We start from the raw sequence: 144,179 nt of genomic DNA, 5'->3' as shown, positions 1-144,179 counted from the left end.
AAGAGCCCTATCACTATAGGCTCATATAGATGTGGTTCATGTAAAATCTGTCTTCATTTATCCCCAACTAAAACTTTTCAGAGTACATGTACGAAGGAAATATTTAATACACGTAGCTTTATCAATTGTAAGACTACTTTTGTGATCTACCTTCTCACCTGTGGGTGTGGCAAACAGTACGTGGGCCGGACTACACGGAGCCTCAAAATACGCATTATGGAGCATGTGAGGCTTATTAAGAAAAAAGATCTCAATCATCCGGTAACACTACACTGTACCCACTGCCCACAGGGAGATGGTAGATTGCTTAAAGTTTGTGTGATTGAGTCAGTTTTGTGTCATGAGAGAGGTGGTAATCGTACCAAAAGGCTTGATCAGAGAGAGGCCTTTTGGATATTCACTCTGAAAACCCAGGTTCCATTTGGACTCAATACAGATTGGGACCTGGGACATTTTCTTTGACTTTTGCTAAAAATCTTGCTAAAAATCTTGCTAAAAATCTTTCTAAATATGTTACTGTAAAACTTGCTACAGAATTTGTTAAAAAACTTATTAAAAAACTTGCTAAAAAATTGGTTACAAAATTTGCTAAAAAACTTGCTAATAAATTGTTAAAAAACCTGTTAAAAAATCTACTAAAGGACCTTCCTAAAAAAACTTGGTAGAAATATATTATATTCTGCTATATATATTTCTTATGGTGATTGATGTTCTCTAAGTAAATCATGTTATGTGATAGACTATTAGTAATTGAAACTATCATATTTCTATATTCAATTATTGGTTTGTGCTTTTTGTAATTGATATATATCTAATCATCTTACAGATCTTTTTACATTCAATTGTTCTTGTTTTTTATACAGTACCTAAAAATTGATCTTACACCTCCTTTCATTTGGACAATTTAGGTTCACATATAACCATTATTAATGATACACCTAGGGGATTTTCCCCTTTTTTTGACTTTAGGGTTAATTTTTGGTTAATGTGCTTAGTAATTTTAAAGCAAAGGGGGAAAAAGGATAAAGTAAGAATTAAGAGTTATGTAAAAACCTGCTTTGTGCCCTCCTGGACTTGCAAATGTTCTGTTGTGCAATTGTGCTACAGTATTTTTGAATCTTTATGCTTTTTAGGGTATAATTAAACTTTTATTTTGGGAGTTAATATATTATTTATTTCATAATCATTTGATTAAGTAGCACTATATATACTATTTTATATTTTTAATCTTTAGCTTTATTTGTCATTTTTTTCTTTAATTTCTTTTCTTTTCTTTCACTTATTATTATTATTATTATTATTATTATTATTATTATTATTATTATTATTATTATTATTATTATTAGTGTTAGTCCTTTTGTAAAACGTTTGTTTTGTTATACTTTCTGTTTTTCCTTTTTGCACTAAGGTTTAGGAAGCCCTTCTTTGTTGTCACGGACGTTTTTAACTGTTAAATGTCAGTTTAATAAAGTTGTAATTGTTCCTGAGTTCAGTGCACCAATCGGAGAGCACTATCCTTTAGCCCATATCCCTTGCATTGTATTTGTAGATATGTGAGGCTTAATAATGTTTATTGTAATGACGCGATCCCAAAATCCAATCGGGACACGTCTGATAGGTAATGCTATCTGATTGGTTAAACCGTCCGTGATGTCACGCAATAGCGCGATCGGCGCTGTATTATAAATTGGGGCTTTTAGGGTTGTTGTCTACACCTTGATAAAGGGCATACTGCCCAAAACGCGTTGGTGGACCCCTGTTGCATCTTAGGGGGGACCATTTTGTCCACTTTTTTAATGTAATAAATCTACTTTTTTTGCTATAAACCGTGAGCCTCCTTCTGTTACTCTTGGCAGTGCACTGCCTTATTTTTCTACTTGTTCCTGCTGCCTACCTGGGAGATTGCATGCCTATGAAAATGCTGATGTTGGATACTCCAGGAGAAACTGAGTGAGTGCACTTTATGGGTCGCTGTACCCTTTCTTTCTCCTCTGATGAATGGGACGTTGGTCTGTACTACTTATTTATGGTGCCGCTAGCATTGGGTACTAGTCCCCTAACCCTATTAGGGCTACGTTATGCTATATGCTTACATGGAAGGAGTTTATCCTAACTGCAGTTTATTATGCCAAACAGGACTTGTTTTTTCTGACGCACTGGCTTTCTACACAATGTTGTTCATATGAGGTTGTATTTACCTAATTTTTAGGCCTGCTAAGGAACAGATGATTGTTATTATTTCCTGATATGTAGAACCGTAGAATTTAAAGAGGGTGTATATTATTTTTCACACCACTGTAGTTTCACCAAAGAAAAAGGCCATAGGCAAAGGCCACACTGGGGAGTTACAGATATCAGGGATCCCCACCTCGAATGACTTTGATGCACTGATATGGGGGGACATTATGTATAAAATGGGGAAGGGAGAAACACCAGAAACCCTCAAAAGTGAGGGAGATGAGGGAGAGGAAATAGCAGATACTGTGAGAAAGAAAGATGTATCCATCCAGTTACCCCAAGCAGCCTATTCTGGTGACACTGTCAATGGTAGCAGTATTGAGACTGACATTCCTCATGGTTTCGCAGAGTGGGACAATGTGACTATTTGAAAGTTTGGATTTGTGTATTTTTCTCCCTTTTATAATATGTAATATTTGATGTTTTTGTATTGTATATATGTTGCCTATATTTTAACAAATACAATTGTAGGAGAGTCAGAGAAAGGGGGACATGACTTTGAAACAGGATCATTAGATACAGTAATAGGGATATCAGACATTGAATCAGGAGTCTTAGAACAATCAAGGGATACAGCACATACTGCTGAGGAAACAGTGAGAGGTTACTTGACCTTGATATAGGAGCAGTGGAGAACTCATCTTTTGGCTCTTGGAATGCAAGGTTAGCTTGCTGAAGTGGATGGGTAAGTGCCGACGAAGAATCAGCCAGGGGTGCAACAAGAGGATGGTTGGCAAAGATTTGCAAGCTGGAGGTAATGGAAGCGATTAGTCCCACGTAGTCAGGAGGGTGGAGTGCCTATCACGGACTTAGCCCCGGAGGGACAGCACCCTCCCTACATCAGTGTGGGGCCATATGTGGCCTGAGTATTATGTGACGGTGCTCATCTCTGATCAGGAAGCGGACCCACAGGGCTGAGATAGGGATGTCAATTACCCGACTAGAGCCCAGGGACAGAGTCCTGTTAGAGTATCCGTGGTCGGTAAGCAGAATCCAGGTGACAGGCAAAAGGTCTGGGCAGGCGGAAGGCAGTGAGGCTGGGGTCATAGTCCGCAGTCAGCAACAGGAATTCCAAATGAACAGGGAAGCCACAGGGATGGGCAAGCCACAGCAACAGGCTGGCCTTTTTAACAGGGAAGCCTCAGGGATAGGCAAGCCAAAGGGACTGGCAAGCAAACAGAAGGCTCAGGAACTTGGAAGGCTCAGGAACTAGAGGCCAGGGACAAATGGAAACATATAAAATGCTCAGGCAGGGGCTGGAAGTTATTTAAGCCCTTGAACATGTGCATCCAATATAGCAGGCTGCCAGTTTTAAAAATGTCCACAGCAGTAAGGTAAGGGTGGGTTCCAGCCAAAACCATCTTTGGAACCCTTACAGGATCAGAATCAGAATCGGTTTGTGGATAGGGATTACCCTGAGGAGCTTCTTGATTGTTAGTGATGTAAGGCAGGATTTACATCTAGACAGGCACTACTATGTAACAAAAATAGAGTGTTGGGTAAAGCCAAAATAGATTTCTCTGTCCCTTTTGTGTCTGAGTTTAGTACCATAAGCAGTAAAATCAGGAACACAATTACTGCCCATTGGTTTATTTAAAAAATATTTTACCAGGAAGTAATACATTGAGAGTTACCTCTCGTATTCAAGTATGTCCTGGGCATAGAGTTAGGATGACAAATAGTACATGGTTACAAATACAGTTACATAAGTGAACAGGGTATACATTATATACAAGACATTGCATGCACAGTTAAAGAAAAAAATATATTATAGGCATATGTAACAGTTACAGACCAGATTAAAATGTGAGACAGACTTAGTTTTGAAAGAACTTAAACTGGTGGTGGATTTGAGAGTCTCCGGTAGATTGTTCCAGTTTTGGGGTGCACGGTAAGAGAAGGAGGAGCGGCCAGATACTTTGTTGAGCCTTTGGACCATGAATAGTCTTTTGGAGTCAGATCTCAGATGATAAGTGCTGCATGTGGTAGGGATGAGGAGCTTGTTCAGATAGATGGGTAGCTTGCCCAGAAAGTATTTGAAGGCAGGAAAGGTGAACTTTGTGCCTAGACTCAAGTGATGACCAATCGAGTATTTCGCAGTGATGTGTGTTGTAATTGCATTGGAGAACAAAATGGCATATTGAATTCTAGAGGGTGTCAAGTTTGCTATGGTGGATTTGCGGTGACGAGCCATATGCAATGTCTCTATAGTCGATAATTGGCATTAGCATCTGCTCTGCGATACGCTTTCTGACCAGCAGAGTTAGGGAGGATTTGTTCCTGTAAAGTACACTTAGGGCTCTATGCAGTAAGCGCCGAAAAAGTCCTCTCGCCAAGTGTTCCTTATCGGCATGATTTTGCCGATTTTCCCTCGCTGTATGCAATAAGTGCCGAATCCCTTCCGAATCAAGCCGAAAACATTTGTTCCCACTCTGGCGATGATTTGCCGATCACACACAGGTGTATCGGCGTGCATGGCGAGGTGGTGTTAGGTTCGCAAATGAAACTTCTTTCTGAATCTGCCGAAGCAAGCATGTTTTTGATTGAGTGGCCCATTTAAAGGCAGCATGTATTTTTATTCATTCTCTGTGTTGTTGGGAGAGAGAGAGACACACAGAGCTAGGCGATTTTCATATTTCATATTGACAGAGAGAGTTGCTGTGTATTGTGATAGGTTTGTCCTGTTTTGTTTTGTTAACATCTTTGTGTTATTTTCAGTTTGTAAGTGTTCAGTGCGATTGGGTTTAAATTCCTTTTCTGTTCTTTGTGGGTGCTATAAAGTAGGTATGGCCGAAAGGCGTGGGAGGAGTGATGCTGGTGTGAGTGGTACTGGTAGTCGTGTGAGTATGCGTCTGAGTGAACGTAGGATTCAGGGGAGTGCTGTTGCTGCGAGTGCGACTGGTGTTGCTGGGAGTGCGAGTGGTGTTGCTGTGAGTGTGAGTGCTGGTGGTGGCTCTGTTGCTGGTGCTGCTGGGGTGTCTGTTGCTTGTGATGCTGGGGTGTCTGTTGCTGGTGCTGCTGGGGTGTCTGTTGCTGGTGGTGATGTGGTGTCTGGTGGTGGGGTGGTTGGTGGTGGGCCACTTTTGGAGACTCTTCCATTGGAAGAAGGAGAGTCCAATCAGCAGCAGCCAAGCTCTGTGGCTGCACATGGTCTGAAGAAACGTGTGGAGCGGCCACGTAATCCTCATTTCAATGATGAGGAAAACAGAGTTCTTGTCACAGGGATTTTGGAGCACTATGACTCTCTGTATGGGCATTTAGTAGGTAAGTCAATCTTTGCATTGATTGTTCAAAGACATTTTATCCTATCTCATGTGACGTGTTAATATCAAATTATTAATCTCTAATATCTATCAATTAAAGTTAATTGTTACACACATAATCCTTCATGCTTTATAAAGACCATAACAATCAGTCAAAAAAGTTTGCCAAAGTTCATACAATATTCATGCAAGCTTCCTTAGATTTGTATGTTTCCACATAAATGCTCATGTGGTACACATATTCAACCTAAACCAGCATGTTTGGTATCTCTTGGAACAGGTAGCAGTTTTGTAAAATGTTCGTCTTTCTATTAATTAGTAAGGTCATATATTTTGTATGTATTTCAAGGGCGGACAAGTTCAGCCTCAAGAAAAGAAATGTGAGAGCAAATAACATTGTCTGTGTCTGCGTGTGGGAATCATGTCAGGGACCGCACAAATTGTCGGAAGAGATTTGATGATATCAAGTCGAATTTAAAGAAAAAAATCCAAGCACAACGGATGCATGCTTCTGCCACTAGAGGTGGGCCGCCAGCACAAACTCTAATGTTAACTCCATTGGAGGAGCAGATGCGTGAAATTTTTTTCCTGTCGTCGTGGAGGGTTTGCCAGGGGACAGAGATATCGGAATTTATTCATCTCAATTTCCACCAGGTGACAAATGTTAATGTACTACGCATGTCGTATGTTACCGTTCTTATCTATATTTCCGCTGCAACTTATAGTTTGTTCAAAATATAAGCATACCTACATATATATCTGTATATATGTCTCTCTCTCTATATCTATATATCTATCTATCCCCTTTGTAACCCCCTGAGGAAGGTCCCATTCTGTAGGACCGAAACATTGGGTTTCTGGATGTATTTTTGCTTTCACTAATACACTTTGATTTTCAACATTGAGTGCTGTCTCTTGTTTACCAATCCTTGGAACGGTAACGTATAACTACATCAACACTGGGAAGCGGCATGTCGGAATTGATTTATTAGTGATTACAGCCGTTTAGCATCACGGTATTCGTGTACGCTGCTCATGCGCTTTTATATTTATTCTGTCTATATTGTGACTCCAATTGCTGTGTGTGTCTCCGTGACACTTTTGCTAAATATTTATTTATTTTCATTCAGTAACGCTAGCTCATGTACCGCTCATGTGTCATGTCACCTATCCTTCTCAGCCCAGTGCACGCATTGATCGATCGCGTCCTCTAGGCATTCCTTTTATATATTTATTTTCTGTAGTTGCCACGCATACTGCACATGCGCGCCACTGTTCTTTTTGCCGTAATAGTTCCCTGGATACGGGAGACGCCACCCGACACTGCTGCTTTCCTGGGTTGACGTTGGAATTGATTGGTTAGTGATTACAGCTGTTTAGCATCACGGCCCAGCCTATCAGGGATTTGTTTGTTTGTTGGTGGTGGGTATATATGTTTGTCAGGTTTTACTATGTATTGAGCACTCTCTTGAGAAAGGTCCTGTGTCAAGGACCGAAACGTCGGGTTTTTGTGCCAGTTTCTCTTCTGAATACACGCTTTTTTGTACTTCCTGAGTGTGCTGTCTCTTTCTTGCCTCGTGATCCTGGGATCCTGGAGTTACCTGGTAAGGAGCTTATATATATATATATATATATATATATATATATATATATATATATATATATATATATATATATATATATATATATATATATATATATCTGCCAGTGTTGTCTGCAAACAGGCCATGTGTTAATGAGATATAAATGTTAGGACACTTGCTACAATTATTGTATCAGTATGAGTGAGCCCCTAATTCACTCAGCTGTATTGAACTTTGAATATGATTACAACAAGGCCTGCTTACACCCATCAATGCCTTTAGTTTTACACTCTATATATAATGTATATATAATCACATCAACATTACAGGCCTTAATGCCTGAAAAGAGGCCTTGTTTGCTGTTAAATACAACTTCTACACAGCTGACTCAATTAGGCCCTCAAGAATACTGACCCAGTAATGTTATAAACTTTAATGAACTTTTAATATAATTACAACAAGGCCTGTTTGCACACATCAAGGCCTTGAATTTAGCAGTATATATATATATATATATACATACACACACACACACACACACACACACACACACACACACACACACACACACACACACACACACACACACACACACACACACACACACACACACACACACACACACACACACACACACACACACACACACTCACACTCACACTCACACACACACACACACACACAGTCTGTACCTAGGACACCACCAAGGCCTTGAATTTAGCAGTATATATATATATATATATATACACACACACACACACACACACACACACACACACACACACACACATATATATATGCACATATATTCACATATATACACATATATACACACATATATATATATATATACATACACACTTACATACATAAGATATATATATATATCTATATCTATATATATATATAGATATAGATATATATATATATATATATATATATATATATATATATATATATATATATCTATATATCAAGAGAGAGACAAAGAGAGAGAGAAAGAGAGAAAGAGAGAGAGAAAGAGAGAAAGAGAGAGAGAGAGAAAGAGAGAGAGACAACGAGAGACAAAGAGAGAGATGTGTGTGTATGGTTAATTGTAGCTAAGTGTATGTAGAAATCTGTTCATCATAGCACAGTTGATGATTTCACACACATTGTTATTGTAATTAAAAGATTAAACTTGTTTTGCACATTTTGATTGCCTAAGCAGAAAGGAAAGTTTCGATTCCTGTGAAAAGAGGGTATCTTAGACAAAGAATCCCTTTTGCACTAGCTATTGGCTATCAACATAGTAGGTTTATTGTTTATGCATAACCAAAAATAGCATGTACAGAAAAGATAGATTTTGAACACATTATTCCCTCACGTACACACAAAACCTTTTAGTGGTAAGAAGTATAATACAACCTGTTGATGAATGACATACCGGTGCCACATGCATTTGTCCACACAGCAGAGAAAAGAAAGGTGGGAGAACCATATTCATCTGTTTCCTAAGTGAATGGTATTTGGACATATGTATTTATCATTACAATGAATTAATACATCTATGTAGTACAATGAACATATAGGTAGTTGCGTACATGAAAAATATGTGTTAATCACATTACGACGTGTTTCCACACCACAGGCTGTTTGCTCAGTGTCAGCTGCTAAATGTACGGGTTGCTCCTCCTCCAAGCCCTGACGTACAGTGTGTCGGTTTCTAAATTATGGCAGAGTGCCAGATTGTGCAGAATGCAACAAGCAATTACAATATCTGACACTTTAGCAGGCTTATATTGAAGTGCCCCACCAGTTCGATCTTAACACCCGAATCTTGTTTTAAGCAGGCCAAATGTCCGCTCGATGACCGATCTTGTAGATATGTGGGCTACATTATAACGTTCCTCTGCTTCAGATTGAGGGTTAGCCAACGGTGTCAAAAGCCACGGCCTAATTCCGTATCCTGAGTAACCTAGAATGAAGCATGCACAAACATTAAATAACATTATAGTATGTGTAAACATTAATGTCGACATTTGCAACATACACATTACTGGTTTCTTAACAGTTCATAATATGTACTCACCCACCAGCCAACCAGGTCCAAAATAGCCTTGATCAAAAGCATGGAAAACTGATGAGTTTCTCAGGATAGAGGAATCGTGGCTGGAACCAGGGAATCTGGCTACCACATGCATAATCTTCATCGTGGCATAGCATACCTCCTGTACATTCAGGGAATGGTAGTGCTTACGATTGCGGTAAGCATGCTCACTCTGACTAGGCGGGATCAAGGCAACATGGGTACAATCTATTGAACCCATCACACATGGTATCCCGGCTATGGCATAAAAGCCATTCTTTACTTCCAGCCACTCTTTCTGCTCTGTAGGAAAATGAATATAATTCAAAGCTCGTCTCTTCAGTGCACATAGAAACTGGGTAAAGGCCCGTGAGAATGTAGATTGCGAGACCCCGCCCACTATGCCCACAGTTGTCTGGAATGACGCGGAAGCAAGATAATGTAATGAGCACAGCATTTTAACAAGCCCAGGGACTGCACGACCTCTGGTTGTCACAAAATCTAAATCTACCCGTATCTCTTCATAAAGAGATAAGATTGCTGCTGAGCTCAAACGATACCGACTTATAATCTCCTCCTCACTCATCCCATCGAACATGGTTCTCTCCCTGAACAAACGTGGACGAGGCACAACTTCTCTCCTCTCTCTTCTCCTCTCATCTCCTTGCCCTCTCCCTCTCCCTCTACACTCCGCGTCCCTGTCCCTTCCTTGCCCTGTGACATACTGTCCCTCAGCTAGCCTCTCCTCCAATGGAATCTTCCTCTGTCTCATGAACAATCGTTTCATCTTCAAGTCTGTAGCTGTCAATGCACAGGTAATTGCCTTCCTTTAAATACCTATGTGATGATGTCACGTGACTTGATGGAGTGCAAGGTGTTAAATAAACATATCCATGCTGTGAACTCCAAACGGGTATACAGTACGAATTATATGGATTATTTATGTGTGTTCACCAGGCAATCCTGATATTTGACTATGATGTTACGTTAAGCTTTGTACAACAATTTATTCGCAAGTATTTATGGAATGTGTAATGCATGTACCACTTATGAACGCAACACTCAGTCATCTCATTAGGATACAACCATGACATTGACGTTGAAAAACTACATTGCAGTATGTATAATTTAGCATGTTATTGTCACATGTTCACATGAACTAATTATAATGTGCATATGCATAATTTAATGCCATCAGGATACTTGCTATTGATTATGTTTCAATCGTCTAAGATTGAGTAACTATTATAGATCTGTGTCTAACTTATCATGAACTGATTATTATGCATCGTGTACAATGTAAAATGCAATGTTATTGAGTGTCCAATTGCGGACGTCATAAAAAGAGGGAGGTCACAAACTACATGTAAACATGAAAAAAAACAGCTACATTTACATTTGATCATACGTTACACATTCAAAGCATTCTATAATGTATACCAACATTACTATAAGCTGGATCTGTTAGATGTGTGAAATCTGTTACATCATATAATAAATTGAAGCACACTTAAGTAACATGTTTCATATTATGTGACCTCTTCCTTTAAGAGTTTACTATAGGAGTTTCCCTTGACACATCATAACATTAAGACTAATGTGACACGCAAAACATCATAACATAGACAAGTACAATGTTCTGCCAATAATAAACGTAAGCGGTGATACAATGAAGTGAATCACATCGACACTGTAATGCCAAGCACATTTTTATTAAGAGCAATAGAACGTAAACACTCCTATAAAGTTATAAGTCCCCGCTCCATTGACTCCATTGATGTAGAGATGAGCTATTTTTTCTAAGTGCCGTCCTGGCAACTGTGCCGATCCTTCTTCCCTCCAACTTGCCAACTTTAGTTGGCAGGACAAATTGCAGTAGAAATCTCAATTTTAGAGTGCCGATCAGCACCGATAAGCTGATCGGGGCAACTAGAATACAGCCAATTTCAAAAAGTGGCGAAAAGTGCCGATAAGTGGGTTATCGGCAGCCGCCTGCCGATAATTTTTTATCGGGAAGACAAAATGCCGATTTTGGCCAATTATCGGCGCTTACTGAATCGCAAATGCAATTTTGGCGGGAAAATGCAGATAAAAGCCTTATCGCGCTTACTGCATGAGGCCCTTAGTTTGGCATAGGTTTCAGATGTCAGGGTATCAATGTGCATCCCGAATGTTAAGTGGGAGTCAAACCATATGCCCAGGTATTTAAAACTAGTAACAGGAGTTAGGGAGGTGTTAGCATCGGTTCTGATCTGGAGCTCAATCATTGGAAGCTTTAAAAATTTAGCCCTGATCCCAAATACCATTGTTACAGTCTTGTCAGTGTTTAAAAACAGTTTGTTTAGGAAATCCAGTTTTCGAGTCTCAAAAAGTCAGACTGAAGTATGTGTTCAAGGTCGGAGTGATTATGGCTGTGTGCCTACTGGATTGTGTCACCTGCATACATGTGTATTGGAGCTCCCTTACAAGCTGTAGGAAGATCATTGATGGACAGGAGTCTAAGGTGAAATGGGGAAACAAATTCAGCCTCAAGGGACAGTATTATGGAAAGACGCTAATCCAAATGTCCAGATGCAGCAACAAGTATCCAAACACTTGACATTGAACATCTTTATCTGTATACCAAGACAAATTTCCCTAGCCAATTCCAATCTGGCTTTCACCCCAAACACTCCGGGGTAACTAACCTGCTAAAAGTTTGCAATGAAATCCAGTGTGGAATGGAACGGGGACAACTCACTGGTGCAATATTCCTAGATTTTGCAAACGTTTTTGTTACCGTTGATCATGCTATCCTGCTTAACAAACTCTGGAATAGGGAAGCATGCTTTAAACTGATTTCAGTCCTACCTATCAGGTAGATCCCAGCATGTATGAACAAGAGAAAAAGGAAACCTAGTATTTAAGAGCACTCAATCACAACAAGTGTATAATGATAATATTATTAATTTATTGTCATCAACGAATATAAAATAAAGGGGTTTAAAATCAAATCAAACAGCATGTGACTATAATCAAAGTAACATAGCTATAACAGCTCTGTTGATTAAACATATGGGAGATTCATGACAAGTAGTCATAATCTCATGCTGCAAATTAACAGCCTACTATAATATATAGTTGTTAAAGGGACCAGTATTAAAACTGCTGTATAGTGACTGTCTCAGCAGCCCAAGGTGTAAATGAGATAGTAATAGTAGCTAAGTATTGGTCAGCTACAGAGCCAAGGCTGAATCTGCTAACAACTGAATGGTAAATACATATATATCTCAAGGTATAAGAAGATATACAACGGCAAATGTATAATGTCCAAATGATATTTGGACACTGCCACGTGGAGAATGTCTTACTCCGTGGGAGCACACCGCCACTACAACATCAGCAGAAAATGCAGTGAAATTACTGCTGCGGGGGGTAAATATGCAGAGACAGTAAATATCATATGAAGGTGATGTAATCATATGCAGAGAGGCAATAAGTGTCTTGAGAAGAGCAGTGTCCTGTATAACGGGTAGGTCAATTCCCTGCTGCATGCAAATACCAGCAGCACAGTAGCCCAATGTAGGTGAGCGGCTGTGCTCTGAGGTAACTGGGAGTTACTACCAATCACCCGACAAAACTCAGCTGGCAGTTTAAAGCGGATCCACGGCAAGTAAATAGTGACGTGAATAGGTCCGTGGAGCGAAGGTACAACTTAACGGCTTAGCCTCTGACCCCCGCCAAACTATTAGCACAGCAACAATGAATCGAAGCCACATGTGTGGTAAGATACTCAAGTTCCTCAGAGAAAACCACTTCTGATTCCAACCATCCCAGATACAGGTTTGCATATGTGGGGGCACATTTCGTGCCCATAGCAGTACCCTGTATCTGGTGGTAGATAGTCTTATTGAACCAGAAATAGTTTTTCTGTTGCACAAATTGTAGAAGTTCCACAATAAAGTTGTTATGGTTGTGATGCCACTGACTACGTGTGTTAAGGAAGTATTTTACTGCCCTGATTTATCCCCTGATCATGTTTGATGCTGGAGTATAATCCCTCCACATCTAGTGTGACTAGGATACAGCCTTCTGCTACCGTAATGCCTTCTAGTCTCTTAAGGACGTCTTTTGTGCCCTTAATAAATTAAGGCAGGGTTGTAACAAAGGGTCTCAAAACTTTGTCCATGTATGAACTGGCTTTTTCTGTTAAATTGCCAATCCCGGAGACTATTGGTCTACCTGGGGGCGGTGTTTTGTTTTTGTGAACCTTTGGAAGGCTATAGAATGTGGCAATCTTTGGTGTCTTGACCAGGATGTAGTTATACTCTTTTTCTGAGATCAGTTTTTGTGTTAAACCCCCATTAAGTATGTTAATCAGCTCTTTATTGTATCTCAAAGTGGGGTCAGTCTGTAAAATCTCATAGCAAGCCCAGTCAGATAATATCCTCGTGTTCACTTTAACATAGTCTTCAGATCTCAAAATTACCAGATTGCCACCTTTGTCTGATGTGTGTTTTGAATTGACGGCGTATATTTTATGCCACATTTGGTTTATCAATTGTAATACCACGGGAGTGATTTACATGGGGACCTGCAAATGTGGCATAAAATATGTGGGTAAAACACGCCGTCAATTCAAAACACGCATATTGGAACACATAGGATCCATACGGAATAAACTTGATACCCCTATTGCTAATCATGTCAATGGGTGTCAGAATGGGGACCTGAAGGCAATTACCTTCAAATGAATAGATCACTTTTCCCCTGGAATCAGACGGGGGGATTGGGATACTGAACTTCTAAAAATTGAGTCTAGATGGATTTATACTCATGGAACATTGAGCCATCCGGACTCAATGAGGGGTTTGTATTAGCCCCTTTATCTAACTCTCCTTTTGTTGGGAGGGTCTTTGATCTGCATCTACGTACCATTTTACTTAACTAAGTTTACCATATTGTATTATCCAAAAAAAATTTGGGATCATTGCTTTGCTTCCAAACTCCTAGGATTATAACATATTAAGGATCCACAGAGTGTGCTTATCATTTATTTATGGTTGACTACTTAAATCAACCAGGGACTGTTCATATTTGGGCTATCCCTAAATAAACATGTCATCATAGTGACTAACCATCACAGATACAAATGAATATAATATCTTATTGTGGGTTAACTCCACACATGTGAGTCACTATAGCATTTAGTGACTCACAATTAGATTCACCTTACCATTGATACTCAGTCCTAAACGCTTTATTCACTGACATATTCTATGTATTGAGCAAAAGGATTAAGGGTCTGGCATCTGTGTGAGTTGCTGAACTATTTGACCACTAACTGTGCACTATTGTAGTGGGAGCATCTAGCTTGCTCAGATCCAGCAACTCAGGGGTTAACCACTTACAGCTACACCAACAGTGACTATATAAACCCTCACTAACCCACAGGACCTCCCCCTCTGAGTTACGTGCCCTGAAGAAGCGTTCCCACGTGAAACGCGCACGTTGGCCACACTCCCCCACACACGCGGGACGCTATCATTGTGACCGCAACACTCATTGACATTGTTTCAAAGTTGCGGAGTCCCAGCGTTCTGTATCACTACAATACGATCCTGCGTGTAACATTTAGTATCGCAGGTTCTTTTCATGTAAGAGACCTCTGTTCATTACTGCTGTTTTTTTTAGGCATGCCCTCGAGCACATCAGCACTGATATATAATGATCAGTGCTGCTGTAGGGGACAGTGCGTGTAGGAGATAGTGTTCTACATTTATTCGGTTATCTATCCTGCTGTTTTGTATGAGCCCGACATACACTTTACTCTAGTGACTCCCTAATGCATATATTGTATATCCTTATGTCAACATGGTAACATCTTGGGTGTTTTTTGCGGTAAGCCGTTAAGTTGTACCTTCTCTCCACGGCACTATTTACTTGCCGTGGATCCGCTTTAAACAGCCAGCTGAGTTTTGTCGGGTGATTGGTAGTAACTCCCAGTTACCCCAGAGCACAGCCGCTCACCTACATGGGGCTACTGTGCTGCTGGTATTTGCATGCAGCAGGGAATTGACCTACCCGTTATACAGGACACAGCTCTTCTCAAGACACTTATTGCCTCTCTGCATATGATTACTTCACTTTCATATGATATTTACTGTCTCTGCATACTTACCCTCCAAAGCAGTAATATACGCCGTCAATTCAAAACACATCAGACAAAGGTGGCAATCTGGTTATTTTGAGATCTGAAGACTATGTTAAAGAGAACACGAGGATATTATCTGACTGGGCTTGCTATGAGATTTTACAGACTGACCCCACTTTGAGATACAATAAAGAGCTGATTAACATACTTAATGGGGGTTTAACACAAAAACTGATCTCAGATAAAGAGTATAACTACATCCTGGTCAAGACACCAAAGATTGCCACCTTCTATAGCCTTCCAAAGGATCACAAAAACAAAACACCGCCCCCAGGTAGACCAATAGTCTCCGGGATTGGCAATTTAACAGAAAAAGCCAGTTCATACGTGGACAAAGTTTTGAGACCCTTTGTTACTACTCTGCCTTAATTTATTAAGGGCACAAAAGACATCCTTAAGAGACTAGAAAGCATTACGGTAGCAGAAGGCTGTATCCTAGTCACCCTAGATGTGGAGGGATTATACTCCAGCATCAAACATGATCAGGGGATAAATCAGGGTGGTAAAATACTTCCTTAACACACGTAGTCAGTGGCATCACAACCATAACAACTTTATTGTGGAACTTCTACATTTTGTGCAACAGAAAAACTATTTCTGGTTCAATAAGACTATCTACCACCAGATACAGGGTACTGCTATGGGCACGAAATGTGCCCCCACATATGCAAACCTGTATCTGGGATGGTGGGAATCAGAAGTGGTGTTCTCTGAGGAACTTGAGTATCTTACCACACATGTGGCTTCGATTCATTGATGCTGTGCTAATAGTTTGGCGGGGGTCAGAGGCAAAGCCGCTAAGTTGTACCTTCGCTCCACAGACCTATTCACGTCACTATTTACTTGCCATGGATCCGCTTTAAACTGCCAGCTGAGTTTTGTCGGGTGATTGGTAGTAACTCCCAGTTACCTCTGAGCACAGCCGCTCACCTACATGGGGCTACTGTGCTGCTGGTATTTGCATGCAGCAGGGAATTGACCTACCCGTTATACAGGACACCGCTCTTCTCAAGACACTTATTGCCTCTCTGCATATGATTACATCACCTTCATATGATATTTACTGTCTCTGCATATTTACCCCCCGCAGCAGTAATTTCACTGCATTTTCTGCTGATGTTGTAGTGGCGGTGTGCTCCCACGGAGTAAGACATTCTCCACGTGGCAGTGTCCAAATATCATTTGGACATTATACATTTGCCGGTTGTATATCTTCTTATACCTTGAGATATATCTGCATTTACCATTCAGTTGGTTCCCTTTAACAACTATATATATAGTAGGCTGTTAATTTGCAGCATGAGATTCTGACTACTTGTCATGAATCTCCCATATGTTTAATCGACAGAGCTGTTATAGCTATGTTACTTTGATTACAGTCACATGCTGTATGATTTGATTTTAAACCCCTTTAGTCTATATTCGTTGATGACAATAAATTAATTTTAATATTATCATTATACACTTGTTGTGATTGAGTGCTCTTAAATACTAGGTTTCCTTTTTCTCTTGTTCATACATGCTGGGATCTACCTGATAGGTAGGACTGAAACCAGTTTAAAGCATGCTTGCCTATTCCAGAGTTTGTTAAGCAGGATAGCATGATCAACGGTAACAAAAATGTTTGCAAAATCTATGAATATTGCACCAGTGAGTTGTCCCCGTTCCATTCCACACTGGATTTCATTGCAAACTTTTAGCAGGTTAGTTACCCCGGAGTGTTTGGGGTGAGAGCCAGATTGGAATTGGCTGGGGAAATTTGTCTTGGTATACAGATAAAGATGTTCAATGGCAAGTGTTTGGATACTCGTTGCTGCATCTGTACATTTGGATTAGCGTCTTTCCATTATACTGTCCCTTGAGGATCATTTTTTTCCCCATTTCACCTTAGACACCTTTTGAACTCTGTGGGTTATCATGCTGTGATGTGGCAGCAGACTTATAAACACTTTGGCGAAAGGGTTTAATTAAATGACCCTTACTCATGAGAATACTAACATTGAAGTATTTAATTATGCAATTTGACACAATGGATGTAGCATTGGGTATTTTTGTCTTTTGTTTTATATATTTGGCCATGCTCAGTAGCACTACTTTTGACAATTTTTTTAAAATATATATCTATATCACTAAGACAGGTCTGCAACCCTGCCTTTCACCATTATCACCTAGCAAACAGTGCTTCCACTGCAGAAAGGGATTCTGGGAAATGACATGCAAATGAGCACACTGTGTCACCTTTTGCCTGAAAACCATTTTTACATGGACATTTAATTATCCAGACATAGACTGGGGCAATGAGATTATCATTAAAACAAAAGGAAACAGGTTTTTGGGGATGCTTAAAGAAAAACATACAGTATGACCCAAATTATTGAGGGAACCAACCAGGAGAGGGGCAATACTGGATTTGGTAATATCAAACAATGTAGAAGTAATAACAAATATTCAAGTCCTGGAACATTTGGGTAATAGTGATCATAACATGGTTTCATTTGAAATAAATTATCAAAAAACAGATTACTTGGGTTCAACAAAGACCTTAAACTTTAGAAAAGCAGATTTTAATAAACGGAGGACTAATCTACAAGTAATACATTGGGATAATGTTTTTGCAGGGAAAAATGTAGAAGATAAATGGTCAGTCTTTGAAACATTGTTAGAAAAGCACACTTAGCAGTGGGTTCCCTTTGGTTATAAGTATAAAAGAAATAAGTCAAAACTAATGTGGCTAAATAAACAGGTAGGGGAGGAAACGGCCAAGAAGAGGAAGGCGTTTAGATTCTTTAAATCAGAAGGGATGGAGACATTGTATCAGAATTATAAGGAATGTACCATAAATATCAAAAGGGTAACCAAATTAGCAAAAATGGATAATGAAAAAAGGATTGCAATAGAAAGTAAGATCAACCCTAAAAAAAAATGAGAAAAGAAAATATAGGACCCTTTCAGTGTGAGATGGGCAGGCAGAATATTGGAGATAAGGAAAAAGCAGAGGTATTAAAAAAATTATTTGCCTCTGTGTTTACCAGGGAAGAATCAATTTCAATAGTAGTGCCTCAGGAGGAAGCCACAACCTCAATATTAATGAACAATTGGTTAACTGAGAAAAAAGTTCATACAGTACACTAAGTGGCTTGAAAAAATTAAAGTAAATAAGGCACCTGGCCCTGATGGCATGCATCCAAGAGTTCTCAAGGAGTTATGATCAGTAATAGCCAAACCATTACATTTAATATTCAAGGACTCCATTTCCATAGGCTCAGTACCACAAGATTGGCATAAAGCAGATGTGGTGCCAATATTTAAAAAGGAACTAGATCAAAACCAGGGAATTACAGACCTGTAAGCCTGACTTCAATAGTGGGGAAGCTACTTGAAGGTTTAATACGGGATAATATTCAGGAAAACCTAATAGAAAACAAGTCATTAGTAATATTCATATGGAGAGGAGCCAATTATTAAAAATAAAATAAAAAAAGACATCTAAATTTGACAGCCCACTGTTTATCACTCAGTTTAGCCGACAGGCACAAGAAGTGAGACAAATATTGGAAAAACACTGGAGCATTTTGATCCTTGATCCAGTCCTTGGACAAAATTTGCCACATAAACCCAAATTGGTTTTCAGAAAGGCCAAAACAATATCTAATTCGCTCTCCCCTAGCTTGTTCTCACATCATTCACATAACAAAAACCCTATCACTAAAGGTTCATATAGATGTGGTTCATGCAACATTTGTGTTTACTTATCCCCAACTAAAACTTTTCAAAGTACTGGTACATGTACTAAGGCAGTATTTAATATACATAGCTTTATTAACTGTAAAACTACCTTTGTAATTTACCTTCTCACCTGTGGGTGTGGGAAACAGTATGTGGGCCGGACCACGCGGAGCCTCAAAATACACATTATGGAGCATGTGAGGCTCATTAAGAAAAAAGATCTTAATCATCCTGTACCACTACACTGTACCCATTGCCCACAGGGGGATGGTAGATTGCTAAAATTTGTGGGATTGAGTCCGTTTTGTGTCATGAAAGAGGTGGTAACCGTATTAAAAGGCTTGAGCAAAGGGAGGCCTTTTGGATATTCACCTTAAAAACCCAGGTTCCATTTGGGCTTAACACAGATTGGGACCTGGGCCATTTTCTTTGACTCTACTGTGAATTTATTCTCTCTGCTACATATATGCTCTTTTTGTACTCACTAGCTGTTTCTAAGCGAACAAAGTATCTTGACAGATGATTAGCAATCAAAATTGATATTGGGTTGAATTCCATATGATGTTATTCAATAACTTTCAATTCATGATCATAACTTTTTATAATAGATGTATTTTTATGTATTTCTCTAAATCTTTTGCTTTATGCTAAATTGCTCTGTTGTTTACTGTCCAAAGTTTAGTACTATTGCCTTTTTCCTTCAGACAAACTTGAGCTTACACATAACCATCATAATATATATACTTAAATGAGATTTTTTTCTCTCTTTTCTTATTATTACCTTTTGGTTTGTGTGCCCAGTAGTTATTAAAGAAAGAAGGAATAAGTAGAAAAAACATAGTTATATCAAAGTCTATATGCAAATTAGCTCTGTGCCTTTCTGATTTTGTAAATGCTGTGTTGTGCAAATGAGCTATTTTTCAAATGTAATATTGTTTGGGGTATAGTAAAATCTTTACTTTAAGAGTTAATATATATATATTTTTATTATCAATTGATTTAATAGCACCTTTTAATTTCAATTTTTAATTCTATATTTAGGTTTACTATTTGTTTTCCTTTCTTTTGTATTTTATTTAATTATTCTTTATTATTATACTTTTAATATTAGTAGTATTACTGATTTTGAAAAACGTTTATTTGTGTTATATTTTTCCTTTTTTTCTTTTTCTTTCTTGCACTAGGGTTTTGAAGCCTCTTTTTGACGTCACGGATGTTTTTAATGTTAAAATGTTATAGCTAATAAAGTTGCATTTGTTTTAGGGCTTAGTGAACGAATCGAAAAGCACCACCCTTTGCCTCATAGCCCTTACATTGTAGGGAGAGATGTGTTAGGCTCAATAAAGCTTGTTGATATGACGCGATCCCAGTATCCAATCGGGATATGTCTGAGAGGAAATGCAATCCGATTGGTTGCGCTGTCCGTGATGTCACATGATAGCGCGATCGGCGCTATGATATAAATTTGAGCTTCATACATTGTTGTGTACACCTTGTGAAAGGGCATACTGCCCGAAACACGTTGGTGGACCCCTACTATGACTTAGGGGGAACATCTGGTCCACTTTTTATGGAATAAATATTTTTTGATGCTGCATGCCGTGAGCCTCCTTCTGTTCCCTTTGGCAGTGCACTGCCTTATTTTCCTACCTGTTTCTGCTGCTTACCTGGGAGATCGCACGCTAGCAGCCATGCTTTTAAGCAGATATGCTTTTAAGTATATATGTTTCAAGTATTTATGAAGTTTAAAAAGGAAGGAAGACTATTGAATCACTCACTCATCTCTTCTCTTTCCTCAGGTAAAAACATATTCCAATTGTCTGTCTATCCTGATATTCTCCCATGCTGTGTATTTAGTTCTATTTAGGTAAAAACATATTCCAATTGTCTGTCTATCCTGATATTCTCCCATGCTGTGTATTTAGTTCTATTTAGGTAAAAACATATTCCAATTGTCTGTCTATCCTGATATTCTCCCATGCTGTGTATTTAGTTCTATTTAGGTAAAAACATATTCCAATTGTCTGTCTATCCTGATATTCTCCCATGCTGTGTATTTAGTTCTATTTAGGTAAAAACATATTCCAATTGTCTGTCTATCCTGATATTCTCCCATGCTGTGTATTTAGTTCTATTTAGGTAAAAACATATTCTAATTGTCTGTCTGTAAATCATCCCCCTACTGTCTTAATTTAATTCAGCTTTCACACTTGTGCAAGGCAAGGCAACACCCACCTTAGAAAAACCATTTGCTTTAACTACCCTCACATGTGCTAATTAAGTTTGTTGTGCCAACCAGGTGACTTTCTAAAAGTATATAAGTAAACTCCTAACAGCCATTGCTGCTAGCAGCCATGCTTTTAAGCAGATATGCTTTTAAGTATATATGTTTCAAGTATTTATGAAGTTTAAAAAGGAAGTTCAAAAAGAAGTGGAAAAGTGTACATCACCTACTACTTCTGATTCCTGCTTTTGATCTACGTTGGAAAGAGAATATCATCTATCTAAGACTGCACATCTCAACACTTAACTATTGCTGTGATGCCGCCTTTATTTTTTATATTTGCTGCAACCGCACTTATTCTCAAATTATGCACTTCCTTCCACCAGTCTCCTTATGTCTCTAACTCTATTCATATATCTCCATCTCTCCTTTCTTCCCCACTTCTCAGTTCACATGAACTCCTTTCTTACCTGCGTCCTCTGTCACCATACAGCTATACCTCCTGCACTAAAACACACCCCTACAAATCATCCTCACACATCCTCTATCTATCCATGCTTCTCCTCCTTGCTTCTGGGGATATCTCTCCCAATCCTGGTCCCTGCCTTATTTCTACTTGCTCTCGTCCTCGCCTCCCACATACAACTTCTACTCCTTCTGGTGTTAACCCCTCCAACCTCATACCCATCCCCTGCCACCCTCCCTCTTCTCTCCCTTTCTCCTGTGCCCTTTGGAATGCTCGCTCCCTCTCTAACAAGTTCCTCTCTGTGCATGACTTCTTTCTCTCTCACTGCCTGCTTCTCTTTGCTATAACTGAGACCTGGCTCACTCAGTCTGACTCTGCTCTGGAAGCTGCCCTCTCTTATGGTGGCCTTTCCTTCTCCCACACTCCGCGCCTTGATGGCAGGGGTGGAGGTGTGGGGCTCCTGCTCTCCTCTCTCTGCCGTTACAGAACCCTTCCTATTCCTCCCTCTCTTGCTTTTCCCTCCTTTGAGGCTCACACTGTCCAGATTTTCTCTCCTCTCCCTGTTCATGTGGCGGTCATCTATCGCCCACCTACCTCTACTCATCCCCCTTCTATCTTTCTCTCTCACTTTGAATCCTGGCTCTCTTTCTTCCTCTCCTCAGACTCCCTGTTCTTCTCCTTGGGGACTTCAATTGCCACATTGATGACCCCTCTCTCCCTTGGGCTTCCCGCTTTCTTTCTCTAACCTCTTCTTTTGGCCTTCAACAGTGGACTGCAGCCAGCACCCACAAGGATGGCCACTACTTAGACCTGGTTTTCACCAAAAATTTCTCTCTCTCTGATTTCTCCATTTCCCCTTTTCCTCTCTCTGACCATCACCTCATCTCATTCTCTCTATCTCGCTTCTCAACTTCTCCACCTCCATCTACACCCCGGTTCTGCAGAAACCTGCGCTCTATTCACTTACCTGACTTTGAGTCCACGTTACACTCCTCCCTCTCCTCTCTCAGATCTGCTACAGACCCTGACAAACTGGTCAGGAACTAATACTCTGCCTTGTCCTCCTCTCTTGATCTACATGCCCCGCTTTCTCTCTGCCGCACTCGCCCTTTTAACCCTAGACCCTGGTTAAATTCCCACACGCGCATGCTGCGTTCCTCCACTCGTTCCTCTGAACGCCTCTGGAGGAAATCTCATACTCTCGCAGACTTCCTTCACTACAAATTTATGCTATCCTGTTTCAACTCTGCCCTCTCGCAAGCTAAACAAGCCTACTTTTCTTCACTAATCAACATGCACAAGTCTAACCCACGCCGACTGTTCTCTGTCTTTGATACTCTACTCAAACCACCCTCCGCTGCCTCTCCTTCCTCCATCTCCGCTCAGGACTTTGCTGACTATTTTAAGGAAAAGGTGGAATCCATACGTCAGAACATCCCCTCTGTTTTTTCCTCCCATCCTACACCTCTTCCTAACTCTCCTCCTGCCTTCCTTGACTCTTTTTCCACTGTCTCAGAGGAGGATGTGTCGCTGTTGATCGCCTCTTCTCCCTCTACCACTTGCCCTCTTGACCCCATTCCCTCCCATCTCCTAAAACCTCTTGCTCCTACTATAATCCCTACGCTCACGCACATTTTTAACTCCTCCCTCTGCTCTGGAACCTTTCCATCCTCCTTCAAACATGCAACAGTCATACCATTACTCAAAAACAGCAAGCTTGACCCTACCTGTCTTTCTAACTATCGGCCTGTCTCCCTCCTGCCTTTTGCCTCTAAACTCCTTGAACGTCTTGTATTCGCTCGCTTGCTCCATTTTCTCAACACCTATTCTCTCCTAGACCCTCTACAATCTGGCTTCCGTACTGCTCACTCCACGGAAACAGCCCTCACTAAAATAACTGACGACCTCCATGCTGCCAAAGACAGAGGTCATTACACTCTGCTCATATTACTCGACCTCTCTGCAGCATTTGACACCGTGGACCACCCTCTTCTCCTTCACATTCTCCATACTCTTGGCATTCGGAACAAAGCTCTATCCTGGATCTCATCCTACCTCTCCCATCGTACTTTCAGTGTCTCTTCTGCTAATACCTCCTCCTCCTCTATTGATCTCTCTGTGGGGGTACCCCAGGGCTCTGTCCTGGGACCTCTTCTCTTTTCTCTGTATACACTCTCTCTAGGTGACCTAATAACATCTTTTGGGTTTAATTATCACCTCTATGCTGACGACACACAAATATATTTCTCAACACCCGACCTTACACCTACTGTACAAACCAAAGTTTCTGAATGTCTCTCTGCTATATCATCCTGGATGGCCCTCCGCCGCCTTAAACTCAACATGGCTAAAACAGAGCTCCTCATACTTCCTCCCAAACCTGGCCCTACTACCTCCTTCCACATTACTGTTGGAACTACGATCATTCACCCAGTAGCCCAAGCACGCTGCCTTGGGGTCACACTCGACTCCTCTCTCACATTTGCCCCTCACATTCAAAACATTTCTAAAACCTGTCGCTTTTTCCTCCGCAATATAACAAAGATACGCCCTTTCCTCTGTTGCTCGACTGCTAAAACTCTGACTCAGGCCCTCATTCTCTCCCGTCTTGATTACTGTAACCTCCTGCTGTCCGGCCTTCCTGCCTCTCACCTGTCTCCCCTACAATCTATCCTTAACGCTGCTGCCAGAATCACTCTACTCTTTCCTAGATCTGTCTCAGCATCTCCCCTCATGAAATCCCTCTCCTGGCTTCCGATCAAATCCCGCATCTCACACTCCATTCTTCTCCTCACTTTTAAAGCTTTACACTATTCTGCTCCTCCTTACATCTCAGCCCTAATTTCTCGTTATGCACCATCCAGACTCTTGCGTTCTTCTCAAGGATGTCTTCTTTCTACCCCCTTTGTATCTAAAGCCCTCTCCCGCCTTAAACCTTTTTCATTGACTGCCCCTCACCTCTGGAATGCCCTTCCCCTCAGTACCCGACTAGCACCCTCTCTATCCACCTTTAAGACCCACCTTAAGACACACTTGCTTAAAGAAGCATATGAATAGGACTGTGGCTATTCTGAACACATGGCACATAAAGCTTGGCCCCCTGCAGATGCACTTACCAGAACTCCCTCCTACTGTTTCTGTACGTTCTCCCTACCTACCAATTAGACTGTAAGCTCCTCGGAGCAGGGACTCCTCTTCCTTAATGTCTAAAGCACTTATTCCCATGATCTGTTATTTATATTATCTGTTATTTATTGGATTACCACATGTATTACTGCTGTGAAGCGCTATGTACATTAATGGCGCTATATAAATAAAGACATACAATACAATACAATGCAATCGCACGCCTAAGAATACATCTGTAGTTGGACACTCCAGGAGAAAATAAGTGAGTGTTACTTATGGGTCGCTGTACCCTTTTTTTCTCCTTTACCATTGGGACTCTGGTCTGTACTATTTATATATGATGCCGCTGGCATTAGGTACTAGTCCCCTAACCCTATTAGGGCTACATTATGATATATCCTTATATGGAAGGAGTTCATACCAACTGCAGTTCTTTATATTTAAAACAGGGCTTGTTTTTTCTGATGCATTGGCTTTCTACATACATTAGTAATATTCAGCGTGGATTTATGAAGAATAGATAGTGCCAAACTAACCTTATTTGTTTCTTTGAGGAGGTAAGTAGGAATTTAGACCAGGGTAATGCAGTTGATGTGGTCCACTTAGAGTTTGCAAAGGCTTTTGATACAGTTCCAAACAAGAGGTCGGTGTACAAAATAAAACAAAATGGACTCAGTAATAATATATTCACCTGGATTGAAAACTGGTTGAAGGATAAACAAAAAAAGGGTTGTCATAAATTAAACTTTTTCAGGTTGGGATATGTCGTGAGTGGAGTACCTCAGGGATCCGTACTGGGACCCCTGCTTTTTATCTTGTTTATTAATGACCTTGAGGTTGGCATCGAAAGCAAAGTCTCCATTTTTGCTGATGATACTAAATTGTGTAAGGTAGTAGAATCAGAGCAGGATGTCATTTCTCTCAAAAAGTACTTGGAGAGACTGGAAACATGGGCAGGTAAATGTCAGATGAGGGTTAATACTGATAAATGTAAGGTTATGCATTTGAGATGCAAGAATAAACTGGCAACTTACAAATTAAATGGAGATAAATTGGGGGAATCCTTGATGGAGAAGGATTTAGGCGTGCTTGTAGACAGCAGGCTTAGCAATAGTGCCTAAAGTCATGCAGTAGCTGCAAAGGTCAACAAGAAGTAAACATAATTATGCCCCTTTATAAAGCATTAGTACAGTAAGACCACACCTTGAATATGGAGTACAATTTTGGGCACCACTCCTTAATAAAGACATTCTGGAACTAGAGAGAGTGCAGAGAAGAGCCACCAAATTAATAAAGAGGAAGGACAATCTAACTTATGAGGAGAGGCTAGCTAAATTAGATTTATTTACATAAGAAAAGAGATGTCTAAGAGGGGATATGATAACTATATACAAATATATTCGGGGACAGTACAAGGAGCTTTCAAATGAACTATTCATCCCAAGGTCAGTACAAAGGGCACGGGGCTTCCCTTTAGTTTGGATGAAAGCAGATTTCACCAGCAACAAAAGAAAAGGGTCTTTACAGTAAGGGCAGTTAAAAAAGTGGAATTCATTACCCATGGAGATTGTGATGGCAGACAATAAATTGTAATTTTAAATATCAAAAAAATGTTGGACATCTTTTTAGAAGGAATGGTATACAGGGATATACCAAATAAGTATACATGGGAAGGATGTTGATCAAGGGATTAATCCGATTGCCAATTCTTGGAGTCAGGAAGGAATTTATTTTTCCCTTATGAGATATCATTGGATGATATTACACTGTTTTTTGTTTTGTTTGCCTTACTCTTGATCAATAGTAAGTATAGATATAGGATCAAGTATCTGTTGTCTAAATTTAGCATAGGTTGAACTTTATGACATATGTCTTTTTTCAACCTCATCTACTATGACTATGTTACTATGTAACTATGTAACCCTTATAAACTAATGCTCACTGTTATCACAGCTTTTAAGCACAGCATGGGATTATATGCAATGCCAGAGAAAACACTCACATACATGTTTCAACCTTGATGGGTATCATCAGTGTGATGTTGGTTGTACTGGCTTTGCGATTTTCAAGGCTGTGGGATTTACCATAAACACTTTAAGTTATGGTGGGTGAAAAAGGCCACCTTTTTCACCCACCATAACTTAAAATGTGTAGGGTGTGTGCTGGAGTCCGGGACAAACATTTTAAGTGCAGGCCCCCCAACCCCCCCCCCTCGTGTTGGTGGTATTGCCCGCCACCCCCCCCCCCATTTCACACCTCACGGGCCCCCTCCCATGTATTTCTCTCCCTTCCGTCTCACTCTCCCGCCTCGCATGTATTTCTCTCCCCTGCTTCTCACTCAAATGCATACAAAAAATCCACCTACCCAATATATATTAAAAAAAAATATATAAGTATATAACCAAATTTATACAACCCCCCCAAATGCATATAAAAACCCACCTACCCAATACATATTAAAAAAATACATATAGCTATATATATATATATATATATATATATATATATATATGAACAAAAAAACAAACAAAAGCGCAAGCTCCATAGCACGTAACTGAGTAAAAAATAAGGTACATTTATTTAAAAAATCAGCAACCCATAAGAATGTGCACTTACAGGATTTTAAACAGAACCATTCGTGGGAGAGAAATCTCTATGTGGTCATCTGCGGTGGTAGGGTGAGTCCCAGGTTTGCAGAGTGGATGTAAACAGCCCAGGTTCACCATGAACTCCTATCCCAAATTGGCAGCAAGATATAAAGGCATCCAATGCCTGCACGTCCTTTGCTCCCTCATACAACGGTTGCTAACACTTGAAATTACCGCCAGCCGGAGCGCAGGGAAGCCAGGGACTCCAAATACACCAACACAAACGCGATGACGTCACAGCTCTATGCGTTTCGTCTCACTGCGGCGACTATATATCTCAATCTCTCTATATATATCTCAGAGATTTATATCTCAATCTCTATATATCTCAGAGATATATATCTCAATCTCTATATATCTCAGAGATATATATCTCAATCTCATCTCTATATATCTCAGATATATATCTCAATCTCTATCTCTCTATATATATCTCAGAGATCTCTCTCTCTCTCTCTCTCTCTCTCTCTCTCTATATATATATATATATATATATATATATATCTATATATCTCTCTCTCTATATCTCTCTCTCTCCATATATATCTCTATCTCTCTCTGTCTCTCTGTCTCTATATATATGTATATATTATATATAAATCAGACTTACCTTAGGGATTATCGGTTAGGCCTGTGGCTGCAGGGGGGGGGGCGCAGAATGCCGGTGGTGGTGGTGCTGTGTGGAGGGGGGCGATGGCTGCGGGGGCCCTTGATGCTGTGGGGGCTGGTGGGATGGCCTGGTGCAGTGGGGGGTGGGTGGGGGAGGACGTCCTTGTGCTGTGGGGTGGTGGCGGGGCCCTGCGCTGCGGTGGTGTGGCAGGACGACCCTGCGCTGCGGTGGGACGGCCCTGTACTGTGGCGGGGGGGCCCGGTCCTGCAGGGGGGGCGAGGGGGCCCTGTGCTGTTGCGGGGGGGGGGGGCAGTCCTGCAGAGAGGAGACGGGGGATCCTGTGCTGCGGGGGGCCCGGTCCTGCGGTGGTTGGCGCGAGGGCCCGGTCCTGCAAGGGGGGGTGATGGTGCTGGGGGAGGGGGGTGGTGCTGGGGAAGGGGGGGGGTGATGATAGCATTTGCCTCTGGCCCCGCTGCAGGCACCTGTTCCACAATGCTGCTCCCGTGTGCGCCGGGCCTCCCTCTCGCGCCGGAAGCTTAAGCCACTTCACTTCTGGCACTGCCGACAGGGAGACCAGTGCCGGGTGCAGTTTTTTAAAAATATATATTACATTAACGGGCATGCCGCGCAGGGGGCCGACACTCCAGTGCCCTTTGTCCACCCCTGTTGGCGGCCCTGGGTGTGTGTATATATATATATACAATGAGGTGTGTTCTGGGGTCAGAGAGTTTTTGGGATTGTGTGCACATCACATGCCATGCACACTTAATTGAGGATCATCTTGCTGCCTCTGCCTGCACACAGAATTATGATCTCTTATAGAGGGTATCTTGAGCATTCTCATAGGGAGGGTAATTCCTATGAGCATTCTCATAGGGAGGGTGACAACAAATAAAAGGGAAGTACCACATATATTTTTGTGGTAGGAATGGGCCTGAAGAAAGGGGATTACCCTTAAATGTTGCCCCCTTACACTTTTCATGTTGTACATAGCTGTTTACTTTGTTGTTTTACTTTTTGGATTTTGATTATTGTTTACCTTGTTTAGTTATGGTTTTCACATTTGTTGGTTACCAATAGTGGTAGTTACTGTAAGTTTCACCTTTGCCTTTTTTTTTGTTTGTTACTGTAGTGTGATTTGTGATTATTAGGTTTTCATCCTGCATAGTCTTCTCTTTTGTATATATGTTTTCTGTGTGCTAGTCATTTCTTTGTAAAGCCTATTTGGATTGATGACTATTGTTATATTTATAGTGTCTAACATTGTATGCTGTATAACTTTAATATAAACTATTGCATTTTTTCAAGACTACTTATATTAGTTTTCTTTGTATACTGGAGTGCGGGGACCGCCCTCTTGTTGCATGTTGTGATAAGTGTTGAAATACAAAGAAGAAAGTCTGTTTTGTTATAAATCTTTAATATAATTGTAGCCATGCTGTAAAATGGCCTACAGTTTTCTCTCATGCTGGCAGTAAGCCTGGTAAGTTGCAGGGTTGCCAGCATTAATCATGGAGGTTTGTCCTCACACCCTGGTGAGGTGTCATATGTAATGATGGGAGAGGCTACATACTCTGAGTCCACCATTAGTGACATCAGAGATGTGCCTGTTTCCTGAGGTACATAAGGCACAACACTGTCCAAAGTTAGAGAGTTCATAGAGGAACAAGTCTGTGTTGAGACTTGGGAGTAAGGGGCCCACTAGTGCATCAACTAGTGGCCCAGTGCAAACTCAAGCGGCAGCAAGACTGACAAGGCCTACACTATGTCCAGGGATCTGGCACAGGGGTGATCTCCCTAAGGGGATAGGGGATCCCACTCCATTGGGAGGGCGTACCTTTCAAAGGGATAGCGGCAAGCAAGATGTGCGGCTAAGCTGCTTGCTGTGAGGGGCAGTTTGCCCATACCATGAACAATAAAGATGCCCTTGATAAAAGATACCCTCATGTGTGAGTCTGGAATTACTCGGCAGAGGAAGGTACCACAGAGGAGTTCCTCATCAGAACCATCCCCAAGTGGACGCAGGGATCCTGATGAGGTGGAGGCGCTGCACTGGATGTAGGTAGGACTCGCACACACTACCTCAGCTGCCTGTCTGGGTTGGCATTCCCCACACAACATCATGCGGGAGACTCAGGAGCTCTGTTGCCAACAGGTGCACCACTAGACACGACCACGTAATGGGGACTGGTTAGACCATAGGGGCCAATGTGAGATTGGGTGGGTCAGCCAGGTCCAGAAAATCCGTTACATAATATTTTAAAATCTTTTTATATAACTAAAAACTTTTAAACATTGGCGGTATAATCTTCACAAAATTGACATCCTCTCTTAGCAGAGATGGGTCCTGCATAGTTTGCTAGATGCTGCGTCTATTCCCTCTCTGGGTGTGCGCACCTCATGTAGGAAAGGGCAGTGGGGTGGATCGAGAGGTTGTAGCAGGAGTGGTATCATTTGACACATTAGGTTTTTTGATGCTTATGGTACCAGGGTTTTGTGACTTCCACAAAATGAAGGACTGATGTAAACGGCCAAACACCTGCTCATTTGAATGAGTGTTTTATGTGTAGATACTGAATGTGTAATTTTGTAGTTTAATTTGCTGTTTTTCAACTTTATCATTTGAAAATCAACAGCTGCTTTTTTTTAATGAGTGATGTGTAAGCCATTACACTCTGATTCACGCGCACTATGTGCTGTGAAGGAGACTTTGGATACACACCTGTTGTTTCCGGTGCATCACTTCGGCAAGGTATAGCTGCATGTTCTCCTTGGGAACAGTCATGGAGTTCACATTGCATTTTCACATCTCTGTTCTTCAGGACACTCTGGTTTTTCATGAGCCGTCATCTCTTGTGATATTGACTCTAAAATCAGTGTATGCTGATCATCAGAATGCTGTTTCTGGGTACAATTTTCATCCTCTGCAGCCTCTGAAGAGGGTAAAAAAGGTGATGCACTTGAGGTGCATTAAGCCAGCAAGGAACAATAACAAGAATATGAATACAAAAATACAGCTTTGTATAAAGTAGTTTAAGGTTATTGATACTTTATTCTTAAAAGGTATACTGATACTTAAATCATTTTTAGAATTATTCGTTAATGAACATGTGTTTGGTATATGACGTGTGACAACTACAGGTTTACGTGACATTTACAGTCCAAATTATGCATTGAAATAATACAAGCAATATATGAGGCTATTTCATTTTTTGTAAGCACTTAGCTCAAAAAATAGCAGTACAGATGAAACTGTCGGTTTTGGCACAGATTCTGAGGAATTCTATGGGCATGTCAGGGAGCCAGAAATATCCTATATCCAAAAGCATAGATTGAGAGAGAGAGATGGTATCCCAGTATCAGACACTTAAGAAAAGAGGTTTCGTAATTATCTGAGTAAGTGCAGTTTGGTGGACTAGAGGAAAAGGGTTACCCGGACTGTAAACATAACCAAACACAAGCCAAAATAAACCTACACATTCTAGTCAAGGATTCTTATACTTTGTAACAGAGACTTATCCCTGTGTAAGGAACTGCCTCTAAATCCAGCTGGGCGCTGGTTAAGTGAAGACAGGCAATTAACCATACTCCATCTGGTTAATTAGGACTCTAGACAGGTTTAAAACTCCTGCTAAAATAGACCTAGAGAGATTTTCCTCAGCACACAACAGTACTGACATGAGTAGAGGGTCTTGAATGCACAGGAGGACTGTGTGTTGACAGCGAGACACAGGGGGACCAGACATCCTTTTCTGGACACAGAGGACCCATAAACCTGCCAGAAGCTGGACCCTCAAGCACACCAAGACAGCTGGACACCACTGACCTGAAGGGCCACCTGCTTTAAGGTACCGCTGAGACTTTGTGGTGATAAGTGGGTAAGGGGCTTTAACCCCCCCTCCAGCCTTGCAGAGAGGGACTGGGGAAGTAAGTTAGCCCTTACAAAGGGACAGGTGTTTCTTGTTTTTTGCATATTTTTGTTTGCTGTGCTGTTTAAAGGGTCAGGCTCAATAAAGCCATATGTTAATTTCACCCTAAATGGTCTCCATTTGCATACCTCTGCACACATCTCTTACATATGGTGTCAGAAGTTGGGATGAGAGATGAATTTCAAAGGGGCCCCGGAGACTGCCTGTGAAATGTTTGTGCTTTTGCCTACATACAGTAAGGTTCTGCAACAGCCTCAGAAACAAAGCCAAAAATCACGTGCAGAAGTGACCAGATTTAAATGACTACACATCCAGGCAGGAAAGATACAACTGCACTGGAGAAAGTCACAATGCCACAGTTTGACTGGAAGGACTGCGACAGATGGTGACACACACAAGATACTGATGCTGTGACCAGATTCTACCCTCCCCCACTTGTGAATAAAAAAAAAAAAAAAAAACATGGGATTTAAAAATGGCCGCTCAGCTGAAGTTAAATAAAGACTCTGCAAGAATTGGGAAGAAAATGTGTTCCTGGTGTAAAGAGATGCGAGAAAAGATAAGCACTGCACACCAAATAAATGAAAATAAGAAATAATACAGTTACAATAATACAGTTACCGGTGCTCCCATCCATGAACGAGAGGCTGCATCCAATCCACGGTACACGAAGAGAGATGGAAGACAGGGCACAAGGATTTGAAAAAATGAAAATATTTATTTACGGGAACTATGAACTCTGCAAGCAAAGTCTGCTTACTTGTAGGACTACCAGCTGGGTAGCGAATACAGAGAATACAGAGAAAACAGCTGCAATAGCACCTCCCGAGGTCAGGGGGAAGAATACACCTCATACCGCCAAAATGGAGGACAAGATGTGGCGTTCCTGTAATGAACCCTACCCCATGGAAGAGTGGCCCTTCCGGTCCTATGAGGATATGGATAAGGATGAAGATATCTCTTAGGGGGAACCCGAACCAATTTACACCTACAAAACACCCCATGAATGGTTGAGGTGCCCGAACTCGGTACGCACCGAAAAGACCGTTCTCTATGATGACGAATTTGATCGGCAGGAGAAACAGCCGGAGCACCAGATCGCTGAATATTTATGCCACCTAGCACAACTGAAAGAAAGCATGGTGGATGCAGTGAAACTGCTGAAGAAGCAAATTTAGAAGTATATCCGAGTATTCCTGATGGGAGGGTCATCCAAAGCAAATAGGTAGAAAAGAAAAGAGGCTCTTCAATTACCTGGAAGGAACAAACATATCCGCAGATCCCATGGAGAAAAAAGGGGGGCGAGAGCCACTGCAGCCTAGAGAAAATGGAGGATTCATCACGCGGATGACAGAATATCCAGAGGGCCCAAAATAGAAGTTGTGTAGCCCAAAGAAATGTCTGTCTGGTGCTAACAGTGAGGAACCCTCAACCAATCATACCAGGGAAGCGGAGCCAGAACCAGTGAGTGACGAGTCCTTGACCAGCCCTGAAGATGCCCTGCAAACTGCCAGGCATGATGGTGATATGCTTCATGAACAATTGAAAATGGAGAGAGAAAATAATGCTGAGATATTGTGCATAATTTACTCTGAGGCAAGGACCGAATTGGAAGATCCAAGGACGGATCTAGATACTGCAAACGCTTCTATTACTGCCATGGAAGAAAAGCAGAACAAGGCTGACAAAATGATTACTAACCTGAAACAGAACTATGAGGAGGCACTGAAAGAAATTAGAGTCTCAGCAAGAGGTTCACAATTGCCATAGAGTTGGAATTCTCTCAGAATGAAGTTCATACTCTTCATATAGAACTGAATGCCTCACACCAGGAGGTCAACAGTATGCGGACAGAGGTGGACAGATCACAGAATGAGGTTCATACTCTCCGCATAGAGCTGGATGCCTCACACCAAGAGACCAGCAGTTGCCACACAGAACTTGAAGTCACTATAAAGTAACTTCACAATATCGCTGAGGAGCTGGACATCTCTCAAAACGCTGTCAACAGTCTTGGGTGGATTTTTAAGTCTCCCATGGAGGAGCTTCACACCCTCAACCTAAAGATAGACGTCTCATGCCAGGAGACTGGGATTCTCAACTTAGTGTGTAAATGGAAGGAGGACTACAAGGAGGCCCTGTATATAAGAAAATTCTGATTTGACTGACCTCGTCAATGAAAAGAATGAAAAGCTGCATGAGCTAGAAAAAATAAAGAAACTATTGGAAGATGAAAAGTTAGAAACATTGGAGCAATGCACACAAGCAGAGCACCTACTGCAGAACCAACTGCAAGGTCTGCATATGCACCTACAGAATGCCAAAGAGAAGCAGCGATCTCTGCCGGCTGCTAAAGAAGTACAAGTGCTGCAGGAATGTCTAATAACCCAGTGTGTACCTGTAGAGCAGCATGTGGAACTGAAGACTACATTGAACATCACCAGAGCATCATTAAAGGCTAAAATTAGAGGTCAGGTGACTTGGTACAAGACTGGTAAGAAGTGTTACCAGAGTGCTCAAGTACCAGGCTATTCACAATTGTAATAAATCCCAGACCTTAGGTAGGTGAATTAATCTTCAATATAAATCAATGAGTATGTCAATATAGCCATAACATGAATAGTGTTCCCTGAAAACTGGGGTTAGTGGAAAACCACCACACTCAATTTCATTGGGAGTATCAATAAGGCATAAAATAATGGTAGCATTTACTCACAATCACCTCCTGGTCTGGGAAGATGTACTGCTGCTGACGAAATCCAGGTAGATGCAAAAGAAGTAGAGCACAGCCAAGTAGGAGCAAGGAGAGGATCCAAGGTACAAAAAAACTTTATTGGAGGTCCCAAAGCATAAAAAAAGCCTTCTATGCTTTTCGAACAAGATGTTCTTTATCAAGAAGTATAAAACTAATGTCTGCATAGCCCTTTTTAAATGAAATGACTTTGCTGCCGTTTCGTGCCGAAACTCGCGTCATGACGTCATGACACACACACCAACGTATACGCACTACCATTGGATGTGGTCTGTGAACATCAGAGCAGCCTGGGTTAAAACAACAACGGAACCTTTAAAACAGGCCTGCACAACATACAGCCCGCGGGCCGCCCGGGACACCCTGTGTGGCCCGCAATGGCTCCCTCCAACCCCCCCCCCACTTCACACACCCCCACTTCACCCCCCCTTCCCTGGTAGGGAAGGAAGGAGCGCTCTCCAATAGGAGCGAACTCCAGCAGTTTGTGATAGCGCGCTCCCCCCTCCCCTCTCCTGCTCTAGCAGTGTAGCGCGACCCGGAACTTCTGGGGTCTGCTGCTAGAGCGCGCATACCTTGCGCTTCTCCCTGCTGCCATCTCTGTTGCCGCCGCCGCCACCACCTCTGCTGCTGCCGCCGTCGCCACCATCAGGTAACATGGGGGGGGGGTAGTTCATTCATGAGGGGTTGGGGAGGGCTGCTGAAATGGGCTGGGGGGCTGCTGAAATGGTCTGGGGGGCTGCAGAAATGGTCTGGGGGCTGCTGAAATGGTCTGGGGGGCTGCTGAAATGGGTTGGGGGGCTGCTGAAATGGGCTGGTGGGCTGCTGAAATGGGTTGGGGGGCTGCTGAAATGGGCTGGTTGGCTGCTGAAATGAGCTGGGGGGCTGCTGAAATAGACTGGGGGCTGCCGAAATGGGCAGGGGGCTGCTGAAATTTGTTGGGGGGCTGCTGAAATGGGCTGGGGGGCTGCTTAAATGGGCAGGGGGCTGCTGAAATGGGTTGGGTGGGCTGCTGAAATGGGCTGGGGGGGAATCTGAAATGGGTTGGGGGGGCTGCTGAAATGGGCTGGGGGGGCTGCTGAAATGGGTTGGGGGGGCTGCTGAAATGGGTTGGGGGGGCTGCTGAAATGGGTTGGGGGGGCTGCTGAAATGGGTTGGGGGGAGAGATGTGAGGTGCAGGGGTGAGGGATGTGAGTTGCAGGGGGGGAGAGATGTGAGGTGCAGGGGGGAGAGAGATGTGAGGTGCAGGGGGCGAGAGAGATGTGAGGTGCAGGGGGTGAGAGAGATGTGAGGTGCAGGGGGCGAGAGAGATGTGAGGTGCAGGGAGCGAGAGAGATGTGAGGTGCAGGGGGTGGGATGTGTGTGGTGTGCAGGGGGGTATTATGTGTATGGGTGAGGGGGAGAGATGGGGGTATGAGAGATCGATGGGGAGTCTCGCAAAGGTTGATGATGAGGGTTTTTGGGGGAGATATGAGGATGATGATGAAGGGTGCTGGGGTAGATATGATGATGATGATGATGATGATGATGATGATGATGATGATGATGATGATGATGATGATGATGATGATGATGATGATGATGATGATGATGATGATGATGATGATGATGATGATGATGATGATGATGATGATGGGTGCTGGGGTAGATATATGAGGATGATGATGATGATGATGATGATGATGATGATGATGATGATGATGATGATGATGATGATGATGATGATGATGATGATGATGATGATGATGATGATGATGATGATGATGATGATGATGATGATGATGATGATTTTACCCGACGGCCCCAAACTTTTTTCCTTGGAGCAGTTCGGCCCATCTCACTGTACAAGTTGTGCAGGCCTGCTTTAAAGGGTCAAACTTAGAGAGTGAGCAAAGCTGTGGGTACAATGTGTACATCCTAATATGGGCATAGTGCCGATCCACCCACTCCTGGAAAAGCAGAGTAGAAGCAGCAACAAGACACCAATAAAGAAATGAACACAGTAAATATCCACAGATCTCCTTGCTCCTACTTGGCTGTGCCCTACTTCTTTTGCATCGACTTGGTACAAGAGGCAGCACAAGATGGTCCAGAAACTGAGGTAAACAGCTGCGACCATAGCGAAGAAATCCACAGAGCTCCAAAATATAGTGAAGGATTAATTGATGCACATTCAGAGCAAGAAATAGGATTCTCTCGCGGATGAGCATAACTTATTAAAAAGGGAGCAAAGCAGCAGAGTCATTCAGAAATACTACAAAGCTCTTATCCAAGCTTGGATGGAAAGCGAAAGGTATCTGTGCAAATGCTCTGCAGTGCTCAGCATACAGGCTGCCTACAGAAGAATGAAAAATCATCAGCTAAATTGCCAGAATAAAGCAGCCTGACTTCTCCAATCCATATGGAGAATGAGACGACAAAGAGAGAACTATGAACATTTGGAGGAATGTGTCATTTTACTCCAGTAAAATGTTAGGAAGTGTCTGCAGCAAATATGCTACAAAAAAAGGAAGGAAGCTACTGGGGTGATTCAATCCAGATACAGGTCCTACATCACAATCAAGCAATCTGTGCATTGCTATAAATGCTAGACACACTAGACTGCAGAAGAAGCAAATTTAGAAGTATATCCGAGTATTCCTGATGAGAGGGTCATCCAAAGCAAATAGGTAGAAAAGAAAAGAGGCTCTTCAATTACCTGGAAGGAACAAACATATCCGCAGATCCCATGGAGAAAAAAGGGGGGCGAGAGCCACTGCAGCCTAGAGAAAATGGAGGATTCATCACGCGGATGACAGAATATCCAGAGGGCCCAAAATAGAAGTTGTGTAGCCCAAAGAAATGTCTGTCTGGTGCTAACAGTGAGGAACCCTCAACCAATCATACCAGGGAAGTGGAGCCAGAACCAGTGAGTGACGAGTCCTTGACCAGCCCTGAAGATGCCCTGCAAACTGCCAGGCATGATGGTGATATGCTTCATGAACAATTGAAACTGGAGAGAGAAAATAATGCTGAGATATTGTGCATAATTTACTCTGAGGCAAGGACCGAATTGGAAGATCCAAGGACGGATCTAGATACTGCAAACGCTTCTATTACTGCCATGGAAGAAAAGCAGAACAAGGCTGACAAAATGATTACTAACCTGAAACAGAACTATGAGGAGGCACTGAAATAAATTAGAGTCTCAGCAAGAGGTTCACAATTGCCATAGAGTTGGAATTCTCTCAGAATGAAGTTCATACTCTTCATATAGAACTGAATGCCTCACACCAGGAGGTCAACAGTATGCGGACAGAGGTGGACAGATCACAGAATGAGGTTCATACTCTCCGCATAGAGCTGGATGCCTCACACCAAGAGACCAGCAGTTGCCACACAGAACTTGAAGTCACTATAAAGTAACTTCACAATATCGCTGAGGAGCTGGACATCTCTCAAAACGCTGTCAACAGTCTTGGATGGATTTTTAAGTCTCCCATGGAGGAGCTTCACACCCTCAACCTAAAGATAGACGTCTCATGCCAGGAGACTGGGATTCTCAACTTAGTGTGTAAATGGAAGGAGGACTACAAGGAGGCCCTGTATATAAGAAAATTCTGATTTGACTGACCTCGTCAATGAAAAGAATGAAAAGCTGCATGAGCTAGAAAAAATAAAGAAACTATTGGAAGATGAAAAGTTAGAAACATTGGAGCAATGCACACAAGCAGAGCACCTACTGCAGAACCAACTGCAAGGTCTGCATATGCACCTACAGAATGCCAAAGAGAAGCAGCGATCTCTGCCGGCTGCTAAAGAAGTACAAGTGCTGCAGGAATGTCTAATAACCCAGTGTGTACCTGTAGAGCAGCATGTGGAACTGAAGACTACATTGAACATCACCAGAGCATCATTAAAGGCTAAAATTAGAGGTCAGGTGACTTGGTACAAGACTGGTAAGAAGTGTTACCAGAGTGCTCAAGTACCAGGCTATTCACAATTGTAATAAATCCCAGACCTTAGGTAGGTGAATTAATCTTCAATATAAATCAATGAGTATGTCAATATAGCCATAACATGAATAGTGTTCCCTGAAAACTGGGGTTAGTGGAAAACCACCACACTCAATTTCATTGGGAGTATCAATAAGGCATAAAATAATGGTAGCATTTACTCACAATCACCTCCTGGTCTGGGAAGATGTGCTGCTGCTGACGAAATCCAGGTAGATGCAAAAGAAGTAGAGCACAGCCAAGTAGGAGCAAGGAGAGGATCCAAGGTACAAAAAAACTTTATTGGAGGTCCCAAAGCATAAAAAAAGCCTTCTATGCTTTTCGAACAAGATGTTCTTTATCAAGAAGTATAAAACTAATGTCTGCATAGCCCTTTTTAAATGAAATGACTTTGCTGCCGTTTCGTGCCGAAACTCGCATCATGACGTCATGACACACACACCAACGTATACGCACTACCATTGGATGTGGTCTGTGAACATCAGAGCAGCCTGGGTTAAAACAACAACGGAACCTTTAAAACAGGCCTGCACAACATACGGCCCGCGGGCCGCCCGGGACACCCTGTGCGGCCCGCAATGGCTCCCTCCAACCCCCCCCCCCCACTTCACACACCCCCACTTCACCCCCCCTTCCCTGGTAGGGAAGGAAGGAGCGCTCTCCAATAGGAGCGAACTCCAGCAGTTTGTGATAGCGCGCTCCCCCCTCCCCTCTCCCGCTCTAGCAGTGTAGCGCGACCCGGAACTTCTGGGGTCTGCTGCTAGAGCGCGCATACCTTGCGCTTCTCCCTGCTGCCATCTCTGTTGCCGCCGCCGCCACCACCTCTGCTGCTGCCGCCGTCGCCACCATCAGGTAACATGGGGGGGGGTAGTTCATTCATGAGGGGTTGGGGAGGGCTGCTGAAATGGGCTGGGGGGCTGCTGAAATGGGCTGGGGGGCTGCTGAAATGGTCTGGGGGGCTGCAGAAATGGTCTGGGGGCTGCTGAAATGGTCTGGGGGGCTGCTGAAATGGGTTGGGGGGCTGCTGAAATGGGCTGGTGGGCTGCTGAAATGGGTTGGGGGGCTGCTGAAATGGGCTGGTTGGCTGCTGAAATGAGCTGGGGGGCTGCTGAAATAGACTGGGGGCTGCCGAAATGGGCAGGGGGCTGCTGAAATTTGTTGGGGGGCTGCTGAAATGGGCTGGGGGGCTGCTTAAATGGGCAGGGGGCTGCTGAAATGGGTTGGGTGGGCTGCTGAAATGGGCTGGGGGGGAATCTGAAATGGGTTGGGGGGGCTGCTGAAATGGGCTGGGGGGGCTGCTGAAATGGGTTGGGGGGGCTGCTGAAATGGGTTGGGGGGGCTGCTGAAATGGGTTGGGGGGGCTGCTGAAATGGGTTGGGGGGAGAGATGTGAGGTGCAGGGGTGAGGGATGTGAGTTGCAGGGGGGGAGAGATGTGAGGTGCAGGGGGGAGAGAGATGTGAGGTGCAGGGGGCGAGAGAGATGTGAGGTGCAGGGGGCGAGAAAGATGTGAGGTGCAGGGGGCGAGAGAGATGTGAGGTGCAGGGAGCGAGAGAGATGTGAGGTGCAGGGGGTGGGATGTGTGTGGTGTGCAGGGGGGTATTATGTGTATGGGTGAGGGGGAGAGATGGGGGTATGAGAGATCGATGGGGAGTCTCGCAAAGGTTGATGATGAGGGTTTTTGGGGGAGATATGAGGATGATGATGAAGGGTGCTGGGGTAGATATGATGATGATGATGATGATGATGATGATGATGATGATGATGATGATGATGATGATGATGATGATGATGATGATGATGATGATGATGATGATGATGATGATGATGATGATGATGATGGGTGCTGGGGTAGATATATGAGGATGATGATGATGATGATGATGATGATGATGATGATGATGATGATGATGATGATGATGATGATGATGATGATGATGATGATGATGATGATGATGATGATGATGATGATGATGATGATGATTTTACCCGACGGCCCCAAACTTTTTTCCTTGGAGCAGTTCGGCCCATCTCACTGTACAAGTTGTGCAGGCCTGCTTTAAAGGGTCAAACTTAGAGAGTGAGCAAAGCTGTGGGTACAATGTGTACATCCTAATATGGGCATAGTGCCGATCCACCCACTCCTGGAAAAGCAGAGTAGAAGCAGCAACAAGACACCAATAAAGAAATGAACACAGTAAATATCCACAGATCTCCTTGCTCCTACTTGGCTGTGCCCTACTTCTTTTGCATCGACTTGGTACAAGAGGCAGCACAAGATGGTCCAGAAACTGAGGTAAACAGCTGCGACCATAGCGAAGAAATCCACAGAGCTCCAAAATATAGTGAAGGATTAATTGATGCACATTCAGAGCAAGAAATAGGATTCTCTCGCGGATGAGCATAACTTATTAAAAAGGGAGCAAAGCAGCAGAGTCATTCAGAAATACTACAAAGCTCTTATCCAAGCTTGGATGGAAAGCGAAAGGTATCTGTGCAAATGCTCTGCAGTGCTCAGCATACAGGCTGCCTACAGAAGAATGAAAAATCATCAGCTAAATTGCCAGAATAAAGCAGCCTGACTTCTCCAATCCATATGGAGAATGAGACGACAAAGAGAGAACTATGAACATTTGGAGGAATGTGTCATTTTACTCCAGTAAAATGTTAGGAAGTGTCTGCAGCAAATATGCTACAAAAAAAGGAAGGAAGCTACTGGGGTGATTCAATCCAGATACAGGTCCTACATCACAATCAAGCAATCTGTGCATTGCTATAAATGCTAGACACACTAGACTGTGTGTTGACAGCAAGACACAAGGGAACCAGACCTCTTTTCCTGGACACAAAGCACAGAACCTGCCAGAGGCTGGACCCTCAACCACACCAAGACACCTGGACACCACTGACCTGAAGGGCCATCTGCTTTAAGAACGCTGAGATTTTGGGTGGATAAGTGGGTAAGGGGCTTTTATGCCCCAGCCTTGCAGAGAGGGACTGGGGCAGTAAGTTAGCCTTATAAAGGGATAGGTGTTTGTTGTTTTTCTATATTTTTGTTTGCTGTGTTTTTTAAAGGGTCGGGCTCAATAAGCCATATGTTAATTTCACCCTAAACGGTCTCCATTTGCATATATAGTTACATAGTTACATAGTAGATGATGAAAAAAGCCGTATGTCCATCAAGTTCATCCTATGCTAAATTTAGACAACAGATACTTTGGGCTCTATGCAGTAAGCGCCGAAAAAGTGCAATCGCCAAGGGTTGCCGATAGGCCTTATTTTGGCGATTTGCCCTCGCAGTATTCAGTAAGGGCCGAATCCATGCCGATCCATGCTGAATCACTGCGAAAGCAAAACTGCCGATGAGCCTGTGCCGAAACAGCCTGGCTCCCGATAACCTGCCGATAGGCCTTTTCTGCCGATAGGTGTTTGCAGCAGAGAGAGACCAGCCGCTCTCAGCGCAACATCGGCAAAATTTAAATTATTTATAAACAACTTTTACTTATAGTGTACATGTGCAGGGGGTCTCCGGAGCTGAACCGCATTGGTTTCAGGTTACGGGGACCCCCTGCTTCCCGAGATACAGGCCCCTTTATGAGGTGCTGATATCCCTCTGCATTTAAAGGTCCCGATCACGTGACCGCGGAATGTAAACAAAGCAGAGGGATACCGGCACCCCATAAAGGGGCCTGTATCTCGGGAAGCTGGGGGTCCCCAGACCTAAAACCAAAGTGGTTCAGCTCCGGAGACCCTATGCACATCTACACTATGACTAAAACACATATAAATTAACACTCATTCCTTACTTTTGCGGCTATGTGCTTCGGTAACGAAGCAGCATGAATGTATTTTTAATAATAGTGTACTGTGAGCAGGGTCCCCTGAGATGAACCGCATTGCTTTGTGGACCAGGGACCCCTGCTTCCCGAGTTACAGGCCCCGGTATGTGTCATCGGGTGGCAGTGTCACAGCCATCTTTATAGCGTCCCATTCGTGCCGTGTCCGCTATAAATATGGCGGTGACACTGTAACCAATGCCCCAAACCGGGGCCTGTAACTCGGGAAGCAGGGGGTCTCTGAGCCACAAATCAATGCAGTTCAGCTCAGGGGACCCCCTGCTTCCGCACAATATTATTAAAATACATAAATGCTGCTTCATTACCATAGCGTATAGCCGCTAAGGCAATGAAGGGGTTAAGGCAGAATAGCATGTTTATTGGGGACATTTTACCCCAATAAACATTGCAATAAACAACATACACCCACTGTGTATTTAAAATACATAAACAACAATAAATACATTAAATACATATAGCACTCACCCATTTTCGGCTGCCACGATGAAGCATTCCTCCTCTTCATCCTGCCCATGCCCCCTCCACTGCTGCAAAACAGACACAAGAATGAAAACATCCAATGTAATGAGTCCAAACCCCTTATTAACTGCTACAGTCATTAAGGGGTTAACCCACACTCACCCACCACTCGGGACGCCTACATACCCTCCCACACTAACCCCCCACCCCGTGAGGCCTAACCACCCTCACCCACTACCCACAAGGGAGGCCTACCCACAAACCGTTGGGGCCAATACACCCCCCCCCACCCCCAGTACCCACAATAAAAACAATACACAGCCTCACAATAAGCATCATTCTATTTATTAAATACATTACCCACCCCCTGTGCCCCCCCATAAATACATGATTTATCATTTTACATACAGGGTTCATACCCCAGCCCCACGCGAGTCCCCGGCGGGCTGGCGGGGCACCTGACAGACCTACAGGGTACCAGCAGCTTGTTTCAAACAGGTTCTGGAGGCCAGTTGGTGTGTCCCGTCAAGCGCCATGGCCCCCAGGTGGTCTCCTTGGGTCACCGTGGGCCACAATTGGGTCCCCACAGTAGGCCCGCAGATGTCTGGGAGCCCCGGGTCAGACCCACGGGTGCCTGCGGGGCCTCGGGTGGTTCCCACGGGGGTCTGGGGAACTCACGAGTGCTCACTACGCGTCTGCAGTGCCCCCACGGATGTGGGACCACCGCTTCATCCCCGCACCTATGGGTCCGTGGTGCCCCCACGGATGTGGGACCACCGCTTCATCCCCGCAGACTACGGGTCCGCGGTGCCCCCACAGATGGGAGGCCACCGCTTTATCCCCGCAGGTGTCACCCGTGGAACCACCAGCCTGATACCCGTGAGATAACCGAGGAGACCGCAGGTGGTCTCCAGAGGTCTCACGCAGAACCAAGAAACCAACCCTGAATGTAAAAAAAATAAACCTGGCCTATACATTCAATACATACATCCCTCCCTCCCCCCCAAACACCTACAGTACAATAATATGCTAAATAACTATTATCCAGATAGGGATAATAGATTATTTGCCCATTATTAAACACATTAACTAGCATATTAAAATAAATAAAGTACTACTGACCTCATCAATAAGAAGCCCTCATCGCCAGCAACATCCTTGTCTTTCGTTGCCCACAAAATACATAGCCAATACAAAGCCAATACATTGCAATTACATTCAGATATCAATTAACCCCTTAAACACCTTATCGGATAATAACCGCAAAGGTAATTAAGGGGTTAAGCCACACTGGCCCGATACCCACCCTTCACCCATTCATTTGTACAGTGGCTTCATCATGCAACTATATATATATATATATATATATATATATATATATATATATATATATATATATATATATATATATATATATACATATATACATACATACACACACATGATGAACCAATATACAAATAAATGTAAAAGGGTTATCAAAAACATGCTGTACTACAAATAACACTTCTCCATACAGACACACTACAATAAAATCAATTTCCTTTAAAAATCCAATCTGATCTTCCAATCAAAATCCTCAAATGCCAATCAAAAACCTCAAATGACAATCAAAACATTGCATTTACATTGTATATATGATGCATACAATCTTTGCATCATATACAGTAGCGACATACTTTATTAAAGTAAATGCCGGCGGCATGCCGGGATCTACCCCAGCTGCCGCCAGTAAAAAACGCGCGCCGCCGCGTTTCCCCCACGCACTCCCCCTCCACATCGCGAGCAATTACCCCCCCTTCTGGACCCCGAACCCGGCTTCTGTCATGCCCCTCTGCTTCCCCGCACCCCCGCTTACCTTAATTTCATCTCCAGGGGTGTCGGGGAAGCCTGGGGAAGCCGGGGAAGACAGGGAAGCCGGGCGCGCATGTGACTGTGACGTCACAGTGCGCCGCCACGCGCCGCGGCTACCCGCTTCCCAGCCGCATACAGCCAGCGGCTTTTGCTCGAATAAGAGCTGCCGCTGCTGTACATTCTGCAAATGAATGTTAACAATAATATATTCAAAACAAAATACCAATACCTCCAAACAAGTATACTATTTAAACCAATCCAGTAAACATAAATCAATTAGCATTCATTAATTACACCCCTAAACAATTTACATTCCCTCCCTAACAATTAAACAATTAACTAATTCATGCGTTGAACAGAACAATTTATCCTGTGAAAAAATATAAGTACCAACAAGAATACAATATACAAAAGTACACCATACAATAGCAACAATTACATCTATCTAATTTTAAAATAGATTATACACACATTCATGCATAGCAGTATAGCCAAATTAATTTAAAACACAGCAAATTAAGCTTTTAAAACAACATCATTTCTTACCCTGTATGTATATATCGATCTAAACATACATACATACATACATACATACATACATACATACAGTGGCAAGAAATGATATGCCAAAAATAAATAAATACACATGTTAAAAAAGCTTTTAAAAAAATTAACAAGTTAAATAAAATACATTTCTTTAGTTCACTTACCATTTCTTGACCCACTCACCTACTCCCGTTGAACAGCTTACTGTCGAACCAATCTACCAGGCACAGGAACCCATAAAATAACAAACCATAAAATAATAAACATTAAAATAAAAATCTAAAACAATCCACGGGTCTTCTATTTGTAATCCATCTTCATCTGTATTCTTCTTTCTTCTATCTGCAGCTCTCTTCCGGGGTCTTCTTGTCTTCTACGGCCACGCCCTGGCCTTCTTCTTCTGTAGGAGGTCCTTCCTCCTCGGGGTCTGGCTTCAAAATGAGACGACATAGGCTTTTAAAGGCAGTGGGCTGCTGACATGTGAGGGGGGGGTGGGCTGCTGACATGTGAGGGGGGGTGGGCTAGTGACATGTGAGGGGGGTGGGCTGCTGACATGTGAGTGTATTGTGAGGGCTGTGTGCAGTGTGTGTGTGTGCAGTGTGTGTCAGTGTGTGCAGTGTGAGCAATGAGCAGTGTGTGTGAAGTGTGCAGTGTGTGTCAGTGTGAGCAGTGTGTGTGCAGTGCAGTGTGAGCAATGAGCAGTGTGAGTAGTGTGTGAGCAATGCGCAGAGTGTGTGCAGTGTGAGCAATGAGCAGTGTGTGTGCAGTGTGCAGTGTGTGTCAGTGTGAGCAGTGTGTGTGCAGTGTGCAGTGTGTGTCACTGTGAGCAGTGTGTGTGCAGTGTGCAGTGTGAGCAATGAGCAGTGTGTGTGCAGTGTGTGCAGTGTGAGCAGTGTGCAGTGTGTGGCAGTGTGAGCAGTGTGTGTGCAGTATGCAGTGTGAGCAATGAGCAGTGTGTGTGTGCAGTGTGCAGTGTGTGTCAGTGTGAGCAGTGTGAGCAATGAACAGTGTTTGTGCAGTGTGAGCAGTGTGTGTGCAGTGTGCAGTGTGTGTCAGTGTGACAGTGTGTGTCAGTGTGAGCAGTGTGTGTGCAGTGTGCAGTGTGAGCAATGAGCAGTGTGTGTGCAGTGTGTGCAGTGTGAGCAGTGTGCAGTGTGTGGCAGTGTGAGCAGTGTGTGTGCAGTGTGCAGTTTGAGCAATGAGCAGTGTGTGTCAGTGTGAGCAGTGTGAGCAATGAGCAGTGTGTGTGCAGTGTGTGGCAGTGTGAGCAGTGTGTGTGGAGTGTGCAGTGTGAGCAATGAGCAGTGTGTGTGCAGTGTGTGTCAGTGTGAGCAGTGTATGTGCAGTGTGAGCAATGAGCAGTGTGCTTGCAGTGTGCAGTGTGCAGTGAGAGTGTGTGCAGTGTGTGCAGTGTGTGCAGTGTGTGCAGTGTGTGCAGTGTGTGCAGTGTGTGCAGTGTGTGCAGTGTGCAAAAAAAAATTCAAATTTTTTTTTTAAACGGGAGCCACGGGAAAACCGCGTTATAACCGAATCGCGGTATAACAAGGCGCGTTATAACGGGGTTTACCTGTATATAGTCACTTACTGCTTCAAGCAGCATAATATTTTTAACCCAGTCTCAGTAAAAATCTTCTTTGCTGAAATTTTGCAAATCACTTGCCATTCAGCTGAGACACTGGAAATCAAAATAGAAGTTTCTAAATTAGAGCCAGTTTGTCACAAACTCATCAAGAAATATTTCCCATTATTGACTCTGTAGCCTAAAGCCACGACCGAGTCCAGATTCATTAAATACACTGCTCTCCTTCCTTATGGTATATTGGGAAATATGCACAGCTACATCTTCATCATTATCTAGAGTCAGTAACAACAAGAAAATCAATCATTATTACAGGAAAACAAAATGAAGAAGATTCATTAAAATCGTTAGTGTTACAGTATGTTATCTTAGTAAATAATGCAATATACATCTGTGAATTGAAGTGTACTTTCTCTACGATTGTTATGTGTGAAATTTTACACTCAAAGGACTAAATGCAGAAATATATGGAAATATTAGTTGATTAAGTTTGCGGTTATCAAGGCTGCCCCTCCCCCCCAGGTATTTATTTGTATTAGTGTGGGATGGGAGAAATGTTGCTAATGTCTGACCAACCCACTTAATGACACGTGAAGTATTGTCACTTTCATAATATTGATTCCATGGTTTCAAAGTCTTGCCACATTTTCTAAATCATGTACTTAGTTCCAATCAAGATGTACTCAATACTGTACAATCAACATAATCCATACTGTAAATTGAGTTGAATATATTTATCTCTGCAAGATGCAACATGACCCTGTGTTTCCAGAATGGTGAAGAATCTTCCCACCTCACCATTTCTCTTTTCTTAAAGGGAAATTAGACCCAGTCTGATGTGGGATCATGTTTGCATAGTGGCCCAGACTAGTGCTACATTTGTGTAGCTGAAGAGAAAATGACTGCTCATTGTATTCAAATGGCGCATACAACATTACTTTTGTAAGCAGTAGTATAGTGCTGGAATATGTATATAAGAAAAACAGTTTTACAAATTGTTCAAGGTGAAGAAAATGTATACATAAAGTAGTAGTGTGGAGAAGACAGAAAAAAGAGGCGCTAATGTGCGACGGGACCACTTTCAGGGAGGAGGCAAGGGAGGGTATCCAGCTACACTCTCCCCCTGGCAATGACTTCATTGACCCCACATGAGAAAACATATTCACACACTTTTATATAACAAAAATACAGTTGCATGAACAATATATCTCAGCTTTTATACAACATTACTTAAATGGCATGATATACTTCTATCAAGAGAGACATAATAAATGCAAACCTGTCTTAGACGTCTGCTTTAGGGGTTGCCCTATTGAGTCATAAGCCAATCTAATTAGGGCCAAATGGTTCTTTGGGTCCTCCTCAATTCGGGAACTGGTACGTTTAGCAACCCTGAAAGTTATTCATTTTCCTGGTCGGAGAGATTTCCAGTGGCTCGAGGCCCTGGCCCTCTCATAGAGTGAATGTCATTGTTATTGCCACCCTGTGGGGTGAATACAGGGCTCGTTCATTGTCCGTTATGCAGAACACCAGAATCCCAGGTAGATGTGAATCCACCTCAAATGGACTCTCTCCATCGGTCAGAGAGCAGATGAAGGAGAATTGGAGCACTACTGAAACAAAAACAACTACCAGAGAGTGGGTCCCAAAAAGAAAGCCGTTTTAATGGATCAGTGCATGGGTACAAAAACGAGCCCTAAGGCCCCCAGCAACGCGTTTCGAGCTACACGCTCTTTCTCAAGGTGCATACTGATCCCTACAAAAGACATACCTAATATACATTAATTTTCCCGCCATTCGCCGCCATCCATCCGTCGCCGAGATGCGTCACAAGTGGCGCGCCGTGCGCGGCATATAATTTGGTTCTCAATGTCACCTTTTACACTGATAGTACTCCTCTTATATGGATTGTCATCTTTACAATTAATATAAATAAATAAATGATGATAGGTACAAACGTGATAGAGGTGAAAGGGATATAATCAGATTATATTATTTAAGATCTTTTCTAAAATTCATTTTCAATTTCTTTTTGTGCATTTGTTACATAGATGTGATCTGGACAATAGTGACCTCATATTCTCTATTACATAATTAGAATTTGTGTATGCACAGGAATAGATAGTTTTTTCATATGATTTACATTTAAATCATTGTGATTAAGGTGATTAATAAACAATAAACAATAAAAGTGAATCTTCCCCTCCTTCCCAAATAAAAATTAAATCATCTATATACCGTCTATAAAAGGTGATAAACTGTCGATAGGGATTGTTATCTCCAAACACGTGGAGTCGGTCCAATGGCCAATGTGCAGTGGCAGTGACTAGCAACCTAGTAAATTACCTATCTAACTGACTACATAGGAGAGGAGACAACGAAGGAAGACGGAGGATGACTGAGCCTCATAAGTGAATATGATAATACATCTTTGTGTGGCACTGCATGTGCATGGTTCAATGTATACTGCAGTGAAGAGGTCACAATCCACAAGGACAGTCCTTGAGATGAATGCAGACCACACATATCAAAAAGGAGTATATCTGTGTGTAATGGATAATAATGTCCTGGCAGAGATGGGCAAATACCTTTATAGTGACTCACTAAAGGCTTTGTGTATAGTTATTGCACGGGCTGTAATCATGCAGTAACCAAATAATGCTTCTTGATTCAATCTGTATATAACAATGTTACAATCTGTGAATACCAATAGTGTGTATGGCTCTATGCCAATACCTCGTAGACTTTAACCAGGCGTGTCAGTACAATAACCTCTGTTGCAGTTGGTTACATAACCTGGGACAGAACTCCCATATCTCAGAACACAATGTAGTTAGTGATGATGGTATCACAACAATGCGCAATAAATAGCCAGGTGTAACCTCTATGGAGCGTATTTGCGATGTTCAAGACACTTATTCCCCATGGCTAGCAGCCCCAACTGTATCTCATAATATACAAGATAATAGCAAGTGACCACAGAGGTGTACTCGGCAAACACCCCCCAGTGTACACAAGTAACTCCTAAGAAGCAAAATAGTAATGGCTGACGCCAACACTATACAACCCACTTTCTCGTGGCTTCTGTTCCTATGATTCGATCACTGCATAGACGTCAGCACTACCCAACGCACGTTTCCCGTGAACTTCGTCACGCTCCCCCTGAAGAAGCGTGACGAAATTCACGGGAAACATACGTAGGGTAGTTATTACGTCATGATGCTGACGTCTATGCAGTGATCGGATCATAGGAACAGGCATGAATTCCAGGACCCGGTATTTCCTCAAATTCTCCATCTTCATATCTGGGCTCCAACCCCAGCCTTCAGGACAGAGCGTCAGCCCAAATATTCTTAGGCCCTGGTTTAAAATTCAGAGTGAAAATTTAATTTGACAGGGTGGAGTATTAACATAACCTTAGCATTATATAAAAAATGTGTCACAGTATTATATATACACTGAGGAAAACTGTAGTGCCGATGAGTATTCTAAAACAAATCTTGGGCAATCACCAACAAGACCCAGGTATATGCTGGGTACATGCTGCAACATTTCAGTGACATTTCTGCAGACAGACTAATGGCCCATCGGATCGAGCATGTACCTGGGTCTTGTTGGTGATAGCCCCAGATTTTCCAAGGCAAGTTTAAGGCAAGATTTAGAATACTCGTCGGCGCACCTGTACGATACTAATAAAAGTATAGTCCAATGTCCTGCAGCCTAGAAGACTTGAATGTCTGTCCAAAAACCTTCTTGAATGAAATACGAAAATGCTAATTTCTCCTTGGCGCTGCAACTTTTGTTGATTGGGCTGTTGTTCTCCAACAGGTATAGAGAGAAAACAATACAGATGTGCTTCAATAAAGTTATAATTACAACCTTCTCATCCACACCAGGGGAAGGACCAGCACAGATAACATTCCAAGAGCCCACTGTTTTTAAGTAATCCTTGCTTCATTCATTGTAACATCGCCGGAAGAAGAGATCAGTGTATCTCGAAAGCTCGCACAAATAAAAGCATTTCGTTAGCCACAGAACGGTATCATCTATTTATTTTTTGATTATTGAAGCTCGGCTAACACGGTACTAATACCTCTATATATATATATATATATATACAGTGTTCGACAAACCTATACATTTGCTCGCCCCGGGCGAGTGGATTTAACATCGTGGCGAGCTCCTATTGGCCCAAGCAGCATACGTTTGGTACTAGGTGGCGAGTAGATTTTTTTTGTGTGGCGAGTAGATTTTTTGGTGATTTGTCAACCACTGTGTGTGTGTGTGTATTTAATAAAGTGTGTTCTTACCCAGATAGAAAATCATATCTGACTGAATGGTGCTTCACATGTCCTTTAAAGAATATAGTTCACTTCCTTATTCTTAATTATAGAAGCATTGTGTAGATAGTGTCACACATAACAGTATTGATAAATTACCCACACCAGTGAAACAGTGTTACAATGCAGAGATGAATACTCTTCTATTACTTATGTACTCTTGAACTTGAAATGTTGTAATAGATGATGATAGATGCCTCATACGTCACGTGAAAAAGAAATTACAGATTGCCATAGGACAATACCGTTTAAAAAACCTCTACTAATAAACAGACAAAAAACAATTGGAAATTCACTCACGGATTCCCTCATAAAAATATGCGGTGTGAACATTTAGGTCGTCACCAGACCCTTTTCCGGTTTTCACGGCGACTGGAAATGTTGATTTGAAGCCCGATATGCCTATCCTGCTTGGCGTTTCTTCCGAGTGTCCCTCATGTAGTGGTATACGCGTCCACTTCCGTGTTCTTCCGGAGGGAGAGATGAGAGAGACGAGAGAGAGAGAGTATATAGTGTCCTCCTTGGTTTTTAATTCCTTATTCCAGATATATCAATATGTTTGGAGAGAGATTAGTTTTCCCTGTTAATACAGAGTAATTTATTATCTTTAGGGAAGATTTTTAGAAGGTCTTCCTCCATTCTCCCAGATTTAGTATCTATACTGATGTAGTTAATCCTGTATGGAGATTGTTTTCCCTTCTCCAATACTTTCTTCTGATTGAGGTGTATGTTCAATTTTTTGGCAATTGTTATGGCCATTTTGAAGGGGCTACTTCTAAACTGCACAATAGCTTGAATATGTATTGTATTGTCTCTCAAATATAGATTAACTTTCCAAGCATCATATTTGGAGTGAGTCACTCACATAGGGTATATGGGATGGATCATACCTTGATCGGGTGTGTTACGCTTTATGCAGCACAACTGTGTGAACCCAAAGTCCTCAGCAGTCGACTCAATGCTCTATCTGGCCCAGGAGATGATAGGTAGACCTGGCTGCTGGAGATACAACTCTGCTATTCCTGGGCAGCACTTCCGCACCAGTCTCAGTGGTACCGCAGCCACCAGTCTACTTCATCCATCCCTGATGCTTCCGGGTCACGTGTCATGCATGCGTGCATGAGGTTGTTCCAGCGTTCCGTGTGTGGGAGCAAGATTGATGCGTCTTCTCCACGGTTCCTCCAAAGCTTTTCAAAGGATATAAACACACACCCTTCCCGTTTCACCGTTTAGGCTTCCTCAGGGGTATGTAATGACACTGTAGTCTCTATCTTTTTATACAGGTCGCATTCAGAATTGCTGTCCTCTATTGTCCTTTTCTTTAGAGAGGTATTATAAGATTTTTATACCAACATAGCAAGGCAAATATATATTTTTGTGTTTTTTGTTATAAGGGAGCGACTATGGGGGGGGGGGGGTATGTAATGACACTGTAGTCTCTATCTTTTTATACAGGTCGCATTCAGAATTGCTGTCCTCTATTGTCCTTTTCTTTAGAGAGGTATTATAAGATTTTTATACCAACATAGCAAGGCAAATATATATTTTTGTGTTTTTTGTTATAAGGGAGCGACTATGGGGGGGGGGGCTATAAAATGCAACCAGGAAGGATTTGCCATTAGCGTGGAGAAGCCCCGAGTATGAGTGGGTGAAATACACGTTGACCATCCTGCAGGAAAGAAAGAGTGTCCAGTCCGCGCTCTTGCTCTTTAAGAAATTGGAATAGTAGTTCCTCTCTAATCTTTTGCAGCTCTTGATGTTGAAGGTGTCTTCCCCCACCTCCAATGTGGATCTCTGCAGAGAACTCCAACAGCGATACCCAGTTCCAAGAAAAAGAAAAACACAAAAGCGCACCAAGATTGAGATATACAGTGTATTATAGACAATTATGTTTCCGACAACAGGTTATTTACTAAAACTCATTTTAAGAGTACGAATGTAAATTCTTTTCTGCACCCTACAAGTGGTCATGAAAAAAGATGTATTAATAACATTCCCTATAGCCAGTTCTTGCGGATTAGGCGAAATTGTACTGATTTAGAGACATTTAAGTCTCAATCAAACATACTCCAGGAACGATTCCTACAAAAGGGATATGACAAGACCACGGTTAATAAAGCAATTAACAAGGCACTGCACACTAATAGGGAGAAATTGATTTGTCATAAGAATAATAAGTCGGAACATGATCTATATGTTAATGGTACTGGGAGCGTGGATATACCTACCCAATTAGAGGATGATATTATTGTCAGTGACAATATTACATCTAACGTTGTACCACAAACTGTAAAGCCATCAAAAAACACTGATAAGAAAAAATACAAAACAAGTAAAGAAAATAAGATACCGTATTTTATTACCAAATTTAATAGGTCACATAATAAGATAAAACATATTCTTAACAAATACTGGTACATCTTACATCTGGATCCCATTTTAACCAAATTTTTACCAAAAAGACCGCCAATTGTTTTTACAAAAAGCAACAATCTTAAGACCATATTGGCCCCGAGCCTCCTTAAAGGTTGTATCCCCAATAAGAAAAAGGACCTCAGAGATCTGTTGGGGCTAAAGGGTAATCATAGATGCAATAGATGCAAAATTTGCCCTAGAATGTTGACACAAGACTATTTTAAGTCCAATGTGACAGATCAAAAATATGAAATTACTAATTATATAGACTGTCTATCCACATATGTTATATACATCTTACAATGTGGATGTGGACTACAATATGTAGGTCGCACGAAACGTCATCTTAAGATACGTGTGATGGAACATCTAAGAAATATTGTCAACATTCCTAAAATATTGGCCTCCGGTAAACCATTAACCCATTTGTTGTGTCATTTTAAAGATGTTCATGTTACGCCGGTGCTGCCCGCAGACCAGACCCGTTCCTTTCACTGAGGTGAGGAACGTATAGAAGCACGCACCCGCAGCAAAGGGAGCGTGTCCGGAGTGTGGTGATTTTGGCGTTGCCAGGCCAGGTGTATTTCGCTAGCAATACTTGCCGGTACCGGTGTAGAAATGCCGTTGTCGTTGCCGTTAGCCAAGGTCTGGGATTGGAGAATACTGGAAGGTCGTTTGTCCAAGCAGGGGTCTAGAGCCAGAGAGAGACGTCCGCCAAGCCAAGTCGTAACCTGAGTGAATGAGAGAGAAAACGCCAGAGTAGTAATCCAAGTGAAAACTATGTCGAGCAATGAATGATAGGAAGGACTGGCATTATAAAGTGTAGCTGACCAATCAGAAGTGAAGGCAGACCTGGAGGACTGCGTGGAGCCATCCTGGATAGGTTCCCTTGATTGGCAGGCAGGTGAGAACTCTTGTCTTGACAGGAGATCATATTTCTGTATTGGGGGCGGGTCTTCACTGCCAGAGCAGTGAATAAATTAACTTCGCCCGGCGCGCGCTGTTCAGGCGCGCGCCCGAGCAACATGGCGGCCGCGTGAGGTACTGCTGGAAACCGGGGACGCCGAGGACGACGGGGAACCCCCAGCACCGACGGAGGTGAGTGGCGCTGGCGAGAGGTGCGTGCCACGGCAGCAGGAGGGAATATATCAGCAGAGGAACCAGGGCGCGGGCGCCGCGATCCCTGATTCCTCACAGTACCCCCCCCTTCAGGATCGACCTCAGGACGATCCCTCCATGGTTTTGATGGAAACTTCTTACGAAAGCGTTTGAGGAGTCCTGGCGCATGAATATCTTTCAGGGGTACCCATGACCTCTCTTCGGGTCCAAAACCTCTCCAGTGGACCAAGAAGTGGACTTTACCTCTTGAAAGACGGGAATCCAGTAGAGCCTGTATTTCATACTCTTCGTTACCCTGTACCATCACAGGATCTGGTTTCGAAGTGTGATCCGGAAAGAGGCTACTGGAGATAAAAGGTTTGAGAAGTGAGGTGTGAAAGACATTCGGAATTCTCATGCTTTGAGGAAGTTGGAGTCGAAAAGAAACCGGATTAACCTGCTCCAAAATGGAAAAGGGACCCAGGAACCTAGGAGCCAATTTGAGGGAAGGCGTTTTGAGACGGATGTTCTTGGAAGATAGCCAAACCTTGTCCCCGGGTTTGTATTCGGGTGCCGGACGACGGTGACGATCAGCCTGATCTTTAGATGTCAAGGATGCTTTTTGTAATGCAGATTGTATTCTGGACCAAGAGTCTTGTAAGAGAGCAATATGTTCGTCCACGGCTGGTACCCCAGAGGATTCTTTAGTAATAGGTAGGCGAGCCGGATGGAATCCGTAGTTGATAAAGAAGGGAGTTTCGTGGGTGGACTCATTCCTGGAAGAATTGAATGCGTACTCAGCCCAGATAAGTAATTCTGCCCAGTCATCCTGAGAATTAGAGACGAAGCACCTTAAGTATTTCTCGAGGGATTGATTAACCCTCTCGGTCTGTCCGTTGGATTGAGGGTGATATCCCGAAGAAAAGGAAGACGAGATACCTAGTCTCTTGGTGAAATTTCTCCAGAACTTGGAGACGAACTGGGAACCTCGATCGGACACGATGGATGTAGGAATCCCATGGATCCGGAAAATCTCTTTGGCAAAAATATCCGCAAGGGCGGGTGAGGAGGGTAATCCTTTGAGAGGGATAAAGTGTGCCATCTTGGAAAACCGATCTACTACCACAAGAATGGTATTCATGCCATTCGACCTAGGCAACTCCACAATAAAATCCATCGAAATGTGGGACCAGGGACGCTCCGGAATAGGTAAAGGTAAGAGAAGACCCTGAGGTTTCTGACGAGGACTCTTGTTACGCGCACATACCGGACAGGACCGTGTAAATTCCAGAATGGTTTTAGCCATATTGGGCCACCAAAAGGTACGACGGATGAGGTCCAAGGTTTTCTTGAATCCAGGATGCCCTGCCGAACGGACGGCGTGTCCCCAGTCCAGTATTTCAGGGATAAATTTGGGTTCCACATACAAAGAGTCTTTAGGAACCACCAGAACGGACGGGAGGTTCTCTTGAGATTTGATGATCCTCTCCAGATTCTTGAATGCCACAGCTGCTAAGATTCTTTGTTTAGGGAGGATGGACTCAGTGGTTTTCTCTGATCTCTCTTCAGAAGAGTATTGCCGGGAGAGAGCATCCGCCTTGACGTTCTTAGTGCCGGGAATGTATGAGAGAACAAAATTGAATCTAGAGAAAAATAACGACCAGCGAGCTTGGCGAGGACCTAAGCGACGAGCATTCTCAATGTATAATAAGTTCTTATGGTCCGTAAGGATGGTGAATGGCTCTTTTGACCCCTCCAGAAGATGTCTCCATTCTTGAAGAGCCATTTTGACAGCCAAAAGTTCCCTATTGCCCACGTCATAATTCCTTTCTGCCGATGAAAATCTTTTGGAGAAAAACCCGCAAGGATGAAGTTTATCCTGGGAAGAAAATTTCTGCGACAGAACCGCCCCAGCCCCACAGTCCGAAGCGTCAACCTCTAAGGTGAAGGGGAAATTCGTGTTAGGGTGCCGAAGGATGGGAGCAGAGACAAAAGTTTGTTTCAGTGTCTCGAATGCCGTGACAGCTTCTGGAGACCAAGATGAAGGGTCTGCACCTTTTTTGGTCAGTGCCGTGATAGGAGCGACAATGGTGGAAAAGTTGCGGATAAACTTCCGGTAATAATTAGAAAAACCCAAAAACCGTTGAACAGATTTGAGGGAATTGGGTTGTGGCCAATCCACGACGGCCTTTAGCTTCTCTGGGTCCATGGCCAAACCTTTGTTGGAGATGATGTATCCGAGAAAAGAAGTGGTAGACTGATGAAAAATGCATTTCTCCATTTTAGCAAACAACCGGTTCTCGCGGAGGCGTGAAAGCACAAACTTCGTATGGATGATATGATCCTGTAAGTTTTGAGAAAAAATAAGGATGTCATCCAGGTATACAATGACAAATATATTAAGAACGTCTCGAAAGATGTCATTGATGAAGTCCTGAAAAACTGCCGGTGCGTTGCATAACCCGAAGGGCATCACTAGATATTCGTAGTGTCCGCTACGGGTGTTGAAGGCAGTCTTCCATTCATCGCCCTCCCGGATGCGGATGAGGTTGTATGCCCCATGGAGATCCAGTTTAGTAAAGAGATTGGCCCCCTGAAGTCTATCAAAGAGTTCGGAGATGAGTGGGAGTGGATAACGATTCTTCACCGTGATATGGTTCAGACCCCGGTAATCAATACATGGTCTGAGGGTACCATCTTTCTTTTTGACAAAGAAGAATCCAGCCCCCGCAGGAGAATTGGAATGACGTATGAAACCCCGCTTAAGATTCTCACGAATATATTCGTCCATAGCTTTGGTCTCGGGCAACGAGAGAGGATAAGATTTGGCTTTCGGCAAGGTATAACCAGGTATCAGATCAATCGGACAATCGTAGGAACGATGAGGAGGTAGAAGTTCAGACTGAGCCTTGCTTAAAACGTCCAAGAATTCGGCGTATGGAGAAGGCAACTCCCTCAGAGAACTTGATGTATTGGCTAATAGAAAGGATGGTTGCTTGATAGAGGGAAAATGTTTCTCTGACCTTGACCTCCAGTTAATAGGGTTAGGAGACACCCAATCGATGAGTGGATTATGCTTCTGTAACCAGGGCAAGCCAAGCGTGATAGGTGTTCCTGGGGCATGAATAACATCAAAACCCAGAGTCTCTTTGTGAGAATGAGTAGAAAGGGTGATAGGTCCGGTCTCTAAGGAGATATAAGCCGGGGTGAGAGGTCGATTATCAATCCCGACCAAGGCAACGGGAGATTCCTTCCTGGAAAGCGGAATTTGATTTTGCTCAGAAAAGGTTTGATCTATGAAATTCCCTCCTGCGCCGGAGTCGATAAATGCAGCAGTGGAGGTGCGGAAAGTCGGTCCTGAAAGGGAGACGGGAATAGTCAATCTTTTGGGAAGTTCCCTTCTTGGAGGGGGACAAGGAGATTCAGTACCCAGAGAGCGCCCCTTCGTACTCACTGGGCTTAGTCGTTTCCCGGAGATGGAGGATGGTTACGGGTACGCTGCTCAGAAGCTCCGCAATGATGGCACGATTCCCCAGTAGAGCGAAGTTGTCGTGACAGTACCCGAGGTTGCTGAACTCCAAGTTGCATCGGCTCTGGAGCCTCCAGCGCCGGTAACGGGGATACGACGGGTCTCTGGTTAGTAGAGAACCTGGAAAAGGAAGTACGGAAAGGCGTAGCCCGGGGAAGCTGACGCTGAGCGCGGCGTACCTGAAGGCGCTGATCCATACGAGTAGCCAGGGTGATGAGATCCTCCAGTAACACTGGCCTGGTGTGGGAAGCAAGTTCATCCTTCAGAGACTCCGATAGACCTTTCCAGAAGGCGGCGACTAAAGCCTCCTGACCCCAATGAGTCTCAGCTGCTACGGTTCTGAATTCCAAGGCGTATTGACCCACAGGCCGACGTCCCTGTGTAAGCTCTAGCAGGGTATCAGAAGCAGTCTCTTGACGTGCGGGGATATCAAAAACCTGTCGAAAGTCCCGTCTGAAGGCCGCGTAATCGCGGGTAATATCAGGGCGTAGTTCCCAGATCGGAGAAGCCCATGCCAGTGCATTACCTGTGAGCAGACTATATACGTAGGCTACCTTTTTCCGGCCAGTAGCATACAGCTGGGGAGCCATCTCGAACTGGATCTCGCACTGGTTGAGAAAGCCACGACAGGCGTGTGGATCCCCTGCGTAGGGCCTTGGAGCCGGAATCTTCGGAACTGAAAATGAAGTGGAAGATAAGTCAGGCTGCGCCGGGGGTGCAGCCGCAGGTGGAGCCTGTAAAGGGCGGTCCGATACCTGTTGGGAGAGGAGAGCCACTTGATCCGTTAAGGCCTGTATTTGTTGGTACATGGCCGTCATCATAGAGTCCACAGTCTGGTCTGCGTCTTGTGGGCTCGACATAATGTTACGCCGGTGCTGCCCGCAGACCAGACCCGTTCCTTTCACTGAGGTGAGGAACGTATAGAAGCACGCACCCGCAGCAAAGGGAGCGTGTCCGGAGTGTGGTGATTTTGGCGTTGCCAGGCCAGGTGTATTTCGCTAGCAATACTTGCCGGTACCGGTGTAGAAATGCCGTTGTCGTTGCCGTTAGCCAAGGTCTGGGATTGGAGAATACTGGAAGGTCGTTTGTCCAAGCAGGGGTCTAGAGCCAGAGAGAGACGTCCGCCAAGCCAAGTCGTAACCTGAGTGAATGAGAGAGAAAACGCCAGAGTAGTAATCCAAGTGAAAACTATGTCGAGCAATGAATGATAGGAAGGACTGGCATTATAAAGTGTGGCTGACCAATCAGAAGTGAAGGCAGACCTGGAGGACTGCGTGGAGCCATCCTGGATAGGTTCCCTTGATTGGCAGGCAGGTGAGAACTCTTGTCTTGACAGGAGATCATATTTCTGTATTGGGGGCGGGTCTTCACTGCCAGAGCAGTGAATAAATTAACTTCGCCCGGCGCGCGCTGTTCAGGCGCGCGCCCGAGCAACATGGCGGCCGCGTGAGGTACTGCTGGAAACCGGGGACGCCGAGGACGACGGGGAACCCCCAGCACCGACGGAGGTGAGTGGCGCTGGCGAGAGGTGCGTGCCACGGCAGCAGGAGGGAATATATCAGCAGAGGAACCAGGGCGCGGGCGCCGCGATCCCTGATTCCTCACAGTTCATCAGTGTAGTACAACTGGGGTTAAATATATGGGTTTAGAACACATTACTACAACTATTAGAGCTGGTGATAAGGACCTACATATCGCAAGGAGGGAGCAATTTTGGATCTACACACTCCAAACCAAACATCCTGGGGGGTTAAATGACTATGTAGAATTGACTCCTTTCCTGCGGTAATCTAACAATTGGTAATGTTCGCTTTACAGTCTGCTTATATCATTAACTATTAATTTAGAAAGCCTTCCAAATTGAGATATATGTATTTTTAATTATTCTTAATCACTATGTTTTTCTTTTCTTTATCTCCCCCCCCCCTTTTTCTTCCTCAAAATTCTTTTTTCCTTTTTTCCTTTCCAAATTTAAATTTTATACTCTGTTTCTCCCCCTTTTTTTCTTATATTGATTTTATTCCCATCCCTTAATATTATTTGTTTCATGTAATGTTTGTATGTTTTAGCACAATGTTTTATCGGTTTTTTATATATCAACAAATATATTTTAAATGTTGCACTTGTAGAAGGGGCTACCTGTTTGTTTCACTTTATATATCTCTACTAGTGAGTTGCACTTTCGTTTTTATTATTTATTTATTATCCTAAGTGCCACCACAATAATTTAGTAAAACTTATCTGTATACTATATTAATTACTAAGGGGCAGGTTTAGGGATTCTAATCCATCCCCCTTTTCTAAGAACATCTGATTGGATGCCTGCTCATTGATACTGACCAATTACAAATGTAGTCTGGTATATAAAGGACCCCAAACAGGTGCCCCTGATATCGCCTGAGGAAGAATACTTTTGTATTCGAAACGCGTCGCGAAGGGTGTTGCTGGCTTGTTTCCCATACAGCCAGTCTTCACACAAGTGCTTTTTTCCACAAATCACGATCTAAGACTGAAAACGGGCAGGCATCTTCGGGACTACTATTGGGGGCCTTATCCGCCGCGCATGCGCGTCACGCAGGCCATCACGCTGACAACCGTGTGGAGCTGAAAACGCAGCATAGCCAGAGACACAGTCCCAGCGCGCGGGGCTTGTTTGCAGAGACGGAAATCATCCCCCTTCATCCCTACTGTTGCCTCACCATAGAAGTCACGATCGTGATCAGGATCAATAAAGTTTTTATCCATCCTGCAGGAAAGACGCTGGCTGAACTATTCCTGAACCATTAAGTGACCATATGAATTATCCATGCACAACGACCACAAACAGAGTAATTTTTTTGCAATCTGTTGCTGTTTATTACTTCTTTGCATCATCTGCCTTAGATGGCTATTTTTTTTTTTTCATCTTGTGTTAAGCTCATGGAATCTTTGTAAATCAGAATTGCTGACATAAGGAAGAGAGGGGAACTCACAAAAGCTTGTCTTATAACATCTATTGTTAGTTAAAATAAAAAAAGGTATCACTTAATACTGAAGTTCTCTTTTACCAGAAATCCTACTGAAAGCTTGGATTGAGGGCATTGAAGTACATACAGTACTGCTGCTGAAAATAAACAGATCTTTTTTTGTGAATGATTGTGCTGCAGGTTATAGCATATGGAGGCTTTGTAAAATAACTCAGCAGCCTTAACAGAGCAGCTTAACAAACCACTTGATTTATATCTTGGCACAATATGAGTTGATGTCTGTGGGCAATAGTAAGACCTGTGTCGGGTCAACCCAAGCATATGTACTGTATTTGGAAACCATGATTACACAGTGTAAGATCACTAGTTCTATTGATATGCAAACAAACAGCAGATTAAATGGTGTATTGATGTCTGGATGTATGAAACCCATGTCTGGTCAATATACTTCTCCTTGGGGACTTTACCAAGTGCATTCAGATATTCTTTGGTCATCAGTTTGATAGTCAATTTATAGATTAGTCAACCCGTAATCTTATATGGTATCAGGATACATTGTATTGGCAATTTTATGTATTTTATTTTAAGGTTTAGGATATTGTATACTGCATTAAGATACATTAGTAATTTTCAGAGTGAGGAAGTGTTACATATGGGAAAGCTGTTCTTAGAGTTGTCTTATAATCTGTTTTTATAATGATTTCTTGTAAAAAGAGGTTTCATCTGAAATTAAAATCGAATTAATTTATAAATAAAAACATTACAATTTATATATTCATTTCTCATGCATTATTTATAAAATAAATAAATATTCTGTTTCTCCACTTTTTTGTTGTACTTTGCCATTGGCAAGAGCTAGAGCACCACCCATATAATGTTTTCCCCTTATGTATACATGACCTGTGTAGTTTTTTTTTATTTGATGCGATTAGTATACAATACTGTCCTTTTCTTTATTTACTGCACCTCTTGGAAATACAGTTTAGAATTAATTTAAAAATCCAGGTACAGTACAAAACTGGAATGTCTTTCCATCTCTTTGTCCTCCTTTTTCTTCCAGGAGAATACCTGGATGTGTATGTATGTGTATATATGTATATACACACACAAACACACACACATCTATATATATATATATATATATATATATATATATATATAGTGTATATCATGTAGCTGGACATAAAACAACCTTCGTAGAGGAATTAAGCAATTTAATTGGCTTCCCTAAATAAACCAATCCACACTAATAGCATAAATGTGTCTTCTTTATTTAAAAAAAAGATCTACAAACTGAATTCATTATGGGGCCTCTGAATAGGAAAGTATTTGTCAATTGGAAGAATGTGGAAATTCGTTTTGCTGATTTTTTAAAAACTTCTGAAAAATGTGGTGCGAGTTTTTTTTAATACTTATTTGTGAACTTTTGCTTAAGAGCGAAAGTTCTCTTTGTGAACTTGAAAACTTTTACCTGTAAGTGAAAATTCTCCATGCAAACACCTAGTAATGATATTTCTTTTTCCAACTCTAACGAATTTGTGAATATAAAAATAATTGGGAAAATCAGCAAATTACTGTACGCCAGAAATTAGAATTTTAGCGAAAAATTTGCATTTCTCTAAAAATAATGTTATTGCACCCTTAAAGTTACCATGGTAACTTCTGAAGCGAACGATTAAGAAAAGTCATGTTTTCTAACACTAGAAAAGCATTTTGTTTTAAAGAAGAGCAGGACATGCTCATTAGACAAGACACCAACATTATAACATTATGATTTGAACTCAAAGACTTCTGGTGGGGATGCTGATTTTAAATATATAATAGATGTAAGGGTGTTACTTGGCTTGTGATTAGATACTGTATGTGCAAAATTGCCCAATTTTAAAAGTTTCACCTTAAAACTACAGTGACAATTTTCAAAGTAGAAGTGAAATTAGAAATTCATACATACTTTAAATGTAAGGCTTTTGGAGTAGAGGGAGAAAGCGAAAGGTTATATATATGATGTATATGATTTTCTTTTAGGAATTGTGAAATAAGACAACAATACAGAGAACTTAGACCAGTAAGAAGAATTTCAATAAGAATTTAGACTGTAGAGTAATTATAAACATGTAGGGTTTTTAGATTTTTAGAACTGCAATTATAGCAAAACTGTATATCTGTACAATGACAAAGGACAAAATAGGAAAGACAATGTCAGGGGAGGAGAGATGGGTGAAATTGTCGCAGAAATCCAAATCCGCCAAGGATTGGCCAGTTCATTTCATCCGCAGAATTCCACAGATCATTCTCAAAAAGGAAGATTCTTTTTTCCCCTATTACTTAAAAGCTGTCAAACGGATTTGGAATATGAACCTGCAAACAGAATCTGAATCCGTCAAACAGAATACTAATCTATCAAACGGATTTAGAATCTGTCACATGGAATTCAAATTTGTCAAACAGAATTCAAATTCGTCAAACAAAATTGTTATGAGAGGAGTATAAATAAATATGGTCATAAAGAAAAAAAGTAGTCCCATGTAGAGCACTCACGATATCCAAAAAAAACCAAGATTTTATTATACTCAAACATCACACATATAAAACATAATGGATACATATTCGCCTATTTAGGAGTTTTTCTGGACATTAGTTTCCTACATTATTACTGAATTATTACATTTGTTTCAGTCTCAGACCTGTTGCTGCTTCATTACTACCTTTGATTTGTGTATAATTGCATTTCTGGTTTGTGTGCTGCATCTCTGTCCTGACTCTCTACCTCTTTTTGACTCTACAGTGGTTTATTATGAGTTAGGCAGTTAGATTACACCACCATCTCTTTTGCCTTGAGTTTTTTGAAGATCCTTTTTTCTTGTCTATGTATATATGACCGGCCGGTCTTGATATCTCAGGGTTCCATCTTTCCCTGAGCTATCACTCTCTTGTGTTAGCATTGATTGCTAATAGTACTTTACCTCAGCCCTTTTAAGGAGTTATAGTCATATTCTCAGTTACGTGATGTGCACCTCAGGGTCCTGTGGGCCTTTTGGTTTTAATTATGTTTTATATGTATGAGGTTTGAGTATACAGTACTACACTCTTGTTATTTTTTTGGATATCGTGAGTGCTCTAAATGGGACTACTTTTTTCTTTCTTTATGTAACTTTTATGGATTGTCCCTGAGCACATATTGGCATCTCTAATTGTAGAGTGATTTACTGCTAGTCTTCTTGATACCTAGTTACTATAGGTGTGTATACTGTATGTGCCTGTTAGGGGTGCAGCCTCAATTTTAAGCCATTGTATTTTAGGATTGGTTTGGGTGTGGGTTGGTTGGACTGCTGCTGCTGTAGTACTTTAGGTTATACATTAATACATTATTTACTTAATAAAACTTTTAGCTTGACAATTAACCGTAAACCTTTGAATGACTGGACTGACCCCTATTTATGTGTCTCCAGTCCACTCCCTGGGCTGTGGCTCCTGTACTTTTTAAGTGTTTTAAATGGATTATATAGCAGTATAGAAATATTTAATAATTATAATAATATAATGAACAATTTTGTTAATTAGTTTCAAGGAGGGTTAAACATAAATATTTCATTGCTCTCACTCTCTTTATGCACCAAGAGGCCAGCAACCACTCCATTACTAGAGCTTCTGCCTTCCACTGTCAGTGTTGCAGCAGTATTATCTCTCTCAATTTTTTTGGTTATTATTATTAATATTGTTTTCAATTAAAGGGAAGGGTATTAATAAGCTCTATGGGCCACAGGGACAGGAAATGGCCTCTGAAAAATCTAGTCACAGCCCTGTGGAGTTGAAACCTCTGCCAGAGACCTCAACATCCTCTTGCTCATATTGTCGCCACTTCCACATCATGGGTTCTTTTGGTGTCTGGCAATAGTACTACCAGAGCCAACAGTGTCATTACTTGGGCACAGCTGAGCAGGAAATACAGGGTGAAGTACTTTATGACTGGTTCCATGACATACTGTAGAGACTTATGTCAGGCGGTGATAGATAGTGTCTAGTGTGGTGGCAGCAAGTTGAATGGATGGAAAAGCTGTACCTGTTTGCGCATGCTGGCTTCCACCCACAATATCATTCTGAAGTGCATCACTATATGGAGGACCTTTGTCCAAATAGAATCCCTAGAAGTGCTGGACTTATGGGAAATATTATGCAATGTGCCCCCCTCTTAATACTGGACCACCATCTGCGCCACTACCTGCTAGCCCTTGGAGACTTAAAGTCTCCAATTTTCTTTGATCCCCTTGGGCTGCAGATTGAGAGAGCACTGAAACATGTGCTATATCTTAAGAGGCAGGTACTACTGCATCTGACTAAGGGTTCATAATCTATCAAGGAATCATTTGGGGTTCTCTTTCAGTGGGTTCTGTATAGGATATTTAATAGCACTGAGGAAGTGAGGCAATTTTTGTACAAGGAACTGGGGCATGCTTGCAAGAGCTTTCCCTGGGTACAGTGGGCCTGTTTCTTTGGTCCGCAGATTAGTGTCAAAAAGGTTGATTCGCGTTTTGTGGATTTTTTAAAATTATTATTACAATACACTCTGGATTCCACAACCCGTGGATGGAGTAATAAAATCCAATCCACGGATTCTGCAATCCGTTGGTGAATTCTTGAGAATCCACCAACGGATTGCTGAATCCATGGATTGGATTCTACAAATCCGTCCACTGATGGTATCCAATTAGTGTTGTTATTGTATTTTAAGTAATATGCGCAGATTGAAACAGCCTAAATCCATTTGTGGATCTTACAAAATGAAACAGATTTGGGGGGTAACATCAGTGAAAATCCAGGAAAATCATATGCTACAGCAATCCACCCCACTGAGCCCACCAGTGCGGAGCCCTCAAATAAGGTCCTCCCTTTGAGCTCAAAGGATGCTGTTTCTCTTACCGCCAAAGCAGCTTCCAAACCACCATCTTCCCTGTCACTACTATCAGTGGCTGTGGTCCCCTACAAGGCTACAGCTACAGGGAAGAAGGGGGAAAATGCCACCTTATACCCCAAGGTCACTACTGCCTATAAATAATACCCAACCCCAAGTATAATCACCTCTAGGGGTGCGGAAAAGACAGCAGGTGACCCCTCTTCTGGAACTGACATCCCCATAATGAGGAAGGAACAAACAAATTGGGGGATGGCTGAGGAATAGGAGGTATATGGGACAAAGCAATAGAATATATGAGACAAAGCAAAGAATGAGATTATATGGAACAAAGCAAAGAAAGAGTGAAACATCAGTTTCTCATAAAGTAGCATTGTCTGGCTTAATTATATCACCCATTCATCTTGAACTGCTGGTGGCTGAACCAGTGCCAGAGAACATACCTCTCCTTTCATATACTGCAGGGGTTATAGTGCAGTAGGGTCTGAATATAAAACAAGGGAATTAGTGGACCCCCCAGGTGCCCGGGCCTGAAGAGCAGGCTACATCCACAAGACATGAAAGCCTGCCTCTGGACTATGGGGGGGGAGGGGGTCTCCAGCAATACTCCTGCTGAGTGGGTGGTTTATGTCCCCAATAAGATGACATTTGGGGACAGTGCCCTCACTATCCCTTTACTACCACTCACCAGTGACTGTCTTTGAGCAAACATATCGCCTAAGGAGCGATATCATATGTGCCATGTGATAAACCCCATTCAGGATACTGGGGGTAGTGCCAAAGGGGATGTTGAAGCAAATAATGAGGTGGATATGGGGGATTGTGATCAAGTGGGGGCTCCTATAAATACCTTGGAGGGTCCCACTGTAAAGAACCCTCCCCAAAAAAAACACCTCCTGTGACATTCAGGCTGTACAAGTAGCAGTAGAGGAGACTGTTAAGGCACTTTAGAACTCTGTGACTCCCAAGGCTACTGGGGATACCACACTCTCTGTTGCTCTGCCTCCAGCCACTCCCGAACTTAACCCTATAAGGCCGAGTCGGCACCACAATCAGGTCTCATCATAGCGTGTGAAATGGACCCTCCTTCTAAAACAACAAGAGGAAGGCCCACAGAGGAGAGCAGTGAATATAAACTGCTCTACCAGAAGGATACTGCACCAGGGAACACACACATTTCCTAGTGAACACTCTATATGGGCATAAAGACAGGAAGGTGCAGTTTGCCCTAGAGAAGTGGAAGAATGGTCTTTGCGGGTTTAATGTACCCTCAGATCTGCGACATGGAGGTTACTCCGAGTTTTCTGAAGGAGACCCATACCACTTCTGAGGCCCAACTGGCACCTGGAGTGGCAAGGCAGGGTTATCTTCAGCCACCTCACATCATCATCATCATATTGGGTGGTGACCCTGTTCTTTGAGTACTTCCAGCAAGAGCTACTGTTTGTCAGGGCTATTATCCTAAGCAGTCTACTTTACTTCCAGGTCGAGGATTAGTACTAAATGTATAACTTGTTGAATGTGTATGCTCCCATGGCTTGGCTTGAGAAAGTGAGGTTCTTTTCCAGTCTGTCAACTTACCTAGAGACAGTTGTTGCAGATGAGTGTGTGGTTCTCGGGGGTGACTTCAATTGTACACTTAAAGCTCTGGACCAAATTGGCACAGAGCTGTACCACCTCTCTGCATCAATCTTGCGGGAGTTCATCACTCGGTTCTCCGTAGTCGATGTCTGGTGCGAACAGATTCATGGGCATTAGATATTTTCATATATTTCAGGGTGTGGTCTGGTGTCACATTCCAAGATCGACCGGCTTTATCTACATAACCACTTCATGTCACAAGCCCGGTCCAGTGCCATGTACTTCTGTTATGGTGGCACTCATGGCATCAGCAGCCTCAGCTGCTTATTGGAACTACTGTAAGTATGTAGGACAGGTTTGTCTCTCACTTTTCTCTCATTTGAACAAGAGAAGACATTTTACAGGGTGGATCACCAATACCCCACAGCAACTCTGCATCATATGGTTACATGGACTATCTAAAAATGTTTTATGTCTCTGCAGAGTGTATGATTAAAATTAATTGGTTCATGACTGCACCCTTGGCATTTGGTAGAGGAGTACATCAAGATTGCCCCTTGTTTAGTCAACTCTATGCGCCAGCTATCAAATCTTTTCTTTGTCTACTGAGGAAAAGGCTTATCGTGCAAGTGCTAAGGGAACCAGATGTGGATAGTCATTTCAGCCTACTCTGATCTACTCCTCGTGGCATGGAACCTAGTTTATCTGGAATGAGACAAGAGGTCTATACTACAGCCTCTTAAGCCCAAATCAAAAGGTCCAAGTGCTCTGATATTTTAGAAGGTTCAATATAGGTAGACCCATTCCTTCTACATTCCATAGCATCTCATGGGAGGTGAATGCTATCATGTATATGAAAGTCTATCTATCTGCTGTGGAGCACCCGGTCACAGACAATTAGACTGAGCTTGATTACTCAATCATCTGGGATCATGGAAGGGTCTTGCAAAAATGATTTCCCTCATGAGAAAGACTCTGGTGGTTAACCATCTGGTGGCCTTTCTCCTCCTTAATTTATCACCAGAATCCTGAAAACAATTATTTTTTGTTTGAAGGGCAGTTCTAGCTCCAGACCACAGGGATGGCCACGGGGAGACATTTTGCCCCAGACTATCAGGACTTTTCATGGGGAAATTGGAAATAAATTTAATTTGGAAATGTAATGAATTCTGTAAACAGCTGAAATATTATCGAAGATATATACGTAGATGATATCTTGATAATTTGGGCAGGGACACAGGAAGATCTTAATACAGTAGCTTTATTAGCTATCTAAACAATACTGATAGAAAGCTTACACAAAGTGGTGTAAACCACAGCAGTGAGATACATTTCTTGGATCTTAATTTGACTATAGAGAATACTATAATTACATCAACTTTTTTAAACTCATACCTGGACTATAAGAGCAATCACTCAAGCCATTGTCTTAATAATATTCCTTATGGCCAAATGCTAAGAGTTTACAGAAATTGCTCTTTGGTTACAGATTTCTATGCACAATCTGAAACTCTATCAAAGAGTTTTATTGATAAAGGTTATGATCAATTACTTGTCAGTACATCCATCAAAAAAAGTAAAGATCATTCCAGAGAGCAACTGCTTATCCCTAATAGAAGCAAAACACTAGTAATAGAGAATAAAATAAGTGAGACACCGTTATTCATTACTGGGTTTTGCAAACAAGAGAATAAGATTTGAAAGATTCTAAAGAAGCATTGGGGTACACTTCAAATGGACCCCTTGTTACGGGATAAAATCACATTAAATATGAAAGTAGTATTTAGGAAGGCAAGAAATATAAAAAATGTTTTGGCTCCTAGTTTCTGAAAAAGTATTTAAGTATTACACCCACCAATGGTAATTTTCTATTTAAACCAGTAGGGAATGATACATGTGGTAAATGTGTAGTATGCAAAATCATGAAACGTGATAAAAGTATATGTGACACCAAAACCTGCAATTTACACAAATTATCCAATTCATCGTCTGTTTAACAATGTTTGTTCTGTATGTCATAGATTGTCCTTGCAATCTGTGGTTTGTTGCTAAAAAAAAGGACCACTGAAAACAAGGATTTGGAAACATGTTAATGGGATTAAAAATGCTCAACGCAACCTAGACAGAGGTAAAAAGATCCATAACCTGGCGCAGCATTTTTTAACCCATCGTGAGGGTAAAACTGATGGATTACACTTTAGAGGGATATAAGTTGTTCCAATAGATTCTAGGAGAGGTGATAGAGAGAATCTACTTCTCCAAAAAGGAACAATTTTGGGTTTATACCCTTGGCAGTAAATCACCTGGGGGTCTCAATGAATTAATAGAGCTAGCCCCTTCCTCAAATAGGAATTGTTTAAGATCTTGCCCTTATTTCAACCAGATCCTCTGTTTCTAGTGGTTTTTGTTTCCACTTCATCTGTTATATGTACTGCAATTAAACAATATTCAGATGATTTATTTTTCATTATCTATGTTTTATTGTATAAGAATTATCTAAGAGATATGTGAGGTTTTTTTTATATTACTCTCTTTTCGCTTTATTTTCTTAATTATGTGTCATCACTGTATGGAAATTGTCAGTTTAATTACAGGGTTCTAGGGATTACATTTATAGTAATCTGCATATGTTACATATTCCTGGTTAGATTAATTATGGATTATCCAGTACTCAATCCTGGTACAATTCAGGTGTCAATTTATGTGGGTGTTTTAATGGGCACCCCTTTATTATATTGGTTTAATGATTTCGTTGTTTTTTAGTTCATATTTCTATTTTCATTCCCCTTTTCATTCTTTATCATTATTATAGTTTATCTGTTTTCTGTTTTTGATGTCATTTATATCATTTCATTTGTTTAGTTTATGTTTATTTGTTGTCATGACGTAGATTCAGTTTTGTGCTTAGTTGCTTTGATTGTTGTGATGTGAGCTCCATGTGATTTCATGTATAGGTGCTTTTCATTAGCTTATTTATGCGCTGATTGGATAGGGTAGAATAAACTATCTGGTGAGATCCCAATTGGTTTGCAGGTACGATTTTTCAAATACTTAAGCAGTGTCTTGGGATCGTTAAGACCAACCCCCTGATGAAGCGTCATTCTGACACGAAACGCTTTGTGGTGAGGTCATCACGCAGCTACGAGATACCGTGACGACGGATACCCGGAAGCTGCCATCCACGCACTCCCACGAGGACGCCAACTTTGAGCTGCACTCTCCGCTTCTAACCATCTGCGAGCTAGAATGCTCACTCCCATCCGTGACCTGGGACTTTGAGATCGCGGGGTCCTGGATTCTCAGGGCCCGACCCTTGGTGGAAGTGCTATCATTGATGAGAGGATGATTGGATCTATATGATCCTCTTTTTTATTGTAAGTGATATACAGATGCAGCAACCAGTATCCGACCACTTGCCCTGGAAACTCTTGCCCCGGAAACTGCAACATTTCTGTGAGATTTCTGCATCCAAATTAATGGCCCATTGGATTAACACAGTGGGGGTCTCTGTAGTCCCATTCAAACTGAATCCAGCTGCCCTTACTATCCTGTTGTCTATTCTGTGAACTTTTCCAATATCTTGTGAGAGGCGAGAACTACCATATGACGTGGAAAGTATCCTGTTCCGTGCAAGTCATGCACAGAGAAGCATCACGTACGTAGAAGCACTGGCAACTAAAGAGATGTAGCATCCATTTTTTGGACTCTCTCCACTGTGCTTTCACTTCTCGCAATTTATGGAGGCTATTTCGTGGCAGTCTGATTATACCATTCAAAGTCCAGGGGGAGCATAGGAGAGAGTTTACAAACTGAAGAAAAAATATCTAAGATACAGTAGGTATATTGGTTAATGAGTTAGTATTCAGAGCCGTGGCTCTTATAGAATGCCTACTCACAGTGCAGTGAAATATAATTCACAATTCCAAAACTGTGGCAAACTTGCTTGTGTAGCTTTGCTTGTCTGGTTTTCAGAAGGAATACACCTCAGTATAAAAAGACTATACCATAGCACCGATCAATTGGAAAAATGTTATGTTTAAAAATATATAAGAACTGTTCTTACAGATTGTATGAATTATAAAAGCATATTCACAACACTGAAGACATGGTTGGCAGTTTATCACCTCACCGCCCCCATCCCCTTAGTGGTGCTGATGGTCTGGGGTATCCCCCCAGCTGCTTACCTCCTTGCTGGCGTCTCTGCAGGCTCCATTGCGTCACATCCAAGACGTTACTTATGGTTTCGGTCAGGGCTGTCTTAAGCTTCTGTGAGTGCTGCTGAGGTCTGATGGCTCTAGTGACTCCCACTCTAGGCGTTTTGACACTGGATATTATTCATCAGCCCTGTTTGTAAGGGGGTTTCCTGAGCTGAACAAAGTTGATTTCAGCCTCGAGGAACACATACTTCCTGAGTTACAGGCCCCGCTATGGGGTGCCGGTATCTCCTCCATGTTAAAATCCACGTGGAATGTAAACAAAGCAGAGGGATACCGGAACCCCATACCTGGGCCTGTATCTCGGAAGGTAGGGGGGTCCCCGAGGCTGAAAAAAACTTTGTTCATCTCAGGAGACCCCCTGCTCACGCACACCATAAATAAAAATAAAAATGTAAGCAGCTTCATTACCTTAGCGGCCATCTAATGCCTGCTATGCAAATGAAGGGGTTAAGGCACAGTTGTGTAGCATATTACATTACAATATGTACTGTACTACCCACCCACTAATACACAACCCCTGTGTCCCCCCCATAACACCATGATTTATTATTTTACACACAGGATTAATAATCCAGGCTTACTGGGTTCCCCGGTGGTCCCGATGGGTGTCCGCAGGCCCCACAGTTTACCCCAGGGGTTACCCATTGGTATCTGGGGGTCTCCGGGTGTTCCCCACTTGGTGCCATGGGCCTCCATGTGGTTCCTGCAGGTCACCGTGGGTCCCAATGGGGTCCCAAAGGTGTCTGGGGCCATTGGTGGTTCCCATGGGGGTCTGGGGCCCTCGGGTGGTTTCCTGCGGGTCCACTGGGCCCCCACAGCTGTGGTTCCTCCCTGCAGGTGTTCCCCATGTGTCCACAGGTGGTACCCATGGGCGTCCAGGGTACAGAGTGGGTATAGTGGGTCCAGGGAGGTTGGTTAGGCGTCCCAGGTGGGTATCGGGGCAGGGTGGGTTAACCCCTTAATTAATGTATCGGTTATTAACCGCTAAGGTGATTAAGGGGTTAAGGGACATTAGATTGTATTTGCTTTGTATTTATCTGGCAACGGAGGACATAGACCTTGCAGTAAGCTGACAAGGATGCCCATCATAATGCATGGTTAAGTAGAACTGTATTTATTTACTTGATTTATGTATGCTGGCTAATGTTGTGTTTAATAATGGGCAGATAATCTATTATCCATATCTGGATAATAGTTATTTTGCTCATTACTGTACTGTAACTGTTTGGTGGGGGTGGGGGGGGGGTGTATTTATTTAAGTGTATGACATGTTTTATTTTTTTACATAGAGGATTTGTACCGCAGGGCTGCGGGGACACATGGAGACCTCCTGAGGATCCTCGGACACTCACGGGTACCACCTGCGGACCCATGGGGGCCAACTGCGGGGAAGAACCGGGGGCTCCACAGCTGTGGAGGGCACCACGGACCCTCAGGGACCACCTGAGGGCCCCAGTCCCCCATGAGTACCACCCAAGGGCCCCAGACACCTGTGGGGATGGCCCGGGGACCCCTAGACACCCACAGGACCACCCATGGACCCCATTGGGGCCTGCAGTGACTCCTGGGAACCACCTGGAGGCCCATGGCACCAAGCGGGGACAACTCGGAGAACCCCAGACACCTGTGGGTACCCCTGGGGTGCACTGTGGAGCCTGCAGCCACGCACCAGGACCACCGGGGTACCCGTCGGCCTATGGTATTAATCCTGTGTGTAAAATAATAAATCAAGGTTTTATGGAGGGACACAGGGGGTGGTTGGGTTGCTTATTAGTGGGTAGGTAGTACAGTGCATATTGTAATGTAATCTGCTACAGTACTGTGCCTTCATTGCCATAGCGAGCATTGCATGGCCGCTAAGGTAATGAAGCTGCTTACATTTTTATTTTTATTTATTGTGTGTGAGCAGGGGGTCTCCTGAGCTGGAACAAAAAACAAAGCTGGGGCGCTCCCTACCTTGTGACATGTGGAAGTGTAACACCGGTGGGGTAGTGTAGAAACCAAAGAAGTATGTATATACTAGCCCTTGTCTTAGTTCTGCAGCTTGACCAAGAAGAAGATGGAATCCGGAATCTTCTTATAACGGCAATGGATACAGAGTGGCGGTCAGCGCAAGATGTTAATCTCGAATGAATAAAAAGACAATGATAAACACAGATAATTAGTGCATGTATTGAATGAACACAATACGTCCTCTTGTGAATGGGGGAAGGGGAGGGGGGGAAGGGGAAAAAGTGACTTGTTGTATACAACAAAAATATATATATATATCAATAACTCACACGGCCTAGTGTGAGACCCTTCCCTCAGGGATGGATGGCGGAAATGGCAGCTGAATGTAAATATTACAGCAATGGGATGTAAATAAATATATAAGAGAACAACTCACACGGCCTTGTGTGAGCTCCTTCCCTCAGTGTAAAAGTAGAGTGCTGTCAATCTGATAGTAGTCAGTCACGTCTCCTCCTTATTACCTCACAGTGGATATAGAGTGCTTATGGCTCCTCTCCCAGATGCCCAAATGCAATAAAATGGGCAGAGCCTGGATTAGCAAAATTATATGATTTATTACAGCAAAAGCGAATAAAAACTTGGAGCACTCACAAATTGTAAAAAAGCCGCAGGTCAATCCGGTAGACCCGCTCCTTCCTGGTAGACTCCCGCGGGCGCGTCCGACTGTGGGACCGGTTTCGGGGGATCTTGCCAGAAGTCCGGTGGCTACCTGGGTCCTACACACAACGAGCACCGGCAGGGAACTACGCGTTTCGCAAATAATGCTTCGTCAGGTTCCTGCCGGCTGCTCGTTCACCTTGCTATGTGCTATGTGCTATTTTAGGTATTGTCACATTTGCAAATAATGCATGGTTAACATGAACCAGGTCATTATATAAAGCATCAGTGCTGTTAATATGAGTCGCCCACAAGAATAATGTGAATACTGCTGCGGCAGCTTTTATTCTAACAAATCGACGTTTTTTCCCTGGCTTTTTCCTGGAATGCGACGCTCTTCACCTGGCGCATGCCGCGTTCATTTTGCGTTCCCAGCCACGGGTCATGCGCGGCTGACGCGCAAATGATGCGTTTATTGAGAATGGTTCGGATTTAATAGGTTGCAATTCTTCGCGTGTCCGCCAGATGGCAGATATCCATGAATTGTAATGCGCATGCGCTTCAGTAATGTGTCGACTTGCAGGTGTTTCGTTTAAAAAAAGATACCACAGTGTGCTATTGTAACTTGGCCTTGAGACTGAAGGAAGAGGTTGCAAAAATGTATCAATTTAGGCTTTTCATATTAAAGAAAGACAAAGACCAGTTTCGGTTACAGTATTCTCCAGAGACCCGCCTGCCATGAGTGTTCAAGTGCAGTCCGCTTTCCAAAAACCCGAAAGAAGTTACGCGTATTTGATATGGGCCGCGATTAATGCAACAGAGGATAAGATGGCAACAGTTGTTCAAATTTATCAGTATTTTGTCGAAAACTATGACTTTTACAAATTTTCGCCAACTCCTCATACGTGGAAGCATGCAATAAGGAAAAGGTTATGTAGCGATCCCTGTTTTTATCGTTTTGAGCCACAATTTGTTGGAGGGTATTGGTGTGTATCACCGGCTTTTTCCTGTATCTATGATCATGATGACGGCAAAAGGCGAAGGGTCGTGTTAAAACCAACTAAGAAACAACAGTCGCTGCCAAGCAATGCACCAGCACCGGCTTCCAATGACGGTCCCGCCGTCAGTGACAACCCTGAGCCGGATTTCGCGTGCAGTTTCGATCAAGCTTGCATGTACCTAAGCAATTTCCAGCCTCATCAGCTGACTACAGGTGGACTAGTCCCGCTGCAAACTATCGACGTGGATGATCAAGAACACTGGACTGGCAGTGGACTGGCGCCGGTGCCAGCTGAATGGGAAATTCTATGGTGAGTATTGTTGCCGTATTATTTTCTGTGTTTTTTTTATTTTGACAATACAGTATCAATATCGATGCGATTCAAAAGTCAAGCGATTCTCCTGTAAGCAATATTATTGGCTGAGCGGCTTCTACAGTACTGTACTGCAGATACTGAACTATTGGTGGAACACTAGGCGCATGCGCATTGGAACCTTCTTGAAACGCATATGCGTGTCATTACATCGACGGTAGGCGCATGCGCATGTGAACAGGAGACGCCCCCCGAGAAAATTATTGGTGGGACTGGCTGGGAACTTCTTTAGGGGGCTGACCATTACAGTAAAACTTTTCTTTTTGTTTTTCCTCAGAAAAGAAAACGGCTAATGGAGGGATTTCGATGGATAATATCGCTTTGTGTAACAATGCCTGCTGAATCGGATTTAAAAACCCACGTACCGGAGTCTACAGTTTAGTGGCCATTGTTATTGATTAGGATAGAATACTGTACCTGAAACAGTATGCTGATATTTTCCGGCCGTACAGTATACTGTACAATACTTTTTATATACAGTACAGTATACTGTGTAATAAACCCGAAAAAATAAAAACAATGCATTTATTCTACATGTATCAAATACATTATGTGTCTTCTACAGTATACAGTGCCAGTACATACAGTACAGTTTGTGTCTTCTATATTTTTTAATACTCTTATACTGAGCATGCCTACAGTATACAGTGCAGTATACCTCGACATTCTAGAAACACTGTATTTTGTTACAGTAGCAAAGGAGCAAATGGAACAATGTAAGACAAATAAACATGTTCTTTTATTGGTGGAGTAAGTACAAAAACATTTATTTACAAATACTGTACAATGTAGAAACATTTTAAGTGCACAGCAATTCAAACCATCAACAGGTGTATGGTTTACTGCTCATTTGTGAAAACATTTATGTCAGTCAGTATTGTTTACAGTCACATGTTTTAAAAACAAATTCTTTATTCATAAAATAAGCAAAACGCAACATCTCCTTTATTAAAGAACGACAAGTCAAAACATATACTGTACTGTGGGAGGGTGAGCAAAACAGTCTGCACCAGTACAGTCCTTGAGGGCAGCAAACAGGGCGGGTTTTCAGGGTAACCTTTGAAAACCGTGCCTGTTTGCGGCCCCCAGGGACTGGAATTGTTCATGTCCTGTGTGTGTGGACAGCAAGTTAAATCATTTCTGTATAAATACAAGTAAAAAAACCACACAACAACATCTCCTTTATTTAAGTACAGCAGGTCAAAACATGTAGAGTACAATACAGTTCAGCACAACAGTATGGTATTACAGAAAATCCTCCACATTGTCCGTCCATGGCCTTACCTGTGATTACAAAAAAAACTTTATTCATAAAATACAGTATACAAACGAAACATCTCCTTTATTAAAGAAACATATAAAGTACAGTGGGATGGTGTGTAAAACTGTCAGTCAGACCTGCACCACTACAGTCCTCGAGGGCAGAAAACAGGGCAGGTTTTCAGGACAACCTTGAAAACCGTGCCTGTTTGCGGCCCCCAGGGACTGGAATTGTGCAGGTCCTGTGTGTGTGGACAGCAAGTTTAAACATTTCTGTATAAATACAAGTTAAAAAAACACAAACAACATCTCCTTTATTTAAGTACAGCAGGTCAAATCATGTAGAGTACAATACAGTTCAGCACAACAGTATGGTCTTACAGAAAGTCCTCCGCATTGTCCGTCCATGGCCGATTCCTTGCATGGCGCAAAACGCCATTAATGCAGTCTCGAACTCCTTTCATTACAGGATCTGTAATTGGATAAAAGCACCGCATTTCATCCCGAATGTTCCGTTTTTAATTGGCAGGAAGCGCCTTTTTTACACGATTTCCGTCGTAGTTCACTTTGAAGGCCCAGTCGCAGTACAACGAGTAGGGAACATGGTGCTTAAAAAGTAATAAGGCATACTTGTGGGGTGCACCAGCACTCTTCACCCTATACTTCTCCCTGAGCGCCGGTGGCAGGTCACACAGGGTGATGTCGGGCACAGTATCGATGCGATCGATTGTAGGTCTTTCGGGAGTGGGTGTGCTTGAGGCGACAGGTGATGGTAGGTTGTCTGGGCGGAATCTTTCCTCCGGTCTTGGTCGCCGTGTTGTCTCCTGACGTGGTCTTGACGGGGTTGTCATGTCCTCCTCAACGGCATACATGTACACTACATCTTCTGGTGGAAGGTGTGCGCTTGGTGATGGAAGGGGGTCAAAGGTCCCATTTATCACATCCATGTCACCCCCCTGCTCCAGCGTCGGGGAAACAGGGGCATTAACACCGAGCAAATAATGTATGCCCGCTATGTCAGCCTCTATCTTCTCCATCCGTCGATCAATCCGTTGATCCATATGTTGCATCCGTTGATCCATATATAGCATCCGTTGATCCATATGTATCATCTGTTTATCCATTTGTAGCATCCGTTGCTCCACAATTAGCATTGTCTCCAGAAGCAGATCTATCTTTGCTAGCACAATAGAGTTCCTGGGGAGATCCACACTTATCCCATTCAGCATCCGGTCTAACGAGCTGCTTCTTGTGCATGGCGTGTGAACATCTGGGTGGATGGGTGCAACGGAGGATGAGATTGGGGTTCCATGGAGAGAAGCGGCAGTGACGTCGAAGAAGAGTGGAGGAGGTGACCTGTGGATATCCGGTAGAGGAGAAGCGGCAGCGTCGTCAAAGAGGGATGGAGAAAGTGACCTTTGGGTTTCCGGGCGAGAAGCAGAGTTGTCTAAGAGCAAAGGAGAAAGTGACCCGTGGATTTCAGAGGCAGCGTAGTCGGATAGAACTGGAGAAGATGGACTGTGGGTCTCCGGTAGGGCGGCGGCAGCATCATGGACGAGGGGTGGAGAAGACGGGCTAAAGATTTCTGGGACAGCGGCAGCATAGTCGTTGAAGCGTATGTGAGGAAATGGTCTGCGGGTTCGATGGGTTGGCTGTCAATCGTTTTGCGTCGAGAGTACATCACCGTATATCTTCTTGACATAATAAGGCTGACGTCTATGAAAACCCTTAGCCTTTGGGGTCAGCAGAAGGTTTTCTTTATTGGCCTTAGCCTGTCGCTTTTGATTTGGCGTGGAAACGGCAACCGCCTTTCGCTTTTTCTGCTTGACAGGCACGGCAGAGGTGAGTGGGTTCCTGCGTCCGTAGAATCGGGGTTGCTCCATGGAAGCAGGTGGCACAATGCAGTTTCTGGACAAGGGCAAGTTCAGATAAAGATCATCGAGTGGTGGGCTATGCAAAGTGTGTAACCTTTTATGCATGGCGACCAGGTACAGGTGTTCAAAGTGGGCGTACTCTAATGTGAGTCATTACCGTATAAATACACCATCCATTTTGTGGATTCACTGCACATTGAATACACATCGACTAAACATCGAATATACATTCTTGTGTTTGTATTTCTTTCTACTCGCAGCAATGCCTGTTAAAAAGATTTCCAAGGAGCTCAGCATGCGAATTAAGGAGATGTACACGAGCGGACACCGAATTGCTGCTATCCAACGCTGGTTAGCTACTTCTGGCATCGTTGTGCCAGCAACCACCATGAGCTATCATGCACACGGAAAAAACAGAGACCGCAAAAGGGCACCAAGGATAACTAACGCGTAAGTATATTTATACAACTTAAATATAAAATTAATTTTTATTTAAATCTAATATTTTTGTTATTTCTGTTGATTTATATTACAACAGTATATATATTTTGTATATTTATATCAGTACAGTATATATATTTTGAATATTTATATTTATATCAGTAGAGTATACAGTATATATTTTGTATATTTATATTTATATTACAACAGTATATACAGGCATACATCGCTTTAAGTACACTCACTTTAAGTACACTCGCGAGTAAGTACATATCGCCCAATAGGCAAACGGCAGCTCGCGCATGCGCCTGTCATCACGTACTGAACAGCAATACCGGCTTCCTACCTGTACCGAAGCTGTGCGCAAGCAGGGAGACTATAGAGCCTGTTACAAATGCGTTATTTACATCAGTTATGCACGTATATATCGATTGCAGTTCAGTACATGCATCGATAAGTGGGAAAAAGTAGTGCTTCACTTTAAGTACATTTTCACTTTACATACATGCCATTGCGTACGTTAATGCGGGGTATGCCTGTATATTTTGTATATTTATATTTATATCAGTACAGTATATATTTTGTATATTTATATTTATATTACAACAGTATATATATTTTATATATTTATATATAAATTTTATATTGCTGCATATTAATAAAACAATATATATTTTCTTTACATTGTAGGGAGACAACTCTTCTGGTGGACAAAATAAGTGAGGAGAATGATGAGATGAGTTCATTAAGGGTCAAAAACACTCTGCAGGAAAAGCACAATCTGACTGTATCCGAGAGCAGCATAAAGAAGATGAGACGCAGCATTGGATGGAAATATGGACGTGTGAGGTTAGTACTGGACAGTACAGGAGGTAAAAGTGTTGTTTAGGAAACTGTACTGTACCGCTAAAATTATTTATTCCTTGTCATTACAGAGCGTACCCCATGATACGGGACGCAAACAAAATCAAAAGAGTGGTCCAGGCCCAGGCATGGATCGACAGTGGGGAGACTTTCCAGGATTGCATCTTCACTGATGAGTCTACTGTGTCACTGGAGAGATTTGCAAGCTTTGCATTCCACAAAAAAGGCCGCATATCTTTGAAGCCGCGGCCAAAACACCCTGTGAAGCTGCCTGTGTGGGGTGCCATCTCTAGGCGTGGACCAGGAAGATTGTCATCTTTGAAGGTAAAATATATCAAATATAATGTAGCCTTATGCACTGTACTTTACTAGTGTAACCTTACTGTATGCACTGTACTGTTCTATTGTGCAGTTTTTTGAGCACTTTTCTTTTCTTGCTATAGGAATAATGAATAAAGCTTTCTTCCAAGACAACATTGTCCCAATATATCACACGCGAGTTCCCCAATGGTCACCGCTTCTACCAAGACAACGATCCGAAGCACACCGCGTCAACAGCGCATATCCTTGAGCGCGGTATCAACTGGGTGAAGATGCCAGCGGAGTAATTGCAGTAGACCGTGTCTCATTTTTTCCCCCACTGTTTTTACTGTGTACTGTATCTCTTAAACTAATTGTCCTTTTTTTTTCAATGACAGATCACCAGACTTCAATCCGATCAAAATGGTCTGGCATCAGCTGAAGGACCATATCCGGAAAGTGGCAAAACCCTCCAAAAAGGACGAGTTGTTGAAAGGCATAATGAGTTTTTGGAACGATGTACTCACCGTGGAACGCTGCAATAAATATATAGACCATATTGCGACTGTGTTGCCCATTGTGATCGCGCGTAATGGGCAAGCATCAGGAAAGTAGTACTGTGCAGTAGTATTGTAAGTACAGTATGATACAGGTAAGTATGGCACAGATTTTTTCTTTCCCAATAGTCAGAGTATACAGTACAGTAGTTACAGTTTTTTCTTTACAGAGAGAGCAGCACCAGCCATCAGGTTACATACAGTTGTATTTACCAGTAGTCAGAGTATACAGTACAGCAGTTCAAGTATACAGTAGACTAGTTTGACATTAGTACAGTAACTGCCTACTAACTGGTCATTTTTTTTCTTTTCAGAGAAAGCAGCACCAGCCATCTAAAGTAGTACTACATATCACACAATGCCATAATACAATACGCACATACAGTAACTGCACTAATTTTTTGTTTTCTTGTCGTTTCAGGAAAAAAGGGTGGCCTGGGGGAGGTGGGGTGTTGTGTCCAGTCTAATCTGTTTGTACAGTCAAATGTACATTATATAAACAGCAGTATTGATGTACACAAAACCTCTCCTCTCTCAATGAACTACTGTACTGTACATGTAATGAGGAACAAGATAACGCCGGAAAAAATATTACTATGTACAGTATACTGTATATATATATATATATACATATATTATACATTACAGTGTATATATATATTATTACATAATATTCTTATAAATGTGCATAATTCATGTTTCTTCATGTTTTGCAAATGTTTTCTAAATGTTTATCCAATTTCAATCTACCAGAAGAACTTAATAAAGACTGCATTATGTATTATTCATGATTATTTTTATATTTGTATTTTTTTGTTCCTTATGAAATAAAATAAATATTTATTCACATTCCTGGTAATCATAATCATTGACAACCACACCTCCCCCCCCCCCCACCCCACAGTATAAGAATGAATGTCAAAACAACATGAATCAGTTAATGGTTTTTTTTACTCTATTCTCACAATGCTGTGCAAATAAGCTTTAAATTTCAAATTCGAGAAGGGATTTTCCAAAGCGTTACCATAAACAAAGTCTCAAAGGGTTGGGGGGGTGTTGGGTGAGGCATGTGCAGTAATCAGCTAGCTCCCATCTCAAAAAGGCTTAGAGTACATGCAGGCGCAGTGAGGCGATTGACGCTTGGCTAGGGACGGATTAAAAACACAATGACTAACTTCAGAAAATGAATGACTCTGTGGAGGTGTCTGTCGAATGACTCTGTGGAGAGGGGGGGGTTGGGTGACTCATGCGCAGTAAGCAGCTAGCTCCCATCTCAAAGAGGCTTAGAGTACACGCAGGCGCATTGAGGTGATTGACGCTCGGCTAGGGACGGGTTTAAAACACAATGACTAACTTCAGAAAATGAATGACTCTGTGGAGGTGTCTGTCGAAAAGAGTTTGTGTGTGCGTGGGGGAGGGATGAAGGATTAGTTGTGCTGCAGTTCAAAGAAATTACATACTGTAGAGTAGAGTACAGTAATTTCAAAAGGCAGTTCAACATAATAATTTGATCAAAAAAAAACAAATACACCCCCCAAATACAGTACATAAAAAGCAAGTCACTTTATCTCCCTGTGCCTCATGCACCAAAAACATACAGTAGATTGTGAGCTCCATGGGACAGGGAGGGACCTGTGGCTGCAAAATGTGTCTGGAAAGCGCTACGTATACTGTAACTAACAGCGCTATACAAAAACATGCTATTATTATTATAATATCAAGGTGATGCTCTGTGCAAATCAAATTCGAGAAGGGATTTTCCAAAACGTTGCTGTAAACAAAGCCTCAAAGCTCCCGTCTCAAAGAGAATTACACGCAGGCGCAGTGAGGCTTTGTTCTGTACTGTAGCTCGGCTATGGACGGATTAAGAACATAATGGCAAGATTCAGAAAATTAATGACTCTATGGAGAGGGGTGGGGTTGGGTGTCTCATGCGCAGTAAGCAGCTAGCTCCCATCTCAAAGAGGCTTAGAGTACCCGCAGGCGCAGTGAGGCAATTGACGCACGGCTAGGGACGGATTAAAAACACAATGACTAACTTCAGAAAATGAATGATTCTGTGCAGGTGTCTGTCGAATTACTCTGTGGAGAGGGTGGGTAGGGTGACTCATGCGCAGTAAGCAGCTAAGCAGCTAAATAACTCCCATCTGAACAAGGATTACACGCAGGCGCAGTGAGGCGATTGAAGCTCGGCTATGGACGGATTCAAAACACAATGGCAAGATTCCAAAAATTAAAGACAGCCGCATGAAGTTCAAAGCTAAAGACATACTTTCATTTCAAAAGGCAGTTCATCATAATAATACACCCCCAGATACAGTACGTAAAAAGCACACAAATCAACCATGTGCAGTCAAACGCACAGGGTCACAGACAAAAGCTACAGTAAGATAGTTTTTGCAGGCTTGTGGAGAAAAAAAAAAAAAATTACAATAAAAAAAAAAATTTAATTTTTTTTTTTGGTCACTCACTCAGGCAAGCAGTGGTGGGCGAAGTTACAGGCGCATGCGCAGTAAATTCCTGCTGTCAAGCAGGAATGTGATTGAAACCAGACACACGTTCAAAGGAATGGTGTGGGAGAGATGTTCTGCATTGCACAGAAGATAAGAAGTTGAAATACCCTGCAGTGCAGTTAATTATCCTGAGCGAGGGGAGAGCGCTGTATACTGTGTGCAGAAATGTGACACTGTTACAGTACTGTACACGCCTATGCGTTTCAACAATTTTCAAATGAGACATACTGTACAGCAGCATAGCACCGCAAATGCATGTATACTTTAAATATGCAAATTTACAATTACTGCGCGCGCACACACAGACTGTGTACTGACGTAGGTTGAACCGCAGAGGTATTAGAATTCCAAGACAACAGCTCGCAAACGCCCCCCTGAGTTTTTACACGGCATTGCAGTATTGCAGACAGCGAGAATGAAATGCTAATATCACGAGCGCGAAAATAACGCAGTTCACTCTGGGCGAAAACGACACAAAACCGCACATAACCGGGATAATCTGAAAATCGCGGATCTAGCCGATTTAGACTAAAGGCAGTCGCCATGTACATGGTCCAATTTAGTTGAAACTGACAATCATAGCAGTTTTTTTCCTTGCCAAAGTGCTTTTATATTCTTTCACTATTTTCCCCTTCCCCCCCCCCCCACCCTCTCTTACCCCCTTTTTTAAAAATCCAACACTAGATAATTACTGACATGTGTTTTAACATTATGGGGCTTTTTTCATGAAACGGGTGCAGCTAATCACCCAATTAGGGGGAAGTGATTTGTGAGCCTATATCAAGCAAGGTGAACGAGCAGCCGGCAGGAACCTGACGAAGCATTATTTGCGAAACACGTAGTTCCCTGCCGGTGCTCGTTGTGTGTAGGACCAAGGCAGCCACCGGACTTCCGGCAATCCCCCGACACCGGTCCCGCAGTCGGACGCGTCCGCGGGAATCTACCGGGAAGGAGTGGGTCTACCGGATTGACCTGCGGCTGGCATTGGGCTTTTTTACTGTGTGTGAGTGCTCCAAGTTTTTATTCGCTTTTGCTGTAATAAATCATATACTTTTGCTAATCCAGGCTCTGCCCATTTTATTGCATTTGGGCATCTGGGAGAGGAGCCATACGCACTCTATCCACTGTGGGGTAATAAAGAGGAGACGTGACTGATTACCATCAGATTGACAGCACTCTACTTTTACACTGAGGGAAGGAGCTCACACAAGGCCATGTGAGTTGTTCTCTTATATATTTATTTACATCCCATTGCTCTAATATTTACATTCAGCTGCCCTTTCCGCCATCCATCCCTGAGGGAAGGGTCTCACACTAGGCCGTGTGAGTTATTGAGATATATATATTTGTGTTGTATACAACAAGTCACCTTTTCCCCTTCCCCCCCCCTCCCCTTCCCCCATTCACAAGAGGACGTATTGTGTTCATTCAATACAAGCACTAATTATCTGTGTTTATCATTGTCTTTTTATTCATTCGAGATTAACATCTTGCGCTGACCGCCACTCTGTATCCATTGCCTGTCTCCTGAGCTGACAACGTTTTTTTCAGCCTTGGGGACCCCCTACTTTCCGAAATAAGTTTATTTCAGCCCCGGGGCCTGTATCTCGGGAAGTAGGGGGTCCCCGAGGCTGAAATGAACTTTGTTCAGCTCAGGAGACCCCCTGCTCATGCACACTATGAATAAAAATAAAATGTAAGCAGCTTCATTACCTTAGCAGTTATCCTCTATGGTAATGATTTTTTTATGGTGGTGGTGTGGGTGGGGGGGGGATGGGTTGATACTATTGTATCAATAGTATGGGTACTAGGGTATATTTGATACTAGGGTGCCGGTATCCTCTCTGATTTCTTTAGATCCCACGGTCACGTGACCCACAGATTTTTAACATGGGGTTACTGGCACCCCATAGCCTGTATCTCTGGAATTAGAGAGTCCCCGGACCTGAAATCAATGCGCTTCAGCTCCGGAGACCCCCTGCTACATTACTGTAATGTTAGAATTTTTATTAAAACTCAGCGATCACCTGTGAGAGGCGCGCAGTTAGCATGACTGATTCAGCCTATCTCTTATTGCGCGTCTATTACTGTACATAAAGGCAGACCCCGATAGGATTCACACAGCAGGGACCCCTACTGTGTTACTCCGGCAGGCCATTAGTCTGTAACTGACCATCTCGGGTCCACCACGCGATGCAACGCTGAATGTACCCAGGTATGTTTTCGAATAATGGCCGCTGCATCTGTAGAACACTCAAATGAGGTTTTAGATTAATTCCTCAGTGAAAGTCCAATACTTTATAACATCCCAGTGTCTCCGGTATGCATGTTGTGAAGTAACAGCTTACTCATGATCATTCACCATCCTGCTCCTGCAGCTGATGGAACTCACATGCCGATCAGCAGTCTGTAAGTCCTCAGTAACCCCCCGAGTGAGTCTCTTCGATGGTAAGCGTTAGAAAAATAGTAGGTATATCGATGAGACTGCAGATCCTGGTAAAATAGAAACTCCCCAACAATTGAAATTTTTTGTTTATATTGATCTACATGTAACACATATCCCCCCCCCACCTCTCTGGGAGATTTTGCCGCTACATGGGGTGGTGTGGTGCATACCTGCTGGGTCACAGTAGATCTGAGTCTCCCGCATGGTGGCAGGGGATTACAGAACAGGCTTCTGGGTAATAACTGATTCGTACTCATGGTGACAGCGCCTCCATCTCTTGCAGGCCCCAGGGATGTGGGGGACAATCCCTACAGGAGAACTTCTTTACCCTTCCCCTGATAGATTGCAGTCTCAGGCAGGAAGGTATTGTAAAAAAGGAACACACTTTATTGCACAGTGACGATCGTTACACCATTCAAAGCAGCTGGCAGTTCATAGGGCCTTTACCCTCAGATGTACCCTGGACCTTCACTCCAAGCCAAGGGCACCTGAAGTAGTCCAAGCTCTTCCCTTACTCCCTGGTGAAGTAAGAGGAATAGTCTCCCACTCCACTCCTTTAGGGGAGCTTGTATAAACTGACAGAGCCCTGCACAGCTATTCGGGTAGACCAGCCTCTCTCAAGAGTAGAGGCAACACTCCTGAATTTGGTTGTGCAGCCCCTTAAGTACAGGAAAAGCAGGAGCAAGGTCCCTGATTGGACACAAAGCCTAGTTGCACCTCCTCCCCTGTGACTCACTGAAGCTGCTGGGGGTGGCGAAAACCCATGATCAGTTCTGGCAGGCCTGCGTTTACCAGGGCTTACTGCCAGGAGAAGGGCAGACTGGTAGCCAAAAACCAGCCCTGGCTACATAAATAAAAAAAATACACAAACACGAACAAAGCTAAAGACTCTCCTCCCACGCGTTTCACACACCCTATGGTACTTTCTCAAGGATTTTACACATGAAACGCGTGGGAGGAAATTCTTCAGTTTTGTTTGTGTCATTTTTTATGTAGATCAATAACCTTTTTTAATCTGTTCAATTGCTGGTGAGTTTCTATTTTACCAGGAGCTGCAGTCTCATAGATATACCTACTATTTTTCTGAAACATTTTCTGCTGAGTTGTAGGCAACATAGGTAACATTTTATGTTGGCAGGAATTATTCATGCCTGTAGTAGGGATATATGTAATTCAGTACTGTTTAATCATGTATTTATAAAATGTTTTACCAGGAAGTAATACATTGAGCGTTCTCTCATTTTCAAGTATATCCTGGGCACAGAATTATGTATTTATAACCAAATATTTGTTATCATGATTACATTAAATTAACAGGGTTATATATAATATACTGTATGTTTGGGTGCAACATGTGGGTGCAATCACAAATCCTGACTCTGGTATCAAGAAACATTGTCATATGCTGGTTGCATTTGGAAATTAACCTAATTGTGTTCAAAATCTGGACCACTCCAAACTACAAAGCAGTCATCTACTGTATGGAGCAAATGCAATGTTTGATGTGTTTTGAAATATGACTTAAATATACATCATTATTTTCACATCCAAAAATAAATGATCATCAAATCTAAAATATTTTTTGTGCTAAACAAAATCAAATAAAGTTACTAGGAATTCAACAGGTGGATTACAGCCCCTGTTTTTTTTACTGGGGACATCTGAAAGATTCTATACATAAATCATGTGGAATACTTGTACAAAGGCTGCCAACATCAAGAGCCAGTAAAAACCAATGTTCCTCAATTTGTATTCCTCTCCTCTAAATTGCTAGTGTTGGTACTCTAAGAGAAATCATAAACCACAAAAAAAGATATTTCCCCTCTACTAACAGAGGTAAAAAAAAGCCCCACTTGTATGCACTCTAACCTAGAGTAGTATTATTTCCAGCTAGAAAAATTGGATGGTAATTGATTAAACGTCAATGGTACTGTAATTGGCATAATAGTTGTACTGTATGTCAACTAAACATTTATTCTGATGCAATGGTTGCATGTCAGTTGAGGACAATTCAGATTTTTCTGACAAGTCCCTAAGTACTGTATGAGTGTCTTAGTTTGAATGTACTATAGCATAATATATCCCCAAACGTAATCAGTTTATGTAAAAGGTTAGTTTAAAAGAATTGCATCTTTATTATTACCAAGCATTACATATACTGTAGTGGAGAGAACAGTTTATTCTGCTTTAATGCAGCAAGTTAATCATTTTATCTCAGAGGCAGTCAAGACATTCATTGGGAAAAGATACTCTGTTTGTAATTATAGTCAGTTACAACAAGTTATTACACAGTATAGTGGTTGAACTACTCAACACTGCGATCAAAGCCAGTTGCAACACATTAGTCTCCAAGTTGTGTTGAGTTGGGTGTGTAGCTAAATATTTAGAAAAATGGGGAAAATAGAAATTCCTCATTTAAACTTCTGGGATTAAGGGTCTGGATCTTTTACATCCATTTGCATTTGCATTGCAGGACAATCTTGTTCAATTCACCCTTCCAACTGTAAGTCTAGTGGCTCTCCCCATAAAGCACTTCCAACAACCACAGAATAGCACATATATTATCAACTCAGTATTGCAGTTAATAAAAGTATTGATCTTTTAGGGAAATCAGATTTTGTTTTTATCAATGGCCTCATGAAGGAACAATTCCAAAGTGCGGGGAAACAGTTTCAGACAAGTAGAATCCTGCTTGTAAAGCCAACACAATATAGACAAAAATGTATTCAAAGTACAGGTCTCTTCTAAGACAGTAGATTTCTACTCACAAGTTCATAATGCAATTCTCCATTTAATGTGAGGATGAGCCGATGAAAGGTCCATATGGTACCTGAAACGTTGTCCTTCCACTGTTAATAGCTGTCATAATGTGACGGATCGGGGGACTCACGCTTCCCTGCGTGTCCCGTCACCTCTGTTTCCTCTACCTCTAGCCCTCCCTCTTCCCTGCGTACTTGCTCTCTCCCTCGCGGCCGTTCCTTTGCGATGCGGTTGGCATGCACTGACACGCGTTCAGTCCATCCGCGTGTCTTCCGCAATGTGCGCACGCGTTCACGATCTCTGGTACCCCTCCGCGGCACCCGCGGCACCCGCGGCCCCCGGCGTGTTTCTATTCCCCCAGCCTCCACATTACCTTGCTCCTCTGCCTCAAACTCTCTCTCACCCCCGTTGCCGAGCGCCCCCACGGCGCTTCCTCCCTCACGTTCTGTGACACGCATGGTGCACGCGCATAATACCCTTACAGAGGGCGCGCGCACACGCTCCAGTTACCTGCCATCTAGCTCCGCCCCCCATGGCTTACAAGCCATATCTCTTAGTTATTTCCCTGTCTCCTCCCCTGCTCTCTCAGACCTATCCCTGCAAACTCTCACTCAACCCTCTGCTCCTCCTCCTCTCTCTCCTATTGATTCTCCTTCCTTTATAACCCCACTCTGTCCACTTCCTCATTGCTCTGCATAGCTTTCCTGTTACTCCTGTGTGTGCAGTGTCTATGCCTAGCTCCCTTGTTTGTTCCAGTGCTGGTTCCTGTTCCTGCTTCTGTTTGGATTCCCTGGCTTGAACTTACAGTACTGCTTTGGATTTGACTACTCTGCTTTTTCCTGCCCTTGAACCTTGGCTTACGGACTTCACTACGCTGCCCTCTCCAACCCCTGAACATTGACTTACGAACACCACTACGCTGCTTTCTCCAATCCTTGAGCTCTGGCACACAGACATTACTATCCGATCTTTGGCACCCCGGACTTTGCAAGTATACGTTAACCCTTTTCTTACCAGGCCCGGCAACGCGTTACCACACTCCAGGCATGCTCTCACTGCTGTGGGTGTGTGTTATACATTAACCCACCTCAGTACTGGGGACTGGCCAGGTCTGCGAGCATACAGGCATTACATTATGCAGAGCCCAACAAATGCAGACCCCGCTGAGGTGGGCCAATGTGTTTCCGTGGAACAGTTGCAATTTGTCAGTAACCAATTAACCTCTGTCTCACAACAACTTGCCAACTTGTCTCTCCGGGAAACCCCAGTTGCCCCATCAGCCTCTGTTCCAGTGGCTATGAGCAATCCAGGGCCACGTATACCACCTCCCAACCGGTACAATGGGGACCCCCTCGCTTGCTGAGGATTCTTGAACCAATGCGAGGTTCAATTTGAGATGTCCCCCTCCCTCTTCCTTACTGGCCGTACCAAGGTGGCCTACATTTATGCCTTACTCACTGGCGACGCTCTCGCTTGGGCCTCTCCTCTCTGGGAGCACCAACCTGAGTTAACCCAAGACTATCCCAAATTTAGGCATGAGTTTCAACAGGTGTTTGACACACCAGCACAAAGGTAAACTGCTGCTTTTTCTTTGTTCCATATCACGCAGGCTCGGAGATCAGCTGCAAGATACGCGGTGGAGTTCCGCACCATCGACGCAGAGACCCAATGGAACGACGAGGCTCTTGCCGCGGCATATTGGCACGGTTTGTCCAACACTCTAAAGGACGACCTCGCAGCTCACGCTCGGCCTTCTTCCCTTAAGGAACTCATTGCACTCACTGTTCTCGTTCTCTTCCCCCTCCCTCTGTTTCTCACAGGCCTTCTCCTTCACCCTTCCCTGCGGTGGATACACCTGAACCAATGCAGATCGGTAACCAACAACTTCGGGCTGCGGAGAAAGCACGACGTCGTGAGGAGGGTCTTTGCTATTATTGCGGTTCATAGGTAAAGCAGTGGAAAATAAGCACCGCAATCAGGATCAGGCTGGAGGCAAAGTGCTATTCAAAAAAAGAACTTTATTGCGGCATATAAGCCAAGGATAAAATTACATGAGGAGGATCCTCTGACGTGTTTCGTCCGCAGGGGGACTTTATCAAAGAGTGATCTATGGTAGCCAGACACCGCTATATATAGCCCCTCTCCCCCACGCACAGGTGCGTAGCACCTCCCCCCTCTCTCCACTACTATAACAGCTGACGCATACCTGATCTCTTCCAGAGGGGGAGTGTCACGCACCCGCACGCCGTGGGTGAACACCAAGCACCTTTACAAAATCAACACATGACACATGCTCCTATCAACGTGCCCCAAGGCTTATGTATCACATTCAATAAAAACATATATAAGGTGCAGTACCTTCCTATTAAACACATAATGACAGGACAATGTCATATAATTAAAAGAAAACCAGCGTGTCCGGTCTACCCCATCAAATTGATACAAGTAAACAACATTATATACTTTAAATAACAAAAAATAATAAACAATTAACCAAGAAAAAAATACATAGTAAATCTATTTGTCATCGAATATGTACAGGCATATCTACATATAAGATCAAATCGTTTTCAAAGAAGATAAACCTATACACATACAGTACAGTATGCATGAAGAACATTCTAATGAGGATATAAAATCCCCAATAAGGGACACATATCATATGCAATCCCAAAGAGATACACAAATTTATAACTATATCATAACTTAAAAAAATTAAAAAAGAAAAAAGGAAAAGTAAGAAAGAATTTTTTTTCCAAGAATAACCTGAACTAATAAAGAAAAAACATAATCATAAAACCAAAAAACTCCTATGTCAAAAAATAAAAAAGATATAACATAAAAAAAAAAAAAAATAATAAAAAGGCAGAATTAATCAGGATGTGTATGCTCAATCACTCAGTGTGAAATAGCCCAAACTATGTATAAACGCATACGAACCTCACTAAATTATCCATATAACATAAAATATATATAATACACAATAAATAATAATTAATAAATTCTGTATCACATAGGTCATAGTGAACATAAAAAGCAGAGCAGTGTATGTTCTAATAAAGAGCACTCATATATTATAACCTTATTAGCAATCATGGAAGGAAAGGACCAACTAATGAAGTGTAAAATCTACACAAATCTATAGAGCATCCAACAACAATATACAATAAATCCCAGGAGAAACCTTATATTAGGGATATTACAATAATCTATACTATGTATCATAAAGATTATATATCAATACATAGCATACATTGTAAAACAATTTTGTGCACATACATATATATAAATATGTGCCACTAATGGACTTATAAGAAATGAGCCAGTTCCCAGTCCACATTAATACCGGATGGATAGAGACTATCCATGCAGAAGATCCAGGACATCTCTCGCTTATTTAGGAAGTTAAGTCTCTCCCCCCCTTATGGCTGCTGGTATATGCTCAAGGCCTGAAAAAGAGAAGCCCTGGATCCCTCCCATGGGGCAAGTAGAAATATGTCTTGGGACTAGGTGTGTTGTGTCTTTTATCTTAATCAAACAAACATGCTCTTGGATTCTGTGTTTAAGAGGCCTAATAGTACGGCCAATGTAGACCTTTTTGCATCCACATCTAAGTATATATACCACATAGCTGGTATTGCAATTAATGAATGTCTTTATAGTCTTGTGTGCCCTAGGTTTAAAACACTCTATCCTTTTAAGAGTTTTAGCATACCGACATATGTTGCAATGGCCACACTGAAAAAAAGCCTTTAGGTATATTTGTTATACCCATAGTATGTTGTGAAGAAAAAAAGGCTAGGGGACAGATATGTGGCCAAAGATCTTGCCTTGCGAAATACAAATTTAGGCCCCTATCCGTGATAGTTTTCAAACCCATATCTAATTTCAATGTGTCCCAATGTTTTGCAGCAATAGATCTTATGATATTGGATTGTCCACTCTGTTGTGTAATAAAGAGCGGTATTGGTCTTGATCCTTTTTTACCCCATTGTTCTTTTTTAGAGATATTCATAGAGAGGAGATCTTCCCTCTTCATAGATTTCACTAAAGTTAATGTTTCTGTGAGATCCCTATCCTTGTATCCCCTTTCACGGAATTTCGTGATGAGTTTCTGAGCCTGTATATCAAAGTTTTCTTCTGTAGAGCACAGCCGTTTCAAACGCAGCAGCTGGCACTTAGGAATTCCTCTCTTAAGAGTCCCAGAATGATAGCTGCTAGCCATCAAATATGAGTTCCTAGAGTTGGGCTTCCTATAAATGTGTGTTTGTATATTCCCCTCTAAATCTATATATAACAGTAGATCTAAATAAGAAATATGATGGATACTGTGTTCATACGTGAAGTGTAAATTATATTCATTGGTATTTACGGTCTGAATAAATTTATCCAGAGTTAGTGCATCACCCTCCCAAATAAAGATTAGGTCATCGATATAGCGTCGATAAATAATAATGTCTTTCCTAAATAAATTACGATCACCATAAATAAAAAGTGATTCCCATAATCCCATAAATAAATTAGCGTACGAAGGTGCGAAAGATGTGCCCATAGCCGTGCCTATAAGTTGTAAATAAAATTGTGCATCATAACAAAAATAATTATGTGTAAGTAAAAAAGTGATAGACTCAATAAGAAAAGTGCATAGTGCTGGGGAAAGACCCGAGACATTCAAAAAGTGTTGTATGGCCTCAATGCATTGTTTGTGGTTAATAATGAAATACAAAGATCTTACATCCATCGTAACCCATATACTATTCTTATTCCATTTAATTTGTTTAAGATTCTCTATGAGATCTCTAGAGTCTTTTATAAATGAAGGTAAACCCAAAACCATAGGCTGCAAAAATGAATCAATATACAGTAGCGTGATAAGCCGTCTCCCAAAGATCCAATATCTGACACAATTGGCCTACCAGGTGGATGTGTCAGGGTTTTATGGATCTTTGGGAGATGGTAAAAGATAGGTATTACTGTGTGTGATGGATATAGAAAGCCTAGCTCTTTAGGATTCAAAACATAAAGTACCTCACCAAATTCCAGGAGAGTTCTCAGTTCCTTAAGAAACATTTGGGTAGGATCTATTTTTAATTTTTTATAAGATAGAGTGTCTCCCAATTGTCTTAATGATTCCATATTATAATCTTCCGAGGACTGAATGACAATTGCTCCCCCCTTGTCCGCTTTTTTAATAACTAAGGATTTATCTTTTTGGAGCTTCAATAACTCATGTCTCTCAGCCCCCGTAAGATTATCCATTCTGGGATTGCCTATAGTAAAACCCTCGGCCAAGATTTTTAAATCCCTTTCCACCAATTTTTCAAAGGTGGAAATGAATGGGCCCTTAGAGTTATTAGCACAGAAGATAGATTTCTTCTTAAACTGTGTATGTTGATGCTGAAAAAAATCAGTAGAAGGATCATATGATAATGGTACAACCAATTGCTCATCAAGTAAGCCCTCCAAATCCGCGACTGCACAATGTTCTATGAACGAAAGACCACGATTATGCAAACCCATATTCAATATATTAATATCTATACTGATATCATCAGAATCCTCTGATGTTTCTTCTTCTTGGCCATCCGATGTGGAGAAATATTTGGTTTATGCTAACTTGCGTGTGAAACATTGTAAGTCTATAATCGTATCAAAAAGGCAAAAATTGCTCTGTGGGGCAAAGTTAAGGCCCCTATTGAGGAGTGTAAATTGATCTATAGTTAATGTAACGTTTGAAATGTTGATCACATTGTCCTCCATTAGCTGTATTTCTTTCTTTTTGTCGCGCCCCTTTGGTGTTCCCCTCTTCCTCTTTGACCTCCGTGTCCTAAGAAAGCAGAGGAAGAATAAGAGGTAGATGGTCTTGCTTCATCATCATATATCTGCGCAGCAGAACCCGCTCGACCTGGGGTAGAAGAATCCCGTACACCACCCCTGTATTTCTCTTTCTCCATAGATCTTCATTTTTGTTAAAAGATACTGAATGACTTCTATTTTCTCCTTCTGAGTTATCCGATTCCATGCTTGATATTTCTGTATACTTATTTTTTTAAGATGGACTTTTTAGGATTAGTAGGCCCCTTATCTCGTTCATTTTGTCCTTTTTGTGGGGACTTAGATCTACCCTTATATCGGTTAGTATTTTGAGTAGGTATTCTTTCCCAAATATAGACTTGTTTTATAATATAGCCCTGCTTGTCTCTCAAACTTTGTCTGCTTTTTCTCTATAATTGTCTTTTCTACTTCATCTATATTTTGAGACAGAATCAAGTGGTTACTGGCAAAATGTTCCATTTTATTAAAATATTTAAGCTTAGTTTTTAGCTCATTAATTTCTTTTTCCAAAGTAGATCTTTCTTCATTCTTTTGATCTATAATCAATCCTATTAGTTTAAAGGAACATTCGTCCAACGCTGACCTCCATTTACACTCAAAGTCTCTATTCACAAACCCAAAAGTGGGGGATTTCTTTATCCTAAGGCCTCTTGGTATTCTATTAACTCTGGTATAATTTTCTAATGTGGTTATATCCTACCATAGTCTGATGTTCAATGCCAAAAGTTTCTCTAATTTCTGAAAATACGTTATGAGGTCTGATGGTTCCTCACAAAAAACTCCCCCACTTTCATCAAAAACATGTTCTGCTCTTCTGCTCCGCTTAGTGTGATCACTACATCTGTGTTTATATGTTTCCACATTCTCATCCTGAATGATCTCTTCTGACAATTCTTCCATTGTGTGTAATAAACCAAAGGATATAGGGCCTCATGCAGTAAGCGTTGATAAGGGAATTATCGCCATTTTATAGGCAAAATTGGGTTTGAGATTCAGTAAGCGCCGATAAGTGCTTGATTTCGCCAGGTTTCGGAGCCGATTATTTTGTTATGGCCAGTCGGCTGCCGATAAGCCTGTTTTCGCCACTTATCGCCACTTTTTTAAATCGGCTGGATTCAACAAAAAAAAACAGCTTATCGGGCCTGATCGGCACTACGAAATTGAGATGTTATGGCCAATTTCTCCCGCCAACTAAAGTTGGCAGTTTGGAGGGGAGAACGATCGCTAAGGCTGCCGCAACGGCACTTAGAAAAAAAAAACTTCTGTACATCAATGGAGTCAATGGAGCGGGGACGTATAACAGTATAGTACTGTTTACGTTTCATTGCTCACAATACAAACGTCATTTGCATTACAGTGTGGGGGCATTCCCTGCATTGTGTCACAGCTGACGTGTATTATTTGCATAACATTATACTTTTACATGTTTGCAGCATTTGCGGGTCACATTACTCATCATGTGATGATGTGCCAAGGGAAAATACTATACTCAACTCTTAAAGGAGAACCTCACATCATATCACACATTTTAATGAACTGAGCGACAATTATTTACATGATGTTACACATGTCACACATGTCACACATACACAGTATATTCATCTTCCTTTACATTACACAATGCTAGTAATGTGTCACGCATCTTTAAACGTTCATGTACATCTGTATTCTCATGTTTACATATACTTTTGGGTCCTCCCTATTTTCATGACGTCACTTATTGGACGCTCAATCACATTGCATGTTTACATTGTAACCGTAGCATTACAAGCACTTCAACCTAACTTATACACACATGTACAGTAATTCAGCATTGGGACACCTTGTTAACTCATTCTATACCAACTATTCTCCTTACAGAAATGCATGCATATGCACACGACTATTCATTGTTGTCAACATGTCACAATAACATGCCTAATTACACATGTTACACAAAACTTTTCCCACGTCAATCTCAGCCTTTTTGCCTAATTACATGACTGACTGTTGCGTTCACAAGTGTTACATGCATTGCACATGCAACTATTTATTTGCAAGCAATGTTTCTACAAAGGTTCACGTCACATCATTGCCAAATATCATCATTCCCTGCAGAATACACACAACAAATACTTATAACAAGAACTGCACACAGCTTGCCACAGAAGTACTTTATTATGTTAATGTAACACCTTGCATTTTACTATGTCACCTGACATCATCACATACCTATTTAAAGGACGCCCATTACCTGATCATTCACAGCTACTCATTTCAAAATTTTGAGATTGTTTAGGAGACGGAGGAACATTCTTTTCTATGACATGCTTGATGATGAAGACAATCATATAGGGCAAGGGAGGGACACACCGAGGGACAGTGACAGTGACAGGGACAGTCACGCGGATACGACAGAGACAGGGAGAGGGACAGGAGATCAGAGGAGAAGACAGAGGAGACAAGTTGTGCCTCGTCCGCGTCTGTACAGGGAGAGAACCCTGTTAGATGGGATGAGTGAGGAGGAGATTGTAAGTCGCTATCGTTTGAGTTCAGCAGCAATCTTAGCTCTTTATCAGAAGTTAAGGGGAGATTTAGATTTTTTCACAGCCAGAGGTCGTGCAGTCCCTGGGCTTGTTAAAATGCTGTGCTCATTACATTATCTTGCTTCCGCGTCATACCAGACAACTGTGGGCATAGTGGGCGGGGTCTCGCAATCTACATTCTCGCGGGCCTTGACCCAGTTTCTCTATGCACTCAATAGACGTGCTAGGAATTATATTCATTTTCCTACAGAGGCGACAGAGTGGCTGGAAGTCAGGACTGGCTTTTATAATATAGCAGGGATACCATGTGTGCCGGGTGCAATCGATTGCACACATGTTGCTTTGATTGCACCTAGTCAGAGTGAGCATGTGTACCGCAATCAGAAGCACTACCATTCACTCAATGTACAGGCGGTATGTGATGCGACGATGAGGATAATGCATGTGGTACCCAAATTCCCTGGTTCCAGTCACGATTCCTCCATCCTGAGGAACTCTTCAGTCTTCCATGCGTTCGAAGAGGGACATTTTGAACATGGTTGGCTGCTGGGTGAGTACACATTTACATGTTATAACACAAAACACATTTTTATTTAGGAATGTTGGCATTGTACAATTTGATCACTAATGTCAGCTTATGTGTGCTCCATTCATTATAGGTGACTCAGGATACGGAATTAGGCCGTGGCTCTTGACTCCGGTGCTAAACCCTCAAACTGAAGCAGAGGAGAGGTACAATGCAGCCCATATATCTACAAGATCTGTTATAGAGAGGACATTTGGCCTACTCAAGACCAGATTTAGGTGTCTGGACAGAACTGGTGGGGCTCTTCTATACAAGCCTCAAAAAGTGTCTGATATTATCCTTGCCTGTTGCATTTTGCACAATGTTGCACTCAGGCACAATGTACAGTCAGACCTAGCTGAGCCTGTGGTAGACGAGCATCCCACCCATGTAGCTGCTGAAAATGAACAAACAGCCAGTGGTGGCCAGACACGCCAGAATCTCATCAATTCATTTTTTTCTTGTAAGTAAAAACATATATGTTCCAAGTTATACTTTTATACTTACATTATGTTATCTTAACAATAATGTTTTTTTATATACCCTTCTGGTAGGACACAGATGAATATGGGTTGCACACCTTTCTTCTCTCTGCTGTGTGCACAAAGGGATGTGGCACCGGTATGTTATTGTTGCACAGGTTATATAATCCCTCTTCAATTTTACTTTAGTTGTGTGTATGTGAATACAACTGGGGTAACAAAGCACTAAAATTTTAGCATTGTGTTGTTCCTTATGCTAACACAATACACATATTATGCCCATACTCATTCATGCTTCTAGTATGCTTACATACAATGTTATTGGTGCAGTGTAACATGTACATCCATATGATGTGTACACCAGCCTGATTTACATTTTGAATGTCATGAAATATACATGGTGTTGCACATTTAACACCAAATACACACTTTGCTGTGTTGTTTACGGTACTGAAGATGGCATGTCAATGTTTGCAATTTATATATTGTTCCTTTGCATTATAGGTATATCTCCAGTATGACTGATCATGGTATGTATATTTGCTGACATCTCTCATAAGATGTGCCTACATCAATCTTCCTATAATTATTTGTAGTAAAAACCCAACATATTGGTTTAAACACAAATGTTACATATATGTACTTTCTGTATCATGTATATGCATTTAGCTACTCTTGAGCTTTCATGTGCATTGTATTAGAAAATGATTACTCCCATTTCATCACATTTTATGTATGTTTCCTTATAAATTCCATTAATGTAATATAGAGGTGTTTGGAGACAAGGGGATAACTGTAGTTATTTCTTTACTTACGGGAGATCATTCATGACGGATGAAATTGACTGATCATAAAACTCCATGCATGAATGCCTGCAATCACAACAATGCGTACTACATCTTATATTTAGCAATGTTGGTGTTTTGTAATGCTAGGAATTAATAGTCAACATTAATTTAAATTTGTGACATGTGTATGTATAAGTCACACGTGTGTGGATGTGTCCTACATGTACCAAGTGTTAAACTGTTAACAGAGAAGACAAATTTGTCGCTAATGTTACTGTCATTTAGCATTTATAATTTACCAATATGACAATGTTGGTAATATTTTTGGAATATAAATCACGTCACTTCATCATTATCATGATGATAATTATCAAGTATTTTCACAATTGTAACGTCAATCACGTGCACATTAGCATAGACACACTTTGTAAGACAACTGTTTGTGCCTGTATCAATTTGTGTAGGATCCATGTATAACACCGACAAATGATAACACCAGCTTTATTATGGTAGCTTATATCATCATATTGACTATACTATGTATTTTTATAACGTTTAATAAACACAGTAAACTATAGTTAGTTAGGTTAATGAAATATACACAGAAACGTACTTCATTACATGATGTTGATGTCATATTCAGAACTTCATGCATTGTAGGGGACCACAACATCTGGCCAATAACATTATTTGCTACAGTCCCAAACCATTTTATCAACATACCCATGTAACAAGAGATTTTTAACAATAAATGGCTAGTTGGTTGTAAGTGTCCTTTACATTGGGAGAAGGAGTGGCTCAGTGAGTAAAGACACACACTGGCACTGAGAGTTTGAAGCAGGGGAGTCTGGTTCAATTCCCGGTGTCGGCTCCTTGTGACCTTGGGCAAGTCACTTTATCTCCCTGTGCCTCAGGCGCCAAAAAATAAATTGTAAGTTCCACGGGCCAGGGACCTCAGCCTGAAAAATGTGTCTGTAAAGCGCTGTGTACAACTAGCAGCGCTATACATGAACATGCTCATATTATAATTATTATTATTCTTATTATTATTGTTACATAGTTTCGACAGTCATACGTTCCATTACACAATAGAATACACAAATGTGTTAGCAGAGTGGGAATGGTTGTTATATATAAAACACACCATGCCATAAAATGATAGTAGTCATTAAAGAACACTCAATAAAAATTCATGAGGCACTATTTTGCAACATCATTATGTTAATTAAGTGCTTATGCAATATAGGCATAAGGGTATCACATTTTGAATTGTTTGTTAATAAGCGCTGCAAGCAATATAAAATTAGTTCCATATGTAGTATAGTAGTCGGTGACTCCTCCTCACAATCATCTCATATAAAGGTAGACTCTTCTGAAATCATACATTGATCCGATTGTATCTTCCCCGACATCTCTGAAATACAGCAAACACATGATGGTCAAATATGGCACCTTACTATATATGTATCCGTGACAACGCATTACACAGCTCTATATGAGTGTGTACATACACACGTCACTCACTTATATGTTAGAAGTACAAGTGTACATCAGTATGTAATGTTTCTTTAAATTTGTAGCAGGCATAACTATGTATATGATGTGAACGTTGCCTGTATACTGAAAAATGTGCGCGCACATCTTAGTGTGCGCACGCACTTCACGCTTGGCTGCACTAACTGTTAGCGCATGCGCAAAACAAAGCGTACGTTGTGCGTTCAATACATCTTGAAAATACCATTAAACATAAAATCTTTATTTCAAATACAATGAATACGAAACTACATTCGTTCTAAACGAGTACATCTGTATTCTTTTTAAACAGACGTGTTTGGACAGAAAGGACGGCCGATAACACAATGCGCAAATGCAATACGTGTGACGTCATGTTAAACCAGCGTGAAACGCACGCTAACACTCCTCCCACTCAATTAACATTCAGCTAACGCCCAGTTGGCGCCTACAAACACTGAGCCGAACACATGACACACTGCAGTTACCGTTACTATAACAAAACATGACAGCCAATAGGCTTTGAGGCGCGCACGTCGCTTGGGGGCGGGACTTACATCCATAATCCTTTTTAAGGACGCCTTGGCCCATGACAAGGGTCCCACGTCATACGTGGTGGACCCGCTTTTAAATGTTGCATGATAACAAAACAGGTATGTGTTAGAGTTATGTTAAAATGCTGCTAATATGGTTAAAGGGATAGGAAAGTACGTATATTTATTCCGTCAGCAATGTGTACTACTCTTTCAGGTTATACTATATTGTATTCGGCAACAATTTCTTTGTGATCGCTACATGTTATGCAGTCTGCAATGTTACGCTGTATCCACGCATTGAAAGGGAAAATGGTGGTTAAAAAAAAAAAAAAACATTTAAACGCACAGTCAACGCATAACGGTTGTTATATTTACCATTCTTCTAGAATTAACTGTTCGTCTGGCTGCAACTGGTCGCTCCAGAAATGCAAGGCATTTTCATCCACGCTTGACCCACCCGCTGAATCCAGTATGACACACATCTCCTCCATGAAGCGCTCATAGGAATCGCCACTGCTTTCTTCAAACAATTGGTCGGGAGGTAGGTTCATTTCTTCTGGTTCCCATTCCAATGCATTTTCAGCTGAAAGGCTTGGTACATAATCATAGTACTTTTGTTGTTGTACAATGTGGGTTTCAGGAATGGAGGGTGCAGATATTGCAGCAGGTATCGATTCACACGGAACAGTAGTAGCGGATCCATTGCTATTGGCATTAGGAATAAATATGCCTTTCACAACAATATATGTGCCCTCTTTCAGGGTAAAATGCTTTTCCTTTGCAATCTTCCAGAAACCATAGGTGTGTTCTAGCTTAACCTGCACACGTTCAAAAAAGTCATTAGTTGATAAAGTGAATCTTATTGAGGAATTAAAATTCCGCGCATGCCTACGGTCTTGGTAATAAGGATATTTAGCTCGAATCAAATCATAGATTTGGCGTGTGCTTGCTTTGTGTCCGCGACTGTTTAAAATTACTTCTGAAACCATGTACTTATAACCTAAGAGGGGATTCATATTGTTAACGAATTCATCAGCCATGTCAGAGTAGCACAAAAGATGTGTGCAGTTCTGTCTTCTTTGCTCATCAAAATGATTCTGCTCAATGGCTAACAAATTCCTGTGTTTCGTTTTCAAGGTCAACAAAAGTAACTACTTTTACTCCTTATTTCAAACGCCAATTGGATGTGTCCTTTTAATTGGTTTAAGTTTTGTGGTTAGTGATAGGCGAATGTGGGAAAAACATGTATCATTTTTTATCTCGTTTGTGAAAACATTCCTACACTTATTTCAGTAACATTGAGTTTTCTAGAAAAATAACAAAGAGCACTGTGTGAAAATAGTGCTTAGACAGCCATATCAGTAAATACACACACCTGCAAAATGAAATGTTTTTTTCCCACATACATTTCTGTGTGTATTTGAAATTCTGGTTAACTACCTGTCTGCATGAGTTTAAATACGTGTGTATCTATATATATATATAAATATATCTCTCTCATAAAAATATATATATATATATATATAAAGTGTATATTGTACTATATGTATAGTGTGTGTGTGTGTGTGTGTGTGTGTGTGTGTGTGTGTGTGTGTGTGTGTGTGTGTGTGTGTGTGTGTGTGTGTGTGTGTGTGTGTGTGTGTGTGTGTGTGTGTGTGTGTGTGTGTGTATATATGTATATGTGTATATATATATATATATATATATATATATATATATAATGTATCTTTTTTTTTTTTTTATATATATTGCAGGAGTACACACAACATATTGATGGCAGTAAGTAGGCCTTGTATGAAACCTATTTAAATGGTGATAAACATGAGTGAATTAAGTAATAAACATTTGTTTGCACCCAATAATGTTAGAGGCTCACACTTAGTATAGTTGTCAAACATTAGGCCTGTATTATTAAAATAGTGTGTTTTCACAAGGAAGCATGAAGTGTATGTTTTTTGTAAATACATCTATACCAGTTTAGATAGTACTATATATACACACACACACACAGTGTGTGTCTGTGTGTGTGTGTGTGCATATATCAATACATACTACATATATATTAGTATCAATTCAGAGATGTTCTTGAAACAAGAACACATAAATGATTAAAGGACAACATTACAATGGCCAGCAAAGGTAAGTAATATTTAACACAAAATCCTGCTGTACACGTACAAGAAAGATGTTTGCAGTTAAATAGGTGCTTTTATAATTGCATGAAAATAATATGCACATGCAATGATTACATCAATTAACACACCCAAATGCAATGTTTTGCTGCAAAGTCAATGGCAGCTTCTCTAAACTTAGCAACTGGCTCCTGGTGGACCATTACTGAACAGACGATTAAAACATAAATATTTATAACACTATTCATTAATTAGGAGTGTTAACATTTCCAAAACTTCACGTGTACAAGAACATACTTGAAAGTTTGGAAACAACACAGTCTTCAGCATACATACAATAGTAATTAGATCATCTGAAGTCAACAAAACAAGGCCAAAGACATATTTTCTGAATTATAACATTTATTTTTTTTGTTCCTTTTGCGAGCGAGTAACAGGCCTGCTTGTTGTCTCTTGAATTTTCCTTTTTCTTTTGCCACCAACTTTAGGCACAACAGAGCCACTTTGAGTGGCCTCTGGCACTTCACGGGCAGGGCTTGTGGCCAGTGACTCACCTACAGGGCTTTTGGGCAGTGACTGTTCACCTACGGGGCTTGTGGCCAGTGACTCACCTACAGGGCTTGTGGCCAGTGACTCACCTACAGGGCTTTTGGGCAGTGATTCACCTACAGGGCTTTTGGGCAGCGATTCACCTACAGGGCTTTTGGGCAGCGATTCACCTACAGGGCTTTTGGGCAGCGATTCACCTACAGGGCTTTTGGCCAGTGACTCACCTACAGGGCTTTTGGGTAGTGACTGTTCACGGACAGGGCTTGTGCCCACTGACACATGTGAGCAAGTTAGTAGACACTGCACAAGTGATGGTTGGTCTGTTTCATGTGTGTCTTGTTTTGTTTTTGTCGCCTCCTTTGTAGGTGTCTGCTGCTGAATTTGTACAGATGGCAGCGGTAGGATGTCATCAGGAACCTGCACAGCAATGTCTGCTACTTGACCGGTAACATTTGGGCCTGGTGAATGAATATCAGATGAATGTGGTGAAAACTGACCTGCATGAACAGATCCTGGCTGGGAGGTGTTGAATTGTGGTACATTAGTCATTCTCCAGTAATTAGCTTGTGTTTGCTGAACAACTAATGCTTCGAATGAGGTGTTGATTTTTTGCAACTGTTTAGGCACTTCAATGAAGACTCTGTGGAGATGTGCCAATTGTGAAACTGTTTCTTCCTGCAGTGCAATCATCCTTTCCAGCACTGTCATCAGGTCAGAATGGCGACGATTTTCTGCTTCCACAATTTTTCCCTCAGAAGCTACAATTGCATCATATGTGGTATTTGCTGGACGTTTTGGCGGTAAAACAGTTTCAATTGGAACCTCTTCATGGTCACTTGCTTGTATTTGTGTGTCTATGGCGGCGGCGGCGGCATCATCATCATCATCATCATCATCATCATCATCAAAATCCTCTTCATCATGTTCTACAAAAAAATGTACACATTATTAAATGGCATGTTAATCTCTGCTGTGTTACTATGTAATTGTACTGTGTCATAAGTAACAACTAACATGTTTCCATACGTTTTATAACCTCACATTAAAAACTACCTTGACTTAAGAATAATGTTTGGACTCAGTATGAAATATGAGTGAATGAAAACTTGCTGTAAACTCACAACTCCTACATGATAGTTAACATCACTAACACAATACAAGTTGCCTTACACTTCATTTTCACTGACACTAAGTAATCCTATTTAAAGAAGATGTGCAAAACAAATAATGAACATGACAACATAACATATAGAAGAGCACATATTATATGGCCACCAACTGATACACTCACCTTCTAGGTGTGTTGAGCTGGCTGACCCAGGTGAAGACACTTGTTCAGTCTCAGGTGACACATGTCCTTCAGGGGCAACTATATATAACAATAACATAAGTTTTACATTTACATGTGTAAATATTGAACAAACAGTTATTGTATGTTCTGTATTTATGAGTACCTAACAGCATCAGTTCCTTAACCCAAAATGTGTGTGTGAAAGTGAACATAAATAGTTGTAATAACAATGTACATGCCTGTGTACTTAGAACTTTTGAGTTCCCTAACATAAAACATACTATGTTTCTGCAGTAATGCGTGAGGATAAATAGATAAAATTTGAACATAAAAATCATATGTTGTGTAGTGATATCAGTATCATAATGTACATAACTATCATGAGATGACCATTCACAATGGTTATCATGAAGGTGGTCATATTGCAAAAAGTGTTGTTTTTGGTAGAGGATATGTGTGGTACATTAATATAAGATGTGGCACACCTGAATGTGGCTGTGACTCAACAAGACAACACATGCAGTGTGTGATAATGTGTCGTTGATAGTAGTAGTTCAACTATAGATATGAGTGAACTAATGTGTGACGTACGCTTTGATAAGTAATGAGTTGTTGGGGCATTTAGTAGCTAAAGTGAAGCTTTCAAATGAGTGTGATTAACTTCAGTTGTGCTAGTCAGGTTGTAAGAACGGTATTCCCTTCCCCAAAAAGCCTAATCAGCCACACCTTTCAATTACTTGAAACAGGTGCAAATGGTGTGAACTAAGTTGACCCTAAAATGAGGCTGTAATTAGTGTGTGTGCTGAACCCCACCCCCTCTGTTGAAGTGTATGCTGTGATGAGATATTAATTGCAGCTGCTTTAACACAATGGTAGATGAGCTAAATAGTCGTGTGCAGTTTTTAAGTTATGAAAACAATGACATAAAATATGATACGTGTGCCTCATTATGCTGTCTGTATATGACTTAAAGCAAAAATGGACCTTTTCATAAACAACTATAGATGTGTTAGTGCAAGTGATGTTTGTAGGCCGTTGCATGCAATATATTTGATGCATGCTTAAAATAGGCAATAATGTCATGTTTCAAAAAGAATAGAGGCTGGGGCGCTCCCTTGTTTCTTAGGCTTGTGATGTTGCCTGTTTTGTAATGTGTAACCAAAAAAAAAAGGGTAGTGTATACTTGCCCTTGTTGTTTTCTGCAGCTGGACCTGTAGAGAAGATAAAGCCCGAAATCTTCTTTAGAGTTGCAGTGGAGATGGTGGGTTGGTCAGCGCATGGGATTTTGCTCACAGGATGAAATGAGAGGATAAGGAACACGTGATTAGTGTTTAGATAGGCAAACAGTACATATGCAGTAATAAAATGTTGTTACCTAAAATATTTAATAAAATGAGGTTTAAATAAAATGCTTGAATGGATAGCTAGAATAAAAACTTTTCATAAGTTTAAAAAATGGGGATCTGTTATTTTAGGACTGATCTAAGGTGGGGATGGTGATATATAAAAAGGGGGGGTAAGAGCGGGTGATTAGCAGGTTTCTGTATATCCTGCTGTCTGACAGGGGTGGTAGTGCTGATTAGCAGAGTATAATGGGCAGTCTTACTTTATATAAGTGCTGCCAGAAGCAATATAGCTTCCTCCCCCTCCCAATGGAGGCAGTATGTAAGTGACTTATCCCCCGGGTGCCCAATTTGGAATAAAAAGGGGCCAGACACGGTGAGTAAGTAAAAATGGTGAGTAAGTAAAAATGGAATTTATTAAGTGCAAAAAACAGCAAACAGAAATAACACTTACGATACAGCTTGGGCAGCAGCCCAGCTTCAGCCCGATCGTCCGTTCACACTCCTCCGACCAGTATACCTCCCGTGCTCGCGTCCGATGGCGGGCACCCGGGGGATAAGTCACTTACATACTGCCTCCATTGGGAGGGGGAGGAAGCTATATTGCTTCTGGCAGCACTTATATAAAGTAAGACTGCCCATTATACTCTGCTAATCAGCACTACCACCCCTGTCAGACAGCAGGATATACAGAAACCTGCTAATCACCCGCTCTTACCCCCCCTTTTTATATATCACCATCCCCACCTTAGATCAGTCCTAAAATAACAGATCCCCATTTTTTAAACTTATGAAAAGTTTTTATTCTAGCTATCCATTCAAGCATTTTATTTAAACCTCATTTTATTAAATATTTTAGGTAACAACATTTTATTACTGCATATGTACTGTTTGCCTATCTAAACACTAATCACGTGTTCCTTATCCTCTTATTTCATCCTGTGAGCAAAATCCCGTGCGCTGACCAACCCACCATCTCCACAATAATGTCATGTTTGTCGGAGTAAATTAAATAAAATACACAATAATATTCTACATATTTATGTTCTGTACCTGTAGCTAGTAATAATTTCTGATTAACATGTGTTACACATGTGTACTACCCTGTTGTTCCCCATCTTCGCCCACCATCAATTGCTTCCACTGCAGCAATGCATTTTGTGAATTCACATGTAAATGAGCACGCAATGGCACGTGCTATATTAGTTACTGCTTTTAGTAGGACTACAACATATATGTCTATTTTGAGATATATATATATACAGAATCAGACATATACATATATAGATGCAGGTATGCTTATATTGTGAAGACAGTATAAAAAGCAGTGTAACTATGCAAAATAACTGTAAGCAACGACACGCCTAGTACAGTAATATTTCTCACCTGGTGGAAATTGTGAGGGGTAAATTCCTATATCACGGTCACCAGGTAAGCCTTCCACGACGACGGGAAGTAATTTTGCCCGAAGCAGCTCCTCCAATGGACTTAATATGAGACGTTGTGGTGTCGGCCCACCTCCAGTGCCAGTAGCATGCACGCGTTGGTGTTGTATTTTCTTTTTCAATTTGGACCTAATATCATCAAATCTCTTGTGACAATTCCGCTTGTCCCTCACATGATTCCCACACGCATTGACACCAATGACTATTGTGTCCCACATTTCTTTTCTGCTTGCTGAACTTGTCCGCCCTTGAAAAACATATAATATATATGAGGTAAATGAATAATAATAGAAGCACCAGTTTCCTACACTGCTAGCTGTTCCAAGAGATAGCAAACATGCTGTTTTATGTGTAATATGTGAAGCACATGAGCATTCACTACTAAACCTATACATGTAAGCAAGGTTGCATTCATATTGTATGCAGTTATGGCAAATTGACGCCTGTGATTAGTTGTCCTTGTAAGGCATGATAAAAAGCTGTGTTTCCAGACTAATTAACATAGAAAGATATTCTGAACCCATATTTGCATATGAACAAAACTCAGATGACCTAGGATTACATGTATTTGAATAATAAATGTAAAGGTACACTTACCTAGTAAATGTCCATATATACTGTCATAGTGCTCCAGAATGCCAGTGACAAGAGCTGTATTTTCCTGGTCATTGAAGCGAGGATTACGTGGCTTCTCCACACGTTTCTTCCGAGCAGGTTTAGGGTCAGAGCTTGGCTGGTGCTGACTGGACTCTCCTACTTCCAATGGAAGAGCCTCCAAAAGCTGCCCACCAGCAAGCACGCCACCACCATCCACCCCATCAGCAACTGCGCCACCAGCAGCACTCACAGCACCAGCACTCCCACTCCTAGCACCAGCACTCCCACTCCTAGCACCAGCACTCCCACTCCTAGCAACAGCACTCCCACTCCCAGCAACAGCACTCCCACTCCCAGCAACAACACTCCCACTCACAGCAACAGCACTCCCACTCACAGCAACAGCACTCCCACTCCCAGCAACAGCACTCCCACTCCCAGCAACAACACTCCCACTCCCAGCAACAGCACTCCCACTCCCAGCAACACCACTCGGTGCACCAGCAACATCACTCCCCTGAACAGTACGTTCACTCCGACGCGTACTCGCACGAGTAGCACTCCCACTCCCACCAGCATCACTCTTCCCACGCTTTGCGGGCATACTTCCAGCACTCACAAAAAACAGACAACTAATGTACAGCCAATCACACGAAACACTTCCACATATAAAACAAGACAAAGATGTAAACAAAACAACAATGGACAAAGCTCACCCAATACACAACAAGTCTCTCCGTCAATATGCAAATGTTCAATCAGCCAGCTCTGTGCGTCTCTCTCTCTCTCACTCCCAACAACACAGAGAATGATTAGCAGTACACGTTGCCTTTAAATATGGCGCGCAATCCAATACATGCTTGTTTCGCCTGATTCAGCAAGATTTGTGATTGGGCAACCTATCAGCACCCCGCCACGCACGCCGATACACCTGTGTGTGATCGGATAATCATCGTGAGAGTGGGCGGATTTGTTTTCGGGTTCATTTTGAATGTATTCGGCACTTACTGCATACGGAGAGGAAAAATCGCCATTAACATGACTAATCGGTAAACTTGCCGATTTCACTTAATCGACGCTTACTGCATGAGGCCCATAATCTTCTAATTGCCTTAAACAAATCTTGATTAAAAAGATTCCAATGCTCAGTTTGAAAAAAATAATACAAAAAAAAAAAACTTTAAGGTATATAAATGAAAAAATATGCACAAGGCCAAAACCAGCCTGTTACTGTGTATATTTGTATCCATAAGCCATTCTATGGCCAAACAATGTAAAATCCATCCGCTATGCAGCAACACTATTTCTTGTATGAGCTACCTCAATATATATGTAGAAACAAGGTAAGTAAGGGAAACTCCCTTATTGAGTGCTCCTAATACTGGTGGTGCTGTGGAGTAATCAATGTCCTCATAATATGAGCAGGGTTCCAATCCCCTAATAAGTATAATAAACAGTCTTGAACATTTCAGGTGTCCCCACACTTATCAATAAAAATGATTTGTGGTAGCGAGCTCCAACATATCGGGGGAAAAAACCTTCTAAAGTGTATACTTCTGTAAGAGTATACTCTTTATACACAGGACGTCCTGAAGTGTGGAGGATACGTGTAGCCACAGGAGAACTTGGAAACCTGCCCAGAGAGGGACCGCCGGTTGAAGTGGAAGCTCACCGGACAGGTTAGAAGGTTTTTTCCCCGATATGTTGGAGCTCGCTACCACACATCATTTTTATTTATAAGTGTTGGGACACCTGAAATGTTCAAGACTGTTTATTATACTTATTAAGGGATTTGAACCCTGCTCATATTATGAGGACATTGATTACTCCACAGCACCACCAGTATTATGAGCACCCAATAAGGGAGTTTCCCTTACTTAGTGAATATAAAGAAAGAAAGAATCCCTTTAGTGTGGCACTAGAGAGGTTCACCCTAATTAAAACTTAAATTTTATTATATCTGATTAAAATAAATTGTTTGGAATAACCACATACAAAAAACAAACATACAATGATATTAAAAGATAATAAAATTTAAGTTTTAATTAGGGTGAACCTCTCTAGTGCCACACTAAAGGGATTCTTTCTTTCTTTATATTCACTATGTGTACACTCCCTGTGAGCACCACCCTCCCCTAGCAATTGTTTGGATTAGATTCCCTCCTCAGCTTGAGCAGAGTTTACAATCTGCAGCTTCCAACTGCATGCAGATTTCTTTTCAGTTTCCCTTACTTACCTTATTATTGTGGTTCCCCTGAGCATCGGCTCCGAAACTGTCGCCTGAAGTCGAGAAATGGGAACGCCCAGTAAAGGTAGAGAGACTTCTTCTGGGTACTATCTCTCGCTGCCCGTCTCTCCTTAAGGAACTACCTAAAAAACTTATGCTCCCTGTAATGCTGGCGGGTCCTGATCTTCTAATAGAAGTGAAAGCCTTCATCGGCTCTGGGTCTGATGGTAACTTTCTTGATCATACCTTCGCCGGCAAGAACCGAATTCCTTTGGTCAAGAAAAGATTGCCCATTGGCCTGGAGGCTATCGATGGACGCCCGCTTCAACCAGCCTTCATCATTTTGGAGTCCATTCCACTTACCCTGACCACCGCGGATGGCCATAAAGAGGTAATGGTCTTCGATGTCTTTCATTCTCCTACTGTCCAGGTTATTCTAGGATTGCCGTGGCTGCGGCTTCACAATCCACGTATAGATTGGACCGATGTCTTACCCATCCAATGGTCAACCTCCCCAGAGAAGTCGGTTACTCCCCCTGCTGCCGTGCTCGCTGGCCTGGACGTCACTTCCTCTAACTTGTCCGCTCTGCCGACGGTGTATCACGAGTATTTGGATTTTTTCAACAAAGTACAAACTGAGGTATTACATCCCCATCGCCCCTACGATTGTCCTATTGATTTAATTCCAGGAACCATTCTCCCTAAATCTAAGTCGTATCCCCTGTCGGTGCCAGAGACAGAAGCTATGACGACTTATATCCAAGAAAATTTGGAGAAAGGATTCATCCGCAACTCTACCTCCTCCGCCGGGGCAGGCTTCTTCTACGTGAAGAAGAAGGATGGCTCCCTAAGACCTTGTATCGACTTTCGTGGGCTTAACAAAATTACGGTAAAAAACGGTACCCTCTCCCTTTAATTTCTGAACTCTTCGACCGTCTACAAGGAGCATCTATATTCTCCAAACTCGATTTAAGAGGGGCATATAATCTTATTCGAATAAGAGACGGTGATGAATGGAAAACCGCGTTTAACACGCGTTCTGGACATTATGAGTATTTAGTGATGCCCTTCGGGCTGTGCAATGCTCCTGCTGTTTTCCAAGAGTTCATGAACGATATCTATCGCGACGTTTTGGGGACGTTCGTTATCGTATATTTGGACGACATCCTCATTTTCTCTAAGAACTTAGAGGAGCACATTCGCCATACCAAACTGATACTCTCTAGGCTTCGTGCTAATCGCCTCTATGCTAAAATGGAGAAATGCCTGTTCCATCAGACGTCCACAGCCTTCCTAGGCTATATTATATCTAACCAAGGCTTTATTATGGATCCTGAGAAATTGATGTCTGTACTCGACTGGCCCTTGCCGAATTCTCTCAAGGCCGTGCAGTGCTTCCTTGGCTTTGCCAATTATTACCAGAAGTTCATCCGTAATTTCTCTACCATCGCTCTGCCCAGTACCGCTTTAACCAAGAAGGGTGATGATCCTACTACTTGTTCTCCCGAAGCCCTCAAGAAAGCCTTTGTGTCTACACCCATCCTACGGCATCCTGATACTTCTCTTTCCTTCACGCTAGAAGTTGACGCCTCTGATGTGGAAGCCGGTGCAGTACTCTCTCAGAGAACCTCTCCACAGGAGAAACTGTACCCATGTGGATTCTTTTCTCGGAAGTTCTCTTCGGCTGAGAGAAATTACGATGTTGGGAACCGTGAGTTACTGGCCATTAAGTTGGCTCTCCAGGAATGGAGGCATCTTCTCGAAGTTACCAAGGAGCCTATTGCCATCCTCACTGATCACAAAAACTTATTGAAGGGGCTCGTCGTTTAGGATCCCGTCAGGCTCGCTGGGCACTGTTCTTCTCCCGTTTCAACTATACCATTTCTAATATTCCCGGCACCAAAAATATTAAGGCGGATGCTCTCTCTCGCCAGTTCGCTACGGAGAACGACTCTAACGAATCCACTGAATCAATTCTTCCCGCCAAATGTATTATCTCCGCCAATAATTTCGATGTTTTGGATGAAATTAACAAAGCCCAGGTTCACATACCCAGGAGATTTAGGGTGCCAGAGGGATGCTTGTACGCAGCTCCACATTTTCGCCACAAGATTCTACTTTGGGGGCATTCTTCAAGATTGGCCGGTCATCCAGGCTTCAAAAGGACAGCAGGTCTTATCAAACAGACCTTTTGGTGGCCTAAGATGAACAAGGACATTTTCAACTTCACCAGTGCTTGTCCAGTCTGTGCCCAGAGTAAGTCCGCCTGTCACAAACCCTCCGGTCTCCTCATGCCCCTCCCCATTCCGGAACAACCTTGGAAACATATCTCTATGGACTTTATTGTGTAACTCCCCAGTTCTAAAGGGATGAATACCATCCTTGTTGTAGTAGATAGGGTTTCCAAACAATCACACTTTATACCCCTCAAGGGTCTTCCTAATTCAGCTACTCTGGACGACATTTTTTCTAAAGAAATTTTTAGATTACACGGTGTACCCATTTCAATTGTTTCTGACAGAGGTTCTCAATTCATTACTACGTTTTGGCGTGCGTTTTCCCAGAGACTTGGGATTTCTCTTCTATTTTCCTCGGGTTATCACCCTCAGAACAACGGTCAAACAGAAAGAATGAATCAGTCCCTCGAGCAGTATCTCAGATGTTTCGTCTCCGAGTCTCAAGACAACTGGGTGGATCTATTACCTTGGGACGAATTTGCTATTAATTTCTTAAAAAATGAGTCTACGCAAGAGTCGCCTTTCTTCATTAATTTTGGATTCCATTCTAGCAGTCTTCCCCTCTCCTCCCTCCCCTCTGGTGTTCCTGCAGCTGATTCTCATGTCTCCACTCTCCAAGACTCTTGGAAGAAAATTCAAAAAACCTTACAAACTGCTGTCCAAAGACAAAAAACAAAAGCAGATCGGCGACGTCAAGCAGGTCCATCGTTTAAACCCAGAGACAGAGTTTGGTTATCCTCTAAAAATATAAGGCTCAAGACTCCTTCTCAGAAATTGTCTCCAAGATTCTTGGGTCCTTTTAAAGTCCTCGAGAGGATCAACCCGGTCGCGTACCGTTTGGCACTTCCCTCCACCATGAGGATCCCATCGGTATTCCATGTGTCGTTACTCAAACCGGTTATCCAAAGTGATCATTTTCCTGATCGTCCCCAAAGACCAAACCCTGTCACTATTCAAGGTCAACAAGAGTATGAGGTCCACTCCATACTCGATTCCCGTTGGTCGAGAGGCAGTTTGAAGTTCCATGTCCACTGGAAGGGTTATGGACTAGAGGAACGTTCATGGATACCGTCTCACCACATTCACGCCCCAACGCTCCTTAGGCAGTTTCGCTGGAAGTTCCCTCAAAAGCCATGGCAAGATCGTTCGGAGTCCGATCCTCAAGGGCGGGATACTGAGACGGATCGGGGGACTCGCGCTTTCCAGCGTGTCCCTGTCACCTCTGTTTCCTCTACCTCTAGCCCTCCCTCTTCCCTGCATCCTCGCTCTCTCCCTCGCGGCCGTTCCTCTGCGGCGCGGTTGGCATGCCCTGACGCGCGTTCAGGCCACCTGCGTGTCCTCCGCAATGTGCGCGCGCGTTCACGATCTATGATACCCCTCCGCGGCACCCGCGGCCCCCGGTGTGTTTCTATTCCCCAAGCCTCCACATTATCTTGCTCCTTTGCCTCACCCTCTCTCACCCCCGTTGCCGAGCGCCCCCACGGCGCTTCCTCCATCACGTTCTGTGACACGCGCGGTGCACGCGCATAATACCCTTACAGAGGGCGCGCGCACACGCTCCAGTTACCTGCCGTTTAGCTCCACCCCCAGTGGCTTACAAGCCATATCTCTTAGTTATTTCCCTGTCTCCTCCCCTGCTCTCTCAGACCTATCCCTGCAAACTCTCACTCAACCCTCTGCTCCCCTCCTCTCTCTCCTATTGGTTCACCTTCCTTTATAACCCCACTCTGTCCACTTCCTCATTGCTCTGCATAGCTTTCCTGTTACTCCTGTGTGTGCAGTGTCTATGCCTAGCTCCCTTGTTTGTTCCAGTGCTGGTTCCTGTTCCTGCTTTTGTTTGGATTCCCTGGCTTGAACTTACTGCTTTGGATTTGACTACTCTGCTTTCTCCTGCCCTTGAACCTTGGCTTACAGACTTCACTATGCTGTCTTCTCCAACCCCTGAACATTGGCTTATGGACAACACTACGCTGCTCTCTCCAATCCTTGAACTCTGGCACACGGACATTACTATCCGATCTCTGGCACCCCGGACTTTGCAAGTATACATTAACCCTTTTCTTACCAGGCCCGGCAACGCGTTACCACACTCCGGGCACGCTCTCACTGCTGTGGGTGCGTGTTATACCCATACCCACCTCAGTACTGGGGACTGGCCAGGTCTGCGGGCATACAGGCGTTACACATAATAAATGGAAAATTGCATTGTGAACTTGTGAGTAGAGCTCTACTTTGTATCTCTGTCTCAGAGGAGACCTGTAGAAATTGTCTGTCTCATAAAGGAACAAACGTTACAGTGCCCACATCTAAATGTAGAGGATGTGTTGGTTGAAGATCACACATAACTGTAATTTGCAGTGGTTTGGGCTCATCTAAATACAAATTTGGGGCCCAAATCAATATATGTTTGCAATTTAGAATCCATACGTAATAAGTGCCAATGTTTATGTATAAATTACTATATCCATTGTATTGTGAAATAAAAAAAGGGAGTCTCCACTTTCCGGTTTTGTCACCATAAATGTTTTCCTTGTAGTTTATTTCTGTTATATTTTCTATTTCTATTCACATTTTTCTCTATCAATTACAGAGGATATAGAATCCTTGAATAGAGAAGACCTCTCCATAGACATAACACCCTCAAAGCGATCTTTCAATCCTCATTTTTACATCCCCTCTCCAAGAAACTTTCAAATAAATTTTGAGATTGACTTTGGATTGACGTTGGATTGACGTTGATGACATCGCAATACAAAAGCTTGCAGTATTGCAGGAATTGGGAGGGTCAATGCTTCTAAAGGCAAGAAAAATATTGAATGTATGTAATTTTATTTTTACAAATTTTTTTATTGTGTTTTTTTTAGTTTTATGTTTTTCATTGCCCATTGACTGATAATGTATTAATCTGTGCCTTTTAGATACAGATAAATACAGTGACAGCCAATGCATTTTTTGAAAAATGCTTTTTTTTCTATTGATTTTTGTTTCTTAGTTTTCTCTTTATTGTTTGGCTTAAATTAATTTTAAATTGGATGGCTAGTTTTTATTTCATTTTCTGATTGTTTAGTGTTTTTAAATTATTTATTTTGTTGGCTACTGGTTTTAATTGATTTGTTGGCTAGTGGTAAAAATTAATTAATTGTTTTGTTGGCTAATGTTTAAAATTAATTAATTGTTTTGTTGGCTAGTGCTTTTATTTAGCGAATTGGGGTGTTAAGTGCTTGTGTATATCTTTTATTATTGTGTATTTGTGGCTTTCATGCTTTTTTATTAGAATGACCATTGAGGGATACCGTTGTTTTTTTTGTTTTTTTACATATCCAATGCTTTATTGCTTACAGACACACACAGACACACACACAGACACACACACACACACACACACACACACACACACACACACACACACACACACACACACACACACACACACACACACACACACACACACACACACACACACACACACACACACACACACACACACACACACACACACACACACACACACACACAAACACAGACACACACACACACACAGAGACACACACAGAGAGAGACACAGAGAGAGACACAGACACACTACTGTATTTAATTTGGGACAAAATCAGCAGAAATAAGTCTGATAATTAGCTAACAGAGAGCTCTCTGTTGCTGTGTGCTGCAAAAACCATCTTTTTAGGGTACCCTTAGAGTAAGCTGATTCACCCATCATGTATGTACTGAGCATACTGTTGAGTAGTGACACGAGTAAGAGGATGGAACGGTAACCTGCAGCTGAGTTTACTTGACATCTAGAAATGTGAGGGGTGACAGAGCCACATGCTTGCCATTACACACATCACTGAATCGGTGGGACTATCAGGGGCTGGACACATAGGTGATGGAGAACTCCAGAACAGGTCTACAAAATAAGCATCCAGACCTCAAATCCACTTAACCTGGGGGGCAAGTAGGCTCTGGGAGCAGCTTTGTCCTCTTTTCCTCCTCTCTGCTGCTCGGCTTATAACTGATCTAGAGAGAGGGAGCCTTGTCATGCGTCTGATTGTCTGCACCCTACAAATATCAGGTGAAAGGACAATGGATGTCCTTGATAAATAATTGAATAGCCCCGCTCTGGAGATGGACATCTCACAAGCGGTTTGTTTAGAAGAACCACAGGCAAATCTGCTGCCCCTAGGCATCCTCCCTCCTTAACACCTTTGGTCCCCGATTTTCTCTGCGCTGCATGCCATCCTAGGAGTCTGTGCGCAGCAGTGCTCCGGTCCAATGAGGTGGTGATGGAAATAGCGCTGCTAGTCCACGCATTACGGTAAAGCCGAGGACCAGCACCCAGAGTCATAGCAGAGCATCCTCAGCACTGTCCCAGAGACATGGAGTGGCCAGAGACTGCAGGGAGACCTAGCACATGATAGAGAAGGAAGGAGGGAAGGAGCCAGCAGCAGTGGAGGAAGCAGGTGGAGCGGGTTTGGCAAGGACATGAGAGCTGTGCAGCTCTCTGCATTCAGGGGGCTAAACAATCTGAGGGTTGCCCAGAAAGGCATGCCCGAGCTCCAGGAGGGGGAGCTGAAGATCCGGGTGAAAGCCTGGTCCAGTACCCCTTACCAGGGAAAGTGTTAGTGCGCGTGCTCCTCACATGTGCTCTGCAGAGTGTCGAGTCTGATACTTTTACTGATCATGGCATCCTTTATGTTTTTTTGTTAAAGCGATCCCGGTTACATAGTTACATAGTTACATAGTTACATAGTTACATAGTAGATGAGGTTGAAAAAAGACGTACGTCCATCAAGTTCAACCTATGCTAAATTTAGTCAACAGATAATTTATTCTATATCTATACTTACTTATTGATCCAGAGGAAGGCAAACAAAAAACCCCATTAAAGGGAAAAATTAATTCCTTCCCGACTCCAAGAATTGGCAGTCGGATTAATCCCTGGATCAACATCCTTCCCATGTATACTTATTTGATATATCCCTGTATACCTTTCCCATCTAAAAAGATGTCCAACCTTTTTTTGAACAAATCTATTGTATCTGCCATCACAGTCTCCATGGGTAATGAATTCAACATTTTAACTGCCCTTACTGTAAAGAACCCTTTCCTTTGTTGCTGGTGAAATTTCCTTTCCTCCAACCTTAAGGGATGGCCCGAGTCCTTTGTTCTGCCCGTGGGATGAATAGTTCTTTTGAAAGCTCCTTGTATTGTCCCTGAATATATTTGTATATAGTTATCATATCCCCTCTTAGACGCCTCTTTTCTAATGTAAATAAATCTAATTTAGCTAGCCTCCTCATAAGTTAGAATGTCCATCCTCTTTATTAATTTGGTGGCTCTTCTCTGCACTCTCTCTAGTTCCATAATGTCTTTTCTTAGGATTGGTGCCCAAAATTGTACTCCATATTCAAGGTGTGGTCTTACTAATGCTTTGTAAAGGGGAATAATTATGTTTACTTCCCTTCCATCCATTGCCCGTTTGATGCAAGATAAGATCTTGTTTGCCTTTGCAGCTACTGCATGACATTGGGCACTATTGCTAAGCCTGCTGTCTACAAGCCCTCCTAAATCCTTCTCCATCAAGGATTCCCCCAATATATCTCCATTTAATTTGTAAGTCGCCTTTTTATTCTTGCATCCCAAATGCATAACCTTACATTTATCTATATTAAACCTCATTTGCCATTTACCTGCCCACGTTTCCAGTCTCTCCAAGTCCTTCTGAAGAGAAATTACATCCTGCTCTGATTCTATTACCTTACACAATTTAGTATCATCAGCAAAGATGGAGACTTTGCTCTCGATCCCAACCTCAAGGTCATTAATAAACAAGTTAAAAAGCAAGGGTCCCAGTACCGATCCTTGAGGTACTCCACTCACGACTTTAGCCCAACCTGAAAAAATTCCATTTATGACAACCCTCTGTTGTCTGTCCTTTAACCAGTTTTCAATCCAGGTGCATATATTATTACTGAGTCCAATTTTCTTTATTTTGTACACCAACCTCTTGTGTTAAACCGTATCAAAAGCCTTTGCAAAATCTAAGTAGACCACATCAACTGAATTACCCTGGTCTAAATTCCTACTTACCTCCTCAAAGAAACAAATAAGGTTAGTTTGGCAAGATCTATCCTTCATAAATCCATGCTGACTATTACTAATAATTTTGTTTTCCATTAGGTATTCCTGAATATTATCCCGTATTAAACCTTCAAGTAGTTTCCCTACTATTGAAGTCAGGCTTACAGGTCTGTAATTCCCCGGGTGTGATCTAGCTCCCTTTTTAAATATAGGCACCACATCTGTTTTACGCCAATCTTGTGGTACTGAGCCTGTGGAAATGGAGTAGTTGAATATTAAATATAATGGTTTTGCTATTACTGAGCTTAACTCCTTGAGAACTCTTGGATGTATGCCATCGGGGCCAGGTGCCTTATTTACTTAAATTTTTTCAAGTCGCTTATGAACTTCTTCCTCAGTTAACCAATTGGTCATTAATATGGAGGTTGTGGCTTCCTCCTGTTTCTCTACTATTGAACTTGATTCTTCCCTGGTAAACACAGAGGCAAATAATTTGTTTAATACCTCTGCTTTTTCCTTATCTCCAATAATCTGTCTACCCATCTCACACTGAAAGGGTCCTATATTTTCTTTTCTCGTTTTTTTGTTATTAAGGTACTTAAAGAACGTTTTAGGGTTGACCTTACTTTCTATTGCAATCCTTTGTTCATTATCCATTTTTGCTAATTTAATTGCCCTTTTGCAATTTTTGTTACATTCCTTATAATTCTGATACGATGTCTCTGTCCCTTCTGACTTAAAGAAGTTTAACGCCTTCCTCTTCTTGTCCATTTCCTCCCCTACCTGTTTATTTAGCCACATTGGTTTTGACTTATTTCTTTTATACTTATTACCCAAGGGTATACACTGATAAGTGTGCTTTTCTAACAATGTTTTAAAGACTGCCCATTTATCTTCTACATTTTTCCCTGCAAAAACATCATCCCATTGTATTACTACTAGATTAGACCTCAGTTTATTAAAATCTGCCTTTCTAAAGTTTAAAGTCTTTGTTGAACCCAAGTAATCTGTTTTTTGATAATTTATTTCAAATGAGTCCATGTTATGATCACTGTTACACCCGGTTATAACGTGGTCTCATTCTGTGGCCCCCGAGCACCACGTTATAACGGTATTCAGCTGTACTTATACTGCAACTCATTAATAATTCCCATTGATCTTCCTTTCAAGAGTATCCATTCCAATTTCTTCTGAAATTAAGCTGTAGGGTCCCCATTAAGGATACTGTATGTCCCCTAATCCCAAAAATTATATTTTCTTCTTTAAGATAATTCTCAGTCGACATAATATGAAAGGGCGCCTGTATCTCCCTGCATTGTTTAAATATCCCTGTTAGTTGTTGCTAAGGTAATGAAGGGGTTAATCCCTAAACCACTACCTACCCAATAGGCCTAACCACCCACCCCAGGACAACAACCCCCTTTACCCAACACCTCTACCCCAAATAAACATTCAAATATAATACGAACACCAATGCACCCATTGATTGCCAGTGTAGTTACCTATGCCCTCAATGGGAGCAATGATAACCACATTAAATCAGATATAAACATTCCGCATTCTGAATTCTATAGATACCTCAAGATCAGAGCTTTTTACAACAAGCATAACCCTCACCCTCCATTAACCACTTTTAAAAAGCTCTGTCTTATAGAGACCAACACACAAGGACTCACATCGCAAATGTAAAGAGAAGTGATCGGTTCTGGGCCCTAAAGTAACCCACAAGCTAGAATATATGACAAAATGGGAAGCAGACCATGGCGAGGTCTTGGAGCAGGAAGAATGGACCCTGATCGTTACAGCAGCTGCTAATAGCTCAATTTGCACAACATTAAGGGAGAACGCATATAAGGTGTTGACGAGATGGTATCTCATCCCAATTAAATTATCAAATGTTAAACCAGGTTACTCCACATTGTGCCCAAGACAATGTGGAGAGCCCACAGATCTGTTGCACATGCTATGGTCTTGCCCTCGGACTGCCTCCATATGGGAAAAAAATAAAAAATTGGCTACAGAGGACCTTAGACCTCACAATCCCCCTAGACCCATTCCTTCTGAATAGACCAAAGCAGAACTCAAACTGGTTGCTCATTTCGCAACAGCAATGAGGTGTGAAATTGCAGCATTATGGAAATAGAACGAAATTCCTTCAATCCCTAAAATTTGGAATAGAATTTGGTTCATATGCCAGATGGAAAAATGTACAAGTTTAGTCAACGACACTGGCGAAAATGTTCTTAAAGTCTGATGCCATGGTTGGCTCAGACAGATATCCCAGGGGTAGAGATGTCCACAATTCTGCTTTGATAGTTTTGGATGCGTTCTCCTCTGATGACAGAGCAGAGTCAGGGACATTACGAGTCACTGAGATTGTTAGAGTTAAGAAACGTTCTATCTCACACGATTACGGATGATAGAACGGTTAATCAAATTTGCATACAACTCACTCAGATATAGGAAGATTATAAAGCAACTTTACTCTCACTGACTCTTACTCCACAATCCCTATTCCTCATGTTTTTGGGGGGCTCAGTAATATACTGTTAGCTTTGTCACCACTTGTGCACACACCTGGCTCGGCGTTTATTTCAAGTAATGGCACTACTTGTGTTCATACTATGGGCTTTGACAGTGTGTAGAGGCACTCTAGGGGATATGGTGGCATTTTTGGGCAGTGACTTTGTAATGGAGATCGGAGGATTCCACATGGCGCACACGCCGTATCCATGACCACCATGGACGCTATGGAAGGCTGATAGCAGTAATATTTGGCCATCACGCAAGTGCGGTTTCCTGGACAACTGGGGACGTGATGCTACGAGTATGGAGAAGCCTCTAAGCAATGGAGACGCCTCACGGGACTTGGTCATGTAAGTGACATAGACCTATGGGAGCACTCCAGCATGGATGCAGCTGATTCTCTCTGATCCTGGTATTTTCACCTGCAATAGCGCACGATTATGATGTAATCTAATTAGTGGGTGGGATTTATGTCACTTTGGGGGTTGGGTATTTAAGTCACTTAGCTGTCACTTGCTCTCTGCACCCCCCTGAGGAAGATCCCTCTGTGGGATCGAAACGTTGGAGATATGTGCTATATGTTCACTACATAATTTTGCTTCAAATTGCCTGAGTGCTGTCGCCTCTTTACCGCTTCATGGTAATGATGCTTTTATTATTTCTATGGGACATGCACCAGCTCACTACTGATTTACTACAGGAGCGCCAGTGACCTTCTGTATATATATATATGTATACACACACACGCACACTCCGAACGAAGCAATTGGCGAAACTTGCACGTCAGGGCTTTCTTTTGCATGCCGCAGTGCCCCTGACTGAGCTGTACAGTATATTTGTCTGCTGCAGGGTTACGAGAGATGCTCCTTAGTACAGATAGAGCCCCTGTGATGGACACTTCAATCTCGGCTATCCTCTGATTGAGCACGCAATTTGTATATCTGCTAAGTATTAGAGTTATTTTACCTAGTGGCTTTTCTTTTGGCCACAACTCAATCGGGGACATAGTGCTTACTTATCAGATATCTGAATAATTTCAACTACTTATCTACTAATAAATGAACTAATAAAAAGACTCATTACTATGGTAAAAGGATGGAACCAGGATTCTAGAGTAAGTTGTGTGACCCCTGGTAAGATTATGCAGCTGACACACATACACTTCCCCCTGCCTGCAATAGGAAACTACAACTCCCAGTATGCTGTACTGCGCCAGGGAGAAACTTCCGGTGCAGGATAATATGATTTGTGATGGACAGGACCTCAGCCAATGAGATTGAACTTGATGTGGGACCTCGGGAGGAGATTGTAAGGGGTCCTTGGAAGAGAAATCCTGGGGCATAGCTGTTGGATTCTCAGGGATCTCAGGAGTGACGGTGGTGGTCAAGGGCTAGGCTGCAATCTGCACGAGTTAGCGGATGCTGGATAAAGGGAGCCTTGCAGATTGATTGTGAGAATGGGCACCAAGTGGAGAGACATCTATAGCACCAGGAAACAGGTGGCGCAAAAGAAGCCTCAGCGCAAATTCAAGTAAAGAGGTACCAAAGTACAGCTCAACCCCGCCGTAACACGATCCGTTACAACGCGAATCCGCTTAAAACGCGATGCAAGCGTGGCTCCCAATTTTCGGATTTATCGTATTTACAACACGATTATTGGTATCTTAAATACTTTATTGTGCAATGCATACAATTGATCATTATTTCTAACGCCATCCGCTTATAGCGCGATGTGATTCTTTGGACCCCAAGCACAGCGTTATAAGGAGCTTAAGCTGTATTTGGGAAGTACAGGCCCGTCAAACTAATACAATAAATAAGAACTCTGAGACTGTGTCCATGGAGGTTGTGTGCGTGGCCGTGCGTGATGCTTCACGCTTGCCTTTAGTTATTTGTGCCCACTAATTGGACTCGATGGGGGAGCATGGCGTGGCCGTGATGTTGTGGGAGCTAGTTCGCCCTTATTGGGCAAACCGCTCATGTGACCTGCTGTCGCACGAGGATTTTTTTTTATATGTTTCCTCGTGCATCGTGAGTCCGGCACCTCTGGTCGTGCATGCAGTTGCGATAACTATGGACACGGCCTGACTGTGCTGGGGACATTACACAGGCTTTTATATCCAAGATTGGGTGGCCTTAGGAAAAGAACCTGACACACCTGTGCCATGCTTAGTGGGGAATATTATGTTCTTATGTAATGTGAATACATTACATGACCCTTCTGTTGAGGATCATATGGTACCTGAGTATCTATTGCTGATTTTGTTATAAATAACATGTACTATGAACATTACTGTAGTCTGCCTTCCTTTGGTTGATCTATGGCCATATGTGAGGTAATATAGAGAGGAGAACTGAGGCCCCACCTCAGCCTGCCGAGGTACTGTACTGTAAATTAGTGGGGTTAAAGTTGCAATAACTAAATTCACCCTTGCCATACCAGCAATGTTGACCCTCACCACTGCTATTCTGTGCTGACAATCACTTCCTGGTATGATGTAATTACACCCAGATTTAGCAATACTCTTTTTGGACTAGCTGTTGCTCTCTTCAGAGGTTCTCCTTACCCAGTCAGCTTTTCTATCTTTGTCTATGTAGCACCCTATTAGTCTCTTTGGTTTACAGTACATAGGCACACTTACTAAAACACATTAGCATATTTGCTTTCTTGTTAAAATGTGCCATTTAATTTATATTGAATCAAACATCTTTGACAAAAAACAAAATATGTGATCTTCGATAAGTTTCCCTAAGTGAACAAAATGTTTGCACATATTTCAAACTGTGTACTTCTTCGACAGCATTGTAGCTGAAAAGACTCATGGATGATAGTATGGGTGTATGGATTGATTTAAAAACAACAATGTAATTTTTTTTATTTTATAGAAGTGTCTAGGCCTCTAGTGTCAAATCCTAAATGGATCTTTATGAATGTTTGGTGTTTTTGCTTATTTGCTGGGAACCCAACACATGACATGCATGTGGCGGTGAAAGGGTTAACCAGGCCAATGGTGGAGGTCTCGGGCCCAGCTGGTTGCCCTTGGACCTGGTTGGGGATGAGGGGGTTGGTTGTTGATCGCCACAATGCCTTGTTTCCCCTGTGCATTGGCTGTGTTGTTCCCATTTTGCAGCTCGGAGACTGGCTGCGGTCCAATGGATGAATGTAGCATGTGCGGTTGTGTTTGCGGCACTGCGGGGAGCTTCTGGCGCTGAGCCATGCGTCAATTGAGTGGGTGTGCATGTGGTCGGCAGCTCCATTGAAGTTCTGAGATGCTTCCTGGACCACAGACTCTTCAGAGGGGGTCTTGGCCACGGGGTTGGGTGGATGTGTGGTCTGCAGTCTAGCGGAAGTGCTCAGACATCTACAATGTATCCTGTAGTCTCGTTAACTAATTAAGGTCAAGTGCTGGAATGCTTTTGCGGTTACCGAGACCGGCAAGCAGTGAGACATTTTATGCCAAGAGTCAGACCGCAAACCACATCACAGGACTTATTCAATTACTGTAAGTAACTAACTTTGTTTAGGAAAGAGCTAGCACTCTAATGTTTGGTATACAGTCACTGGCGAATATAACATTCACATACATATTGGTTTTATATCACCAATACATACAGAAGGTACATATAAAAATAAACTGTATTTCCGTATGTTTTTAAATGTAAAAGCAGGAACCCTTTTCTGCCAGTCCGGCAATGAAGACATTAACATGTCAATATGTTAAGGGTGAAATGAGCTGAGGGATTTTTCATCTCCGTACTTCAAAGGGCACCCTGCTAAGTTGGTGTCCAGTGTCTAGAGAAGTCTGGAGTTGAAAAGCTTCAGAGACCTGAGGTGTTGTGGTGGCCAGGATATTGTCAAGCACCAGATGATGGTGCAAAGTATGGGCTATTCACACTTCACACTGTCACCAGATAGTACAGGAGATACAGGGGTGGCAACATGTGCCCTTTGCCGAGGACTGTCACACGGCTCAAATCGCGCACCTACTTGCATGTGTGCAGGGGTGCCCAGAGACTTTGTTTTCAAGTCATACGTTCCGTGGACATTTGATTACGTTTCCCCATCCCAGTAAGTGTGTATCCAGTGTAATTGTGAAGATTTGTGTGGTTGTCTGAAAAGAAATAAATTACAATTTATTTTGCCCTCCTTGTTGTGCTAAATCCAGAATACCAGTATTAATGTGTTGATGAGACCTGGTCTACCGTGACAATGCATTCCACCTGAGTGTACATTTGAGAAATTAAACACTCAACAGTTTTGTAAGCAACTATTTGATAATCATCATGTTGAATAGGTGAAGTATTTTTGGGGTGTATAATGAGAGAAGAATATTACAGCATTTAAATATAGAAAAACAGAATTTGTTGGCATGTAAGAAACACTTGTCCAACCTAATCTGCCCATTTTCTTGTGTTGTAAAACCTCTGACTATTTGATCGATGACTTTCTTTTATATTTAGAATTGCCTTATACCTATCCAAAAAAATAATAATTTCCCTTACTGTATTAGCCTTCACCTCCTTCTGTTTACAGAGGATTTTGTATGGCACACAGAGGCAGTTTTACTACAGTAATATGCAACAATCACTTACCAAAAAAGTACAAAAACAGAAAAAAGTATATTGCTTTAAAAATAGGAGATTTTCTTTAATACTGTAGATCTGGTGTTATTTACATCAGTTTTAAAACAGAAGACTTGATAAATTATTAACCACCACAAAATTATCATTGTTAGTTAAATTTACTCTCCATCATTAGACATATGTAGCCCTGGGTAGTTTTGGGGTTACATGCCTTTCTCCTCCTGTGCAATAATCCCTGTTAAAGGCAGGTTTGCCAGGAGTAATCATGGGGTTTGCCCTCACATTCCTGTGCTGTGTAGTATCTAGTGAAGGTAGTGTCATCAGGCTCAGTGTCCAATTACAGTGACGCAGGGGTGGTGCCTACTGAATCTATTTAATATGCAGCATATCCTGTATTTAGTTAGTGTCTCACCCCACCTGGGTGAGACTGGTCTGACCCAGCAAACTGTGAAGGCTTTGGCAGCTTTTGTAGCCCTCCCTTAGGGGAGAGGTGTGGGCAGGCTATTCCCCTTACTCCATCAGGGAGAAAGGGAAGAGCAAGGACAGCTTCTAGGGCCCTGACTAGGAGTGAGTGTGACTTCCATTGGGTTGGCAACCTGAGATGAGCGGCTAGAAGATCGGCCACTATGATGGGCAGTCTGCCAATGATGATGACAATGAAGGATGCCAAAGATAATGAACGCTTCTGTCCTGATTGTGGAGTCAATTGGGAAGAAGGTGCACACAGAGGTTCTCTTTCAGAGACTCCTCCCTACGTTGGGGGTCTGGAAGAGATGGAGGCGCTGTACCATGAGTAAGTATAACTCAGCCCTACCTCATAAGCCAGTCCTGATGCCATCCCCTACACCATCGCGGGAGACACAGGGATTCTGTAAGCCAGCAGGTGCACCACACTACAATTCATGTAACAGGGGTCAGTGTCCACAGAAGGGGGTCAATATTAGATGGGCCCGGGCAAACACCTGGTATAATTTTTGTCAAATCTAAAATATAATAAAATATAATAATATAAATGTGCTAGTGGAGGAATATTTTTTCAATTGGGGCATTGTGAATAAAACATGCTGTATGCAAATGAGGCATTTTAAAACATGCTTAACCGATATAATGGTTTGCCTCCTATTCAGATGTAGACCTTGTTCTGCAATTATGTAAAAAAAAAAAAACAAGCCTAAAATATCAATATTAAAAATAAAAAAAGTATTTCACAAACTTTTTATTCTTGAATAATGATCAATATCTGTACTACAGTATGCAAAAATATAAAATATGGCGAGAATGGAACACAACTTTTATATGCAAATAGTCAAATCTGAAAGGATTTCTTTTTTAGATCAAATTATCCTTCACAAATACTAAGTAATGTTCTTAATTGTAGAAAGAAAATAAATAGTTCCAACAAGCTTTTATGCATGCCACCTGCTTCTACAGTATGTCCTCTTTTTTTTTTTTTTTGCATTAACCACTGGGCAAAGGCATGCATAGTCATATAGCCATATAGTGATATAATTATATGTGCCATGTTAAGTTCCAAACTACAGTATTTTGTCAGAGCTCTATGTGCAACACTAGTTGACAATAATTATTTTTTAATGTTGGTTGGTGGTGCTACAAATATTCTTTCCATACAAACTAAACATGTGCATGAAGTATGACATTTAACTATAGGATAACTAATGGTAAAGAATAAGAAATTGAAGGTAAAAGATAGTGAAACGAAAGAAACAGCGAGAAAAGAAGTCAGCGAGCAAGGCAAGGACTAACAAATAACTTCCATAAAGGAGAGATTATAAGAGTGCACGCAATCAGTTTTCTCAACAGAATCATGAATGGCATTTTAATCTGAAGATAAGATCATTTGACATCCAACAAATTCTGTTTTGCCAATAGGATCATAAAATAAATTTATCAACATGGATTTGTCAAAATAAATATGTCATTCATTTCCAATAATACATTTTGTCAAAATAATAATTTACATTTCAGAAAAACAACAGTAATTTACTGTAATATATCCAACCATTTATTTTCCTAATACAGGCCCCTAAGGGCAGGGAGAATAAGAGACATTCCAGAATCTTATGGCATAGCATCACCTAGTAAATATCGGCAAAAGTATTTCTTTTTTGGTATATAAATAATCCTAGACAAAAATAGGGGCTATTTGGAATTTACTATGGAATGCACCATTATTTTGTTATATATTGACCAATGAATGTCTTGAAGTTCTAGTAGCAGAAATTTATGTAAGAAAATATGTTTTTAATAAATGGATGTCAAAGAGAGAATACAAAAGGAATATTGATGTATGATTTGTTTTAATGTATGTGTGTGTGTGTGTGTGTGTGTGTGTGTGTGTGTGTGTGTGTGTGTGTGTGTGTGTGTGTGTGTGTGTGTGTGTGTGTGTGTGTGTGTGTGTGTGTGTGTGTGTGTGTGTGTGTGTGTGTGTGTGTGTGTGTGTGTGTGTGTGTGTGTGTGTGTGTAAACACAGAAAAAGAAAAAGAAACCTCTCAAAAAGCACTCAGACAAATAATGCAAAAATAATAATAATAATTTATTAAATCAAAATGTGAAGGAAAACAAAAAACAACTGACTGAAACCCTGCCTAACTAAACTCGAAAAATTATCATGGGACAGAAGAAATAAATAACCCCAAGAAAAAATAGCTTACACGAGAAAAAAATATATAATGTACAGAACCTCAAAAAATAAAACCACTATGGGGACCAAGTACCCATAGTGATCCACAACTGGCCGGTCATATAAGAGAGATAATGAACAATAAACCTATTAGAGACAAAAAACTCTAAAGAAAAAATTAGTGTTTGGTATTAGACCACCAGGAAATGAATAAACAGAAAGTGAATAGATATACCAAGAATACTATTCTAGTGTATGGGGCACTGTGATGAAATGACCTAATGACATAATACTGTAAATATAGCACATAACAGAAAACATAAAGGTACTTCAGTGACCCAAACACAAAACCACAATGGGAACATGTACAGGAGAGAGACTCATATACTTCAATCAGTATAATTACTGCATGATAGCGATAGTATATGAAAAAGGTATACACAGCTCCTGTATAGCAAGGATAACATGGAGATCCTGGATGGTGATAACCACAAACAAAATACAACAGCTGCATCAAAGGGATGTCCCAGCAAATAATAATGTCCAAATGAAGAGCCAGCAGGCAGGGCCAGCAGTGCATAAGTACCACAACGCGTTTCGCCCACTAAGGCTTCTTCTAAGGTCTTAATTGGGGTGCGGTGGTGGCGTCTCCAGGCATTCTGCTGCTTCTTCCCTGTAACTTGCAATTGTCTCCCCTGCAGTTCTTGTGAAAATGGCTGTGCGGCATCAAATGACACCATGACAATGGGATGCTTTGTGACATCACGACGTCAAACGTCATCAAGTTGCCAAGGCAACTTGACACCGCGTGACGTCTTGACGACATGTAGTGTCCTGTTGTTATGGCAATGACGAGGTCCCCGTCAGGGTAAGCCTTCCAAAGCAGGAGCCCTGTACCTATTTGAGTCTAGTTCCCCCGCCCCCCCCGACTCCCAGTAAATGAATGTTTTGTCTGTATTTTGTATATTCATTGTGTGCACGTGTGTTTACCCGAATAAACTACACTTTATTCCACTACCTTGTTTTGCCTATTGAATGATCCAAGAAGGTAAAAGGTGTTAAAAGTGTTATTAATCATTTGACTACTAATGCTTTTGCCCATTTGTGTGTGTGGTGATGGGGGTAGTTACCCAGGGGTGGAAGGTTATTTCTCTTGGGTGTGTAGCACCTTCATTACCTTATAATGAAGGGGTTATCCCCTCGCAAACCCCTCCTGATTGGCCTAGCCACCCATCCGGGGGCACAGACTACCTTTACATACAACAAATCAGGTACTTCAGTTTTACCCCTTCATTACCTAACCACTAAGGTAATGATGGTACTTGTATTATTTTAATTACATAGTATTGAAGCAGGGGGTTTTCCAGAGCTGAGGTGCTGTATCTACTACAAGTTTAGTTCTCTCTCGTTACATGACCAGATATTTAAATGTGCAGGAGATATGGGCACACCTTGTAACTAAAATAAAAACATTGTGATGGCCTGTTAGAGATACGCAGCAAGAGGGATCAATTATGTCTGCTCCCACTGCAGAGCTCTTCCATACTGATGTGAACACGTAAGATTAATGCAGAGAGAGTGCCCTTCAGAAGCATGGACCCTTGCTATACTAATCCACCCCTGCTCTGTACCAGGCTGTGATCACTGCCCGTTTGGACCACAGTTCACCAGCACATTTGGGGGGGGGGGGGGGGGGGGCGGGATGGAGATAAAGTTGACTACATTTGTATTATTATATGCCCCAAAGCAACATCCGAATAAATACAATTTAAACGTATATTCTAGTATGTGGTACTTTGTTCATTATATAATTATTTTCTGATTGTTAAAGCTGCAACTGCTGGTTGTAGACAGCTTGCCTTAAGAATTCTGCACTTAAACCATCCCACGCTGCGAGATTCCTGCAGCCAGATTAATGACCCATCGGATTAACACAGTAGGGTCCATGCACTTGAATGGGACTCACCCTGTGTGAATCCTACCGGGCTGAGAGTCCCATTCAAATGCAGGGACCCCCGCTGTGATAATCTGATGGGCCATTACAGCCTTCTGTGGACCATCTCAAGAGTTACTGCTAGATGGTCACAGATTTCCTTGGCAAACAGTCTACAACCAATAGTTGCATCTGTACTGTAGGTACCTTTTACTATCAGTTTCCTGAGCAGTTCTTATTTACATATATATTGACATGAATCTGAGTTAAAAAAAACAAGTGCCAAGTAGTGTTGTCTTCCTCCTGTTTCTCTTTATGAATTTTGGGGAAGAGACCCTGCCTGTTAAATGGTTAATGTGATTGATTTTTGAGAGACCTTTCACATGCTTTACAAAAAAGTAATATACACTGTTATATACACTGAGGAACGCCAATTAAAAAGGATCATGCAAATCAACCAACACAATGAAGAGAATACATTGCATGATACTTTAATTTGATTGACAGATTTACAACAGTATTCAACCTTTCTCAGATTTATTGACCCCCCAGTAACTACATTTGGCAACCTTATAATGTATTTAAACTATTAAAGGTATAATTTAATTTCCTGTCTGAATCGTAAATTATATACAATCACACAGGTTTTTTTATTGAAACATAGAAGCATGCATGTGAGTGCTAACGTTAACCAAGCCATTTAAGTATATACTGTTGCTCCTGTGTATATATATGCTGCATATATAAACACCACTTTTTAATTCACTGCTCAACAGTATCTTGATAAAATTGCCTCAAAGGGTTATATATTGTGCTGACATCTTTCATTCAAAAAACGTTTAATAATTTGCTAAAATGGGAAACTAATTTATTATTACGCACATGATTAACTACTGAAAGAAAGTGTACTGTTACAAATTAAACCAACTTTGCTGAAGGACATTGTAATTTCATAAAAAGGAAGGGAAGAAAACAAAGAAGAAAATGTTCTGTAATTTATTGGGTTTTGGAGTGACCATGATCTACCTAATGGATACAGGTGGCAGTTTCCCCAAGAGGCTGATCTTTAACAGATTTCAAATTAACATGAGAGAAGCATCAGCTTTAGACAATTTTAAAATCTCAGAAGTGTGAAAGACATCATACATCATAACTGAAACAGTGAAAAATGATTAATAATTGTCCTCTGCATAAATGAGTATCCAGATGAATTTGTATAAAAAACAAAAATGCTAAAACGTTATGAAATTTCTGTTCTCAAAGCATTTTGCAATTACTTATGTTCATTAAAATACTTGCATCTTCTTAGTAAAGAAAAAAGTGCCTGCATATCTGCAGTAGTTATGTTATTTGAATTGTAGAGGTCATAGCAAACCAAGGAATAGACATGAAGAGTTTGATATACAGCTGCGCCAGCCTTTATTCTAAAGCCTCGCACGACGTACCGCTCTGAATACCAGGTCATGACGCGCTATGTTTTCCAACCGTATAGCAATTGATTCAGGTTATCAGTTTTCTATTGTGCGCAGAATCCATTTATCGGGTGCAGAAAATTGCATTTTAGCGTCTGCAATACCGGCAAGAAACTCAAGTGGGCGATCGCGCACTGTTGTCTTAAAAGTCTAATAGCAATTCAACCTACACAGTACAGCCGTACAGTTCTGCAAGTCTGTGTGTGTGTACTGTACATTAATTGTAATTTGAAGATTTATATTTGAAGCAGAGATTAACGTTACGAGTTCATACTGTATACAGTAGTCTGAGGCTCCTTAGCCATACACATAAAAAATAGGAGGACACATACTGTACTGTTTACAGGATATTAAACGGAAAAGAAGTACAGTATTACAAAAATATAACGTTGCGTCTTCTTCCGAATATAAAATATTTTTTCCGCTCATGCGGATTGGAACCTTGTTGAAACGCATACTGTATGCGTGTCATCACATTTCTATATGTATTATTTATTAATCAATACTTTTGCTAGGCTTGCTCTTCTTTTCCTACTGTTTTTATTTTATGCGCATGTGTGTATGTCTCAGTGGAACCTTGGTGAAACACATATGCGAGTTATCACATTTATGCACATGCGTGTATGTCTGATTGGAACCTTGTTGAAATGAATATGCGTGTCATCCCATTTAGGCACATGCGTGTATGACTTCTCATTCAATTTGAATTTCAAGTCTATAAAAAAACTTTTTTTTTCGTTTATTGACATGGGCTTGTATAGCAATTTTGGCTATTCTGAGAATCAATCACTACTGTAGCTTTTTAATTCTGCACTAGTCATGTACATACTTTATGAGGTAGGTGGCATACTGTGATTTTTATTTGGGAGTGTGGGGCTCAAAACATTAAATTGACCTGTTGAAAATATTTATTTGAACTAATAATCCAGCATACAGCGCTCTCTACCTCCCCCCCTCACACACACACACACACACACAAGGCCAAACCATTCATTTGTAATGGGTGGCTTTGTGGCTTAAAGTAGTTTAATAGTTTATCTACCCCAGTGTGTTATCACATTTATGCGCATGCGTGTATGTCTCATTGGAACCTTGTTGAAACGCATCATATCAGTCATGCTTTAGGCACCACCTCTCCATTAATATTATAATTATTATAAATACGATTCATCCCTTAGTAATGAATGGTGTATAAAATTGATTGATTTCATATATTTCTTTGTAATCGTTTTTTTCCATCTCATGAATTTCCAGCTTGTAAGAGGCAGAATACATTCTATACTGAGGCAAACCCTACTTTGGTTATTTATTGTCATATCTTTAGACACATTGCTTTGGCCTAACTTCTAAGCTCCTTATACATTATTTGGGGCTTGTACCATTGGCTGCTCCTGAGAGTGAGAGATTCAACACAGCTGCCAGTTTCCACTCTCCTGTAGATTTATAATTAATTCATTAATCCAGAGCAGTCCAATAGTGTTGTGGCTTTTATAAGGTCCCTTCTGCAAAGTAACTGGTCTAAGTAGTTGAGGATAATTTAAAGACAACATATTTTTGTGTCCGCATCAGGGGATCAGGAGGAATTGGTAAAGATCAATGTTTTTAATAACAATTCCAAAGCAGTTGACCTTGTATCACAACCTAGAGATACTGCCAATCAGCATAGAATTGAGGGATGTTGTTATACTGAATTTGTAAATACTGTATGATACATGATATGATTGTGAGTCATGGAGGTACATTAAAAAAAGAGAATATTTGCAGTGCACTACCAATCATCAATGAAAATAGAGGCGAACTCCATTAAAACTAATTTATGAATAACCTGGATGAAAAAAAGAGAAATACAAATGTAAGCAAGTACCCCCCTACGCATTTCACACATCCACTCTTTATCAAGGTGTTCACAAATATAAAAAGCCAGCACATACATAGCCCCTTTATTGATAACTTCACACACTAGTGTTGTGTAGCCTCTGCATGTGCCAAGACCCCGCATTGCTTGTCACCGCACAGGAGAATCTAGCATCATCAAATACATAAAATGTTATTAAACATATCAGTTATTTCTTTGGACAATATAAAGACTATAGATATGAAAACTTAGACTTTGTGAGCCTCTCAGATGTACAGTACAGTATGGTACTGTATGACTAAGATTCTTAAGAACCACTATGACTCAGTGATATACTGTAGGAACATACTGTAGAAATAGGGACATATATATGCTTGAAACCATAGATGTACCTCATTAGATTTAATTTTCAATGTTTATAAATAGATAATTCCACAGTATGAATTATTTTATAATGCACTCAGAGGTCTCTAGGAGGTTGGATACATATTGGGGCTTTTGAGCAATATGACTCTGATCTTCCCTCCTGGAAGACCTATTATACTGTATCGAACATTTTTGGGGGATGGTTATCACATTATTTTGATCACTTCTTACAGCCTCTGGTACGCTCAATACTACTTTAGAGATGGACAATAAAATGTTGTGGATTTGGATCCACCTCGGATCGCCCGGTTCCTTTGTTCTGCGGATTTGTCTCAAAAAATTTCATTCGCCTTTTGCGGTTTTTTTTTAACACCAACAATCCATCCATGGATTCCACAATCCACTGACAGATTTTACAAATTCAATCCAGCAGATTGTGGAATCCCCATATGGATTGTTAAAATTCACCAGCGGATTGTATCCAATGGCAGTTTTGGATTAATCCATGCGGATTGAAACTGTAGCAATCTGTTGACGAATTTTATACTGCAGAACAGATTTGGAATGGCACACTCTGTAACTTTCAGGAAACAGATTTGGACTTGTTCGCCAATCTCTACTCATTACCCTCCTTCATCTTGGATAGTTGGGATTTAATAAATAAATTACATGGGTTGAAATGGGAGCGGAATTACATCTGGGTCAACCATAATGCAACCTCAGTTTTTACAACTAAAATACATCAGAAAAGGATGACAGCTGTTAAACACTTTCTGAATCACTCTATTTTATCACTTACAAAGACTACTTTTATTTTAGAATCAAATTACTTTTTGTGAACACACAATTATTTTATTTTTGATGGGTTGTTTTATCTCCAGACATGTGGACCCGTAATGGGCACTAGTTTTTCCCCATCCTATGCCAACCTCTTTATTAGGTGGTGGAAGTGACTCCACTTGTTTGGAGAAGGGAATCTTTTTAGGGTTAAAATATGTTTTTACAATTATTTACATAATTTTTATGGATGATCTTATTTTCATTTGGGATGAAGATACCACGTCATTATTATTATATACTTATAGTACACATTGAACATTAATAATTTTCACTTACACTTCACCTCTAATTACTATTATCAACCCATTCATTATTTAGATTTACTATTATATGTTTATTTGCATTTTAATATACAGATGCATATTATGTCCCGTAGTCAAGGGACCTATATTAGCGGTTTCAAATAAGAGGTTATAAAACATCTGACCTTGACCAGGCATTTTTGTTTGTTTTTTATTTTTTATATACCTGGATGAGAGTGCGCTCTTGACCACTTCTGCTGTTACTTGACCAAGCATTTGAAGAAGTGAGGATTATGGATGCTGTAGGTCAAATCTCTTAAGGAGGACCAACAGAGATCTCTCTGAAAGGAATGCATCTCTGTTTATCACCCAATAACGTGTCCTGTAAACCGAATATAAAATTGAGGAAATCATATAATGGTATATAATGTCCAAATAATCTTTATAGCGGGGTAATGATCAGGATAAATAATAAAAGCACATATCCACTTCTGGTATATATTAATATTCAAAGGAGGAAAGAGGAGGACACATATGATGGGTAAAGTGATTAACCAGCCCATATAAAACCCATAAGAAGCAAATATTTTTCTCCATGAGCTGAAAGCAACTAAGGTTCTTACGCGGTTCCTCCAGTATACCCAGTGTGGAGCCTTTGTTGCTCACTATGGATCACTGTCTCTCCCCCAGCTGGTTCAATACTCTGTAATCAGTGTTGTGGAGGAATCCGTGACCCCTGTGCGCATCACTCCAATCGCAATATAGCAAATGAAAAATAGGTATGACCGGGGGAACTGCTGCCCCTTGAAAAATTCAGAACTCACCAGTGATGAAAAAATAAAACAAGTTTATTAAATAAATATTAAAAAGTGACAAAAAAATACACAAACAGGACAAAAAATCTCCTCCCACGCGATTCACACCAACTCTGGCACTGCCTCAAGGAGTCCTTGAGAAAGCGCCGGAGTTGGTGTGAAATGTGTGGGAGATTTTGTTTTGTCTTGTTTATGTATTTTTGTCACTTTGTAATAGCTAACTAATAAACTTTTTATTTTTTCATCACTGGTGAGTTCCAATTTTTCAAGGCGCAGCAGCTCCATTGATCATACTTTTTTTTTATCACCCAATACAGCAGGCAAGTGAACCTGATTACATCTATTATAAAACAACATTGGGATATACTATTACTTAATCATGTTTTGAGGCTCTACTCCTTCATTATATAGAGACCCATATTTGGGCATGTACATCTCCAAGGGTGAGAGGAATCGCCATTCTGGCAGCCGTAGACCGTCTCCTTACCTAAATGACCCTCCCACAATGGACATCCAGGATGCGCAATCTTGTGGACCAGTTACGCGCGCGTGGATCTTGCATGGTCTAACTCTCCGCCCGTGGGCTCTGACTCCGCCCCCGTTCCGGCGTGCAACGGGTGCGCTCGTTGAGCCTCCCCGCTGACGCATGTTCCAAGCTCTGCCCCGCTTTGATGATGGACAGGACCGGCGTGGGAGTGACACGCGCTCCAGGCTCTGCCCCCTGACCTCCGTGATGCACGCGGTCGGCGCGCGATCGGTCCCACTTCCATTCCTGATCAGGCTGCATCATAGGGCACATCTGTGTGCACCAGCAGCCTATTGGATTTCACTTTCTGGTTCCTCCCTGGCTTTCTATTGGAGGGTCTCCCTTTATATACATTCCTGCTGCAGACTCTCATTGCTGAGCATAGTCTAGTGTGATGCCGTGCCTTGCTGCATAATTGTCCTGTGACCTTGCCTTGCCTTGCTGTGCCTGTTAATCTCTTTTTGCCTGATCCTGTTGTCTATTTGAACTCCGCACCTCTCCTCTCCTGATCCGGCTACGAATGACCATTCTCCAGTCTCCAGTCCTGACCTTGGCTAAGTACTCCAACGATCCACTACTCTCCTATCCTGAACCTGGCTTTATACCCTGGCAATCCGCTACTCTCCAATCCTGAACTTGGCTACGTACGCCGACGATCCGCAACTCTCACCTCCTGACCTGGCAAGTACCCTCAACTATTCTCACATCTCTAATCCTGACCTGGCTTGCACGACCAATCTACAGCCTAGGCCTGCCCGAGCGGCTGTGGGTTGGCGTTACTCAATTCCCTACCTCAGCACCGCGGTAGCGCTTCGTTTGTGGTGAGCTACGCGTTACAGTTTGCTCAGCAACACAAACCTCGACCCTGCTGAGGTAGGAAGAGTCCTGCGCACACACGCAAGCTACCTGTCTAGTCTAGAGGAAAAAATGGTGGTTAGTAAGCAAAGTATGCTCTCTCTTCATGAGGACTTCAAGTTTCTTACTTGTTCTCTTCAAAAACCTCATCCCTCTCTGGTGCCCGCTGTTCCTGAACCTGTCACTAATCCAGCTTCACTCTTCTCCCAAGAACCCCGGTTACCTGCCCCTAACCGCTATTGGGGTGACCCTCACGAATGCCGGGGGTTCCTTAATCAATGCTTTATACAATTTGAAATGAATCCTTCACGCTTCACTGCACCCCACGCCAAGGTGGCGTATGTTGTTTCTCTTTTTATAGATGACACTCTTGCCTGGGCCTCTCCCATCTGGGAATGAAGATCCGACCTCACACAGGATATTCGTGCCTTTACCAGGGAGTTCGGAAAGTGTTTGATACACCCGGCCGTAAGGTATGTGCTTCTCTGCACGATTTCCTGTTTCTCAACGCAATTGTCCAGTTGCTAGATATGCACTCGAGTTTAGGACTATAGCTGCAGAGATGACTGGAACGACGAAGCTTTGTCCACGGCCTTTAGGCAAGGGCTGTCTGACGCTTTGAAGGATGAGCTGGCAGTCTATGACCGTCCCACCTGGAGTAGTGTGGAGAATGACGCTCAATATCAGTGTGTACACAAAATCATCATAGAATTGAAGAGATGATTGGAGATAGGAACACTATGATTTATCCATAAGGTCATATAGGTAATATGAATATAAGGGGGGGGGGGGCAAAATAAAGACCTAGCGGTCAGTCAGCCAGACTACTGCAGATGTGGTAAAAATGCACACCCCTCTTAAAATATAAACTTCCCCAATAAAGGGTCATACTGCACCGACACACTTTATTCGAGCAAATACCCGGTATGTACCTGGCAGATACCTGGAATGCGCCACTCCTCACCTCTAACAAGCCCCGTTGCATTTGCCTTCCCAGCCTGGGTTCATGCCTGGCTGATGGGCGTCTGATCTGTTAAATGATAATGATTAGGATTTAATAGGCTGCAATGCTTCGCGTGTCTACCAGATGGCATAAATTCATGAATTGTAATGCAGTTTATATATATATACTGTGCAGTATTGCAGCCAGCGGGAATAAAATGCTTCAATCCCTGCTTGGAAAATAACTCAATGCACTCGGGCAGAAAACAGTCACAAACCTCAATACACCCGGGTATACCCGAATTCGTGGGACTAGCCAAGCTCAAATAAAGTGTGTCGCCAGTGTAGGTAGTAATATAAGGGCTATTAAATAGCCCTTATATGAACGTTCCACCGACTTGGAAGAACTTATCGCCGTCTGCATTAAAGTGGATCGTCGCCTTCTGGAAAGGAGATCAGAGAAGGCTCATCATCATGTCACTCCATCCCGGATCAATCCCGGTCAGGTGAGCTTAGCTGAGTCTCCGCTCCCGGATATGTACGACCCTATGCAATTAGGGGTACTAGTCTTTCCAAATCTGAGAAATTACGACGTAAGAATGCCGGATTATGTCTTTACTGCAGTACTTCTGGACATTTTGCTTATTTCTGTCCTCAAACGTCGGGACACGCAAGGTTCCCATGAGACCCGGGGGAGTCTCATTGGGAACGTTTTTTCTTTCCCCAATTTCTGCTGATAACCGTTCTCGCATTCTTATCCCCATTACTCTCTTTGGGGAGGGCATCCAAGTTTCTACGCTTGCTTTCCTCGATTCAGGTTTCGGAGGAAACGTCATAGATCAATCATTCGCAGAACGCCATCTAGTTCCTACCAGGCGCAGAAGGAAGCCCATCGCTTTTGAAGCCATAGACGGAATACCTCTGCAGCCAGCTTTTATCTCCTTGGAGACAGAGGTACTTCAGCTCAAGATCGAGACTAAACATCTGGAAAAGATCCAATTCAACGTTATTCACACTCCATCCATTAGCGTGATCCTCGGACTACCCTGGCAACAGATACATAACCCTCTAGTGGATTGGCTCAACAAGGAACCCTTTAAATGGAACTCCTTTTGCAATAAGAACTGCACCCTAGAAGCAAGTAGCATTGGGGGTACCACCGTGTCTGAGGAGAAAAGAGTACAATTGCCAGAAGAGTACGCTGAGTTCCGGGACGTCTTCGATAAGGTCAGATTGGAGGCCCTTCCCCCTCATCGCCCGTTCGATTGTCCCATTGATCTACTTCCAGGCACCACACCTCCTAGAGGTACCTCATACCCATTGTCTATGCCAGAAACCAAGGCAATGAAGGAATATATTGAATAGAATTTACAGAAGGGATTTATACCTAAGTCCACCTCTCCTCTCTCATTTCAGAACTGTTTGATCGATTACAAGGAGTAAATATTTTTTCTAAATTTGATTTTCGAGGTGCCTATAATCTTGTTAGGATCCATCAGGGTGATGAATGGAAGACTGCTTTCAACACCAGAGATGGACATTATGAGTACTTAGTCATGCCTTTTGTTCTGTGCAATGCCCCATCCGTGTTTCAAGATTTCGTAAATGAAGTCTTTAGGGACCTTCTCAACTCCTTTGTAATCATTTATCTCGATGACATATTAATCTTCTATAAATCTATACAAGAACACTTTTCTCACGTGAAACAAGTTCTCCTTTGCCTATGCGAGAACAGACTCTTTGCCAAATTGGAGAAATGTAATTTTCATCAAACATCTACCATTTTTCTGGGATACATCATCTGATACGGTCTCACCATGGATCCCGCCAAGGTCAAAGCAGTCCTGGATTGGCCTCAACCGACTACTCTTAAAGCGGTACAGCGATTTCTTGGATTCTCAAACTATTATCGCAGGTTCATCCAAAATTTCCTTAGTAGCTCCACTTACAGAATTAACCAAGAATTAACCAAGAAAGGAGCGGCCCCTGCTCCCTGGCCCACTGCTGTGCTTCAGTCTTTTGCACTTCTTATCCTGATCCCAAACTTCCTTTTATTCTTGAAGCTGATGCCTCTGATGTGGGTGTAGGCGCTGTTCTGTCCCAAAGAAAGAATCCTCTATCCAGATTGCATCGTTGTGCTTTCTTTTTAAAAAAAATTCTCCGGCTGAATGCAACTACGATATTGGGAACTGTTACAGGGTGAATGAATGTCACCAGCCATATACCTGGCAAACCTATGTTTAGGCTTGCAGTGCAGCAGTGACGAGGTTAAGTTTCAGTTGAGAAGGGCTGCTTAATTAGTCTGACCCCAAGCTTCATAATCAAGGTGTTTTAAAAAAACCCTGGCTGTACACACATGCAAGCTAGCTGGTCAGGAGACAGGACTGAAATACTGAAGAGATTACTGCTATAAGGTCTGTTTTTCAAAGTACATGTGTGATGAACTGTCTGTGTCATGCATGCTGAAGAGAAACTGCCTTGTTTTCTATGCTGAAGAGAAGCTATTTTGTTTTTGTCTGCTGAAGAGAAGATATTTTGTTTTTGTATGCTGAAGAGAAGCTATTTTGTTTTGTGTGCTGTATGTTTTTAAAGCTCAATAAAGAAGCCTTATCAAGAGAACCCGTGTGTGTGGTTGCATGTACCCTGCAACATATGGTGTCAGAAGTACTGAGATTTTGAGAGGCCCCTGCAGTTGAAGGGCCACACAAACACACAAAAATTAGAAAAATAGAAGAATGTTTAAAAGAGTTTCTGTGCAAGCAGACCAAACAGCAGGGACTGTTAATGCAGGAGCAGGCCCAACTACTATTGCAGCAGCAAACCCAGCTCCAAACCCAGCAGCAGGCAGCACAGGATGAGCAGATGGCCAAGCTGCTGACCCAATTCCAGGGGTCTGCCAGTCCTGAACTTGCGAACAAACCCCCGGTCCTCCTGAGGAAAATGGCTCCGAACGAGGATCCAGAGGCTTTTCAACAGACATTTGAAAGGGTTGCCGAAGCTCAGGGCTGGGCTGCAGATCGCTGGGCAATTGCTTTGGCCCCGCTCCTCATAGGAGCAGCCCAGGCCTCATATCAGGGCCTCCCAGCAGATCAGGCAATGGACTACCAACAAGTAAAAGCCGCCATACTGGATCGCTAAGGTCTGACCCGGAGACCTACAGGCAGCAGTTCCGAAACCTGAAGTACACCGCTAAGATGAGACCCCGGGTCCTCGCTCAGCAGTTATTGGACTTGTGTACTCGCTGGATATAACCCGAGGAGCGCACTAAGGAGGCAATTCTTGAGCAAGTGGTTTTGGAACAATTCCTACAAATAATACCCCTTTCTGCACGCTCGTGGGTAAAACGCCATGCTGCTGAAACCCTAGCTTTGGCGGTCCGACTCGTTGAGAACTTCCTTGGGGACGAGGATCAGGCGAGTGCCTTGGACCCGACAGATCCAACTTCACCAGCACTTGCGGAGACCCAAAGAGGGAGATTGGAACAACGGGGAAACTACGGCCCTTTATGCGCAACCGCCAAGTGCCACGAAAGGAGCAGTCCTTCCAACAAGGAAGAAGTCAAAATGCCGGGCACCGCCGAGACCCTCATCCCCTTCCTGATGTCGGCTTGTCACCAAATGAGAGGAACTTCCAAGGACGTCGCCCACGGGACCCACCAGATGCCTGGTCTCCAGTGTCCGGTTCAGCGGAGCGCTATACACGGCCCCCTCCTGCGAGGGAACCCTCTCCATGTTCCGCCTGCAGAGAACAAGGCCACCGACCGGCATGTGGACTGTCCACAGATGAATTGTTCCTTCAGCAGGACCGTCGCCTCGGCCATCACTGGAGAAAATTACAAGCCCTGGCTACTTCCAGCCCAGGTTGGGGGAAAAACCGTCCAAGCCCTTATAGATTCGGGCTCTGGGAAAACTCTGGTCTTCCAGGAACTGTTACCGCCTAACGTGTGTTCTTTTGACTCTACATGGAGTATAGAATGTAAACACGGCGATGAAAAACGGTATCCGACGGCCAAAATCCGGCTACAGGTAAAAGGTCAGGAGGCCTACCTCGAAGTAGGATTCTCTCCTTGGCTCCCTGCCCCCGTTGTGCTTGGCCGGGACTGGCCTTTCTTTTCGGACCTAATGGCTCCAGTCTCTCACGAGGAGCCTTATTCTATGGCTCAGGAGAACCCTGGCAAACTGCTCCCTTTCTCGGCAGACCTTTTTCTGAGTAGACACCGAATTTCAAAGACTCAGAAGCAAAGACGCTCTGACAAACAGGACTGGTTGCAGAAATCTGGGTCTCAAGGTGACCATTCTAGTAGCCAGAAGTCATAAGTGATGGCTGGGGATGGCCAGAGGGAGGGGGATATTGGCCCTGGATATTTACCAGACCTATACCTCCCTGATTTTCTCCAGAGGCAAAGAGAAGACCCAGTTCTTGCTAGACAATATGATAAGGTGGTAAATATTGATGAGCAGATATTGAATGCACAGGGGGTGATAGTATTCCCCCATTTTGAATTATCAAATGATATCCTGTATAGGGTGAATAGGCAGACACAAACAGGGGAGGTCACCAGACAGATATTGGTTCCCAAGGCGTTTGTTAAATCTGTGTTCACTCTAGCCCATACTGTCCCTTGTGGTGGTCACCTGGGCAAGGATATAACATTGGACCATATTTCGTCCCGATTCTATTGGCCAGGGATGCATAGTGATATTGCTAAGTTATGTGCGGCATGTCCTGAATGCCAGCTAACTAGTCCGAAGGGACACAAACCAGCCCCTTTGGTTTCTCTACCCTTGGTGTCAATTCCCTTTGAGAGGATTGGGGTAGACTTGGTAGGACCTCTAGAACCTTCTGCGAAAGGACACAGGTTTATTCTTGTAATAGTTGACAATGCAACAAGATATCCTGAGGCGTTCCCCCTGAGAACAGCAACGGCGAAGCAAGTAGCCAACAAGTTGTTGGAGCTGTTCTCACGGGTTGGACTTCCCCAGGTTATGTTGACAGACCAAGGTACAAATTTTATGGCTAAACTGATGCAGGATGTCTTAAAATTACTAGAGGTCAAGTCTGTTCGGACATCGGTCTACCATCCACAGACTGACGGATTGGTGGAAAGATTTAACCGAACTCTAAAAGGGATGCTGAGGAAATTTGTAGATTCAGAGAAGACAGCCTGGGATGAACTTCTCCCTTTTCTGCTGTTTGCAGTGCGGGAAGTTCCTCAGGCATCTACAGGATTTTCTCCATTTGAACTGGTGTGGCTGCCCACCCCGGGGTATTCTA

The 144,179-nt window shown here is 42.2% G+C and overlaps 1 protein-coding gene across 1 annotated transcript; it reads right to left on the bottom strand.

Moving 5' to 3' along the window:
* Nucleotides 1-47,279: 47,279 nt before the first annotated feature.
* LOC142490629 (uncharacterized) lies at nucleotides 47,280-111,288 on the bottom strand. Its single transcript, XM_075593046.1, has 7 exons — nucleotides 111,241-111,288; nucleotides 108,112-108,283; nucleotides 105,383-105,460; nucleotides 104,320-105,017; nucleotides 94,196-94,564; nucleotides 93,155-93,359; nucleotides 47,280-47,389 (listed from the first exon to the last, which is right to left on the bottom strand). The coding sequence occupies exons 1-7, from the start codon at nucleotides 111,286-111,288 to the stop codon at nucleotides 47,280-47,282; spliced, it is 1,680 nt and encodes a 559-aa protein (XP_075449161.1).
* Nucleotides 111,289-144,179: the final 32,891 nt, after the last annotated feature.

This window comes from Ascaphus truei, chromosome 3, assembly GCF_040206685.1.
Source record: "Ascaphus truei isolate aAscTru1 chromosome 3, aAscTru1.hap1, whole genome shotgun sequence".
Taxonomy (NCBI): domain Eukaryota; kingdom Metazoa; phylum Chordata; class Amphibia; order Anura; family Ascaphidae; genus Ascaphus; species Ascaphus truei.
The sequence above is the reverse complement of the archived record's forward strand: the minus strand, read 5'-3'. Positions and strand labels throughout refer to the sequence as shown.

What these genes read in the sequence shown, in the direction of transcription:
- LOC142490629 (XM_075593046.1), bottom strand. Translation starts at nt 111,288, where the DNA reads ATGGGCAATCTTTTCTTGACCAAAGGAATTCGGTTCTTGCCGGCGAAG. An exon ending in CCCCTCACAATTTCCACCAG is followed by an intron (nt 105,461 to 108,111) that starts GTGAGAAATATT and finishes TGTTATATATAG; the next exon opens with TTGCCCCTGAAGGACATGTG. An exon ending in CTCTCCTGGAATTTGGTGAG is followed by an intron (nt 93,360 to 94,195) that starts GTACTTTATGTT and finishes GGGACTCTTAAG; the next exon opens with AGAGGAATTCCTAAGTGCCA.